The 125611-nt window shown below is 46.6% G+C and overlaps 13 protein-coding genes across 31 annotated transcripts; 9 read left to right on the forward strand and 4 right to left on the reverse strand.

The window, feature by feature from the left end:
* Positions 1-18446: 18446 nt before the first annotated feature.
* Positions 18447-22084, forward strand: LOC117590807 (uncharacterized protein CG3556). The gene is made up of 7 exons (XM_034283774.1): positions 18447-18872; positions 19434-20848; positions 20946-21141; positions 21213-21290; positions 21349-21431; positions 21516-21715; positions 21851-22084. The coding sequence occupies exons 2-6, from the start codon at positions 19450-19452 to the stop codon at positions 21575-21577; spliced, it is 1818 nt and encodes a 605-aa protein (XP_034139665.1). The 5' UTR covers positions 18447-18872; positions 19434-19449; the 3' UTR covers positions 21578-21715; positions 21851-22084.
* Positions 22085-24044: 1960 nt separating this feature from the next.
* LOC117590808 (nucleolin-like) lies at positions 24045-25848 on the forward strand. Its single transcript, XM_034283775.1, has 4 exons — positions 24045-24169; positions 24439-25195; positions 25270-25371; positions 25411-25848. Exons 2-4 carry the CDS (start codon positions 24446-24448, stop codon positions 25720-25722), a joined length of 1164 nt encoding a protein of 387 aa, XP_034139666.1. The 5' UTR covers positions 24045-24169; positions 24439-24445; the 3' UTR covers positions 25723-25848.
* Positions 25849-26793: 945 nt separating this feature from the next.
* LOC117590806 (AP-3 complex subunit beta-2) lies at positions 26794-31470 on the reverse strand. Its single transcript, XM_034283773.1, has 4 exons — positions 30494-31470; positions 29609-30428; positions 28255-29535; positions 26794-28184 (listed from the first exon to the last, which is right to left on the reverse strand). The coding sequence occupies exons 1-4, from the start codon at positions 31133-31135 to the stop codon at positions 27397-27399; spliced, it is 3531 nt and encodes a 1176-aa protein (XP_034139664.1). The 5' UTR covers positions 31136-31470; the 3' UTR covers positions 26794-27396.
* A 494-nt stretch (positions 31471-31964) lies between these two features.
* LOC117590843 (protein SREK1IP1) lies at positions 31965-33587 on the forward strand. Of its 2 annotated transcripts, XM_034283840.1 has the most exons (3): positions 31965-32204; positions 32291-32926; positions 33035-33587. In XM_034283840.1, the coding sequence occupies exons 1-3, from the start codon at positions 32100-32102 to the stop codon at positions 33041-33043; spliced, it is 750 nt and encodes a 249-aa protein (XP_034139731.1). In that variant the 5' UTR covers positions 31965-32099; the 3' UTR covers positions 33044-33587. The 2 variants fall into 2 exon arrangements, with proteins under 2 accessions (XP_034139731.1, XP_034139730.1); XM_034283839.1 differs by having other exon boundaries at positions 31966-32204; positions 32291-33587.
* A 20-nt stretch (positions 33588-33607) lies between these two features.
* On the reverse strand, positions 33608-35412 carry LOC117590842. Of its 3 annotated transcripts, none has more exons than XM_034283836.1 (3): positions 35384-35412; positions 35054-35180; positions 33608-34985 (listed from the first exon to the last, which is right to left on the reverse strand). In XM_034283836.1, the coding sequence occupies exons 2-3, from the start codon at positions 35110-35112 to the stop codon at positions 33731-33733; spliced, it is 1314 nt and encodes a 437-aa protein (XP_034139727.1). In that variant the 5' UTR covers positions 35113-35180; positions 35384-35412; the 3' UTR covers positions 33608-33730. The 3 variants fall into 3 exon arrangements, with proteins under 3 accessions (XP_034139727.1, XP_034139728.1, XP_034139726.1); XM_034283837.1 differs by having other exon boundaries at positions 35054-35135; positions 35320-35399; XM_034283835.1 differs by lacking the exon at positions 35384-35412 and having other exon boundaries at positions 35054-35212.
* A 1199-nt stretch (positions 35413-36611) lies between these two features.
* Positions 36612-38407, forward strand: LOC117590837 (serine--pyruvate aminotransferase, mitochondrial). The gene is made up of 3 exons (XM_034283830.1): positions 36612-36917; positions 37237-38099; positions 38177-38407. The coding sequence occupies exons 1-3, from the start codon at positions 36768-36770 to the stop codon at positions 38349-38351; spliced, it is 1188 nt and encodes a 395-aa protein (XP_034139721.1). The 5' UTR covers positions 36612-36767; the 3' UTR covers positions 38352-38407.
* A 731-nt stretch (positions 38408-39138) lies between these two features.
* LOC117590838 (60S ribosomal protein L7a) lies at positions 39139-40697 on the reverse strand. Its single transcript, XM_034283831.1, has 4 exons — positions 40551-40697; positions 40269-40392; positions 39838-40208; positions 39139-39577 (listed from the first exon to the last, which is right to left on the reverse strand). Exons 1-4 carry the CDS (start codon positions 40563-40565, stop codon positions 39272-39274), a joined length of 816 nt encoding a protein of 271 aa, XP_034139722.1. The 5' UTR covers positions 40566-40697; the 3' UTR covers positions 39139-39271.
* Positions 40698-42423: 1726 nt separating this feature from the next.
* On the forward strand, positions 42424-46655 carry LOC117590836 (protein deltex). Of its 3 annotated transcripts, none has more exons than XM_034283828.1 (5): positions 42424-43290; positions 43357-44427; positions 44458-44724; positions 44818-44960; positions 45042-46655. In XM_034283828.1, exons 1-5 carry the CDS (start codon positions 42859-42861, stop codon positions 45340-45342), a joined length of 2214 nt encoding a protein of 737 aa, XP_034139719.1. In that variant the 5' UTR covers positions 42424-42858; the 3' UTR covers positions 45343-46655. The 3 variants fall into 3 exon arrangements, with proteins under 3 accessions (XP_034139719.1, XP_034139718.1, XP_034139717.1); XM_034283826.1 differs by having other exon boundaries at positions 42443-42523; positions 42676-43290; positions 43357-44724; positions 45042-45342; XM_034283827.1 differs by having other exon boundaries at positions 43357-44724.
* Positions 46656-52267: 5612 nt separating this feature from the next.
* LOC117590834 (microtubule-associated protein futsch) lies at positions 52268-96082 on the forward strand. Of its 14 annotated transcripts, none has more exons than XM_034283818.1 (14): positions 64224-64614; positions 64796-67027; positions 67199-67594; positions 68349-73832; positions 73882-74415; positions 74479-74618; positions 82206-82376; positions 82452-82527; positions 83578-83910; positions 91953-92045; positions 92196-92298; positions 93573-93723; positions 95140-95291; positions 95361-96082. In XM_034283818.1, exons 1-14 carry the CDS (start codon positions 64329-64331, stop codon positions 95482-95484), a joined length of 10275 nt encoding a protein of 3424 aa, XP_034139709.1. In that variant the 5' UTR covers positions 64224-64328; the 3' UTR covers positions 95485-96082. The 14 variants fall into 14 exon arrangements, with proteins under 14 accessions (XP_034139704.1, XP_034139706.1, XP_034139709.1 ...); XM_034283819.1 differs by having other exon boundaries at positions 91956-92045; XM_034283820.1 differs by lacking the exon at positions 83578-83910.
* Positions 54799-55421, reverse strand: LOC117590839. Its single transcript, XM_034283832.1, has 2 exons — positions 55308-55421; positions 54799-55253 (listed from the first exon to the last, which is right to left on the reverse strand). The coding sequence occupies exons 1-2, from the start codon at positions 55393-55395 to the stop codon at positions 55072-55074; spliced, it is 270 nt and encodes an 89-aa protein (XP_034139723.1). The 5' UTR covers positions 55396-55421; the 3' UTR covers positions 54799-55071.
* Positions 96083-96360: 278 nt separating the features above from the next.
* Positions 96361-97535, forward strand: LOC117590819. The gene is made up of 3 exons (XM_034283787.1): positions 96361-96863; positions 96934-97149; positions 97258-97535. The coding sequence occupies exons 1-3, from the start codon at positions 96630-96632 to the stop codon at positions 97492-97494; spliced, it is 687 nt and encodes a 228-aa protein (XP_034139678.1). The 5' UTR covers positions 96361-96629; the 3' UTR covers positions 97495-97535.
* A 601-nt stretch (positions 97536-98136) lies between these two features.
* On the forward strand, positions 98137-100024 carry LOC117590851 (40S ribosomal protein S12, mitochondrial). Its single transcript, XM_034283848.1, has 2 exons — positions 98137-98328; positions 99553-100024. Exons 1-2 carry the CDS (start codon positions 98277-98279, stop codon positions 99918-99920), a joined length of 420 nt encoding a protein of 139 aa, XP_034139739.1. The 5' UTR covers positions 98137-98276; the 3' UTR covers positions 99921-100024.
* Positions 100025-117482: 17458 nt separating this feature from the next.
* LOC117590833 (protein giant) lies at positions 117483-119634 on the forward strand. Its single transcript, XM_034283810.1, has 2 exons — positions 117483-117660; positions 117752-119634. The coding sequence occupies exons 1-2, from the start codon at positions 117606-117608 to the stop codon at positions 119158-119160; spliced, it is 1464 nt and encodes a 487-aa protein (XP_034139701.1). The 5' UTR covers positions 117483-117605; the 3' UTR covers positions 119161-119634.
* The last annotated feature ends 5977 nt before the right edge of the window (positions 119635-125611 follow it).

The following is a 125611-nucleotide window of genomic DNA, read 5'->3' on the forward strand; positions in this document are numbered from 1 at the left end:
TCTTCTGACTGACTGACTGCGTGGGCCTATGGCATCGGAGGATGAGTTGATGGCAGTTTGTGGAGTGGTGAGTGTGTGGTGGGTGGCGGGTGGGGGATGGTGGATGTGGAGAGTAAAGAGAGGGGGGGGGGGATTGGCGGCACACAACAACAGCCAGGTTCCCACTCATAAATATGTTTGATAAATTGTGGGGGAGAGGACTCATATGAAACATTTTTAGTCGAACCCAAAGACACATTCGCAATAATTTCCCATATGGCATGGGAAATGCCACAAACTACAAGACGCAAGCAAGTACAGTAAGGCAAGGAAATATTCCAAAGATTCCAAATCTACCCGCAAAAGATTGTGAAGTCTGCATAACATTTTAAGTTGAAGCCGGTTTAAAATACGCGTATTCCCACATCCTTTTCTCAGCTTTAAAATTCCGAATTTAGATTCTAGTCATAATTCTTTCTGTTTAATTTATGGCATCTGAATGTCTCAAACATATATTTTTGGATCTAAACTGATCGAAATCTGTCCGAAACGGGCAGCTACATATTAGCTCTTCTCTATCTCTCTCTCTAGAATCTCTCTCTCTTTCTGTCTCGCTGTCTCCATGCTGGAAACTCCAAGTTGGAAATGCTGCTAACTCAGTTACTTTCACTGAGAATATTTGACAGATGCTTATTCCTTGTTATTCCACTGTATATCGTGGAACTCCATTGTTCATTGAATTGAAAGCTTTGCCGGAAAATACTGAAATTGATTCCCCCGATGGGAAATTATCTCACAATCCTCAACATTTCCTGCTCGAAAACGGGCACCGGGCACGGCCACGGGCAAGGCCACGGGCAACCTTTTGGGATTGTTGCTTGGACCACTTGGATGAGTGCTCTAACACCCCCTCAAACATATTGCCATGCCACTCAGCCACTGGTGTAGTGTCTATCTTTGTATGTCAGTATATATTTCATTTTGAGAGGCGTCTAATTAGAGAACAAAAATTCAATTCAGATTGACGTAAGCACCACTTTACCCACACAGACACTGTACGTACATACATTTCTGTACATACATTTGTTTATTTATATATAGAATATATGTATGCATATAGTAGGGGTGCAGACACCGTCAGCTTACAATGGGAATGCGGGGCGCAAATTCTTCAATTTAATAACTCACATCCGGAGGCGGTGATGATGATGAAGCTGATGAAGCTGCGGCTCGTGCTTTGTCCTTCATGCACACTACATGTACATAGCACAAATACATACATGTATGAATGTGTGTATGTATGTATGTATGTACATCTGAACAATAAGATGTAGAAGCAACAACAAAAAGCAACCACTAAAGTACCGACTCCTCCTCGCCTGACGAATGGTTGACACGGACACGGACACGGCCAAGGGCTGCTGGCGGCATTTTTTGCTTGCCTTCTTTTTGTTTTTTCGTTTTTCCGTTTTTGTATTATTTTTTGGTGGTGGTTGTTTGCACAACAGCCCTGAGATAGGCAGGGGGTGGCCAAAAGAGAATGGGTGGCCGAACAGGCGGACTGGGTGGACTGAGGCGGGTGTGCTGGGCCATAACGGAAATGAGACGTTTAATTTACATTTACACAACGCGCCTCGTTCTCGCCCGTGTCCTCTCCCTTGTCCATCCCCCTGTGCTTCCCGTGTCCTTTCCCTCCTCGTGAAGCTCTCATCCCAGTCCGTCCTTTGGGACAGCGACTGGATTTGGAATTAAAATTTTGAGATTTTCTTTTTGCTTTTTTCGGATTGAAATTGAGATACGGATACGACTGTGATGGGGACTGGAGCTGGGGGGCTGTGAAGTCACATGCAAGTGAAAGTCGCGAAAGTAAAACTGGAGCGGGGGAAGGACAAGACCTGGCCCTGGGTAGACCTTACCTCGACACGGAGCACTGGTATCGAGTGGTGACTGTACCTGCGGTACAGGCGCTTCACGGACATCGCCCCGGTCGTCTCATGCATATTGAATGCGCCGGGGTCGGACAGAAACCGGACCCACATGATGGGCTGTCGAGCTGGGGGAGGAGTCGAGCTGAGTATTTGTATTTCCGGTGCTTAAGACAAATTTTAAAAGAGCCCCATCAATATTTGATGGCGCTTCCTGGCACTGGCGCTGGCGCTGGCACTGGCACTGGCCACTCTCTGGCAGTGGCGACAGTCGCCAGCCTCTGTAACAGGATGCGTTCGTTGCCTGTTCGGGTGCAGTTCGAATGGGCCCTGCTGACTTTATTAATAAAGGCCAAAGATGCCTTGCTGCGTGTCCGTGTGTCCGTGTATCCTCTGTCCGTCTGTCAGGGGTCTGTACCAAGTCTGCTTGTTGTCTGCTGTTAATTGAAGTGAAAGTTTGACTTCGATATCTCAGAAATTAAATTTTAGTTGCACTTCGTAACGCATTTTAATCAACTTTTTTTTTTTTTTCTCTCTCTCTCTTTTATATTTACACACTGTTTGTTTAAACAATAAGTAAATTGTATAATTAATATTAAATTAACAGAAATAGCAGTTTTCCAATGAGCCCTGCTATTATATATAACATCTTTTCAGTTTGTTGGATTTATCTATCGGGGAGATCAAGAATGTGGTATCTTTTCAGTCTTCTTACTGTTAAGCTATTGTCTAATAGACTTAAGGCTAAATTATTTTCGTGGTTGTGGAGTCTGTCGATGTATTTCTTACTAGTTTTCTTTATTTCTTCTTTAATGGTTGGAATATTAAGATCTTTGTGGATATTGGCATTAGATACGTAAAACGGAGAATTGACAATGTGTAGTGTGTGAGTAGTGATGAAGTATCGGTTTTCTGCTGCACGTAAAAGCATCTTTTAGCCAGATTTGATTTGATTAATAAATAGTACGGAGCAGGTAGCCATTTCTTTATCTTGTACAACAAACCTTTGTGCCAGACTCGATCGAACGCTTGTTGAATATCAAGAAATGCAGCAGTGCAGTATTTTTTGTTTTCATTGTGACATTGCTCAGGGGTCCCATGACCCCTCCTGAATCCGAATTGGTATTCAGGAATGATGGAAAGTTCGTCCAAAATTGGTAACATTCTCATTCATTTTTTCAAACACTATCGAGAATATTGTCAACAGACTAATGGTACGGTATGATGTCAATTCCGTTTCTATTTTGTTTGGCTTTAGGATCATAACGATCTCTGCACATTTCCATTGACTTGGAAAGTGTTCTAAATACAAGAGTGAGAAATCGAATGCATTTTGGTGGTAAACTTTTTAGGGTGATGCCGTCTATTTTATCAGGGCCTGGTGCTTTTTTATTGTTCAAGCATTTGATTTCTGTCACAACTTCTTCATATTTGATGCTTTTGGCAGGGTGACTCAAGGAATTTTTCTACTTCAGTCTCTGTTATATAATTATTTATATCGTTTGGCTGAAACACAGAGTGCAGATGTTGTGCAAATGCTTCCGCTTGTTCATTATTAGACCTACACCAAGTTCCGTTGCTTTTGCGAATATTTATGTTTCTTTTAGCTGGTTTCTTCAGGTATTTAGTCGCCCTCCATAGGTTGTATTCATTGCTGCTGGAATTAGGGTCTAAGTTTCTCAGATACGCAGCTATAGATTCATTGCGTAAGTTCGACAGCAGTTGTCTAAGCTCAGATGCAGCCTTGTTGTATAATCTTTTGTCAGCAGGGTAGTGAGTTTCTTGCCAGCGTTTTCGCAGATTCCTTTTATTTTGTATTTTTTGTCGAAGTTCGGTTGAAAGGTGCAATTGGTTTGGTTGTTGATTATTAGGAGCATGATTCGTGTTTCTGTAGCTCGCATTATGAATTGTATTCGTGAACAGCTCTACAACATAGTCTATCTCCTCTCCTGTTTTTAACGAAATGTCCAGGCTTATGGCTGAGTCTAAATAGCTTTTAAATGCGTTAATGTCTGTAGAGGCTGTTATTACTTTATAGGGCTTTTCCAACATATGGGCTATTGTGCTGTAAGTTGCTATTATTGGAGAATGATCTGAGTTAAGGTCAAAGCTCTCCATTACTCGCAAGTGTGATTGTGGGATTCCAGAGAATACTACGAAATCAATAAAATCTGGAATTTTTCGACTATCAGTTGGCCAGTATGTGGGCACACCAGTTGACAAAGTCGTTATGTTATTGTTTCGTATGCATTTGTATAACTCCGATCCCTTCGGGTTAGTTAATCTGGATCCCCACCATGGATGTTTGGCATTGAAGTCGCCTCCCACGATAAATTTTGTTTCCAGTCCTTGGAAAAAGTTTTTAAAATCGAGTTTTTTTTGTGAATCTTGGTGGGAGATAAATCGCTGTTACTGATACATCTGCGTGCATACATTTTATCTGAATTGTGGCAGCTTGCATAGCGTTTTCCCTAGTACTGTCCATGATTTGAAATTTAAGGCCCTGCTTGACAATAACTGCAGCACCTCCATGAGCTCCATCTGATGGATGGTCAGCTCTTACTGTGTCGTATCCAGTAACTTTAAAAAAAGATTTGCTAGTGAAGTGTGTTTCTGAAATAAGCATGACGTCAATGGCACTCGTTTTTAAAAATAAAGCTATTTCATTTACATGGTTGGAAAGCCCATTGGCATTCCATATTCCCAAGTTTAGATTTATTTGCATAGCTTATATACAAGTAACATTATCATGTTAAGTAAATTATTGGTTGTTGAGATGGTTTTTCTAGAATCTGTTCTATTCTTTCTAAAGACTTGTTCGAGGTACTATTTCCTGCAGCAACTTGAGCGTATGATTGGTAATCTTTGGGTTGTTGGGTCGAATTATTTAACGGAGCAAATGATTGATATGTACCATGGTCATTTTTATTATTGTCATCTTTGGTGTTTCTCTGGTGGTTGCGTCCGCTTACTATTTTTGTTGATATAAGGTCCTGATAGACTTTACTGCCTTTGTAACTAGCAGCATTTTAATCAACTGAATCCATCTATGAATGAAAATGGAAATACGTATTTAAACATTTTATCATAATTCATCATACATCATTATGTATGTACATACATACATACTTGTGTACATCATTAGGGGCAGTTGAGCTGCTCGATTGGAAATTTGCATATCTTTGAATAGCATTGCATTCGGATACGTTAAATTACAACCTACATTTTGTAAAAAATCCTTTCAAATCCTTCACTACAGTCACGCTAGTGTGATGGTGTTTTTGTTTTTAGACTAATTGATAAATAAACTTTTAACCGCCGCCCAAACTACCATCTTCCTGGTGTCTAAAAATATTACCATATGCCGAATCCCACAGAAACTTTAATCGACTTCCATATCTTCATGTAATTTCCATAGCAAGCGCTAAGGTTCATACATTTTTAATATTTATGCGGCTTGTTCCCGCTCCCTCTTTCATTTTTAAAGTACACAAAATTAAAGGCAACTGTCAGTTTCCTCGGCAAATGGTTTGAGTTTTTTGTAAAAAGGAAAAGTAATGCCAGTGAATAGAAATTTCCTTCGCCTGTAGGTGATCATTCTGGACAGATCTCTTCGCGCAGCTACCACTCAGGGGATTACTTTCAGGGGACCCGCCAATAAATGTTCAATTTATTCATGCACTTGAATAGTTTGAATATCTTATCGAATGCCTGGGAATAAGTCCCTCATACAAAAATGGGGATGGAGTGGCATTTCCTCTCCTTCTTCTCCTGCGAATTTTGTGTGATTGATTCGATATCTTCGCCATGATTGCCACTCGAAGTACGTAACATTTTGTGTGCCCCACCCCCGCCCACTTGACCATCATTCGTTTCTCAAGAGTCATTCTGCTCGAGGTTGAGGCCAGCCCGCACACAACTCGAATCTTGCATCTCGAATGTCGCCGCATGTGCAACTAATGAGCTGACCTCGCCTCGCCTCGCCTGGCCGCCCATTGTCCAGCCTTTGCTGGGTCGCCTCGGTGGTGGGAAGGAGGGGTGTGCGGCTGCCACAGATGGGGACAAACTATTTGCAACTTTAGCCAGCGCCCAATTAGTGGCACTTCAATAGCCAGGCACAGACCAGAGGGACAACCAAATCGGAGGACCATCCCCGGTGTGGGGGGGTGGAGTCAGCTATTGAGTTTCTATCCACCCCCCCTGCACTCCTTCCTCACCCACTCCCACGTGTAGTATTGAGAGATTTTTGCACCGCAGCACTTAGAAAATTGCGCCATAATCAGCCGCAGTCGAGACGAGACGAGAAAAGACGAGACGACACGAGAGTCGAGAGTTCTCGAGAACGAGCCTAGAGTCAACAATGGGCTGGGGGGTCCCTGTACCAGTCCCTATTCCTGTTCCTGTTCCTGTTCCTGTTCCTGTTCCTGTTCCTGTCCATGTACCTGGGTTCGAGTTCAGGGGACCCGGGGCAAGTGCCTGGTCTTGATCCTGGCCCGGACAACAAAGGCTAATGGCAGACCAACCAAACCAAAGTAGTGCCAGAGCCAGAACCAGAGCTAGACGCCCAGCGAAGACCTGCAAAAGTGCTGACTGTGACAGCTTACTTTATTGGCAAAATCAAATCAACATGGCATTTGCATGCAATGCCAAAGATACAACAGATCCAGCCACCCATCCCCGTGCCATGCCACACCAAGGTGGCGTACTGCCTGCCTGGCAGGAGGCGGCAGCCAATCTGCAAATAAGATGAAATGGTCCCTGCCCCTGGATGGAGTAAGTGGAGGTGGAGGAGGCTTCTGTTGCTTCCTCGTCATCGTCTGCGCTAAATGCAAGTCAAACACAAGTCAAGAAGAAAGAAAGAGAGCTTAAGAAAGAGAGAGAGAGAGAGCGTTAGGTGGGGGCATGGACAGAGTATAAACAAACCCAAAAGGGCCTCGCACAGTGGCTCAAAGGCCTCAAAATGGGCAGCAGAAATAATATTCACTGAAAAGTATTTTATGGAGAAGATTTCGATGCAGAGACCTCAAATATATATATATATATATACCTATATATGTAGATACATATGTACAATATACATAGAAATATACATACATATGCACAAGTATACCATATATAAGGAAAAAATACAGAAATACAATGTCCAGAAGTGGCACAGACAAACTTTTATTCCAAATGCTGCAGAACTTACGATTAATGTTAAGCCAGCCGCTGTGACAGTCTCTTAATCTCCCATAATACATACAGAAGAGACTATTATTATGACATATAGCTTATTATATAATTATTATTATTAAAAATAAAATTGTAAACGTAGCTGGCATGCACTTAATTGAATTTACAAGAGGATTTTTGGCGAACTTTAAACTTGCCTTCAGATTTCTAGTACAGATTACAATGGAACCAATAAAAAACTATTAAATAATTATAAGATTCGAAATTATTTGGTGACAAATTTGGCTGCAAATCTAAGTAAATCTTGTGTCACCAGCAGATGGAATAAATAAATCAATAAACAAATAAATTAGATTCGGTTCTGATCTGTTCTTTTTTTGTTGATTTTGCGCGTAAAAAGGATACTTAGAGTAATTAAAGAAATAAGTTGTCAAGCAGCACGAGGCACTGTGCCGCACTCATGGTGGCTGTGGCAGCTTGGGCGCCTGGTGTGGCTGGGGCAGCTACATTGGTGCGGCTGCTGTGTGGATTGGTGTGGGGTTGGCTTCTTCTAGGCATTGAAGCTTGCAAAAATTGCATGGCGCTGCATTGCCACTCGAGTGACGAGCTGCTGGCAGTGACGAGCTCTGAGTGCCACAGTCAGGCGGCAGCCATCTTAGCCAGAGCCCGTAGCCATGCCAAATGGGCACGGGCCCAGGCAGAGCTTCTGAGTAGTCAGTGGCAGGGGCTGGGGCACGTCTCTCAGTCATTCACATGCACTCAAGTGGTTCTCTCTCGCTCTCTCTCGGCTGCTGCTGCTCCTTCCCTGTTTGGTACTCTTCCTTCTGGCTCTGTCGTCAAATCGCATTCATGACATTTTCTTGCATTGACTGGGCCACCAGTTGCCATTGGAGTGGGGATGGATGGATGCGAGGGGTATGTATGGGATGGAATGGGGTTTGGGTGGGTGGATTGTTGTCCTCTCCTCGAATTCTCATCGTTCTCCCTGTGTTGATGGAACCGCCATTTGCCTTTTTAGCCGGCTACCCAAGGGTAGCTGCCTCTGATTTGTAATGAGGCAGCCTGTGGGGCCTGTGGGGCCTGTGGGGCAGGTGGGCTGGGGGCCCCCGGCTTTGGGGTTTGGCTTTGGCGCACTTGACGCGTTTTATAATTTCCGTAAATAACAAACGGCTTAATTTGCGCATATTTCCGTTTGGATTTGCACGACTCGAGTGCCGCATCCAGATGGTGCTGGGGCTGGTGCTGGGGCTGGGGCTGGGGGGGTGACTCCATAGGGGGTGACTGCTTAAGGCCGCTCTCTTGTGGTGGCATTTTTGAGCTTCGGCGCAATATGCGTAATTAAAAAAAAGAAGCAAACAAAAAAAATATTCCAGAGACGAAAAACAGTCTCAGAAGGAGAGATTTGAATAGGTTATGGGTAAGGGCGTGGCAGGCGGGGATTTGATTATGCCAGAAGCCATAGAGAGTCTGGGGTGCATACCCATCCCGTTCCCTTCTCCACAGGTTCTTATTGTAGCCCTCGAACCGCATCTAATTGAAGATGTGACAGAGAGAGAGAGAGAGAGAGAGAGAGAGAGAGGGCGGAAAGTAACTTCAATGTTTCGCCTGAGATTACAAAAGGCATTTTAATAATTATGTACCAAGATCGTACACCCCACTCCCCACTCCCCCCTCCCCTGTAGCACAAGGATTTATTTTATTACTTTTTTGTAATTCCCGAGAAATTTCCCTAGAGATTTTTTGGGTTTTCATTGAATTAACTTCGAAGACGAACAGCAAATTTGCACCCAGTTCTCAGCGTGACCAAAATATGAAGGGAATAACAGTCGGAATGTGAGCGAAATTTACAAAATAAAATTACAAAAATATAACTTTTCCTTGTGGAAATAGGCACAAATTTCGTTGTTCATTTGAATAATTTAACTGTCGCAGAATGCAATTGAGAATTGGCTTATTGTCTTCGTCTTCAGACGAATGACAGAGCCTCAGATGCCAGAGATTATTTGGATGTTTTTTCACAATTTTGAGTCTGCAATAGAGGATCAGGGCCAAGATCAGGGATCAGCCAAAAGAATGGCTTAAGCATTTGGCAACCAAATGTGGCCAAGCAATTCAACTTTCATTCAAAGCCTCGAGACGGGTTTGCAGTTACCAGATTGGGAGTCGCCGTGCAGTTTCATCTGGAGCGCCACTCGTATTTTTTTTTTCGACCATTTGCCCGCTGTCCGTCTGTTATTTTGCGCTTCTTTGGTGGCACTAGCCCGAGGCATTTCCAAAAGCAATTTCCAATTCCAACGTCTAACTGGAGCTGATGAGCTGCCGAGCTGCGGACACTACTTTGTGGTGCAGTTGCCACCCACTGCCAGCTGGGGATGTGTTTAGATACCGCGAGCAAAATGCCGCGTGCCCCAGTCAAAGAAGTCGAGCATGCCCCAGCCCTGCAATAACGCTGTGGCACACCACCAGGAGGCAACATGCTACGAGTATGCTGCGTCCTGCCACACTGCCACTGGGTTGCGGGTTGCGGGTTGGGGTCGGGGTTGCAGTTCGCATGACAAAAAGCTTTTCAACGTCGTTAGCTTAATAACTGTCAAGTTGGCTGCATCCTCGTGTGCATCGTGTGCATGAAGGAGCTAAAGGGGTGAGGGGTTGGTGGTTGCTGGTTGCTGGTTGGAGGTTGGCGGTTGGGGCGTTGTTGTAAGGCTGCGGGGCGTGGCCTGTGCCTTTCAGACACATTTTTTATGCCCAGCCTCTGGCATCTAATTGCAGTGGCAGCAACAGCAACAGCAACAACAACAACAACAACAACAACATAAAAAAGGATTGCAGTGCAGAGTCCACATGTCTATGGGTTGAAGATGGGTTTGGGTGGTGGCCTGTGTCGGAGCGTTATCCTTTCAAAGGACATGTGCCAATATGACGAATACTGCCAGCACACTCAGAGAAACAAATAGCAAGAGAGAAGGACACATAGAGTGAGAGTGAGAGATGAAGATGGACCTGTGTATCGACACTGCAGATACCCCCAAAGACAAGGCGTGAACTTTCAAGCGACATCTGCTCTAGCTACAGATAGAGATTGAGATAGAGAAGCCGCTACAGTTATACATATAGATAAAGATATATTTGTCTATATAAAACGTGTCAAAACTTTTCGAATTGTTATAAAAATCACTCACCAAATGGAATAGTTTGCATACTTTCCATGCACATTACTCCGATAAAACTGGTGGATATACCATGCCTATAAATATATATATATGAAATAAAATTATTATTTTTTATTTATGTAAATAACTAAAGTTTCAATTGTACTGTTTCGTATCTACTTTGGATCATCATTGAATAATCTAGTGCAAAAATATTTCAGTTATTAATTTCTTCCAGGGTATAGTGCCAGTCCAAAGGTCTCGCAGTTGCACGTGCTCCGTGCTCCCTGGCCTGTTTGTTGGATTTTTTTGAATGTGTGGCAAGATCTGACTGCTGCAGTCCCCTACCATTCCCCTGCACTCTGTACTGTTCTGGCTCTGTCCTGGCCCGCACCTTCACATTGCCTCTCGACCTCATCGTGCTCATTTCCTCGAGTGGCAGACGAAGCAAACGATTTCTACTTTCTGCACCTTGTTGCAACCTGTGGTGCAGTCCTACCATGCTAAGTCCCATTCCGAGTCCCATTCCCATTTGCACTTTATTAAAACCTTATCAGCGAAGCAGAAAAGTCAAATGCTGATGCAATGTTGATTAGCCTTTGGGGGGAGGGTTGGGCTGTAGGTTTCGGTTTCGGTTTCGGTTTCGGTTTGGCCTTGCGGTTGACAAGCTGTTGGAATTGGCGCTTGATGGTGCTCCTCGGAACGAACTTTGGATGGGCTTCCCAGGAAGACAACCAGGAGGACAAACACAAAGACAAAGAGCTGTAGAAAACACATAACGTACAAGTTTATATTTGTACTTTTTAGATACAGAATTACTCGTAATCCCACAGAATGACAAATTGTTAGGGCAAAAGTCGAAGCAGCATTTGACGCACTGGAAAGCCTCAACAAAGTCCAAGGGGAGACGACGAACCGCTCTCATTTCAAATTAAATAATTAATGGATAATTAGCAAACGTTTATTGGATTGAAGCCCGCTTCAACCAAATTTAAATATTGATTTTGGTAAGACGGTTCGGGAAGTGTCCATTTGGAATAGTTTTCTAAACAGTATTCGAAGTTTTTCCAGCGAAGAGCTGGAAGTCAAGTCCAACTCCAGCAATCATCAGCAGGCCACAGAGAGTTCGGCTGAGAGTCCTCCACAGTGCTAGCCCGAATCCCTTCAGAGTCAGAATCCCTCAGAGTCCCTTCAGAGTTCAATGCTGAATGCCAAAGAATATCCGAGGAGACCGCATCCGCCGCCACCCAAGCTCCAACGAGATGATGCAGCAAAGAAAGGTCCTGCTGAAGGAAAGTGGCTCCGCTCCGTTCTGGCATATAGGGAAAATCTCAATAAATGAAATCCGATGAAGCCTCCGCCATTGAGCGATAGACTTTACCCCAAACCTGCCACACGCACACACATTAACCCCCCGAAAATTCCCCCTTCACCCCCCTTCGAATCCTTCGAAGCCTTCGAAAAAGAGAATTTCCCTTCAGCTTTTCTGTCGCTTTTATTTTCGTTCTTGGCTTTTTTCTCCTTTCTTTCTTTTTGTTTTTGGGTCCGCAGCAAAGCGGCGGCAGCTGGCTGGCAAAGCACCAAGCACCAAGCACCACCGTGAGAGCAAATGGAGGAACGCAAACAGCAGGATGGGCAGGAGGCATGAGGCCTTTGGGTTGTCATAGCAACGCAGCTAACGCGTCACTTTACGTGTCGAATTCGGGTGTTGGCAGCCATATTTGCTCTTATAGCGCTTTACTTTGCTTTTTGCCGCACAGCCCTTGGAGGACGATGGCGGGAACGAGAACGAGGACAGGGACAGGGACCACTGCCACTGGCACTGGCAAAGAACCCTCCCTTATGTAGCAACCCACTGCATACATACATAACGGGGTGGTCCTTACATACATACAAATGCATATACCCACCATATATACATGGATTGTGTCTGTGTGTTTGTTTGTCTGGGGGTTGTCGAGGGTGGTCCTTAGCTGCCCTGCGCTGGGCTGCTTCATTCGGTTTCGCTTTGGTCCTGTTTCTGCCCCTGGCCCTGGACCAAGCATTTGGCACCACCAGTGCCGCGTCGCCTCTTCTCGCTGTTCTGTCCTCGCAGCGCGCTGTCATCTGGCATCCCACTTTCACTTCCACTCCCTGTCCCTGTCCCTGTCCCTATCCCTGTCCCCCTTGGAGCCTCTTTAGGTGTTGTTGCGCTCACCTTTCTTTCTCCGCTTCTTTCTACGGTGGCGCTGTCCCGCTCTGCTATGTCCTGTTCTGTCCCTTCCTGTGCTGTCCTGGTATCTGATTCTCGTCTTCTGCTCCTTTTTTTCACATGCGTCCCTGCAACCGCCTGCCCTTTACCGTCGTCTTCCTTTTATTTTGTGATCCTCTTTTTTTGGGTGCAGAGATTTCGTGGTATATATGTAGGAGGATGGATAGATAGATGCATGGATGGATGGATGGATGCCTTATGTACATATGTACATGGCATGGACTGTGTTTTCCTCTGGTCCTAGCCGTGTCCCTCTGCCGTTCCTCATTCTGTTCCTCATCTTGGCTTGAGGCCCCGCTCCAACACATGTCCTGTCGTTGTCGTTGTTGTCCTGCCCGCTGTGTAACTTGTCCTTCTGCAACGTGGTGAATTTTTTGTCGTTTTACCTATTTGTGTTTGTCCTTCCCCATCTCCCACTTTTTCTCCTACTCGTGCTCCTGCTGCTGCTGCTGCTCCATTTTCTTTTTACTTTCCTCAATTTATTTTTATTTCGCTCTGAGTTACGTTTTTCTCGTTTTCAATTTCCGTGGCCAGTCGATTCCGTGGCCACTTGCTGCGACTTTTGTGCGATGCGAATTTTTAATTTAGTTTACACCTCAGCTGCCAAGAGTCCTGGTCCTTTGCCAGGAAGTTTTGTCTCAAAACTCCATTTACTCGTTTGCTCAAAGCTTAACATTTATCTGTGTACATTTCTATGGACACTTTTCGATACTTTAAGGTTTAAATCTAAGCTCTCTCACAGGTCACACCGGTCAGGCATTAAGTTCTGGGACTATTGCACTTTTTACTATTATTTATTATTATTATTTGGATTGTAGGCCTGAATGAATAGATCCCTTCCTCATACCTTTAACCGCAAAATATTTCTTTTTATCGAAAAACCCCATCTTGTTGGCTGCGCTTTTATAATTTTTTAACAGAAAACAAAAAATGTTAAAACATTTCACCGAATTTGTTCATCGTTGTGGGATATGCTTGAAGGTGTGACTCAAATTACTAATTTTAATGTTTCGTCTACTTTGAACATTTTAAAATAAAAAATAAATTTTACTACATGAAAAAGTCAAAACTATCAAAACGAATACTAATTTATTTAAAAATATTATGATTTATTATTTGCACTTCAACAAAGTAAATTAAACTCACGAAAAATGATCAAATTCAAGGAATATTTTAGAATTTTAGCCACAATTTTAAAAGATTTTCTATTTAAAATTTAATTGTTATTTGTCTCTGTGTGTGTCTAATGCGTAAATGTAAATATTATGTATGTATGTGCATATGTATGTATATTTCTGATTTTAAAGGGAGTTAGGGATATATACAACATATTTATGTATACTTTATGTAAAACTCTTTCAAGTGAAGACCCTCCAAAGTACATTATGCGGAACTGCGAAATCCGTCATTTCTATTGCTATTTAGTTGTAGCTATGAGGTGCCCCTACGTGGAATTTTTATTTTCTGGCTTTCCTCTGGCTGCACTCACCCAGCCCCGCCCCTTCCCATCAATGTTTTCCCCTTCCGCCTTATGTACAGCGGACGATTTAACCGAAATGTTGTCGAACAAATGTTCCCGAATATGGAATATCAAGCGAAATCATCGAAATAATCGACAGGATCTACTCGCAGTTCAGTGCACTCCCAGGGATATGTTTTGCTGCGATTTGTTTCGCTCCAGCCCGCTCTTCCCTGCTCCTCCCTATTCTGTTTTTTTTTTGTTCTCTTTTGTATAACGCTCCGAGCTCTCCTCGCTTTCAGTTGTGTATATTTGTTTTTTTTTTATCAGCTTTCATCTGTCTCTCTGTCTGTCTGAATTTGGATTTAGATTTGGAATGGAATCAACGCACTGCACTCCGCTTCGCCCAATTACAATTGCTCCATCCGACAGCGGCTGCGGCAGCGCTGAAAAAACTAGAAAGAAGAAAAAAAAAAACAATTGTTTCGATTACGCAAAAAATGAAGTTATCCAGCGATCCGCCAGGATAATAGCTCAAGGCTGTATGGCTCTATTGTGTCTGTGTTCTGTGTTCTGTGAATGAGGATCTGTCTGCCGCTTCTGCTCTGGGCTTGAATAAATAGTTTGTCGGCTAAGCAAACAATGTAATTGGGTTGCCAAATATTACGCAGCACAGCAAAAGGGATCGCCAGCCGATCTCGCTCCCTCCCTCTCAAGATTTCAAGATGTTTTTGGCCGATAAAGTAGAGAGGTAAAGAATCGAGCAGGGGCCACCGGCACCCACCGGCAGTTCGTTCGCTCAAAGGTGCACATGCGCCGCATCCTTCTTTGAGATTTTGCGGCGGCGGCTACGGAAACAGAGAATTTCCCCCAGGACAATTGTCTGGCACCGACACAATCCTACAATCCCACAGTCCTACAATCCCACCATCAGATCTGAACTGAACTAAACTGAACTGAGCCCTGATGCGATATCTGATTCGCCCTCGTCTTTCTAATCGAAATGCTGCTGTAGCTAAGCCGAGAAGCTAAGTAGCTGCACTTACTCGTACTCGTAGATAGAATCACTACCCCGACTCTGACTCCGATCCCGAAAGAGTTGTCTTTTGCGGATGGGATTACGCGCAGGGTCATGCGCTCCTGTACGCAGCTGATTCCACACAATGCTCAATCGTCTCAAATTGTGCGTGGGGGACAAGAAAAAGGTGTTGCGGCAGCTGTCGCTCAGCTTAGAAAGTCGACACAGGGCAGAGGATTCATGCAAGAGCATCGGACGGACATTTACGGATGGCTAAGCGGATCGGAAAAAGCTCAGCCACCCCCTCCCCAATGCTTACTCCCCAGCGACGCTTTGAAGTGGCCGACGTCGGGGCTGAAATGATATTAGAGCAAACCCCAAAGGGGAAATGTTAGTTGAGTCAGCAAAATAAATTTGGACCCAAAGTTTGTTGCTCTCTCTTTCCCAAGTCATTCCAATTTTTATTGTATTTTAACAGTCACCTCTATTTGTATACGAATAATTATTTTGCGGCAATCAAAAAACTTCCTCTATACGAATATTTATCTGTTGGTGTGTGTATATCCCCAGTATTATGCTACGGCGAGGACAAATCGCGCTAAAAATGCCGGCAAAAAGGGGGACGCCTGTCATAACTGCACAATGGCCTCTCACAGGACTTGACGGTGGCCGCAGCAGGCGCAGGGGCTGGGGCAGAGGCGGCCGACTTCCTTGCTTTGTTCGCATTGGATTCCCTATATTGATTTCATTTCGGCAAAGGTAACCGATATGGATGCTTGTTCTTTTAATTGCTGTCTGATGGCAACAACAACAATAACAGGAGCAGCAGAAGCAGCAGGAACAGGACCAGCACAAGGATCAAACGATAGGCAATCAGCTGAACCTGAAGCTGAGGCAGCGACTGAGGTTGAGGCTGAGACTGAATCAGAAACGGAATCAGAATCGGAATCAGGACAGGGGCCACGGCAAAGTCGTCGGCCAACGAACGGCGTCCATTTGGCGTCGACAGTTGGCGGTTGGCGACAGCATTTTGATTGTCGGCTTTTGCGGCCAGCGTAGAACTATATCAAATTACAAAATAAAGAGCGATACAAAAAAACTCGCTCACTGAATGTTGCCCAGAAAACGGACGAAACAAAGCCCATACCAGGCTATCCATCCCCTGGGCTCAGCAAGAAAGAAAGAGAGAGAGACACTAAGCGGCCCCGGCTGAGTGGGAGTGAACTCCAGTTGAAGTTGTCAATGGTATTGGAATTGCCATTAATCTTAAATCATTTTCCTCGACTTTTATCTCTTCTGTTTGATATTATCAGCTGGTCAGGACTCTCAGCTTTAAAACTGTAATTTTATTCGAATCATCATTCAATTCTCCACAATATTGGCTGATTTGTATGACTCATCTTTATTGGATTGATTGCAAAATATATATTCTTTATCAGCATCAATAGCCGAGTCTATATCTGTATGTCTGTCTGTCTGTCCGTCTGTCCGTCTTGTTTGTCGGCTAGGTTTCAGAGACTATAAAAGAGCCATACAATTTTTCCTCCAGACTGCTGTATTCTTACGCTGATACCAGTGTATTTACAAATTTCGCACCGCCCCCAGAAAGGAAAATCTGCTGCAGCCACACTTTTGGAGATACAAGAAAACTAAAACCATATCTATCAGATCACCGAATTGAGACTAGATTGTTTTATTATTATAGCCAGAATTAAGAAATTAATTGGCAGAGCCTACCCCCACACCGTCCAGCAGCTTTTTTATTAATAAGTAAACAACGTGAGTGGGGATGGAATTAAACGTATGTAAGTGGTGATGGAATACGGACACACTGCTGCGATGAGAGTTCCCATTTCCTCGAGGGACACTGTAAAAACATGCGTAAGGGAGTTTTGATACCCTATATTATTGAATATACCTTAATGGACGGATGAAATTGATTAAATATACCAGTATTTACCGATTATGTATTTGCATGTAGTTATTTTACGATGTATTTGTATGTACATTTTTTGGATGTATTTACGGTATATATATACAATGAACTCAATTACGTAGTCAAAACATCAAAAATATATCGTAAATGGTCACCCTGACTAAAATTTTTAATGGAATAACATCCCCGTCTTTGTCGAAACTCACAAAAAGGCCGACTGTGGGCGAAAAAAGGAAGATCCTTCATGAGCCACTGCAAGCTGGTCTGCGCCACGTGTCGGCGTAGTCCATGTACTATGTAATTGTAGGTGGCGCCATCTGTGTTTTTTAAGGAAGGCCCCTTGACAAAATCTGCAATGTATGAAATTATATGTAGTCAATAACCGAACTTTAACGAGAAGGGACGTGTGAGACGCTTCTTACGCGTCAGAACTTGTATACCCGGCACTCAGTACCACATCTGTTCCTTAGCGGTTTTTTTTGTCAAATTTTACATATTTTCTTCATCTGTCATCTAAATCAACAACAGAGAGACACACACGAGACTACGAAACCGTCTTGAAGAGAGAAAACAAATAAATTCTTTTCTTCAATCCCCTTAACTGATTATGCAGACAGTTTAAGGTCAGTTTGACGGCTCTTTGAGTTGTTTGCTTAGTGCTAATACCTAGGAGTTTTGGCGACGGTGCCTGCAGTAGCCCTTTCGTGGTTTTAGCTCTGCGTAATGTAAAGAAGAACAAGGGAAACGAAGGGAACACTGCGAACTGTGAAAATTTGTAATCCCATTCGTATAAACTCAATTCATTTTTTTGTATCGTTCTCACACACTCAACTCAAATCAATTCGAATGCATTCTGTTTAGCTTTTGCTTTGAAAGGAGAGACGCAGATCTCTAAATGACTCTACTCATTTAAAATTAAAACTGGGCGCCAACTAAATTTAAGGAGGTTGACAGCACCACTCTCGGGACAAGGCTACCAGCTGGTCGGCACATGGACACAGGGTGACAATTAACGGTATATTGAAAACTTTTAGGGATATTTTAACTACGAACTCATTTCAAAGTATTTTAACTTCCGTTTTAAGGTATATTCAAGAATATGGGCTATCGAAATTGTCAAACACGCAACATCCATTCAGACTCAGGTAACGTTTAATGCTAATTTTTTGGTTGACCTTTTATGGTTTTAACGTTATTTTGTAAGCAATCCCATAAAAAAGGTCATACAAATTAGGCAATCTTGTGAAGAATTTATCGATTAATCGGATAAAGCCATATTTTAAGCGCGGAGACTAATAACTAGCTAGTAATATTAAATAGAACATCAAAATCGAGAAAATAATTTAAGATTCACGGTATATTTACAGTATATTTTGAAAATGCAAGGGTATATTTCGGTATATTTTCGAGGCTCTTGCGGTATATTTTATCGATTATTCCGCAGTCACTCGGAAAATTATTGAATTCCCAAATCCTCTTCGCCAAATAAAAATCGAGTGCTAAACACGACGCGAGTGAGAGAGCTGCTGGCCAGCCCGCGACCCCCCCATCCAAAACATCCCAACAAGAAAATATTTTAAAAACCAAAAGTGTACTTGGCACTCGAGAACAAAGAAAGACCATAAAAAAGGATACTATAGGCGAATAGCACACACGCACACAGACGCACAGGAAGGCAGGCAAGGAAAGGGACTCCTCCCCAGCAGCAGGGGCAACAAAAAACAGAGACTGGACTGCAGCAAGAAAGTGTGCCTACCCCCAGCATCCGAGCAGCTGGAACCCAAAGGATAATTCTCTCTCCCTTCAGGCAGGACTTGAGGCGATTGCGATTGCGATAGCGATTTCGTTGAGTTTCGTCCGGTCCGAAAGGAAAGCAGCAGACGGCTGTCGTCAGTCGCCAATCGGAGCAGCAAAGCCCTCGCCCCGCTCCGCCCTGCCCCTCCAGGACCCGAACCACGATTGTTGTTATTGTATTATTATGTAAGCCTGCTGTTTTGTTCAACTTTTATATTGTCAGAGGCAATTGAATGGCATTGCTTCGCACCCACACACTATCGCATAGCCACTACCCAGCCCAGTTCAACCACCCCCTCAACACCCAACCACCCAACGCACACAGCGACACGAACACCACAACAACAACAACAACATCAAAAAGAGGGAAATGAAGGACTTTGTCTAGTCTTGGCATTTATTTAATTTGATGACTAAGTGGATGGGTGGATGGTGGATGGATGGTGGTTGAAGGATGGGGCACTGGGAGCAGCAGTGGTTGAGTGGCTGAATGAGTGAGTGACTGGTGCTGCTGTTGTGATTGTGATGGCCCTTTGTGCCATGTCCTGCATATCGATCGCTGTTAGCGATTATCGATAAATTGCATGACGTTAGTCACAAAGCTCTGTAAATTGAGTTCAAGGCAACGCCTGCACCTGCGCCCTCCTCTGTCTGCTCGCTGCATCCTCATCTGGCAAGAGTGAGAGAGAGAGAGCACAGCAAAGGAATAACAAGTGGAACTACTCCCTCTATTCGTTTCGTTTGCAGACCCTCCACAACCAGGATGTCGTCGCCTCCGCTGCTGCTGCTCTGGCTCCTCTTGTTTTTTTTTGTCGGCTGCCTGCCGCTGTCAATGCTGACGGAGAATGTGACTTTGGCAGCGACTCCTGCCCCTGCCCCTGGCCCTGGCACGGCCGCTGTCTCTGACGGTGGCGTGGTCACTGCCTCCACCGCAACTGCGGCTGCTGCAGCTAACGCGGCCAGCTCTAGTACGGCGTCCGCCGTGATAGCCACGGACTTTGACAATCTGACGGTGAGCAGCAGCAACACCAACAGCAACAACGATGCCAGTGATGAGCAGAACAGCAACAACAACAACAAAAACGAGAACAACAGCAACCAGCACGCAAATACCAGCCAGAGCGTCCCTACAGCCACAACGGCTAGCGCCCATCAGGATCAACAGGACGCGACACCCCTGGGCCAAGGCATGGCCCCTCCCACGGCTGGGCCTGGCTCCAATGGCACAGGCGCTGATCCGCACCAGCACGAGATCATCGGCTCGGCGAGCCCCAACAAGGGCGAACAGGAGGCCATACTGCGAGCCCTCGACTGGCTGAAGGAGAAGCGAGCCTCGGACTACGGATGGGACAACGACACCCATGTGGTGATCCTGGCTAAGGAGCTGTCTGGCGGCCGGGACCCCAACGAGAGTGCCGATGGACACATGCAGGTGATCCAGGAGCTGGAGGACACGTTGTCTGTGAAGGAAATGGAAATCGAGATACTGGCGATGCTCGACCGCCACCACACGCTGCCCAAGCCCCTCAATCTGGACAAGCTGGCGCGCTATGTGCTGGCACTGGGCTCCCTCTGTAAGGACCCCAAGCATTTCCACGGCCATGATCTGGTGGCAACGCTGCAGCACCATGAGCCGGCCCAGGACATCGAGTTCGCCTTGACGACCCTGTCCGCCTGCAGCTCGGCGGCGCATGTGCGGAAGCGGCAGATACGTCGCCTCCTGGACATCGCTAGCGGTGTGACGGACCAGAGCGTTGATGCCATTGCCATGGTCATACTGGCGCTGCGGTGCATCGTCACCGATCACCGACATCGCCATCTGCAGCACTTTGTACGCCGGCCCGCCCGCGGCCTGGCCAGCCTGCAGGACCAGCGCGGCAGCTTCGGATCGCTGCGCAGCACGGCTTTGGCCATGCAGGCGCTGCAGGATCTGGAGTACGATCCGGCCGGGCACTGGAACCGCACGGCCGCCTCGCGCTACATCCTCAGCCGACAGCGGGCTGACGGTGGCTGGAGCGAGGAGCCGCTGCAGGATGGGCAGGAACCTGACATCGGTGTTGGACTAACCGCAGACATTATCCTGGCCCTGGGCTGGAAAGGACTCGGCGCTGTGCGCGCCCTCCAGTGCGATCATGTGATACGGGAGAGCAGCGATCCAACGGGTAAGCGATCCTCACCAATTTGTAGTCTCCTCCTCCTAAAGCTTCTCCCACTCCCATTCTCCGTTCCTCTCCCTCTTTCCCTACTTTCGCCGCACAGAGAACGGTGAGCCGAAGCTGGCGGTGCCATTTGGCCTGAGCTCTTCGGCCGAGGAGTCAGACGCGAAGAACATCTCGTACACCTACACGCTCTGGGTGGGCTCGAATGTGAGCGAGGCCTTCTCCCTGTCCCTGGTCTCCCCGAAGAACACAAGCTTCTTCAAGGCCATGACCCAGGCGGCCGAAATGGATCCCAGGTGAGTGTTGAACTGAAATATCAGTAATGAATGTGCTCTTAAGCTCGTATGCTCTGTCTCTCTCCCGACAGATTCATCTTCGAGGCGCGCGAATGGCCCAATGGCCACTATGTGCACACACTGTATGGCAAGAAGGAGGAACCGCGAGGGTGAGTATGGATAGAGAAGCTAGAGAGAGAACATCCAATCCAATCCAATCCCGACTAGGTACCACTACTGGCTGCTATACCGATTGCCCGAGCTACCGGATCCCAATAATACGCCTGGGAATCAGCTTATTGCGCCTGTTGGTAAGTGTGTGGATGGAGCCTTCAATAATGTTCCATTTCCCTTTCCCTTTTTCTTGTTCTATTGCTCTTTTGCTTTCTTTTCAGGTGTTGATGAGCTAATGGTCGAAGACGGTGAACACTATCTATATTGGTATAAGAAACTCTAAGCACGGGGAGAACATTGCCTGCCGCCGGCCTTAGACGAAGCTGCAGTTAAATCCACTAAGCAGAGTCGATAAAAACACACACATAAAATGCTTTAGCTGTCGGGCCATACAGACACACACAGACACAAACGAACACAGGTATATAATATACAGATATACATATATGCATATGTACATATGTATATGTATATACTGCATATCCATACATGTGTATATATGTATGTATAACTAAATATTAATGGCGTAATCAAAAAAAAATCGAAACACAAACAGAATCCGGCACAGGAGAGTAGTGAACATGCAGGAAGGAAGAAAGGCGTACGGAGTTAATGTCAGCGGAGTAGACTGTGACCCACTCAGGCGCACACACACACACACACATCGCATTCCATTCACCCAACCAAGCAAGCAACCCAAAACTGATCTCTCGATTATCCGATTCTGGGCGGGAATGCAGCCGCACCTCAGTCGAATACTTATGCATAGCGATAAATGAACGAAATAAAATGTACATACATAAATACATTTGTACATACATATGTACAAACAGAGGTACAAACCACATATGTACATATTAGTACATATGTACATACATGTATGTATGACTGCTGCTGGTGCATTACATATGTACATACATGTATGTACATATGTAATGCACCAGCAGCAGTCATCGAACGGTCAACCGAAATAACGGTACCAGTCCGTCCGCTTTAGGCCCCCGCCTCTACCCACCACCAGCCCCGTAAAGCTTCGCTTGCAAATCGCTGCAACAAATGTCGTTTCTCTACACGTTGAAAGACAAAAAAGAAACACCAGACACCCCCAGGTCCCCAGACCACCACTCCCCTAGTATACCCATGCAAGCTTCTGATATGTTATTTTAACAGTAAAACCGTAAAAGGAAAAAACAATAGAAAGACGAAGAGAAGAACAGAAGATGAATACGAAACCCGGTAGAAATGAGCGAGCAAACAAAGAAACGAACAAACGAGGGCCTGAACTGAAGTTGCGAGCCGGTCCAGGCCCTTTCGTTCGACTAGTCCAAGCAAGAAGCATGTTATACCAAACACCGTACGTAACAATAAGTGATTGAAAATCATCCTTAGACATACACACCTAAATTGATATATACATACACGGCATATGCATACATACTTATACATTTACATTTACATATAAAAGAGTAAACAAAAGAAACACAAAAATATGCAAAAATGAAAATGAAAAAGAAACTAGTTTTATATACGGCATATGATAAATATACATACATACATACATACATATGTACGAGTATGAATTCATACGAGGAGGTAACGATAATACCACACTATATAGTATACATATACAAAACGCTCCCCGGAATACAATGCAATACATGCGACATACCAACAAACATAACATATACATACACACATACATATACATGATAACATACATAACCATAAGTAAGCAACAAATATCTCCATACTATCCCTACTCTACTCATATACATAGCTCACCAAACTATCACGCATTGTCTTCACATATGTATGCATAAATGCACACTTTTTTCCACATCAAACTTGCGCTACACTGAGTGAAAGATAAATCCGATCAAAAAGAGCACTCATTGTTTCGAGCTTTCAACTTTGAGCCGTTCGCTCGTTAGGGTGGTTTTAGTCAATTGCATCGGATGCACGTAGAGCTTTCATTGAGATTGTATGCGTGAAATGAGATTTTCGCACTTGCACACGCTGCCGTGATACCGATGCATCGTCGAAAAGCACCTTTAAACTTTTAACTTGGATGCAATAAAGCAAAACAAAATAAGAAGAAGCCTAGCCTAACCGAATCTAAACTAGCCTAACCTCTACTCGTAACACTTCAAACTCAACTACAACTACTAATAACTACTCAAACTACTTGAATCAATGGGATTTTTTTGAGTGCAGTAGCAAATCCAAAACTAAAAAAAAACCAAAACTCAAACAAAACTAACCTAGCGATCAAAACCAAAATCGTTTATATAATAAGCATGAAATTGAGCTTTTGAATTGTGCAGTGTACCCCCCGCCCCACAACTTAAGACACTAAACGCAGGCACAGACAACGCAGAAATCCGGGTATTCGAACATCTGGACCCCCACACACACTGACACAGGCAGAGAAAGCAGCTTAGGATTTGAGAAATGTGTTATTTATGTACTACCAACCCACGATCCATGTATGGTCCATGATCTACTGTGTATGCACATACGGACTATTGAATTTCGTTCAAACGAACAGCAGCAACTACATGCAACGCAACGCCCTGCTGCCTTCTTATATTACATTATATTCGATTATGTTTGGTGATGAGTGGAGAAAGTAACAAACAAAGAACAAGCCGTGAATAAACATACAAATAATTGAAAACTAAAACCAATTTCGTATTCTTTGACCAACAAAATCCTTTACGAACTTTAAGTGGCAAGTATCAATGATCTAAGAATGTGTACATATTTATGTATTTGAGGTCCAAAACATAGTCATAAGTGGACTGTCAGTTTTAAGCTCCACTTGTGTGGAATCAGAGATCAAAGCTCGCTTCCAAGTTCAGGGAGGCAACAACGGGTAAGTAAGTATGTGAGTGAGTGCGAAAGCAAAATGTTACTTACTGTCCCACTAAAAGCAATGAGCTCTGCTCTCGCTTGGAATGTTCACATTTTGTGACTAGGTACCGTTTTTTCCCTGTTTGTCTCTCCCTTTCTGTCCGTATTCTTCTTTGGTCTTGCATTTTTACTGTAGATCACTGGCATAAATGCGCCATTAGTTTAATGATTGTTCAATGTTCGCCTTGTTTGGTTGTCTGTGAATTTATTGTAATTGTTAAACAAAATTAGAATCAAGATGAGTAGCGCTACAGAAGAAAGTGACAACGAAGTTCCCGAACAAAATAAGACCCAGTCCGAGGAGGGGTCAACAACTGATGAAGAAAACCCAGTGCAAACCGACGATGAAGAGGGCGCCGTAGGAGGGACAAAAGCTCCGGCAGAGAGCTATCACTCGGAGAAGGAGGAGGATTCTATATATGAAACCGATGATAATGGGGAGGCTCGATCTTCGCATATATATCCCACTCCACCATCAGATGGCGAAAATATGGTCCCAGCGTCAAAGCCAAAACGGGGCAAGCGCCGGCGCACTGTCATCGAGATGGCAATGGATGCAATCGAAGAACTGAAAAATAAACGCGGATCTTCGGTTATTGCCATTGTGAAGTACCTCAGGAGCAATGACCATAAGGTGGCAAACGAGCGGCGCTTCAATACGCTGGTCTACAGGATGCTAAAGCAGGGCGTGACCGACGGTCAGGTGACGCAGCATAAACGTTCATTCAAGCTTTCGCAAGCCACAATTAATGAACGAAAAGCTGAGGAAAAAATGAAGGGTAAAATGGCCAAGGAACAGGAGCAAAAATCAAAGGGCAAGAAAGAAGACAAGAGTAATAAAAGAGCCAAGGCCGCTGAAGAGGAAGTCTCTGAAGTCTCTTCCGAGGACGAGGACCCAAAACCGAGGGATGCTGCAAAGCGGCGCGCAAAGCCACCTGCAACAGGAAGGGGAAAGCCTGCGAAGGCTTCAGAGCGCAAAACAAATCAAGTAAGCAAAATCAATCCTCTCCCCTAAGTTCTTCTACATATGTATATACTATCTCCTTTACGCTCCAACTGCAGCCTAGAAAGAAGATGAAGAAGAGCGATGGATCTGCCTACGCCGTTGCAGTGACTAGCACATCGAACAAAGCAGCCGCTGGCGCTGCAGTTCTAGCCGCAATGGAAAAGGCCGAAAAACCCCCTGCATTTCTAGGCGCTTTAGAGATGGCCGGACCATCCAGAACGCGCAATAAGAGAATGATTACTGAGGTGATGTATGATGATGATGAAGATAATGACGAAGATGAAAAAGATGAAGATGATGATGATGAAGAAGATGAAGAGGAAGAAAATGAAGATGATGAAGATAATAAAGCTGAAGACCCCCTCGAAACGCCTCAGACTAAGAAGGGAAAGGGCGCTGCTCTAATAAAAATCAAACTGCCAGATAGCTTTTCGACTAGTAAGCTGGTGGCCCAGGCCACATCAACGCCCCAGGCTGCAGACAAGAAGGCCACCCACAAGCGCAAATAATCTTGGCCATCAGCCGTTCATCTTTGATGTTCATAGAAGCTCCAATATGAAACCTGGATTTTGTTAGGTTAATTTTGTAGCTGGTGAGAGATGCTCCACCGCTCAGTTCATTTTTACCCTAAAAGTATAATAAATTAAAGTTTAATACAACTTAAGATTTAAGAAAAAATACAAAAAACGAGAAGTAACATGTGAGACGTTTCTTACGCGTCAAAACTTTTATACCCGGCACTCAGTACTACATCTGCACCTTAGCGGTTATTTGTCAAATTTTACAATTTTTCTTCATCTGTCATCTACATCTACAACACTAATCACACCAACACGCTCCTTTAGCTCGCCACCCTCCCCTAGAGCCACACACTGCAGAGTCAGGGCAGAGACGCGGCAGAGGCAGAGACGTGTCTGCGCGAAGCAGAGTGTGAAGGAGAGAATGTGCAAAAAACAAATATAATCTGCGGGACGGGGTGAGTTTAGCCACTGCAAATTAATTTCTTCATTGTGGCCATAATAATGATTCAATCGGATCCAAATTTGGTGATCTGATAGATATGGTCATTCATTCCCTACGGAATGGCGTTTTTAGTTTTCTTTTATCTAATTTTTGAAATACAATGGTTTCAGTGTGAGCATACAGCAGTCTGGAGCCAAAATTTGGTGTCTCTAGCTCTTATAGTCTCTGAGAACTAGCCGACAAACAAGACGGACAGACAGACATGGCTCAATCGACTCGGCTATTGATGCTGATCAATAATATATATACTTTATGGGGTTGGAAACGTTTCCTTCTGTGCGTTACATACAACCGTTATTCCCACAAAAACAATATACCCTATTTACTCCTCGAGTACCGGGTATAAAAATTTAAATAAATGTCAGATTTCAAACATAAATACACATGTACATACATTTGTATGTTCGCCTGCATGTTTTAAAGTTATAAAATTGACACCCTCAAGACCATGGCATTTGGTTGCACTTATTTGTTTTGTTTTTCAGGCAGATGAATGCGTTAACATTTGGTATATTTATTATTACTCTTTCTTTATGTTTTTCATTTAATTTCATTAAATAATAGTATGAATAATATATGTATATATGTATATAGATTCGATATTCGTTTGTCTTTGCTACGTTTTGAAGAAGGCCGCATAGAGCACGAAGGCAACAGATTTACAACATCAAACACGAGTTACGAGTACGAGTACGAGTACCAGAGAGTACGATCCAAGTAAAAGTGTATCCCATGTACGGATGGACATACACGTGTATATAGTACAAATATATATATATATATAGTGAAGGACACAAGCGACATAAATACATACATTCAGGCTAAACAGGACACACACTCGCACATCGCATATATATCTAGGGGAAAAGTGGATTAGTAGGAGTAGGCATCTGGCATCTAGCATCTGGCATCAGCAAGGAGTCCACTGCAATTTGCTGTTGTCGCAAGTGCTTGTTGTTTGTTTGTTTGTTGTATATAGGAATAGTCAAAGCAATAGAATCTTCATCATCATCATGACATTTGTTTTTTATATGTGTAGCTAGTTGAATGCTTAGGTTTACGTTGTGGGAGGCTTTCATCATTTGTTCTCGATTGCCCAGATTGTCGCAGCGCTCGGCATGCATCGCCATCTCGCTCATTCTCGTGCTGGACGCTGCTGCTCACATGGCAAAGCTTAGCTGTAGAGCTTTTCGCAGCTCGTTGAGTACCATGGAGCCGATGACCATCTTCTCGCAGTTGACCAACAGCGTTAGGGCCTCGTCCGTCTGCCAGTGAAGGGTAAGGAGCACGAGGCTCTTCGAGCTGAGCGTCTGCCCCGCAAAGCAGTGCAATTGGGCGGTGGGCGAGCTGTGCGTGTGGGCCACATTGATGCATTCGAAGACCTTCTGCTTGAGCGCTGCGACATCTATCATCTCCCGCTGGATGCCGCGCAGCTCGCACTGATGCTCGTTCATGCCCCGCAGCTTGGCACGCTCCTCGCGATGGCAGCTTTCCCCAATCTGGACGGCCCTGACCAGCTCTCCAACCGGCGGCTTCAGCTGCACCCGCGAGCTGCCAGCGCTGGACAGTAGCTCCAAGTCAATGGCATGCGTGGAGTCATTGAAGTCCACGCCCAGTATGCCACTGGCCATTTGCTGAGGCTGCAGCATCGTCACGGGATTAAATTCGTTTAGCTGCATGCCCGCGGGCAGCGTCTGCTGGCCCAGCCGGATGCTGGCGATCTCCTTCTCGCCACGATTCTGGAACTGAAGCTCAACTGAGCACATGGTCGAGGAGTACAGGTGGGGGGCACGCGTGAAGCGGTAGGCCAACTGCAGGCCATGGCCGCTCACTTTGTTCAGGAGCTCCTTGTGCTTGAACTCAATGTGCGAGGGTCCGACCAACTCGATCCGATTGCGAGCATGCTGCGGCTGCAAAGGGGCAGCCTGGCCGCCCATCAGGGGCGTACCTATGCAGGCAAAGGAGATTCAATTAGGATCAAAGTTGAACATCATGTTTTATGCTTTGATTTGGATTACCTGGCGTCAAGAAGCCACCTAACGAGGGCGTCATCACGGGACCAATGGGCGGAATGTCATCCAAATCGAGTAGCAAGTCTAGATTGCTTTTTGTCTGCTTGGTAGATGTCTCTGGAATCTCTGGAGTTACCTTCGATGGCTGCTGCTTCTCCTTCTGCTGCTGTTTATCCTCCTTTTTGGGCTTGTCCTGTTCATTTTCGCTGGCCGTGTCACTGCCGCTGCTACCGCCGCTATACGAAGAGGACTCCCCGCTGTCTGAGGTTCCCGAATCGCCAGCTGCATTGGTATTGTTAATATTCATATTGTTGTTGATGTTGCTGTTGCTGGTCGTGGTGGTGGGATCCACTTCAATGCCGCCCGCATCGATCAGCGTTATTGACTCCTTGTCCACAGCTCTGGAGGTCGTCTTTTTCGGCTCACTGTTGACCACTTTTGGCTTCGCTTTCTGCTTTTCCTGCTGTTCGTCGTCGCTGCTTTCGCTGTCATCAGAGTTGGAGGCACTGTCACTGGTGGCACTGCCGCTGCCGCTACTGGACTCGGAATATGCCGAGGACTTGTCTTCAGACTCGGATAGGAAGCCCTTCTCGCGCTGCCCTTTGCTGCCACCCTGCGAACTGCCACCCGAGGCGGACTTTGAGTGCGAAAGTGAGGAACTTTCGTTGGGAAGCTTCTCCTGCACAAAGCCAGGAATGTTGCGAACACTCGAGTCGGGTGCCAGGGCAGGGAATGTAGGCAATTCCTTGTAGCCCGTGGCCGGCATATTCAGATAGTGCGAGAGCGATCCCAGCTGGAAGTTGTTGGTGTCACGGTACTTGCTATCCGGCACGGGGGCCGGCTTGCTGGCCAGAAATACCTGGCGGGCGCTCTGCGTGAGGACGCTGCTGACCCCGCTGGCCGGGAAGGTGAACTGGCGCAAGAAACGGGCTCGATCCCGCACATCGTAGTTGGTGTCGTAGCGGGCCAGCGTAAAGACGTACTGGCACAGCAGCGAGGTCTGCTGGGGATTGGTCAGATAAAGCTTTACGCCCAGATTCAACACCTGCAGCTTCACCACATCCTGCTCGTCCACAAAGGACTTGGCCATCTTGCGCAGCACATCAGGTGCAATCAGCGGCACCTTTTCGTTGTATTCGCCAATCAGCCAAATGATGGCGGCCCGTGCGGCCGCCACATTGATGTAATCAATCAGCCTGGCCATTTGTGTAATTATCTCAAAGTGCTCGGCGGCCTTTGTCTGCAGCAGACGCTTGATTACCACAACGCTCTCGGCCACCACATGCTCTGTAAACAGAATGGATGGGATAAGGGATTAGGGATCTAGCTCTGTGGTCTACTGTACGTGGCCGCTACTCACCATCGTGATTAGATAGCAGATGCACCAGGCCGCTGAGACAGGTCTCGGTTACCTCCTTAATGCTGGCCGCACAGCGGCCGATGGCCTGTATGGTGGCCGCTACAAAGGAGCGGTCGCTGCTGGATATGTAGGTCTGAAACTCGCGCAGGATCAGGGAGATGCTGGAGGCCGACGCCAGGTTGGTGAGTATGTCCAGCTTGAGGAGCTTGAGGTGCGTGGGATCGCTGGTGCGCACAAAGAACGACTTCAAGTGTGGCTCAAATATGGCCTTGCGTTTGGTGGACATTGAGGCGATGCAGTTAAGCACCACGCTCTGCACCTCCTTGTGGGAGCGCAGCAGACGAATGAGCGCCTTGGCAATCAATTGCACCTCGTTGCGGGGCGCCACATGATGGTAGAGCTGGGCCACAGCCATCACCACAGAGGCGTTGCGCGACTGCAGCAACGGCTTGGTCTGGCGCAGCAGCAGGCGGTGGTCCACATCGATGTGGTAGCTGCTGCTGGGGGAGCTGGGAGTTCCGCCGTTGTTGCTGCTGCTGTTTGCAGGCCGCGATTTCGTCTTCTCGTCATCGCTGGAGCCGTCGTCGCTGTTGGAGGAGTTGGAGTTGTTCGATGACTCGTCGTAGAATCTCTCATTGTGCGGCGCCTCGCTGGCGCCTTCGAGCAGCTCCTCATCGGCATTCGGATCGACGAACTGTGTGCGGGCATAGCGGGTCAGCATATTGATGATTATCACCTGACCCCACTCGTCCACGTCCACCAGCAGATTGCACAGCTTGCGATAGTTCTTATGGATGAGATCTACGCGTTCCGGGCAGACCTGAAATCACACGGCGATGGGAAAGTCATCAGACTGCCATGAACTGGAATTAGGAAGCGGCTTACCTCGTCGAAGGCCATCACCGCTGACCCCACCACCAGTGTGGTGCGGTCCGAGAGCAGCTTCTCGATCACCATGACCAGTTCGTCTTTTTGATCGGCGTCCAGGGAGTACAGTTTGGGTATGGCATGGGCCGCGGTTTTGCGGACATACGGACTCAGATCGGCGGCGCTGTCACGTATGGCCAACATCACAATCGGCACTATCATGCTCACCCGAATCGAGGACAGCACCCGCAGGGCCGAGGCTCGGATCAGCTGATTGGGGTCTTTGAGGGCACGCTGGAATGTGGAAATGGATAGCAGGGCCAGGTCCTGTTGCTCCTCGGCATAGCGCACCAGGTAGACATAGACGAGCTTCTTCACCTCGATGTTCTTCGAAACGACGTTCTTGACGACGGCCGGAAAGAGGTCGCTGGCGTCGCGGCCACGCGCAATCATGCCAATGATACGCTTCATGGCCTCCAGCTTGAGGCCGTCCTTATTGCTGTCCAGCATCTGCTTGAGGTCATCGTGCTTGCGGCCATCGGTCTGGAAGAAAGCTGCCCCGCTGGCTGGATCGGCGCCGAACTCCACGTCCAGCCCCATCTGCGGCCGGTCCACGTAGGTGGCCATCGAAAACGGATTGCTGGCCGCGTTCTGTTGCATCTTCCTAACTGCTGCGCTGCTCTGCTCTGATTTTTGCCACTCGACCTATGTACGTACGTACGTACTCTACTTAACGTGTGCTGTGCTGTGCTGTGCTTTGTGTGGGCGTGCGAAAATGGTGAAAGAACGCGTTGTGGAGGATGGTGTAGCGCGGTCGTGGGCCTGAAACCTGCAATCGGGGGGGACAGCTGTTACTTCGATTTGCCACGCACCGTGATACGTGATGAGGCAACTACAGTTATTCTGTGAGAAAAAAAATTCCGTAAGTTAAAGCATTTTAATTTTGCAAGAACTAAAGGCTGCGAAACTATCGATAAGCCCACTTTCACCGTCTTTGGCCGGCACAAGGGAAAGCGCTGACCGCCTCAAGGTGGCGCAAGCAAGTGAAGGAGTCAATCGTGATGACGTCACAACGCCACAGCCATGAAACAACCATAAAGGAGGACTCGACGTCGGCAGCGTTCCTCGGGTCATTTCCCTTCGACCGTGGTGGGACGCAAGTATGAGCAGCTTGTACTCTTATTATTGTAAAGTTGCTCTCCCTCTCTCTGCACATCCTTTCACTCGCACTTATTGACAGCATTGTTACGTTTCCCTCTAAAAAGCCGACGAGTTCTCCTTTATAGTTGCTTAATGGCCACAGCTAAATATATTAAGCTTCAATCAAGCTGCATTATGGGAATAAAGGCAGTATAAATAATAACAAATTGCATTAAAAAATCGAGTACTTGATTGTGTTCAGCTTAATATCGTAATAGTCATGTATCACCTATGCAAGGTGGATTGACTGGCAGATAGATGGCGATATACCGCGCCGGCACATCGATATCGTTTGATTGATATCGACATACGGTCTGTCATCTTCAATTTGAGTTTGAGGGCAAAATAAATGGTTCGCTAACTAAACAGGCGAAAAAATACGCAAAAAGGACTGTTGGTAGCGCGCAGTCGAACAGCAAACAAGATGAACTTTCCGCTGTCCAACGCCAACAAAGACACCTTGCGAGCGGCGTGCAAAAAATGCGGCTACGCAGGTCACCTGACTTACCAATGCCGCAATTTTCTGAAGGTAAGCAGAAGCCGCATGTTTGGCAACGTTGCCTTTGTCCCCCCGCCCGCAATAAACAAGCCTCCTGCCTCGCTCTCTCTCTTCAGGTGGACCCCAACAAGGAGATACTGCTCGATGTGGAGAGCACCAGCTCTGACTCCGAATTGGACTACTTGACGCCGCTCACTGAGCTGCGGGCCAAAGAGCTGAAAGGCGGCGTCGAGGCGACAGCTGCACTGCCGCCGCCGCTAACAACAATCACGACGACCACGATTGCTGCACGCAAAGAAGATAAGAAGCGCAGCAGCAGCAGCAGCTCGAAGAGGAACAAAAAGGCGGCGCTGGAGGCCACTGACACGAAACAAACAAAATCAGTGCGACACAAGAAGCGCAAGAAGAAGAAGAGCAAGAAGCACAAGAAGAGCTCTGAGGGCGGCGGCAAAACGAATAGCAGTAAGTCGAACAGCAGCAGCGGCGCCAACAGAGAGCTTGCCAAGAAGCACAGCAGCAGTCTCAGTAGCACAAGGAAAACGAAGCGCCGTCGCTCTTCCAGCACATCATCTTCCTCATCGTCGGACAGCTCCACATCGGAGTCATCCAGCAGCGACACTGAGTCGGACTCCAGCGACAACGAGGAGTCGAGCACCAGCGAATCGGACGAATACGGACGCAAGAAGAAGCGGCAGGGCAAGTACAAGCGCAAGGCGGAGGAAATAGCCATGCTGCGTCGCAAGAAGACCAAGGTGAAGCGCAAGCGTCACCGTGCCGGCGGGTCGAGTGCCCCAGCTGCAAGCAGCTACCTGAGCAGCCTCAGCGATAGCGACACCTACTAACTACATTAACTATTGCAGGATGAATGACTGCCGCCAGCAGCTGTGGTGCTGCAATTGCTGTGGGCTTTGGTTGTGTTGCCTGCCCAAAGCACTATCCGTATCTAGTTTGATTTCCGATTAGATGTAAGCAACGAAGATGCTGCGACGAGTTATATATTAGGCCATAAGTTAGTTTGTCAAACTGTCGAAGCCGACAACAGACAACAGAGTCAATCAGAGTCCGGCGAGTGGCGACGAGACCGATGGATGCGGATCGTTGTCGGGATCAGAGTCGGATGGACTAACGTGCACTTCCACAGTGACAAGAATCACTACCTTTATACATACGAGTACTACCTTGTTTATACGACGCTAAAGATACACTAACTGATGATCATAACGATAGCGATATTGAGTGAAACCTTCTGAGCGAAATCAGAGCCAACCAAAACGTTATCAATTTTGTAGACTGCCGGATGAAGCCAATTCCGAGCTCCAAAACAAACAAAAACTGAACCCTAGACTTGTCCTAGCCCCTAGGTTTAAGCAACCACAAGAAACTGCATAAATTGTGCTGCGAATACAAAAACAAAACAAAAACAAGAAACCATGCAAAATTAACCAGATTGTGTTTATAGTTTGCATTGGGGCATAATACATGAGGAAAACATATTTAATACAAAAATATAGCATTGTTTGCTTGTTTGCTCTGTATCTTCTCCTCTCTCTCTCTCTTTAATGTCCGTTTCTGTGCACAGCCGTATCTGGTGCCGCCGTCGTCTGCTCCATGGCACTTTGTATCGACGCCACCTGACGCTTCAGCGCATTTATAAGGCTTGCGGACTGTTTGCAATTGGGGCAGCTAGTGCTGGCGGAGGTGGAGTTGCTGTTGACCTGATCGTACGTTTTGCTGGCTATTGCCGCCAGCAGGGCTGCGTTCTGCTGTTTCAGCTCTTTGTTCAGCTTAACGAGGGCGCTGTTCGATGTGCGAAGCTCTTCCAGGACCTGTTCTTTGGCGCGCATGCTCTTCACCAGCGTGCGATTCTCACGCTTGAGGTTGAGCATCTTCTGCTCCAGCTCGATAATCTCGTCCTCGCTGTCATTTGTGTTCTGCTGCCCTTCATTCAGCTGGGTACTGCTACTGCTGCTACCGGCGCCGCTCACCAAGCGATGCATCGCCTGCAGTATGGTGTCCATTTTCTTGTCCATGTCGTTGCCCGAGTCCATCTTGGCAACCATTAGGCTGCCGTGAATCGTGCTGCTACTGGCGCTGCTGCTGTGACTGAGTCCAATGGCACGCGGCACCGGAGTCATTATAACATCGTCCTCCAATGAACATTCCTCGGATGGAAGCTGGTTTTTACTTACACTAGGACCAAGACGGGAGCGAGGCTGTGGCTGTGGAGGCTGCACTTGCACCTGCGCCAGCACCTGCAGCTGTGACGACTTCTCTGGCTTGCTGTCCTGATCCGAGATCGAGGAGGAGCTACAGCTAGACTCGATACCGTTCAATGGCAGATCGTATTTGCGCAAGGCCTGAATGATGTCCTGCTCATCGGCGTCATGGTCGAAGCGCAGGCTCCAGAAGCGACGGTCATCAGCGTAGAACTGTATATAGGACTCACGCTCAATCACAGATGCGTTCGGCTCCGTTAGCGCCACGCTGGCCAGCACCTTGGTCTTTGTCTTGTACAGAATCAGCTTGGCGATGCCATCGCCGTGCAGGGAAAGGGCCACCCCCACGCGACCCACATCATCGCTACCACTGAACGCGTGCGCCACCTTGGCTATCACAGTGGTCCAGACGCCGGTCTCCACATTCCACTTCTGGCCGAGCGCGGACCTGGGCTTCTCTTTGTTTTCTATTTTCTGTTGGTGTCTTTGCTGCTTCTGGGCCGACGACGGCTGATAGCGCATGTTGCGGGACTCGTTCTGCAGCGGCTTTACGTCATCCTCAAAGATCTGGCTAAGGTTACGCGAGCCATTGTTGCTGAAGAGGAACACAAACCCATATTAGACCGGTGGGGGAACAGGGACAGGATTCCTTTGCGCACTCACCTGCGCAGGCTGTCGAAGAACTCGTCATATAATTTGTCACCAGCCTGCTCCATGCTCATGCCGTTCTCGCTGGGCTCATCAACTGCGGCAAGGATTAGTGTCCAGTTTTTTAGAATTCAGTTTATATTTTTTTGGTTTTTTTTTTGAGGTTTTATGCTACCGCTCTACCCTTGGGTAGAGAGGTATTATTTGGCCGCCCGCCTTTACAAGGTAGAAATCGGCACGTCGAGATATGTAACTTGTTGCAGTTTTACTTCAATACTTACCTGGCGTAGAGGTTATGATAGCATTCGCGCGCCAATTCACACAAATAACTTATTTAGTTTATATTTAAAATGTTTATATTTCTTGTGATAGCGCTGGTAAATATGTATTGATATATGTACCAATATATCGATATATGTTTTTTGTATTGATGATATATTTGTGGGTGACATTGCGGTTGTACTGGCGATGATATTAATATTGGTTCTTAGCCATGGATATTAATTTAAATATTTCATTTATAATTTGTGTACCCTGTTCAAACACATACCCAGTTTGACCGCTGTGCCGCGACATCCGATATCGATGTATCGATGGATTTGAGTGTTGAGCCTGTTGAATAAACAATTCATCGTTTAAAGTCCGTACAAACGGGACAGTTGCAGCCTCGGAGTTTCCCTCTTAAACAGGTCTTTAATAAAAACCCTGGGAGGTTTAGCTCTCATAACCTCTACGCCAGGTAAGTATTGGAGCAAAGCTGTAACCAAGTTACATATTACGACGTGGCGATTTCCCCCTTGAAAGGCGGGTGGCCAAATAATTCCCCTCTACCTAAGGGTAGAGCGGTAACTTAAAACCACAAAAAAAAAAAATAATAAAAACCCTGGGCACATAGCCTAATGCATGCGATTGATTATGTTTGATAAAAGGTACAGTTGCAATTTTTTGAGCGCTCTTTGCCCGTCTTCTGGAATAACAAAACTATTTTTAGTAAAATAAATATTTATTTGTACAATATGTAGTTTTTTGCCTGTTTACTATTCGATTTCGAATTCCCATGATTGGGATAGTGATCCCCCTCTGAGCGTTTCACCATAAACGAAATGCGAAAACTGAGCGTGGACCGACACTGACCCCCTGGTCAATGCATTTCCGACTAATGCCAAAGATAATGCTCTAACCCCTGGATTTGGGTTGATGTATGGAATCTTATCAGTGGGGCGGTGGCAGTAGTGGCAGAAAGGAGATCGTTTGTGGTGGGTGCCGAAATGGGCTGGAACTCAGAACAGAACCCACCCGGTATGCAGAGGAATCCCAGCTCAAGGGTCGGCGAATTTCACAATGAGTTCATTCCGTCCAACCTTTCCAAGGCCAACACACGGAGAATTCGTGCGAACGACGCATTTGCTCCCATCCCATCTGATAAGGGAGAGAGATCGCATCATTTACCATTTGTTCAAGTGCGTTCATCGATAAGGCATAGCCCCCATACGCGGAGGAGGATGGAGCTACACCATAGAGCTATAAAGCTGCCCGTGTCCAGTCGAATCGTCTCATTTAGATTTCGGTCTTCCAGCGAGAGAGATCTAGTCCAATCTCATATAGCATCTGTTTTCTTTTTGTGCGTGTGTGTGTGTGTTCAAGTGATAAGAGCCGTTCGTGAGAGGGAGATCGAGTTACGTAAAGCCCTCCCCAATTTCCTGAGCAAAAAAACATACAAACATTTGAAATGGAAGTGCCGCCGCCTTTGGTGCTCAAGCGTCCGCTATACGTCCCCAGCAAGACACTGATGGGGCCAGGACCCTCGAATTGCTCCCATCGAGTGCTGGAGGCCATGAGCAATCCGGTCCTGGGCCACATGCATCCGGAATGCCTGCAGGTGGGTACCGTCTCTATGTCGCAAGATCTGAGTGAGACCAAAAGGATTCTCAGGTCGTGCAGGAATGTTCTGCACTGTTTTGATGGCTGCTCCAGTTACCTTATCAGTAGGCCTGGCCTGATACATTTAGATATAATGAATGAGTGTGGGGAGGGGGTCAGAGACGCCTACGCTTCGAAATAAACACAGGATGGGGGGCCGAGGCTGACAGGGATCTAACAGAAGATCAGGCTGTAGCTCGTCTAGATAACTGTGGCTGTGGCTGTTGGCTCCATTTGGAATCCAAAGTACATGCGGATTGTTCCCTTTCTTTTCACAGATTATGGACGAGGTTAAGGAGGGCATCAAGTACATCTTCCAGACACTAAACGATGCCACCATGTGCATCAGCGGGGCTGGCCACGCCGGCATGGAGGCGTCACTCTGCAATCTGATCGAGGACGGGGACGTTGTGCTCTTGGGCGTCACCGGCGTCTGGGGACATCGGGCCGCGGACATGGCCCGACGGTATGGCGCCGATGTGCGTTACGTGGAGGCCAGCTTTGGGCGTGCCCTAAGCCAGGAGGAGATCAAGTTCGCCTTCGAGACACACCGGCCGCGCGTCTTCTTTGTTGCCCAGGGTGACTCGTCGACGGGCATCATTCAGCAGAATATCCGCGAGCTCGGCGAGCTGTGCAGACAGTTCGACTGCTTCCTGGTGGTGGACACTGTGGCCTCGCTAGGCGGCACCGAGTTCCTCATGGACGAGTGGAAGGTCGATGTGGTGTACACGGGCTCGCAGAAGTCGCTCGGTGGCCCCGCCGGCCTGACACCCATCTCCTTCAGCAAGCGCGCCCTCACACACATCAAGCAGCGCAAGAGCAAGCCAAAGGTGTACTACTTCGACATCCTGCTCATCGGCCAGTACTGGGGCTGCTACGGCACGCCGCGCATCTACCATCACACCATCTCGTCCACGCTGCTGTACGGACTGCGGGAGGCTCTCGCGCACTTCTGTGCCGTGGGACTGAAGGCGGTGGTGCGACGCCACCAGGAGTGCTCGCGTCGCCTGCAGCTGGGCATCGAGGAGCTCGGCCTCGAGATGTTTGTGCAGCGCGAGGAAGAGCGCCTGCCCACCGTCAATACCATCAAAGTGCCGTTCGGCGTCGACTGGAAGAAAGTGGCAGAGTACGCCATGCGCAAGTGAGTAGAGAAATCAGTGCTCTTGGAGCAAAATCCAGTTCTTCCTCCAAACTAACCCAATCCATGGCTTACCACAGATATAGCGTGGAGATCAGCGGCGGCCTGGGGCCCACTGTGGAGCACGTCTTTCGCATTGGCCTCATGGGCGAAAATGCCACAGTGGAGCGCGTGGACATGGTCCTCAGCATTCTGCACGAGGCCATTCAGAGCATCAAGCTGCGGGCTGTTAAGGCGGAACGTTCCAAAATATGATTCCCATCCCCATTAGTTTTAATTGTTCCTATAAATAAAATATCCCTAAAAAATAACAACTTTGGATTTACCGCTATGGCTGGTGTTGCCAGACGAAGGCGCACAGCTTCAAAGAGTTGCAAAACTAAGGGGCAGAGCATTGCCAGACCAAGTCTCTAATCTCTAACCAAATAGTATAGTATTTGATTAGTGCACTTGTTTGCTTAGTGGTTAGTGTCTCCAAGCAGCAGAGCGTTGCCATGCCAAGCTGTTAGAGCGTTGCCACTCCAATCCATTAACCTGCACCGCGCTTCCAGCTGTGGAGCTGTGGCGGGAGGGCGCATTTTGTTTTTGCAAACAAAAAACATGTTTTATCCACAGAAATTACAACAAATTGCTAATTACACCACTTGTATATTATTTTTAATGGGACGCCACACATTTAACTGCTGCGTTCCTCAGAGTTCGTTGGACAAACCTAAAAGTTCGATCAAAAAAGATTCCATGGCCAAAATAGAAAGATGAAATTCATATTTTAGATCGAATTCGAGCGTAATCCAAGCCATCAGTAAACATTCACTGCAAGTTGCAAGCCATTCACACAGCTGCCGCATGAAATATTCACAGACTTGCAATGAGCTTCAAAGGCTTCGATTTGACTCGAAAACACCCTTGACCCTTCTCGATTTGCTACTAAGATTTGTGATCACATGTAGAATACAACTAATAAATGATTTATTGAACGCCAACCTTAAGTGGTTGGATCGTTCAAGCACTCGCACGCACATACAAAAAATATACAAAAAAAATTGTACACTTAAAAGTTTATTGTTTCTCAGTGAACAGGCGCAAATAGTCATTGCCCGTTCAAATCATTGATGTGTACTTAAAGTCTCCACCTTATAGCATAGATCTTGTACGCTGTTGTTGAGCTGTGATCTCTAACCCTGCTTCTGGGCCAACTCTCGGGCCTTGGCGCGCTCCAGCTTGGCAATGCGGGCCAGACTCTTTGAGCCGAGGATGCCACCGCCCCAGTGACGACGGATCTCCTCGTGGCGCTCATTGAAGTTGGTCTTGACGGCCTCCAGGACCTTGCTGAAGTTGGCCTTGTCGTTGTTGTCAACGCTGGTCAGGGCCAGAGTGGTGCAGGTCTTGCGGCGGACGAGACGTCCCAGACGAGCCTTGCCCTTCACAATGCAGTAGGGCACACCCATCTTGCGGCACAAGGCGGGCAGGAAGAGCACCAACTAAAATGCAATAGAAAACAGAAATTAGTTCGACCGCTTAAAGCACGTGTTCGAAGGGGAGGGGAAAGTTTGCTTGTAAGTCGTGGGTCTCTGCTTTGTCACACAATCAGCTGTCAATTTTCCACATGGCGGGTGCCTCTCACACTCTGAGAGTGCGGGCGCCTTTCAGTTGAAGAAATTCAAAGTTCTACATCATTTGGTCAGAGACGGGAGGCACGAGCTTAGGCACGGGAACGGGACGCGCATACGCAGACACTCACCTCGAGGGGATCGACATCGTGAGCGATCACAACCAACTGGGCTTTCTTCTGCTCAATTAGCTTGGTGACGGTGTTGGTACCGGTCGACAGATAGCTGGGCTTCTTTTTGGGCTCCACTTCCTTGCCCTTGGCCTTGGCTTCGGCGATTTTCTTGAGGCGCTGCTTCTTGGCCAGGGGAGACTCGGGGCGGTACTTCTCCAGCAGCTTGAATAGCTTGACCGCGGTGGTCTTGTCCAGGCTCTGGCTGAACTGATGAATTGGTGGGGGCACCTTCAGACGCTTCTGCAGCACAGCCTTCTGGCGCTGGACGCGAATGTATTTGGGCCAACGCACGAAACGAGACAAATCGCGCTTGGGCTGAACATTCTGGCCTGAAAGTAAGATGATAGCATCGTTAGTGGTTGTCCACTGTCGTTAGCAAGTCCACTTACCGATGCCGAAGTTCTTGGGACGCTTCTCGAATAGCTGGTTGACAACCTTCTTGACCACTGGTTTCTTGACGGCCAGAGGAGCTGGGGCAACCTTCTTGGTCACTGGCTTCTTCTTTGGCCTGGGCTGCAATGTTCACGGAGAATTGGGCACACATTAGTTTTGAACTCACAACACAATAATAACAAAACAAAAATATAACACAAACTCAAAACGTTTTGTATTGCAAGGCATTGGTTTAAGCATTGAAATAATGCGTTCATTGGATTGCTCGCGCTGTTTACCTTCTTAACAACCATTGTCACTCGGTTTTATTGAACGATGCTAACGAAAACAGCAGATTTTTTGCGGGCCGCAAAAAAAGACCAGCTTTACGTCTGCTAGTCAAAAAGGTAAAGGAATGGTGGCAGCGGCGGAAATGGGGTGGTTGACAGCGCCGTTGCAGGGTTGCTATTTTTTCGCTCAGGGTTGCTATTGTTGAAATGATATATTAGTGCGATTTTACACGAGAGAAAACCTTCCGATAGTCATTATAAATTTTGTTTTCGCTGTTGTCTGGTTTTTTTTGTGTGGTGTGGTATTTAATCGGTGTCATTTTTTAGCACTTTTTCCCTAAAAACGTAGCGTTTATTTATTAGTTTTATTTCTAACCCTTTCATTTAAACCGGTATTTTTGTAAACAATTCAATAAAAGATGTCATAAAGAGAAGCCAACCTTGTGGCGAATGTATTGAACGATTGTAGAAAATTGTAGTTCCACGGCTGAGAGTCTCAGTTGGATGGCAATATTAAGCAGAATATTAGAATCGATTTAATTTGTCATTGACCGTGACTGATTAAGCTTCTGTTGACCAATGGGCGTTTAAGTGCTAACTAAGAAATTAATGAAACTTAAAGATTATTAGCGCAGTTTGGCTGAATGAAACGCTGCTCATTCAAATTCATTTACAAGAAGTTTTATTTCCCCAATTTGGACAAATTTAAAAGGCGGGCGTTCAGTGTGTTAAGTTTGAACAGTCACTCGAAAGCGTTTCAGCCATGCCCCCAATTCAAAATAGATATCAATGGATTTTCGGATAACGGCTGCGCACCTGATCCAATTAAGAAATATAAAATAGTTCTTTAAAGAAATCGGTGTGGAGGAGACCATAAAGGATACCCTGAGACTGACGGTTCGCCCGCGCCAGCTGGTAGCTGATATCTTCGCCTTCCTCTTGCAGATTGGCATCGAATGGAGGCTGCAATCATTGTGAAACCAGTTGACATTGATTAGTGACCGATCATCTGAAAGCGGGAAAGATGAAATTCCTTTGCCACAGGCACAAGCTGGCAATGTGCATCACAATTAAGTAAATGACAACTCTTCGATGATGCCAAATAAACGTCCTGAGCTCCTTATAGGAGATTTCTGCTGCTGATGCGGCCGTCGACATCATCATCGGATGGATTCAGATACGGCCCGACACTTGTCGAGGCGCCGCGAAGCTGCTGGTATGAAGCTCGTTCGGGTCGCGGCCATTTAAGCTCATCCTCTTCGCTATCGTCGGCAGAGTCCAGATCCTCCTCATATATCCACGCTCTTTGTGGGTGGGCATAGCACACGACGCTCAGGCACTTTCCACCAACGCGGGATAGGTCACGTTTCGTATTCAAGTTAAAGTCAATTATAGAACTCAGACAGCACCAAAATAAGGTCAGACTGCTCACTTTTTTCCTCTACCTCAACAAAACCATGGTTCCTAAATAAAATCCTTCGCTAAAAGGATCAACAGACCGTGTTGCTGGTTCATTAATGATACAAAAAATTTGACATTTTTAACCGTCAACACGCTCTCACCCCTAATATTGTCAGCCTGCTACCGATATTTCGTAACTGTGTGTGGGTTGTATGGTCGATTGTCGCCCATCTCAATAAAAAATAAGAAAGATCAGTGGAAAAAGAATCGTCGGCACGAAAACACAAGTTAATAAATTGTTTTTCATTATCAACCCAGCATACAAGTTCTGTGTGGTGTTGTCGTTATTGGTTGCCACATGGAGTGGCAACAGACTGCTTTGATAGGATCACACTTGCACGCAGTCGCAAATAACATTTGTCATTTGTGATACTTGCGATACTATCGATAACGCATCGCATATAATATTTAATTGTACCAAGTACAACACATCGCTACCCATCGCTAAGGAAATATAATAATATCTATCAATTTAATTAATTAAGTGGCTCAGGCTCACTCAACAAATCCGTGCGCATTAAGTTAGTTTTCGACCCATATCGAGTGATTTTTTTCTTCCAATCGGAAACCATTATGCATACGCAATCCAGCGTCAGCTAACGATGCACTGCCCAGCCCAGCCAGCAAGCCACCATTTTTAATTTCTTTGTTTATTTTGTGCTCATCTTCGTAGTCGCACGCAGTCGCAGTGGCAGTGGCAGTGTCAGCCAAAAATTCGGAGCTACCACGCAATTGAAAATAAAGATAGAGAGCATAGAGAGATTGATCCGCGGAACCATTTGTAGCGATGGTGTGAGTGCATCGCCCCCATCCTTCCCCCAATCGGTGTGTGTGTGTGTGTGTGTGTGCGCGCGCGATGGCCAGCAGCGCTTCGGGCGGATCAGCAGGGCCTGGCGCTGGCCCTGCGCCGCCCCCCGTCAATCACACCCATGCCGTGTGCGTGTGGGAGTTTGAGTCGCGCGGCGGCAAGTGGCTGCCCTACTCGCCGGCCGTGTCGCAGCACCTGGAGCGTGCGCACGCCAAGAAGCTCACCCGCGTGATGCTGAGCGACGCGGACCCCAGCCTGGAGCAGTACTACGTGAATGTGCGTACCATGACCCAGGAGTCGGAGGCCGAATCGGAGACGGGCCTGCTAACGATTGGGGTGCGGCGCATGTTCTATGCCCCTAGCTCGCCGGCAGGCAAAGGCACCAAGTGGGAGTGGTCGGGCGGCAGTGCGGACAGCAACACCGACTGGCGGGCCTACAATATGCATGTGCAGTGCATCATCGAGGATGCCTGGGCGCGGGTGAGTCATCATCGAGCTAATGCCTGTCTGGCCCAACTGATCTGAGCTGATTTCTCTTATATTTAGGGCGAGCAAACGTTGGATTTATGCCGCAGCAATATCGGACTGCCCTACACCATCAACTTTTGTAATCTCACACAGCTGCGGCAGCCGAGCGGCCCCATGCGCAGCATTCGCCGCACCCAGCAAGCACCCTATCCGCTGGTCAAGCTCACGCCACAGCAGGCCATCCAGCTGAAGAGTAGCAGCAATGCCAGCAACTATACTACGCTGCCGAAGCTGGTGGAGAGCAAGTCTCTCCATCGAATGCCCATGAACCGGCAGCAGCATCCGCTTCCTGTGACACACCATCACCATCATCATACCCAGCAGCAGCAACAACAACAACAACAACAACAACAACAGCAGCAACAACAGCAGATGCAGCAGCATCATCAACAGCTGCAGCAGCAGCAGCATCAACATCATCATCAGACGGCACCAAGGAAGCCGCCGAAGAAGCACAGCGAAATATCCACCACCAATCTGCGGCAGATACTCAATAATCTGAACATCTTCGGCAGCAGCACCAAGCACTCGAGCATGCCGGCAGCCAGTGCCAGTTCCTCCTCCTCATCGGCCTCGGCCTCCACGCACACGCTACACCACAGCAGCCATATGCCACACACGCACGGACATTCCCACACCCTCAACCACACGCATGCCCTCGCCCACGGGCATGCGCACGCCCACACCATCTCCAGCTCTCACTTTACGCATGGCAAGAACATTGTGACCTCGTCGATGAACAGCCATCACAGCCGGTGTTCGGAGGGATCGCTGCAGTCGCAGCGGAGCAGTCGTCTCGGGTCGCACAGGTCCCGGTCACGAACGCGCGCCTCCGACACGGACACCAACAGCGTCAAGTCGCACCGGCGGCGCCCGAGCGTGGACACCGTATCCACATACCTCAGCCACGAGAGCAAAGAGAGCCTGAGAAGCCGCAACTTTGCCATATCTGTCAACGATCTGCTCGATTGCTCCCTGGGCAGTGACGAGGTGTTTGTGCCATCGCTGCCGCCTTCATCGCTGGGCGAACGGGCGCCAGTGCCGCCACCACTGCCGCTGCATCCACACCAGCAACAGCAACAACAACAACAACAGCAACAACAACAACAGCAACAACAGCAGCAGCTGCAGCTTCAACTGCAGCAGCAGCAACAATCAATCGCCGGTTCGATTGTGGGCGTGGATCCGGCCAGTGATATGATATCGCGATTCGTGAAAGTGGTAGAGCCGCCCTTGTGGCCCAATGCCCAGCCCTGTCCTATGTGCATGGAGGAGCTAGTGCACTCCGCCCAGAATCCGGCCATATCGCTTAGTCGTTGCCAGCATTTGATGCACCTGCAGTGCCTCAATGGCATGATAATTGACCAGCAGAACGACATGAACAAGGTACGTAATATGGAATAGAATAGACAAGGATAAGCTAACTCTCTCTCCGCCTCTCTCTTTCTCTCGCTCTCTCTGTCTTTGTCGCTTGTGCAGAACCTCTTCATTGAGTGTCCTGTGTGCGGAATTGTCTATGGCGAGAAGGTGGGCAATCAGCCCATCGGCAGCATGTCCTGGAGCATCATTAGCAAGAATCTGCCCGGCCACGAGGGACAGAACACCATACAGATTGTTTACGAGTGAGAATCGAATCAAATACTATATCCCCAAGTAATCGTAATCATCTATAGACATATCTCTCTACATTCTCTATTTGGCAGCATTGCCTCTGGCCTACAGACGTCCGAGCATCCGCATCCGGGCCGTGCCTTCTTTGCCGTGGGCTTTCCGCGTATCTGCTACCTGCCCGACTGCCCGCTGGGCCGCAAGGTGTTGCGCTTCCTGAAGATTGCCTTCGATCGACGCCTGCTGTTCTCGATTGGACGATCGGTGACAACCGGCCGGGAGGATGTGGTCATCTGGAATAGTGTTGATCACAAGACTCAGTTTAATATGTTCCCGGATCCCACGTATCTCCAGCGCACCATGCAGCAGTTGGTCCATCTGGGCGTGACAGATTGAAACCCGAAGCGATCCCAGGCGATCCACGATTCACCCTCCCATCGATGAGAGCCCCCATTCCATCATGCCCCAACCCACATCCCACACAACTCTTCCATTTCGTGTTTAAGTTACTTCCTACTACATAATCTCAGTGTGTGTGCAATCCTCGTTACTATAATATATTTTTTTCAATAGGATATATTGTAGAATATCGTAGTACCGCCAAGCGTTCGAGCTGCTCGAACCCTAAACAGCAATGCCGCCAACAGCAAACAGCAACAATTGTAACCTAAACATAAACCTAAACTTCCTTTCGCGCTCTTCCAATTCGCATTTCATAGTATTATGAACAAACGCTAATCGTTAATTGCGTACATATGTAAGCTATGTATTAACCAGCTATGTATTTAGTACAACAATCAGTTAAGTTTGTAAAAGAGAATCTTAAACCAAGACACCTATTAGTATTAGGCATAGATAACCCCAAAACCCAACCCATTAACCAGCCAGGCCATTCCCCAAAGCAATTAAGATGGAGAGCAGAGGTGTGCCCCGAGCTGTACCAAAATTATAGAAATCGCGGGGAAGGGGATGACTATGTATATTTGTTGATATAGCATAGCTCTTGCCTCCAGCGTATCATCTTTACCCTCTACCTCCCACACTCATTCTCTTTCTCTCTCTCTCTTTCTTTCTGTCTGCCCATTCATTCATATTATCCTTAAATTCCATTTTGTTCTAAGATAGTGTATGCTATAGATTTATACACACAAAGAGAGAGAGAGAGAGAGAGAGACGGTGAGTGAAAGAGAGCAAGATAGAGAGATACATGGAGAAAGAGAGAGATAGACTTTCGTCTTTGGCCATTTATTTCATTCTTCCATTCAGCGAATTTGATGTGATTTTATTTTGAATTATTCAGAGTCTGTCTAGGCCTACTATAGAGAACATAAGTTACATATGTATGTATATCAGATCAGCATATTCCACTATACATACATACATTTATCATTACATTTAATAATACATGATCATATTTTTTTTGTATTTGAATTTTTTGCACACATTGATGAATTTTGGTTGCTTTCATATTGATATCATCGAACATCGACCTACATTTACATACACGCATACATCGTATATACAGTGGATATACATGTATATGTATATATACAGAAAGTTTCTTGAGAGGAGATTATACTGACAGATAGAGCTCTGATAGGCAGCTCGTCCTAGCCAGCATATATGATATGATATACGAATACGTTTTGACTAAGTTGTATTTAGCACTGATTAGTTCTTAGAATTCACTTCGAATATTCCCACACAACTTAAAAAAAATACATTAAACTAATATGTAAACCATACATAAATAGATACATTTATAGTTCAAATAAAGTTCATTCATGTTCAACTACGCATTTTTTGGGCAAAGATACCCAAGAGCTGACCCATGGTGAATTTAGTAACAAGGTGACGTCGTCCGCTGAGTAAAGGAGCACCAGCTTATTCACCACGCTCTCTCAGCTCTCAGAGAGGCAAGCGATAGAGAGAGATAGCAAACGTTTTACGTTCTACACTCTTCGCTTTTATTATTTCTGCTGACAGCAAAGTAAAGATTTGGAGCGGCATAGCAAAAAATATTTTGCACGCATGTTTGTTTCTAAAAAAGATGTAATTGAATAAAGATTCAATTGCATACACATTTCATTACACATCCAAAATAGAATAGTAGTTGCTTGCATATTTCATTGTCTTCTGCTTACGTCTTCATTCTTAAACAATGAAGAAAAAGAAGAAGACAATGAAAAAATCGTGCGCTACACAACCTCTTTCGTCGACGTTTGGCAAACGACTGACAAGCAGGTGTTCCTCGCATGAGAAGGCACTGTGGTGAATCCGTCACCTTGTTACTAATTTCACCATGAGCTGACCAAGGCAATGATCCCTGACTGAAGGGAGTTGCTGCTTGACGCGTCCGAAATAAATATACCCAGAATAAGACCCTATACGGATCATCAAAGGTGATGTTTTATTTCTGTTTCAGTCAATTATTCTTTGTGTAGTTACAATCATATGTCATCGATTTAGTACCTAAAGACTTTACTGGGTGTGTAAGCCATTGTACGCGGATCATTATTTCAATTATAATTCTTCTGTTTCCAAAATTGTAGTTTCAACAGAGCTCAAACATTTGCTCTGCTCTGCTCCTGTCCATACAATCTCCGATTTAAATCAATCGATTGACCATTTTTCGGGGCTTCCAAGGTTCCATTTTCGGTTTTTCGATTTCGGCTTCAGTTTTGCGAATCACTTAAAATAAATTAATAAAAGACAAAAAGTAAATGCCACTTTTTGCTGTCTTGGAGCTTGAGCTGGAGCTTTCGTGCGTGAGATGTTGGCAGAAAAAACTCTGGTGGCAGTTGCAGAGTTGTCCTCACCTTTTAAGGCGGCAACATGCTGCAGTTGCAGTCACTTCTGCAGCTGCTGCTTCCTACGTGCTGACGTCAGCCCAGGCCGGGCCAGGCGGCAAGGACAGTGCTCAAACGTGGCCAATGGAGTTTGTGGTTTTTGGCATGGCTTTCACTGACATATTCCAGACCAGGCCAGAGTCAAGGGCGCGGCGCGGTGAAGCCCTTTAGCAGCAGATGTTGCTTGCTCTGACCGTTAGTTCGGTATTAGCAACATGTAGCTGCTGGCAAAATGCTGCTCTGGCTGCCCTAAACTAAAATTGCACATAATTAAAGATATGCTTGGGCTGGGGCGTGGTATCTGCTCCTGCTGCTGCTACTCTCCTTGTGCCAGTTGCATAAAAAAAAATGTTTTCCTAGAATTTGCAGCGAATTTCATGCGATTTTTATGCGATTGACACTGATCGCTAGAGTTGGTTGGTTGACATTCACCACACGAACAGGCACACGGCAGGCAGGCACACACCAACATTTACACGCATGAACAGACACGCACAATGGCGCCCGAGCAAGTGCAGCAACAGCATCAGCATCATGATGCCTCATTGTCAGGTGGTTTTGTCCAAAAACAGTAGCATGTCTGTCCCACTGACCCTGTGGAATTCGAAATGCATGCGCGTTGCGTTGTTTTCGGCACAGCATCATCGTCGTAGTCGTCCTCGTCCTCGTCCACACCATTTTGATAACCAATCGTGCGATAAGGCCATCCGACCGCGACGTTCATATATTTCGCAACTGCCCAACCACTGACGGAGAGAGTTTCCACATGGCGAAGGGATGTGTATTAAAAGTTTTTCTATAATCTAAAATCTCTCTTTCTTTGACTCTTTTTGTGTCGGTTTCTCAAACTATGCAGCAGTAGCGTCCATTAAAACACACACTTACTGCGAGCGGAATGTATGGGAGAACTGTTGTGGATGGAGACATAGAGTCAAAATTAATACTATGAAGGAAATCAAAGGGGCCCCAGCTTTGACCCTCACTTTGTTTCTGCAGCTTTTCTATGTAAAATAGTATATAATGAAATGTATTATTTAATGAGAAAATATAAATATTTATATACATATGCACATATGTATGAAAGTACATTTGTATATCATTTCGGACATTTGTTTGTAGCTCAACATTTTTATTGGAACTCATAGACCGCTAAAAGTGTCCGTTGCAATGTTAAGCCATTTAATAACAGAAGGCAAAACTGTCGATTTCAATACGATTATGTGATTGTATTCTCTGCAGCTTTGGAATGAGAGATTGAAGTGCATTTTTTTGTCATTAGCCAATCCTTCCGGCACCTCATAATCTCTGATTCTCTCTTACTAATCGCTCAGATCTGCAGCTGCTTTTGTCAGTTTTCTTATCTCTTAGGATCAAAATTCATACACGCAAATATTCAAGATAAGCTCTAATTTAAAAGCCGAATTTTTGATACCCTCGTGATTCAAGATCTAAAAACTAAATAATATATATGTATGGACCTCTAGTCCCATTTATTGCACTTCGCGGAAATGGTTCAAACAAAGACAAAAATATGCCATGTGCGAGTATCTGATTAAAACTATATTACCCTTTCGGGGGTATTAACAAAAAAAATATGCAGAGGCAGCAAATGTTGACAGCGTGAACGACGACCAGGCGAGACGAACCACATCCGGACTGGGAAGAGAGATGGAGAGAGATACAGAGAGAGAGAGAGAGAGAGACAGAGAGAGGGGGAGAGAGAGAGGAAGATCTAGAAGGGGCGCCCAGTTCCTGTCGACGCCGCTGCTGGCGTCCAGCCACGCTCTGCCGGGAGCGTGCCTAAATGCAGCCAGAACGGGGGCTTCCACAATCAGTCAAGAGCCTCCGCTCGTGCCAAACGGTTCAAAAACGCATCTCCATCTAGCCACCAGTCCCGCCCTAAACCTCAGTCCCTCCTGCCCACGAAACGTTGATCGCTTAACGATTTTCGATATAATTTTCGATACCATTTTGTGCCTTTTTTTTAGTTGTGCTTTATTTTTCGTGATTACTTGTTGATGTTGTTATTGTTTGAACTCTAATTAATCAACCGTACAAAAAAAAAACAACTAACGGATCAAACCGCAATCAATCAATCGTCAATCAAAGACACAGCCAGAGCCTAAGACGGAGAGAGAGATAGCGAAGGGAAAGCCAAGAACTTTGCATGCGATAAAAACCGCGCACAAGTCGGTGACAAAGCCGCACGGCCACCGGGGCTGTCCGAAGCAGAGGAGCCCAGAGACACAGACGACAGAGACGACACAGCAGGCACCCAGGCAGGCAGGCAGGCAACCTGATCTCTCCGTAAATTAAACTATTCACAGTTTAAATATTTGCCAAGCGAATCCACACAAGCAAATAAACAGATAGAGAGAAAAATATATACATTTAATTGTTGTTTTCCACTCGTCGTCTGTCGCCATCTCGCTCAGCGTTCCATCTCGAGTTACGAAAGCCGATACCTCGAACGTCTTCGTCTCTGATAAGGAGCAGCGGCAGCAGCAGATACAGCAACAATCACCAGCAGCAGCAACAACTAAGCAGCAGGTGAGTTCCACAATAAGAGAGACAATGTTGGGAAGAGAATTTTCTAACAGTTTTGCGGTGATTTTTGTGGTTTTCCCTGTTTTTTGGCGCCAAAATGTCCAATCCATTTTCGGAATACCTATACCAAGGTATAGACATTAATTTGAATTCGATAGGTTACATGGGCTAAAGGTAAATTGAAAACTCTGATAAACCAAAGATATGATTGAAATCATCATATGCATATAATCAAATAGTCAGGCTTAATGTTTTATGTTTAAATTTCCATAACTACATCTATGCCTAAGCCTATGATCATCATCTATATTGTTAGTATCATGGATACTCTAGATAAGTTTGATATACATATGTGTACATATACATATTAAATATGCCAATAGTGCCACAATTTATATGATTACCAAATTAGTGATTATACTATTTATATATATTCGCACGATCTTGTATGTAATGTATACTTTCTATGCGTAATCTTCAAATTCCTGACAAATCCCTTTTCCTTCTGTCCTTTGCGATTACAATTTGAATGGCGATCGGGGGAACGAAGTCAAAGCCTATTGAGACGTCAGATCCAACATCTATTTAACGCATTTATGGGTCATCTATCAAATCGAGAAACCAAAAGAAAATAAACATATTTTCTAAAGCCAGAATAAAGCCATACTTTACACAAAATACGACCAAGCCAGCCAGTCATGCAGCGTGGGTGGCAGGGCGTGTGGCCAATGCCCTAAGATTCACAACAGAAATTGTTTCTTCTGGTCACCGATCCGATCCGAACGCAGAATCCCATAAATTTATAAATGGCCAAATATCGAAGCACAAATCTGGCATTCAGCTTTGCGGCAATTAAAAACCGTTTTCCTAGCGAACACTCGCACGGATTTGGTAAGACAAGATTTATGGCAATAATCGTAAAAAGCATAAATGCAAATTCAAAGCCCATTTCAATCGCGTCTATCGATAAGTGTCGATAAGTTAAATGACCCTTTGTAGGCTTTTTATGGGACGTTTGCAACGGTACTTTTGACCGCATGTAGCAATATTGTACCTGTATGGAGCAGACCCGATGTCTAACATTCATTTTGGAAATATTCATACTTGGTGGAACTTTTTATGTACTGAGTTCATGAAATTGAAGCGACCTCCCCAATCCCCACATCACATAGAGATCACCCAAATGTGCTCTGATTGTTCCCTGAAATATAAGTACTTAGATTACAGCTCCTAATTGATTGAGACACCCCCGTCTCTATATTAATTCGATTATGTTTCAAGCTCAATCGTGTTTTGGCACCGAGGGACACGGCAACCTCATCAGGCTGATGGAGTGGCTTGCCCAATTATGGTTTTTTGAACTTGCTTGGTTTTTGGCCCACCCTCCACCGCACCCCGAGGCAGTTCCTCTCTTACCAAAATTGCAACGAAGCTGGTGCTAATCAAGCTGGCAATTCAATGAGCAGCAACAACAGCACTGCTCATACGGCTCTGTAATTTGTTTTACGGGTACTCGTATGAGTATTCATATGCATTTGTTGCTGCTGCTGATGCTGATGCTGCTGCCTGTGCTGTTGGCCTTGTTCGATCTTGGCCATTTACGGGGGAAATGTCACAACCTGTTGGGGTGTGGGGACACTCTGCTTCTGGCTTGCCTCGTTCATCATGATATATCGCAAATAATATTACTCAGCAAACCAACTAAAATAGAAAAAAAATACAACAAAAATAATTAAGTCAAAATAAATCAAAGTGAGAAATGTGCATCGAAATAATTGCATCATCAGCGGGGAAAATCTATCTAGAATAATCTTTAAGAATCTACCATTTGAGTTTCACTAAGTCCTGCTCTTAATTTTGTATATCCCATACAATTACTTTTAGGAGATACAAATTAAGATGAATACTTTTTTTCCTTCCTCTTGCAGCTATCTTTGAGATGGAGTTGGAATGCGATTTGGGTGCCATACAAAATGAGGAATTGCTGAGGAAAATGGTAAGTTCTGGCTCTATTTCCTTATTTGTAAAGAGATTTTAGGGAAATGATTTCACTCGTTGCCTTCGGCTTTCAAATTCTCAATTTACCCACGAAGCCTCTGCCAACTTTAGGATAATTTTGGGAGAATTTTGTCTGTTCCTTCTGGACACTTCTCCACCTTTATCTCTACTCTTTCGCTCTCTCCGTCTCTTATTCTGTTCCCGCCATCGCGCCCACCTCTTTGGTCAAGTGCATTGCCTCTTTTCTGGAGCTGGAGCTGGGCCTGGACCCGTCCCGGATGCTGTTGTCATTGCCTTTAAAGACCAGACCCCGACGATTCTTTCCAGAACGGACCATAGCCAGAGATGGGACACATAGCCACATCGACTCAATCCGGCCACTCACTTAGTCAATCGTTCAGTCCATCAATCCAACCCAGTTCAACCTGACCAAATTGGGTCATTTATGGGGTTGGTTGTCTCTTGCTGTTCTCCTTGGATCTCTGGCTGTGGTCTTGCCTCGTGTCTTGCCGCGTGGGTTGCTTGGCCCGGCTCGTCTCCTGACTTAGCTCAGACGCTGGCAATAATCGTTAAAAAGTGTTTAGAAAAATCAATGGAAAAGCGATGACGACGTATGGGAGAGTCCTGTCCAAATAAAAGGATCCATGTATGTATCATCAAAATACTGGCATCTACATCAAAAAAGAACGAGACGAAAATATGTACATATCTATCCATGCAGGGTCGAAGCTTCGAATACCCTCTGGTATGGTCAACAAACTTATTACACCTGTGGCATCAGATTTGCACGAAAGAAGAAAGTGTTTACTAAGAATTGTTTTTGACGAATTGTTCCAATAGTGTTTTAGCGATAAGATAAGATGCGATTAGATACTTTGGAAACTGCATCTTTCCACTTTCAATTTATATTAAAACAAAAAAAACACTTATGGCAAAAATAACGGATTGTACCCAAAGGTAAATTATACGAACGATTTTCTGCATACTCAGGAATCTGTGCACTTTTATCTTTGTTGCGACAAACAGCTGGTCAAAAGTTTTATACTCTAAGCGAGGGTATGGCAGACTCAGCAGACGATTCACAGCCCACGCAGTCAAGCCGGCCGGCCAAATGGGGAGCTGCGGAGTGGCATTGCGGCTGCGCTGCCTGATGCCTGCTGATGGGTGATAAAGCCTCGGATGAGTCATTGGCCATGAATCAATTTCAGCGTTTTGGCCTCTGGCCTGCCTGAATTAAGTTGCCCTCGCTCTCTTCTGCGCTCTTCTGAGCTCGTCGCTCCAGACTGCTTGCTACTCCTCCTCCTCTCTCAATCTGGTCAGCCTGCGCATCTGCCCAAAGTGTACATTTGCAAGGTGTAGCAGTGCTGAGGGGCGCGCTCTCCACTGCATTGTTTTTGGACATGTCTCGCTACAACAGCGAAAGTGTTCCTCACCTTGTTCACTTATGTACACCTTAGAGCAGGTTGAAAATTGAGAACGGTCATGATCTCCCTCTTGTCTGTGCTCCCTGCGCTTGCTATGATCTCTCGTTTGATCCTCTCTAAGATGCTTTGCAGGTCTCCCTTCGCCACGCTGTACTTGCAGTCTGTACTTTGCTCTCTTCCTTCTCCTCTCTTGCTGGGAGAGGTATTGTGTGTTGTGCTCTGCTGCTACTGTCGCTGCAGGCCGAGTCAGAGCATTCCCCCTTCGCCACTTATGGTTTAAATTGTAAAGACTATGCATCCCTGGCAGCCGGCAGAACAGAAAAGAGCAGAGAGCGTTGGATGTTTTACGATTCAAGTCTGGCCATGAGGCCCCAAACTCGATACGTTTCGATTCGGCTCGATTAAGCCCCGGCGTGGGTTGTTCGTAGCTGCTGCTGATGCTGCTGCCGCCGTCGATATATAAATCAATAAGCCAGAATCGAATTGGCACAGAGACACCCGCGTATGGCAAATGTCCAAATGCAGCACTGGTGGCCACTGTAGAGTGAACACCCCTCTTTCCCTCTATCTCTGTCTGATTTGTCTAGTCACGACGTCTGCGTCTACATCTACGTCTACGTCTGCGCAACGTCTGCGCCACCAGCATCAACCGTGCTCTCCTGCTGTCTTGCGTTTCATCGATGAGTAATTTTGTCGCTTTTTTGAAAATAAACTTACTTCGATTGTGGGCGGTATTGGAACCCGTTCGAGGGCTCTGGAATTAATCTCCAACTCTTTGAATATACAAATGTACAATGTACATATGTAAATACATGTGTACGTATCTGTATATTTATGTATTATATTTGTTTGCATACAAATAAACACTATTTTATTGCAACAACGATACCCACCCCTCGGCGGGCACTGATTGAGTGATTTGTTTGTGGATTCACACATGGTATAAGGTGACGTAAAGCGCGACATGGTGACAATGACACCGCAAAGGAATCCCATTCCCATTCTTTCTCGAAAGTTGCAAAAAATCAAGGCCGTACACGTTCTGCGTTGGTGACCAAACAACATTTATTTTCAATATTGGCACGATCAATTGTTGAAAACAAATACATACATACATATGTATGTATGTAGCCGAAAGAAGAGGGGATTAAGTGTTGGGGGCACTGGAGCAGAAAAAGTGTAAAAGCGACACTCCCTTATCATTGACAATTTAAAGCATAGTAAGCTGAATATTTGGCACTGAAAAATAAAGCTATCTGTTTAGGTAAAAAAGCTAAAACTGCTTGCGAAGAGTAGTGCCCACAAGGTTAACCTTTCCTGCCCGTTCCAGGAGGCCTGAGACAAAAGTCTTCACAGCCCTTTTTTCCATCAAAGAAGCCGCACGGCTCTTTGCCCTTGCGCACTTCATAACATTTTTTAGTCCTTTCATTGAAGCCCCAAGAGTTATGCACATAGCATTTAAGCCGGCCCCCAGTCAACGCGCAAACAGCTAAATCAATTCAAATATGAATTTAAATCACAAAATCGACTAAATCTTACGTACATTCATAAATGGGACTCCTGTGGAAAGGAACACAAGAGGCAGCAGCAAGAAGTAATATAATAAATATGATCCGGCACTTGCACTTCATTGTGTCAGCAAACGATATTTGCAATCGAAGCATTATGGATCTCTATATTGCTAGACTGCGATTAGATGTGGTGCAGGCGAGTGATGATTGTAATTTCTATGGATCGTTTTGCATTTTCAATTCATATTTCTATATGAATGCCAGCTGTGTTACAAAGAACATACAATACCCTATAAGGATCTGGAAATCAAATCTCTTTCTCGGAGTAAAACTACTCTTTTAGAACGTAAAAATCTTTTGAACACATTTAAAAACGAGAAGGGACGTGTGAGACGCTTCTTACACGTCACAACTTTTATACCCGGCACTCAGTGTTACATCTGCACCTTAGCGGTGCTTTGTCAAATATTACATTTTTTCTTCATCTGTCATCTACACTGCAGACTCGCGGCAGAGAAAGAGGCAGCGCCCGCACACAAAAAACAAATATAAGCTGCGGGACGGGGTGGGTTAAATAAAAGAACAACAAAAGCTGCGGGACAGGGTGGGTTTGGCCACTGGAAATTAATTGCTTCATTCTGGCTATAATAATAATGATCCAATCGGATCCCAATTTGGCGATCTGATAGATATGGTCATTCCCTAAGGAATGGCGTTTTTAGTTTTCAATTATTTTCAAAATTGTAGATTTGGGAGGGTTTTGCCCTTTTGCGGGGCGGGGTATTTTGAAATACACTGGTTTCAGTGTGAGCATACAGCAGTCTGGAGTCAAAATTTGGTGGGTCTAGCTCTTATAGTCTCTGAGAACTAGCCGACAAACAAGACGGACAGACGGACAGACAGACATGGCTCTATCGACTCGGCTATTGATGCTGATCAAGAATATATATACTTTATGGGGTCGGAAACGTTTTCTTCAGTGCGTTACATACAACCGTTATTCGCACAAATACAATATACCCTATTTACTCTTCGAGTACCGGGTTTGATTATATGAATGTTAAAGGTTTGCTCCAAGCAATAATTGGAATCTGCTTGAATCATTTGTTTCCTGGACGCAGATCAGACCCTCCGCTTGTCTGCCATAGTGTCCTCGCCTGCTCCGCCAACGGGCAAAACGGAGAGAGCGCTGCCAAAGCTAGGCCATGAGCGGCTTCAAAGATAAATAAAACGCTCCAAGACATTGTACGGCGGACAGAGCCGCTGGTACGACAGTGCTGCGTAGAAAAAAAAAAGGATCGAATCTAATTTATTGATTTTGGCCTAACCAAGGCTGATTTTCATTTAGTTTTAATGTTATTTTAGAGTTTGTGATTAAATTTGTTTCATAAAATAAGAATTTTCCTAAATCTGTTAAGCCAGCAAATGCAGATACAAATTTGACATAAACAATGGGCAGCACTTTGCACTTAGCACCGTCTGGGAAAAATTAAGCTTTGAAATGCTAAATTAATCAGTTTGAAAAAAAGCCAGATCTGACGCGAACAAAGCGAACTCGACAGCTCTGCTGGTCGAGTCGGTCTCGTCATCTTCGTATTCGTAAGTAAGTATTTCGTATTCGGTCATATCTCTGTTGCTGTTGCCGTTGCCGCCGCTGCTGCTGCTGCCGGCGTCAGCGACAGCGTCTAAGCTTTGGGCCCGTCGCCGTCCACTTTACGCGGCTTTCATTCTGATTGGAAACTTCAGTCTGAATTATTTTGGTGCCTCGATTGCAACGTGCGAACGCTCCGTGAAGCAGCAGTAGCCAAACACAAAACCCAAACACACAAAAGCCACGATCATTGTTTTTTTGTTTTGTTACTTTTTTTTTACCTGGCCAATCGACAACATAAAAAAATATAGAAAAAGCTGAAAATTAGTAGCTTTTGCACGAGAGAAAAAGGAACAAACGACAGAACGAACCAGAGATCAAGCCGGGACAAGGATTAGTCACGTCTACCCAACAAACGTATTTATTTCCCAGTGATTTGCCAGTTTGCAACCACAACTACAACAACAACAGCAACAACAACAACAATAACGCAAAGAGAGGATCAGAGGAAAAAGTGATCTGAAGAGGGGAAGAAAAATAGCAACAGAGAAATTCACACATTTATCTCTTTCCCAAGCGCCCTCTTACTGATCCGTTGACTGAGGTAATTTATGTTAATACCCTACATTCGGAGGGCATAAGGGTATTTGGTGTGTGCTTAAGTCCTTTTAAAACTTTTAAACGAGAAAAAGCTATGGAGATCTTAAGTGTCTTCCCTTTGAGATAATGGTTACAGATTTTTTGTCCAACCGAAAACTACAACGATCATCTGAACCTAAATAGGTTCACATTTCGAGAAACTGAAAGTAATTTCTTATGATCAGAAGCTATAAATCGAAGTAGAAGTGCCCAAATGCATATTTATATGTTTGTATATATTTTTATACATCAAGTTTTTACTTTCGGGAAGAGTCGAGACGTGTTTGCCGTGCAATATTGGGCGTCCTACGCTCTCTCGACTTTTTTTTGCTCTACCTTGAGCAACTTTCACACTTTCGCAGACTCACACATTGGCCCCTTCACCCCTCTCTCTCTCACTCTCTTGTTCTCTGTATCTTTTGACTTTGCACAACAGTTAGTCAGCAAATGGTTTTGGTATCTGTATGTACAAATGTATTTCGGTTTCTGTATCTGTATCTGGCCTTAGTAGCTGGTAGGCAAACAAAACAAACGGATCTTATCTGGGAATTAGTGCCCCACTTGGGTCTTTCATCAGTTGATTGAAGATCCCAAGCGTAAGAACAGCTGGTCCCAGGCGGGGGTGGGGTCTGGATAGACACAGGCACAGTCACAGGCACATTCAGAGGCCCCGACAAACCTTGCCCGCGGCCATATGATAATCTGGAGTGCATCTAATTATAATGGAACACGTTTCCACTGCCGTAGGCTGCTGGCCTTGGTAGCGGTTTTACGCATTGTAACAAAACCAGATCATAGCCATCAGGGATCCCGGTCCGTTCCAGTCTTATAATTGGTCTCATTATTATGTTAGATCTTCAGATTAAGTTAAGTTTTGTGTTGAAGTAATCAGTGATCTCATTTGTACATAGTGAAATCCATACTATGATTTTTACTCTATAAAAGACATGTTAAGTTCAGCAACCAGTGTAAATATTCCAATCTATTCCCAACGAGAAGGGACGTGTGAGACGCTTCTTACGCTTCACAACTTTATACCCGGCACTCAGTACTACATCTGCACCTTAGCGGTGTTTTGTCAAATTTAAAATTTTTCTTCATCTGTCATCTACATCTAGAACACTTCTCACACCAACACGCTCCTTTAGCTCGCCCGCCTTCCCTAGAAACGCACACTGCAGACTCGCGGCAGAGGCAGAGGCCGCTGACTACACGAAGCTGAGTGTGAATGAGAGAATGTGAAAAAACAGCCACTGCAAATTGATTTCTTCATTATGGCTATAATAATGATCCAATCGGATCCCAATTTGGTGATCTGATAGATATGGTCATTCCCTACGGAATGGCGTTTTTAGGTTTGGGAGGTTTTCGCCCTTTTGCGGGGGCGGAAATACACTTGTAACAGTGTGAGCATACAGAAGTATGGATGAAACATTTTGTGGCTCTAGCTATTATAATCTCTGAGTACTAGGCGCTCATCAGGTCGGACTGACGGACGGACAGACACACATGGTCTGTCAATCGACTCGGCTATTGATGCAGATCAACAATATATATCCTTTATGGGCTCGGAAACGTTTCCTTCTGTGCGTTACATACTCTTTTACTCATTTACTCTTCGAGTACCGGATATAAAAATTGGACAAATCTGTAAATTTGATTTTAGACTTAACTTTAAGTAATTGAATGATCAGTGGCGACTTGTTCACCAGATCAGCTGTGGCCACTCCACTCCCCTCTTAGCACTCAATTGATGTCTCGCCAAGATCAAATGGGGGATACATTTTTCGAATGGGGTTCCCAAATTATAGACACCAAAAGACATTTTAATTCAGTAATGGTTCATCTGTGCTGTGTGTAGTTTTGAAACTCTTTAAATCTGATGCAAACCGATTTAACGTAAAGTGAATTTATTGAGAGTATCTACATATCAATGAACTATTAAGAAAGTTACTTGAATTCATGTCGACTCGATCTTCTATCAATAACTGATAAATACATATGCTTTATATATTCAGTCTCAATTTGATCCATCACCGATGAAGTTTCGAGGCCTTTTATACGCTGATCTGCGAAACGGAACTCCAAATGCAGTCATAAATAAAACAAAGTTATTGTTTAGACTACGTTATGCATAAAGATATTCCCCCCATTCGCTTCGTATGAGATCATTTCGACAACTTCTCAGACTGAGGGAGATTCTCTGCTTTTTCGCTACATTTTCACACAAATATGGAAACGACGATTTTTGGTTATTTGTATGTACATATGTTTTTACGTATATATGTACGGCAGATCCATTGACCATATATCAAGTTTGCATTCTAATTTTCAATTCGTGTGCGATGTCTACCTACCCTCTAATACCCACTCGCCACACACACGGCATCATTTGACAGCTGTCCATCGATCAAAACGACATACTGGAAACAAATACAGAAACGGAGTTACACGATTTTTCCCATGGCGCAACGGAGAGCCCCTGCAACGATTTGGTGCTTAGTATGCAGGACGGGGCCCACGAAAGTGCTCCACTTTCGGAGAACATAACATACATATGGTAGAGGAGATGGCTGGCTAGCGTGAATGTTTTATTCACCTGGGGCGATGTCATATCCAAAATAAGACGAAAAACAATTAACAGCACAACCGAAAAATCGAAAACACAAATAATACCGTGTCTACAACAGCGTGAGCATAAACATGCTTCGCTCGCTCTCTCGACCGCGCTGCTGCTGCGGCTGTTTCTCTGCTGACAGCACAGGGTATATTAACTGGCAGGTATGGCAGTTCTGTGCAATCAAATAACATAGACCCATAATTCATATGTATGTATATTTGTGTATGCTGTATGCTGTCAAAACTTATCAAAATCTAAAACTGACAAACAGCTGCCGGGATGCTTCTAGACTTTGGCACCTCTCCTAATTATTGTGCATTGCCGACGTCGACGTTGGCGTTGGCGTTGGCGTACACGTCAGCCATGCGTTACCGTCGCTGCTGCTGCTGTCGCTGCTGCCGCTCTGATTCGCAATTGGCAGTGCTCTGGGCCGCCGGCGTCGTACGGCGGACGTACAGGGGCAATTAGGTCGCTTGCATATTAAAAGGCATCAAAATTGAAACGAAATTGGTATAAAAATAGCCACTGACGCCCCAAGTCAGAGACTGGTGGGTGGGCAGTGTGGTGTGATGTTGTGACGGGGTGTGGGGGTCTGTGCAAAGTGCAAAACAATTTCATAAATTGAACTGATTGCCGATGGCAGACGCCGCTCTCCACCGCCCTCTCTCTCTATCTCTCTCTCACTCTCTCTCTCTCTCTCTCTCTCTTTAAATCACTTTATATTGTAGGCCGCCGCTCTTGTGTTAACTTTGGCTACACTGCACAAAAAATAAGGTCAGAATTTGCATTAAACAAATGTCACATATGCAACAAATCGGGACAGTTATGGCTACTAACAAACATTAAAGTACCTTTAAGATTTTTTTAATATGACAGAAAGTGAGGTGCTAATACCACCTGTGAATGCATTTTTTTCAGTGCACTTCTCTGTTCTCGCCAGTGCCCATAATCTTGATAACTTTTCAATGTCAAAGCGGTGGGGTGCGGTGCGTTTCCCCCGCACCAAGAGACATCAACAGGTAGCAGCTCTCTTACTATCGCTTGGTGACCTCTCTCTATCACTCTCTTTCTCTCTATCACATTCCTCCCTGCCATTGTCTTGATAAACAGCTATCTTAAGCCAAGAAATTCTTGACTCTTATCGCCTTTGATATGCACTTGAGAGGTACAGGAAAACAGTCATTCGCAGTGTTTCGCAAATATGGAATGACCCAATTGGAATACTCCCGCTCTGCACCCCTCCCCCCAAACTATTTTGTGTGACTTAAATATATAAATAAATCTGACAAAGGAATGAAGTGCCTCTGATGCCAGCTTGTTTTCTTTCCTTGTTTCAATTAAGTTTTATTAAATCTTAATTTCAGTAGCAAAACAATTTTTTGCAAAAAATGATGAGGGGGGAAAAGAAACGACATGGCAGCGTTGACCTCCAAAGCTGACACGACAGCAGAAAATTTAAAATAAAAAACCTTTAAATTCACGGCACAAATGAAATGAAACAACAAAAAAGAAACACAAAAACTATAATTTATCAGCATTCGCATATCAACAAAAATCTCGTACGTCACGTCATCATCATCATCATCTGTCGCAGCAGCAACGGAGTGAGAGAGAGAAGCAGCGATCCATCCAGCCATGAAGTATATACTTTGTTCCTCCCATTAAGAAGTTTCTTAGTTTTTTCATGGTTCCTCCATCCTCCTATATAGGAGGTCTCGTCGGCAAAAATTATGGAAAAGTGCGAGTGAAAAGTGCGAGTGAAAGGGCTCTAGCTGTAAGGGTGAGTGCAACGACAATGGAGTGTGCTGATTGTGACTTTGCTCCCACAATTTTCTCTTCTCTAAACATACCGGTACATGAACCATAAACTGCACCAAATCCGCGTCAAGCAAACGAGAACTGAAAATTAGGAAAAGCAACGAGTAACTCTGCCACCGACGAGACCTCCTTATAGTTACTTCATGCATCCAGCCATTCATTCCTCATCATTAGTGGAGGAGGGCGGCCTGCAGTCAGCGCAGCGCCAGCGCCAGCGTCGACGCAAACAGGTTGGCGTTGCCGGCTGCTGCCTCTGCTGCTGCAGAGGTGCGAAGACTGACTCTGCTGCTGCTATTGCTGTTGGCGTCGTCGTCGTCGGATTTAACTGGTTATCATGGGCGCTTTTAGAAATTACGTCATTCGTGGAAGCCTACAATGTGTGCTTCGATGGAGGTGAGAAACTCACCGACAGCGCTCTCACGACTAGGCGACTAGGCGGAGAGACAGAGCTGTGGCTCACCCTCACATAAATAAACCTGTAGCGGCTCTCTGACGACGATGGCGAACGACCAGTTCTTGCAAAGTGCAGCAATGTTTTCGCAGACACGCGCAAACGAACACGCACACGCACATACCCACACATAGACACAGAATTGCATTTGTTTTTCGTCTCTTTGTCAATGCCATGCCAATACTTGCATTGGCTGTGAGCGAGATGAGTGAAAGCGGAGAGCCAGCCAGCGCCATCTGCAGTGCCATTTGGGCTTTGTGCTTTTTTTACGATTTTCTGTGTCGAAATGGTAATGATTGAACCAAAAAGAAACCACTTGGCCATCAATCATTGAAACGGTACGAATATGATGTAAAGGCTATTGGATAGATTTCACTAATAGCCATAGATAGATGCGATTGTATGGTGGGAAAATGAATATTTAAAGCACAGAAATGTAAAAAATAAATATGTATATAATGTAATAAATATATAAGTATGTATATACATATGTAGTTGGGAGTATCTACTAGTATCATTTGATGGTTGAAAATTCATCGAGACACCACAGACAGTCTAACATACGCTACCATCTGAATATAGATTATGCATAATGCCATAAAATATTGTTAATTTGACTTGAACTTGACAACTTTGACAACTTGAATAATGATAGTTTTAAACGAGTTCAGGAAGTTCTGGCTGGAAGTTGGGCACTCCCTCTGCCACGCTACCAGTCTACCACACTGATGATCGAGAACGGGGTGTCATTATTGATAATACAAATGTTAATGTCATTGAACATGTTTTTCCGCCAAACGAATCCGTGTGTGAGGTGGTGATATCACCGCCGCTCACTTGAACTTTTAGTAAATTTGTTAGCCAACAAAATTTGGAGTTGCTGATCGCTGCCTGCTGGCTGTTTCTTTTTCTGTCGCGCATTCTAAATTTTTGTTTAAAAAATAGTAATGATGTGTTTATGATTAAATCGTATCTACAAATGTACTCTGTACTCGAATGTATTGTGTGGCTCTTTGCTGCTGATCCATTGCTTATCGGTCAGTGTTTGTTCGAGGTGTTCCGTTGCTCGGCATTTTGTTTATTTATTTTTAAGCTAAAGTTACAGTCCACTGATCCACTACAGATATTTAGCAAACCAAGATTCGATTTGTATTTGTTGGCATTCCAGTTCAGAGTTTTCTCGGCTCTTAGCTGAAGAATTACAAGAAGAAAATAACCCAACGAAAGCACACGGATAAGGGTTGTTTGTGCGCTTTTGTGTTTAAATTCCACAGAAAGAGTATTCCACCATTTTTGGACAGTGCATGTCTTCCGGTGGAAGAATTGAAATGGAATCCGTACACGAATTCCTCTTTACAAATTCCCAAGAATCGAAAACGAAACAAAACAACGTTGAGTCAGATATCAATATGACTATATGGCTATATGACACTATTTGGCTGACTCAGTGCTGGCTGGACTGTGTGTTGGCTGGCCGACTGGCTAATTGGCGGGGGATGGTGGCGATGGGGGAGCACTGTGACTGTGTCTCTGGGGAGGGCGCCTTAAAAGGCGAAGTAATTGCTGGAAATGGTGAGGGACTTTGAGCACGCGTGGGCTGTGCACTCCACTCAAATAGACTCGGCTCGACTCGATGCGATTCCACTTCACTTCGCCTCGCTTCGGCTCATCTCTACACTCCACACTCCACGCGATTCCCACTGGAGGGCTGAAGCTCTAATTGGCTCAAGGACAGGGGTACTGACTGTCTATGTGTCAGTCTATCGACTGTGAGATCTGTTTGGTTTTTTTACTCATTTGTGGCTCTTCTTTTCCCCCATTTTTTGTAGTGGCAGCAGTCCGAGGACAGCGAACGCAAGAAGCAGATCCGATCGCATCTCTACAAGCTGCGAGAGTCGCGTCTCTGCAATCTGTACAGGCACGAAGCGGACCCAATGGCGGAGCCACAGGGAAATGGCAATGGCAATGGCACATCCTCGCTGACTGGTTTCGGGGCCAAGGATCCACTGGCCACGAGCCACGGGGATGCGTTGCTCGATCAGAATTTCCAGAGCCTCAAGTCCAAGGAGGTGCGCGACTCGATGAGTCCCACCCATGAGCTGAAGTTCCATTCGATGACACTCACGCAGCCGAGCAGCACCGGTTGGGATGTGCAGACCTCATCGGAGGTTAGCCCCGATGGCAGGGCATTCCGCACGGAGACTCTGGCCAAGACAGATGGTAGGTCCCAATCGGTTCTCTCTCTCCCTCTGTCTGAACACCTAAAAACCTAACACCAGTCCCTTGTCGGTATTTATGTGTGTGTCTAACCTTGTTCCAATTCTCTCTCTCCATCTCTTTCTGTTTGTATGTGAAATGTCCCGTCTCTGTGCATCTGCAATGCTCTGCTGTGGTGCTCCAGGCATTGAGAAGCTCAATGGGGGCGGCTTGGCCGAGTTCAAGGGAAGGAACGAGCAGCGATCGAGCGCCTCCCATCAGGGCGATGACCAGAACTACGTGAAGAAGGCCTCGGAGAGCACCAATACCCAGCTGCAGGAGAAGGTGGTGTTTGGTGACGAGAACAGTGGACGCACCGAGATGAAGGTGAGCTCCACCTCCACCTCGTCCTCGTCCACCAAGAAGGTGGTGTCATCCTCCTCCTCCTCCTCAAAGGTGGAGTACGGCGATGAGCCCTCCGCACAGCCAGCGCGCTATCTCATGGATGACCAGGAAAAGGTGTACCAGCAGCAGCTGCAGCGAGAGCAGCGTGAATGGGAGGACAAGTGTCGTGTCCAGGAGCAGCGCATCCTGCAGGAGCAGCTGCAGCAGCAGCGACAACAGCAGGAGGAACGCTACTCGGAGAGTCGCGAACAGAGCAACAGCACAAGGAACGTCCAGACCCAGCAGCACTACGAGGAGAACAAGCTCTACGTGGACATGGACAAGGCATCGCCGGAGTACCAGCGCCATGTCCAGCACTTGATGTCGCAGCCCGGTGAGATCATCTCCAACACGGTGGAGTATCCCAAGCCCAATGTGAAGATGATCACCACGGTGAAGCGACTGCCCGATGGCACCATTGTCAAGAACAAGCGCTACGAGACGGAGCAAGTGAATCAACCGCAAGCCCAGTTGCAGACTCAGACCCAGACGCATACTCAGTCGCAGACTCAGAGTCAGCGACGTGCCCAGGATGTGCATGATAGCCATGTCCGTAATCAGACCCACAGCCAGAGCCAGCCTCGTGATGTGGTGGACAATGCAGAGCCACTGGGACGTCATTCTGGACAGCAACAGCGACCGGTGGAGCGGGAGCAGGAGCAAGAACAGGTGACTCAGTCCCAGAGTTTCTCATCGGTGAAGAAATCAAGTCGTCGCTTCTCCACGGAAACCACTTCGGAGACGGTTGAGGAGTTTGATGATCACGGCCAACCCATCACTGCCGCCGTCCCAGCCGCCGGTCGTCCCTCGGTGCCTCAGTCGTCGCGCCAGCAGGTGGCACCGCCACCACAAACCAGTGACTTCTCCACGCACGGCTTCCCCTCGGTGCGGCCCAACAAGCCCACGCAGGAGTTCTCCAGCCAGCGGCCCAGCAACGAGACGGAGCAGGAGGTGGTGGTGGTCAAGTCGGAGAAGAGTCGCAATGTCAAGCAGAGCAGCAGCTCCCAGCGCACCATCGAAACGGAGTTTGTGGATCGGCCTCAGTCCCAGTCGCAGTCCCAGCCGCAGATTGCAGCCCGAGCTCAGGCGCCTATTCCCAGCTGGGAGCAGCCAGCAAGTCCCAGGCGCCAGCCTGTCGATGACTACAGCACCCATGGATTCCCATCGGTGCGATCTCGACCGGATCAGCCGGATGGCGAGGTGATTGTCACGTCCAAGTCGGTGAGCCGCAACCAGAAGGCGAGCCATAAGTCACAGACGGAGCGCATTATCGAGACGCAGGTGGATCAGGACTATGCCAAGGCCCATCCCAACAGTCACACGACCCACTCGCACGGGCAGCCCCCGCAGTCTGCCAGTCCCTCGCCAGACTCGGGTGCGCGACGCCAGGCGGCCCAGACACCCGCTGCGGGCGCTCGTCCAGGAACTCGAGGCGGCAACAGTCCGAACAGCTCGGACAACACGACCACAACCACGAGCGTGTCGCGTCGGCAGCTGGAGAAGGTGGACGCTGCCCATCGGGCATTTGCGGCCTCGCTGCGCAGCAGTTCGCCGGCGGATAGCACCACTTCGGTGGGTTCGCCCCACCATCAGACGCCGCGTTCGAGCATCTCCTCAAGCCGCACCTACCGCCGGGAGGGACGCGAGGGCTCGCACGACAGTCAGGCGCCCTCGGAGTCAAGTCGCATCAGTACCACAACGGTGACCAGACAGACATCAGGCGGTGGCTCAGCCCCAACCACACCCAAGAGTGTGGGTAAGACGCCGGTGGTTAAGCAGCAGCAGGTGACGACCACCAAGACGATTAGCAACGAACCCAAGTCGCCCACCCAAAAGGCGGCAACGACTACTGTAACGACCACGACAACCAGCACCATCAAGACTGGGGGTGGTGCAGGTCCCTCGTCTCCGACAGCAGCAGCAGCAGCACCAACACCAGCACCACAATCTCCAACAACAGCAGCCGCTCCGGCCAGTTCCGCTCCAGTTCCAGGTACGAAATAAAAAAGAAAGAGAAACAAAAACAAAAGTAAAATCTCAAGAAAAAACACATATGAAAAAAATACATACAAAAGTAAACAAGATGAATCTATAACTATATCATAATAATAATACTATATATATATATCGGAAAAACTATGTATATGAATGTACTATCCTTCAGATAACAAGCTATCACAGTATACGTATACTACCACTAAGCCTGGCGACATATTCTCTCTGCCATCAACTCCAACTCCAACTCCAACTACTCCTCCTACTATTAACAACGAACCAACAACAACAACAACAACAACACCACTAACCATCAACAACAACAAAGACAAGAACACAGCCACTGGCAGCACTACAGCAACAAGCACCACCACCAGCCACGACCAAGAACCCATCCGAAAGGTAAAGGTGAGCGCCAATGAGGCGCATGAGGCTGTGCCAGTGCCAGTGGCAGAGCCACCCTGTGTGAAGCGTCAATATTATCAGCTGGGACCTGAAACCGTTAACGAAACCCTCAACGCGGGGGAAACCATAGTACCAGTGCCCCGTCCCTTCGAGAGCGTTGGTAAGGCAACTCCCGAATAAAAAAAAAGAAAAGAAATAAATTAAAAAGTATTTGAATAATCAATAAACCTTAAAGATATTGAACAGCCCATCAATCAATCAATTTGTGTATGCCTATGCTCTCTCTCTCTTGCTCTCTAGCTCTCTCGCTCTCTATCTCTTTAATTCCTTTTTGTTTTCTTTCGAAAATGTTTTTCTTTTTTGGAAATAAATATACTTAAAACCGAAAAACAAAAAGCAAATGCCAAATGTTTGAAATGTTCAATGTCTTGACCACTCACTGCCCCTGAACACCGTGCACCACACACACACGAACACAAAGACACACACAAATGAAGGACGATTAACACAAACAACAACTATCCACACGCAGCCTGTAGTGCACAACAAAAAACAAAACTCTCTTCTCTAACTCTCTTCTTCCACTAATGGGGCCGCCAAAATGGGTCTTTGCCTGTCTACAAACCTGTGCCTGTTCTGTTCAGTTTGCCTGCCGCCTAACATCCCTCCACCCCTGCCCGTAGTGCCTCGTAGAGTGCGTCCTAACACGTAGTAAGTAGCAGCCACCAAAGCGCAACCCGTAGTCGTAACTAATCCATTAACTGGGAAAGAGCCAACAACAAACAAACAAAAAAACAAACAAATGTAAAACACAAGCACCACAGTGGCGGATCTACGATCTATGGCCCCCAAATCTAGATCCACCATCGATAACCGCTGATGATCTGCTCCCTGTTGATGTCTACTCCCCGCAGCCACCAAGCAGACGGACACCAAGACGCGTTACCAGCAGAGGAACGAGGAGCAACCCGAACCCCAACCCGAATCCACATCCAAACCCAAGTCAAACCTTGCCAGTTCCAAGGGCAATTCAAAGTCTCCAAGCGTCGAACGTCGTCCCGTCTTCAGGGAAACGACATTCGAGGGCAGGCGCGGCTCCAAGCCAGAGGAGGATGTTCTGCTCATTGAGGAGCAGATCCTCATAGATGAGACGACGTTTCAATCACGGCCCCGGGCCCATCCCAAGCCCAAGCAAGGCAGCCCCGAACCAGGACTGCCCCAATCCAGGGCTCAGAGCCCAGAGAAGCCGCGGGTGTGGCCACGACAGAGCCCTGAAAAACAGACACAACCTCTGCCGTCCAAGGAGAGCCCCCAGGGACAGGTTAGCCCCGAGAAGCAGCTGCCCAGCAAGTCGCAGGTTCCCCTGTCGCCCGTTGGGCGTGCTGACAGCCCTGAGAAATCGGAGCCAGTAAGGGCTCAGCGTTCAGAGAAGGAGGCACCAAGGGCTCTGAATCCAGACAAAGAGCCTGAATTGCCCAGACGATCATACCAGCTGCCAAAAGAAAGCAGCAGCCCCCAGAAAGTGGTGCCTAAGGCTCAGACACCACTAGGGCCAGCCCTGCCCAAAACTTCTCAGAGGGCCCAGAGTCCCGAGAAGAAATCTGGCTACTCCAGAGGATCACCGCGGCAGACTCCCGACAAGGAGATCCCCCGGCAACCTCAGTTGGGTGCCCCACGACTGAGCCCCGAAAAGGAGAGTCCCCAGTCGGCACCACTTCAGCCATCAGTCCAGCAGAAAAGAGAGGATGAACTCTTCCGCAGCACCATCACAACCCATCAGACACGAACGACTAAAAATAATCTGAACGATGAATTTCTAACGAACGAACGCCAGGGGCAGCGCCAAAAAGAAAGGGATTCCATACCGCAGCAGCAACCCGAACCCGAACCAAAAACCAAAACCCAACCGCAACACGAAGAAGCCATAGAAAGTCCCGATGGTGGTTTATTCTCCAAAGGAGCCGACTCCGAGCCCGAGCCCGAGCCCGAGCCCGAGCCAGAGGCACCCACTTATCGCAAAAAGGGTCTGAGTCGTCGCGAGACTTTCGAGGATCGATGCCGCAAGATCCTGGGCATGGAGGAGGATGGCGATACCCAGGGTAGCTACATAACGCGACCCAATGATGATAATGATGATGATCACAATCAAACAGAGGAGGAGGATGAGAAGGAGATTAAGCAAACAACCACAACACAGAGGCAGAAGGAGACGGAGACCATTGAGGTAAAGATCGAAGATTGCCTCGATGACGACTATGATGATTATAATGATCAGCCATCGCGTCGTGTCACCGAAACCTTTGTGGTGCGCACCCAGCCGAAAATCAAGGTGGATCAGGTTCCACAGCCCGAGCTCAGTGAGCTCTTTATGGATGGGGAGGAGACTTCAAAGGTGGATAATACCCATCACATACCCAACCCCAAAGAGGATGCCGAGACGATCAATGTGTATGAGGAGACGACGATATTCAATACCAAGCGACCCTCAAAATCTTCTTCGCCTGTCCCACAGACACCACGGAAATCTACCAGAAAGTCTCCTTCGCCTTCGCCGTCGCCTGCTCCTTCGCCATCGTCTTCTCCTGCTCCTTCAACAGCTTTCGCTCCCCATTCCAAGCCGGAGCCAGAGACTGTGTCGACGAGCTTCATAACCATCGATTGCCAGACCACAAAGACCAACAGAAAGTTACAGCCAGAGAGCCAGGCAGGTCCCAGCACCAAGAACATTTCATCACCCACGAAAGAGGAGCCCCAAGAGGAGCTGCTGTCCCAGAAGCGCCCAAGTGTAACGACGAGCACAAAATCCGAAACCGAACGTCGTAATTCCCGCACCAGCCCCACTAAGCAAACAACTCCGTTGCCAAAGTCTGTCGCCCCAAAAGGTCCACGAAAGGAGTCGCTGACGGGTCGCAAGCCGGAAGCAAATGGACCCAAGCGTGACAGTGTGGTGGAGGAGACCCGCACCATCACGACCACATCCACCACAACGAAAACGGGGCGAAAGCCCAGTGATGGTAGTGCCTCATCGTCCCTCAAGGATCGCTTGCGATCTTTGCCGCGTAAGCAGAAGCCTTCAGTCCAGAACCATACACCAATCAAAGCGGATAATGTGGATGGGGATACAAGCACCTCCCCAGATGTGAGTCCTTCGCGTGCGCCCCACAACACAGAGCGTCGTCGGTCGAGTAACATTTCGGTGCACACGGAGATCATTATCGATCATACGTCCCCAAAGTCGCCGCGCACCGAGCGTCGACCCCAGCTGATAGCCGCCTTGAGCCCTGCCGCTGCACGAAAGTTGCCGGTGACTGAGCGCAAGGAGTCGGCACCCGTACCGAGGGTGACACGACGCGATAAGGCCGACAAGGTACTGCGATCCACCAGCGAGAACATTATCAAAGTGGTCAACGGAAAAAAGAATCCACACAAGCAGCAGCCCCAGCAGCACCAACCCAAGAAGCAGCCCAGGCCCAGCCAGCCCTCCAAGCCCGAAATGAGCACCCTGAGGCCCGTAGAACGGGGAAGCCGACCCAGCAAATGCTTCACCACCAAGACTATCAATCTGAGCGAACAGCTGCTGACCAACAGCGAGGACATGATCATCGACATACAACAGGCAAAGAGCTCCCGAGAGCCCTCACCGGATCGCATCGTACCCACGCCAGTGAACGCCATGGCCGTAGAAACGGGTAAGCCGCGCTATCCGGATGTGGTTCAGGAGCCGGACGATGAGCCGCGCAAGAAGCCGCAGGTGACCAACATAACCATCTTCGAGGAGGCGGCCAACGCCTATGTGGGCTGTCAGATATCGGAGCTGCGCAGCTCCAATGGCCTGGACGACGACATACTCGACAATCCCATGGTGGAGGCGCCCCAGAGCCTGGACTATCCGTCAAGCAGCACCAGTACCAGCGCAGATCCATCCCATCCAGTGCAACCGGTGCAGCCGCAGGACACTGATGACTGTCTGCTCAGCGTGCACGAGAAAGTCTCTCGCTTCACCCACTCCGCCGAGCAGGTGAAACAGCCGCGCAGCTCCGTGCCCTTTAGCCGGGAGTTCGATACCAATGCCAGGATACCCGACAACGACGAGTGCCTGCTGAGCATCAACCAGAAAGTGGACAAGTTCCTACGCACCGCCGAGAACATAACGAGGCAGCCGCTGACGCCGACACCCAGCCGGGAGTTGGAGCGCCCTAGTTTCGAGGAGATGGATGAGGAGCTGCGGCAGGATGACTGCACCCTGAGCGTCTCCCAGAAGGTGCACAAGTTCATTGACACCGCCGAGAAGCTGGCCCCGACGGCGCCACAAAAGTCGCCACGTCTCGTGGCCAGCATCGAGAGGCACATTTCGCGACAGGAGACGGACTTGGAGCAGGAATCGGAGCCGGAACTGCAATCGGATCGCGAGGAGGATGAATACCCCAAGCAGCAGACCCAGCAGGAGTCGGAAGAGGAGGAGCCGCTGCCCATGACAAAGAGCCACACGACAGCCATTGAGTTGAAGAGGCAAGAGGATATCCTCAGCCGTCCATCGGTGTTCGGGCAGCCATCCCCCAAAAGTCCACCCACACCGACGATGACACCCAAGCAGAATGGCACAAAACCGAAAAGTACTCCAAGCAGCAGCCTGATCACCGAGGAGCGTCGATCCTACAGGAATCAAACCACAACTGGAAGCACCACAAAGCCCATGAAGTCACCCCAGCAGCAACCGAGCAGCAGCTCGGTACCCAGGGGTAGCAATGCCAATGGCCCATCGAAACCCACAATGAAACCCACGCCAGCTGGCAGCGTCATCAAGCGAAACATGGAACATGTCAGCCAGCAGCAGTGGGTGATTAGCGATGTTGATGTGGATGTGGAGATGGTGGGACCAGCACCACCCACACACCAGAAACCCGCAAACATCCGCAAGCCTCCAAGGCGTTCGGCCTCGCCCTCACCCATACGCTTGTCACCGTCACCGTCGCCGTCCCAGTCTCCTTTAACTTCGCCCTCTCGGTCACCCAGTAGACTCAATATCACTGGCACCACCCGAACCAACTTGTACTTGAACTCAGAGCACTTCCAGCACAGCCACAGTCAGAGGCAGCAGCACAGCGGCACCACCACTAAGCAAAAAAGTCCAAAATCCATTCCAAGCCCAAGTCCAAGCCCGATTAACCAACACCCAAGAAAAGTCACAGACACTGCTGATCCCGAACCTCCTGTACACGTTGAATCCCTTCCAGCAATCCCAAATGGGCGGACTGTAGCCACTCGCAGGAATGTGTTCGAGAAGACACCACCACCAACACCACCACAGGTAGCAGCAGCGCCAACAGAACCGCAGGCTGTGGGCGGCGGTCGTCGTCCCTCGTACATGGATCACACCAAGAGCTCGCTGGAGCACATACGCCGAGACTCGCTTGAGATCAATAAGAACAACTATTCGCGCAAGTCATCGGTGGAGAATGACTCCGGGGTGGAGCCACGGAATCCGAATACATCGGTCAAGTTTGATGTGCCCAAGAAGGAGGAGAAGGTCAAACCGAAGATCAGCGATCAGGAGATTGAGGAGATCTTTGATCTGCCGTTGCTCGAAGAGCTGCTGGAGACGGTGAGCAGCTACGAGATGCGTCGTCGGATACGCGCCCAAATGCGGCTCATCCGAAAGAACATGATCAATGCGGAAACTAGCAGCAACACTACCACCACAACGGTAGTGAAGACCTCGCCCAGTGTTGCACCACAGCCGAGGAAGCAGCTGCCACAGCAGCAGAATGCAGTGTCTCCACGCGATCGTAGCCACAGTCCGGTGTCCAAGACCAGCAGCATCAGCCTCAAGGAAGTGCGAACCACCAGCAACACTACCAGGAGACAGCGCGCAGAGCAGGTGGATAGCACCACAGGCCCAGGTGGAGCCACGCCACAGGGCAAGCCGCCGGTGAAGCCACGAGAGAGGAGCGCCAGTCCGGCCCATCGACGTCGCAGCAGTCCGCCCGGCAAGCAGTCGCCAGGGAGCACCACTCGGACTCCAAACAGTGGCACTGGGCCACGTGCTGGGGCACCCAGCAAGCCATCACAACAGGAGCCCATCTGGGCAGATCGCGCCAAGGTGCTCAAGGGTCCCGGTCCTGTCTCGAATTGTGGATCCAGTCCGCGGAAGGGATCTGCCACGAGCACCACCAGTACCAGCTCTAGCAGCACCACCGGGAAGGTGACACGAACCCTGCAGAGCACCAGCACCAGCTCCACTGCCAGCTCCAGCAGCAGGCAGGCAAGCAAGCAGCGCGAGGAGGACTCCATTACATCCAGCTACGGAGTGGGACCCACTGACGAGAATGGACTGCCCCTCTTTGGGATAAGAGCCCTCAAAAAGAAAAGTCAACCGGCACCGTGTGAGACCAAGCAAGGTAAGCAAGGATCAGCTCTAGTCCCTAATTCCTTTACCGATTCCTTAAGCCATTCCTGTTCCGTCCTTAGAAGTCACAGGCTATGTGATCGAGGAGCAGTTCTACTCGGACAACAAGTCCCCGCCCCGACACGAGCGCAGGGAGCTTATCTACTCGAGCAATGCCGATGAATTGGCTTCCATACAGAAGCAGATGCTGGTCAGAGAGTTCAAGAAAGTCGAGTCTGAGGAACAGCCGCAGTCAGAGATGGATGCCAGATATGTCCGTCGGGGTTCGGTGAAGAAGCTAAGCGAGAAATTCATACGTAAGGAGTCCTCCTCGTCGACTCACTCCAGCACCTCGCAGTCGCTGGTGAGTAGCCGCACAGGGCATGCAGCAGATGCCGAGGAGGAGGAGACGACTGAGGACAGTGAATCGAATGAGGTTTGCAGCGTCATCGAGGCACCGCAGATGCGCCAGGGTTCAAGCAGCACGACCACAACCCGATCCAGCAATACGCGCTCCTTCCTCAACAGTAGCGCCGATCAACGACAGGTGACCAGCGTGTATGATGTTCTCGAGCGTATGCGAAATGCCGATCATGGTGAGACCCCCAAAAGACATCTGCAATTTCCCAGTTAATCAACATTAACCATTTCCCTTGCAGTGGAGGAGCCTGGCGACACAAACGAGGATCGTGAGGCACGCGCTCTGCTCAACAAATTCCTTGGGGCAAGTGTGATAATGCAGGGCGTTGAGAGCATGCTACCACCAACGACCACGGGTCAGCGCCTGAATAGCCAAGGGGTGAGTACCTCCCAAAAATATTGGGAATCTAAAAAGGGAATATGCATTAGTTGTCCCTATTCAATAGGAAAGCGAAAATGTGCTTTACTTTCTTTTTAAAAAATCCCCAAATAAACCAAACATGTTTCTCAGTCGTTCCTAGGCAAGCGGCCAATTAAACGCTTGAATGAGTTAGAGAGTGCAACAAGTGTTGATTTTCTCACTTTTTGGCCTGAGTATCTCTCCATTTCTCCATCAAACTTGCGAGTTCCAACCTAACCTCAAATGCGGCTCAGGCACGTGTCCGATTAACGGTTCACTGAGCTACTTTCCTCTCTTTGTATGCGCCGCCTGAATGTGACATTAACATTTGAATATGTGAATATTTTACAATGAGATTAGATCATTATATTATCAAAAGGGCTTTCATTCTGGTAGCCCTACCTCTTATATAAATCGAAAGATCATAACATAAATATGGCTAAATATATGCATACATTTGTCGGTATCTTTCAAATACAAGTAATATCAGATGTTATTCATATGAAACAATGCATCTGCAAGGGTATTTTAAGCTTCGACCATTTGATAATTTCGTTGGCTCCATCCTCTTATCCTGTGCCCCGTATGGGATGTGTTAGTGAAAACTATAAAACTAACCTCAAAAGAGTTCCAGAGCCAAGCATGTGCCCGACTAACGGTTCACCGAGTGAGTGATCGCACTCGCACTAGCACTAGAACTATCCCTGGCACTACCACTGGCACTCTCTCTCTCTCTCTCTCTCTGGCTTTCTGTGCACCTCTCTCCCCACTGCCCTCTCGTGCACTCTCTTTCTCTCTTGCTGTCGCTGTCGTTGTTGCTATTGCTGCTTTTGCGGTTGCGTGTGCCGTGTGCGCCGCCGTATGCGTGATGTGAGGGGCACCACCTGGCTGGTCAGAGCAGCAAGCATCGCCATCGTCAGTGGCAGTGGCATCGGCAGTGGCATCGGCAGCGGCATCTCTCCGTATCCGAATCGACAGCGACAGAGACGGCGTCAGTACACACTCAGAGGCGGCATCGATCACTTGTGCAAAGAACTACTTGATCCGGCGACAAGCAGAGAAAGCAGTCAGCAATATCAGCAGCAGAGGCAGTCACGCAGGCGAAAAAAAAGAAAGAAAGCAAAAAGTGCCAAGAAAGAAAGAAAGAATTTCTCGCAAACAACAAGGCTTATAATCATCACAACAACAAATAAAACATCAACAAATACGACAAAATCAAAGTAGAAAAGAAAAAGAAGCAGTAAAATAACAAAAGAATACAAGTTTCTGGCTTCTTCGCTCTTTAATTTTTTTTCTTGTGCAGTTTTGTTGTAAATATTGTTATTTTCCTGTGCTGTGGCGAGCGAGAGAGAGAGAGAGCGAACGGGAGAGCGAGCAACGCGAGTGTCGGGCGAATCCATATTTGGTCTAACAGCAGCAGCAGCAACAGCAGCGGGGCCGTAGAACCGCTAGGAGAAGCAGCCAGAAACAGCAGCAGTTAGAACGGGAGCGGTAGCAAAAGAACCGCACGCAAGAAGCAAAAAACAAGCAAAGCGTAAGTTCTGATTGAGAGAGAGAGAGATCGGGGCAAGGAGAGGCAAGGTTTATTTCCAAGAAGGTAAGCCAATGGCACGCCTTCACTCCCCCTGATCTTAGATTAGCCTACACTGTTGAAACGGAACTTACCGTGTGGATGCAGTAAAAAGGGGGAGAAGAGGGTGTGTCTGCTCTCAGAGTGTTGCCTATGTTGCCCCCTCCGCCCAGCCACCCAATACACGCTGAACACAGACATAGACAGATGAGATCTTGGTAGAACAAGAGCAAGAAAGAAAGAGCGGGAGAGAGAGTCTGGCAGGAGAGGTGTGGAGCAGCTGTTCGAGTCAATTATTTGTAGTGCGCATAATTTGCTGCCCTGTCCGTCCGTCTGTACAACGCAGCAACAAACAGGGGAATTTCTGTCACGACACCTCAAAATGCACCTGAAAGAAAGGAGGAGGCACAGCAGTAGACGACACCATCCGAGGAGCTATATATAAACCGATATATGTACATACATGTATTTTCTATCTCTATATATAAACACATTTATTTATGTGTGTGTGTGTGTGTGTGTGTGTGTGTGTGTGTGTGTGTTTGAGTATACATATGTGCATACAGACAGAAAGAGTAACAAAAAAATAAATAAATACTTTTTTAAAACAGAGCTAAGAAAAAGAAAGAGTGAGGCGAATAGGAGGAGGAGCAGGAGGAGGAGGGATGCATGAATGAGAGCGTCAAATGTACGGAAAATTTCGACAAAAATAGCTCCAACGACGGGCAGGCAGGCAGTATTTTTACAGTCTGTGATAGTTCGAGGAGCATTTTCCGATTATTTTCCTTCTTCTTATACCCGGTACTCGAAGAGAAAATAGGGTATATTGCATTTGTGCGAATAACGGTACAGAAGGAAGCGATTACGAACCCCCCCCCCCCCCCAACCATTCTTGATCTGCATCAATAGACGAGTCGATAGAGCCATGTCTGTCTGTCCGTCTGTCCGTCTTGTTTGTCGGCTAGTTCTCAGAGACTATAAGAGCTAGAGCCACCATCCACACTGCTATATGCGCACACTGAAACCAGTGTATTTAAAAAATTAGCCCCGCCCCTTTCCGTCCCTTAAAAGGGCGAAAACCTCCCAGATTTTGAAGATAAAAAAACTATAAAACGCCATTCCGTAGGGAATGACCAAATCTATCAGATCACCAAATTTTGATACGATTGGATCATTATTATAGCCAGAATTAAGAAATACATTTGCAGTGGCTAAACCCACCCCGTCCCGCAGCTCTTGTTGTTTTTTTCACATTCTCTCATTCACACACTGCTTCGCGCAGTGTGCGGCTTCTGCGTCTGCCGCGTCTCTGCCCTGACTCTGCAGAGTGTGGCTCTAGGGGAGGGAGGCGAGCTAAAGGAGCGTGTTGGCGTGAGTAGTGTTGTTGGTGTAGATGACAGATGAGGAAAAAAGTTAAAATTTGACAAATAACCGCTAAGGTGCAGATGTAGTACTGAGTGCCGGGTATAAAAGTTTTGACGCGTAAGAAACGTCCCTTCTCGTTTTTGTTTTGTTGGGAAACTTGCAGACAGAGACGCACATGGTGGACCAGGGCAGGAGCAGGGAGCTTAGAGCACAGAGCTAGCTGGTGGTGCATGGTGCAGCAACAAACGCACATTGCAACGCAGCAGCGCGCTGCTGCCCGACTCTGTGGCATGTGATGTTCCCGTTTTTCTTCCACTTGTGTGTGAACCAAATACCAATTTCCCACTGATCGCACAGCTTTTTCCCCTCGTCGATGCCGTTGCAATGCTCTGGGACTTTGTTAGATACATAAATACATGGATAAGTTGTATGTATAGATACAGATAAAGATATACTTAGCATATAGTCGTAGTCGTAGCTTGGAATAGTGTGGGACGGATAATTATTTGTTTGCATAAGCTAAATACAGGGCTAGTAATGGATGCATCAACCGTAGAGCGGATCAGCTGGGAGTGCACAGTAGTCATATGTATATGTCATATGTCATAGATATTTGAATTCCCGTTTCTATTCAAAAGATTGTCTTTATTTTTGTTGAGTTGTCAACTGAAATTGGCTTCATATAATCCAAATCCAATTGCCATGAAATCGTATTGTTTTAAAGAACAATTCGTTTCCCTTTTGTATGAATCTTTCTCTTATTTGTATATTCTATTAAAGTTTGAATAATTCAGACTGTGTAAATAAAGTTCTCTTTTCTCTTATAAGCTTATGGAAAGTTCATGGAAAACCTTAAAAGTCCGGAATGATATAATTACCACATGCCAAGCATCATTAGAGTCAGGTCACAAAATGTATTTTATACGAGTTTTCTCACATTCAAAAATTTCACATTTAAACTGGTTCAAGCCCATTTACTCACTGACCGACTACCGAGTAGAACTATGTAAATATGAACATATGTCTGTATATATGTATGTACTTTTCTGTCCATTAAAGTTTCCGAAATAATCAGCATGCGTAGTTTTTCGGTTGCCCCACTCAGTGCTGTCGTTACCTGCCCTCCTCCCTCATACAAATGATTACAAATGCAGAGAGTATTACACACGTACTGTGTGTAAACCCTTTTATAATTAATGCGTGTGCTGTTTACTCCATGGTAGCATGGGTAGCATAGGTAGCCCTTTAAAAAGGGCTTTCCATTGTATGTAGTTGGCATTCAGTCTATCAGATCACCATCCATCCACCACAATGGATCCAAGTGGGAACCAGGCGTGAATTTAATTTCTGTTGACCGTTTCCCCCAGGTGTGTTATTGTGCTGGTGGTTGCCCCCTGTACCTCGTTGAGCGTAACATTCTGAGCAAGCGGCAAATCCTCCTCAAATCCTCTCTCTATTTCTCTCTGGATTTCTAGCTGGCTGACTGGCCAAGTGCTCCTCAAAGCTGGAAAGCCGGTTTGCTTACTCCACTGTTTTAGCCATTCTACCCTTAAAATGGCAAGAGGTATGCTCATTTTTGCACTGCAATATGCAGTCAGAGTACAAATCTATATTCCTGATTCTTCCTTTGCTTAGCTGTACATTAGCTGCGATCTGTTTCAATTTGCAAAGCTATCGCTTACTCGATCTCAATGCACATTTTAGCCAAACAAAAGGGAGGAGCAGTGTACTTAATTCTTCGTTTTACAAAATTCAGCTTTCTTTCTGCTTCTGCCTGTTCTCTCTCTCTCTCTCCCTCTCCTTGTCCGTCTCCTTGTCCCTCTCCTTCTCTTCTGACGTTTCATAATCGTTGTTGTTGTTGTTGTTGTTGTTCTTGTTGTTTCTGCTGTTCTTGCTGTTGGAGTGTGTGCGTTTGCGTCTGTTCGTGTTGTGTGCCCCCTTTGTCTTTGCTTCGCATTTTGCATCTCAAATAATTCTCATTTTGCCAGAGGCTAAAAATACAAAAGAATGAGAAAGAAAACCAACCAAAAAAAAGTATAAAACGAAAAATGAAAAAGAAAGAAAGTCTGTCTGAGAAACGAGAGACAAATTATTCTCTCCCATTGAAAATTGGGTGGGTTTCGTTAGCCGTTTTAGAAGGTCTTCAGGGAAGTCACTGCTGCTGGTCGGGGTGGTGGAGGGGGTGCTCTTTACTAATTTGATTCCATCAATCATTCGTTTTGTTCTCTTACCATCTCACGTGTCACCATCTCTTTTTAAACATTTTTTATATTTTCAATTGCTTTCTTCCTCGTGGATGTGGTGTCAAAATGTTAAGCAATTGAGTTGAGTTGAGTTGAGTTGAGTCAATGGCCAAACAAGTGCAGCCACTGTTAACGCCAAATGCAATGTTCGATTTGGTCAGCTGCACTCTCCTACCCCTTCCCACACCTTTCCTTTCTCCACTTCCTCCTCGTTGTACCAACACATTCCCCTTTTGGATCCAAACAGTTTGTTGTTTTTAATTGCTTTCCTTTCTTGAGTTGTTGTTTTTTCATGCAATTACCATTTTTGATTTGCACGCATGATTGCATTTTCCTCTTGATCGGGGCATTACCCGCCACCGCCCCCAGGCACATCACCAGCCTCATCTCTCCAAACGTACCCTGTCACGCTTTGGCGGAATTGCGCCAAATAACTTGGCAAGTGCCTTAAAGGCTCTTTGCCTTTGTACATATGTACATCGAACCATCATCTCGAAAGAGCATTCTATCCCATCCCATCCACATGAAATTAAATCAAATCAAATGACATTTTTACTGCTGTATTTTATTTTGTGGCCCACATTCTGACAGAAGCAACAACCAAAGTGAATAAGTGAATATTTCAGTGGACTCAAAATAAAAGAGAAAAAAGAAGAAAAAACAAAATAAATATAAATATTTGTAGACAAATATTGTAAAATTGTTTGGCAATTAATTTTTTTTCTTAGGCTCGTTGAGAATTATTAGATTTTTGTTGTTGCTTTATTTTTGTTTGTTCTTATTTGTTTAGATCGGTTGCCTGGGGGGGTCACAAATATTATATAATGTTTTATTTGGTCAAAGATCCAAACGAACAAGAAAATACGAGAAAGACAGAAAAATAGAGAGAGGGAGAGAGAAAATAGCGAAAGAAATATGAAGAACGTTTTTTTTTATTATTTTCGACCAAAAATATTCATATGTATATCTCTCTCCCTTCCTCCCTCTGTCTCTAAATGTTTCCATGTGTGTATGTATGTGTGTGTGTGAGTTCTTAAATAATTTATAATTATAAATAGCAACGCGTGTGGAATGAAAAACAGACCAGAAGAGCAGAGAGGCAGGAAGCATCGGCCGAACTTTCAAACATGTTCGAAGTGGAAGCTTTTTTGAAAAATTGCCCCCAATTTTCCCCAATTGGCTGACCAAATTTGGTCAAATTTTCACATAAACAATCTACCAAAAGAGATCGAAAAACATATAAAGAGAGGGTGAGAGTGAGTGAGAGATTTTGAGGCAAAAGCAGTGGTAGAACACAAATATTTTCGGCATTCCCCCATCAAACAGGCAACATCTCATACTTAATTGCAATCTACTTGTACATATGTATGTATGTATGCATGTAAGTATGTACATACATCTATGTAAATACAAACATATTTGTACATATATATATTAAAGGTCTTTAAACGTTTTAACCGCATGCTCCTTGGGGCATGCAAATATTTGCACGAATGCTTTTTGTGTTTGATTTGAAGCAATCAAAATTTATATTTGCCATTTTGATGTCTGGCAATGAACTTTCTTTGAAATTCAGAGGGGGTGGGTAATGCCCAGTGGTTGGTAAATGCCAAATATAATGCACGCCAGTGAGCTTCATAAGGTTACACATCTTGGGAGAATCTGAGGCTCTTCTGTAAAACATTCTATATAATTCGAATATAATATAAATATTTCAATGATTCAGTAAAATACAAATAAGAGACCCATTCCTTTCGGTTATCAAGGGCTTTATATTCCTTAACTGGTGCCCAAGCGATTGAATTTGAACTCTTGGAACTGCTATAAATATTCCATTCCATTCGCTGATTCTGCATTTGATAGATGAATTCATTTACCAACCAAAAAAAAAAAAACAGTAAACAATAGAGTGACATTTGCCTTGGAGCCTGCGGTGTAACGTGTTGCATACATAATATACGCACACATTACGCATACGAGAGGTATGCCCCGCTGCTTGGTTCAATTAGTCAACTGCAGTCGGAAGCAAATTTGAGAGAGAGAGAGAGAAAGCCGCCAAAGAATCATGGCTAAGGACAGTTTTCCTTATCATAGCCATCGATCGTCGAATGTCGAAGCGATTGTCGGTCGTGAGATGGCTCCCTTGCCAGTTTCTTGGCAACAGAATAATTTTTGGCTTTCGAATGTGCTCATCATGCTTTATTTAGCCAGACTGAACAGCTGGCATGACATGGCATGGCATCACCCACCCATAGACAGAGAGAACGAGAGTGAGAGAAGCAAGGGGGGGAAACATTGAAAAACATTTTCCGGTTAATAAACAAACACCAGAAAGAATGAAAAGACATGCTAATCCACATCAACGACACATATCCATATTCTTTTTAGGTAAAAAGTACACGCATTACCAATACCTACAGCAAATCGGGAACTGGCACTGGCACCGGCACTAGCAGCAGCATCAGCAAGGTCACCAGCAGCAGCAGCTCCTCAGCACCAGTTACACGCACAACTTGTCACATCGAGGAGATACAGGACGAGCAGATCCTAAAGCAATTGGTAGGCAGTCCTTGGCTCTGGGTGAATCTGATCCACAATCAAAACACCTTTCGCATTCCTGTTTACTTTCTGTAGCTGGAACAGGCCTCCACCTACGAGGAGCGTCGCAAGATCCGTGCACGTCTACGCGAACTTATGGCGGAACGCGAAGGTGAGTCTCCATTTCTATATTTATCTGTTGAGCACAAAGCCCCCCCCACACCTAGCAAAAAGCAACAGAACCAGAGGAGGTTCTGTCTTCACAAGCCACATATTGCTCTGCACCCTCCAGTGACATCCAGCGAGAGCCGATGAAGGAGATGCAACCATCGATAATTATAGTCGGATATAAATTGTGTTCTGTATCTTGTATATTGTAGGATAAAGCGCACCCAGCAACTCTAGGCCCTAGGCTCTAACTCTAAAATCTAAACTGTAAATCGAACAAACTAAAAGTAGAAGAAGAGGCTTAATCGATTTATCGATTACCCGGTGTAGGGCCCCAAACCCAAGAAAAAAAAAAAAGGTATTACACACAACCATCAAAACTTGTTGCTCTGTTCCAATTCATGCTCCACGGTTTTTCCCCACCAAAAAGAACACTTATCTCAATCTCAATCAAATATGTGCAAAGCAAGTCCAAGTCGTGGTCCACTCGTCGTCTCGTCTCGTCACGTCACGTCACGCCATCACGTTACCGTTATTTGCCATCGTTATCGTTACCGTTGTTTTGTTTTTTACCACGTTATCGTTTCACTCAGTGAGAACGTCTGTCAAGGTGCCCCCAGCCTCGAAGACCCACAATGAACTGGAACCGATCCATCGATTCACATATTATTTATCTCTGAATATCTCCACATTTATAACTATAACTATATATTATATCTATAACTATATATATGTTTTACATATGTATCTGTTCCTCCTATGTTCATTTTGCTCGAGGCATTACACAAAAGTTTAGGTGCCCCGCTGAAACGGACAAAAAGCGATTTTGGGATTGGAGAACGACTAGAGAGCTCTCATTTTTCTTCCGGGTTTCCGTGTCCACGAGACCGCCGAGCTTTTGTTAGCTTTCTTGATGTCGTCGTTCCGTTCCTTTTGAGTTTTCGCTACTAGCGTTTTAAATCTTGTCTCTTTCTGTCTCTCTCCTTTTATCTCCTAACTTTTTTACTTTCTCTCAATCTCCACTGTGAATCGTCGTACGGTGATTGCGCCTTAGAGCAAAAGAACACAGCCGCAGCCTCTAGGCAGGAGGAGGAGGCGGAGGAGAAGAGCAGTGCCAGCGAGTATGAGGAGATCATCGAGGAGGTGACGGACTACAGCGACGACGAAGACGACAACGACAAGGAGACTACCAAAAAGGAGCCACCCAAGGAGGAGGAGAAGAAGGTAGCCTCCTTAGCCTCTGTGGCATCTGTGGCCTCCAAGGAGACCAAAGTTAGCGAAAGTGTAACCAAAAAGTTGGCCAAAGTCGAGCTCTCCGAGCAGGCCACAGCATCCACGACCACATCCTCGACAGCGACAACAGACGGTGTCCAGAAGGTGCAGCAGGGTGAGTCCCTGCCAGCAGCCAAATCAGGAGCAAAAGCAGGAGCAGGAGCAGGATCAGCCAGCAGCAGCAGTAGCATTAGCGGTAGGAAACAGAATAGTAGTCAGGTTAGCACAGGGGTTAGGGCCAGGGATAAAGCTAAGCCAGAGACAATGCCAAAAGCTGGAGCTGGAGCTGAAGTAGCGGGATCAGAGACGGGTTCGGGTGTGAGTAGATTGAGTGTACCCTCCAAGGAGGACTCGGGTACGGAAAGTGGCGAGGATCTGCGCCTGCTGGCCGCAGGACTGAGGGACACCCTACGGCAGCGGAGCGTCAGCGATGCCAGCGAGGCACATCGCAGTCTCCTCGAGGAGGTAACGGACGCCCTCAGTCGCCTGGAGAGCTCCCTGAAGCAGGGAAAGGAGCTGGCCGTCGATGGGGGTCAGCGTCAGGCACTGCTCGGACTCGTTGCCCGCCTTCAGAGTGGACTCAATGCCCCGGAGAAGCTGGCGGCGGATAACAACAGCAGCGGCATCTCTGAAAAGGCCTCACCCACCCAGGAGGACATGGAACTGGAACTGGGAGGCATGGAGGATCCCCGCTCCGACTGCCGGCAGTCGCGTTTCGCCAAGCGACGACAGCGTAACAGCCGCCACACTGTGGGGGTCAGCCGAGAGGAGCTGGCGGATGCCAGGCGCTACATGGAGGACATGCTGCTGATGGAGAGCAACAAGAGCTTTGCTCTGCAGAAGAATGTTAGCTCGGGCGCCATTATACCGCCTGTACAGCTTTACAGACCCAATCAGTTTGTGCCACAGCAGTCGCAGCAGCAGCCAGTGCAACAGCAACAGCAGATTCCAGCCCCCCAATGTCAGGGATTGGCCCAGTTGAGGCCAAACAACAACAGCAGCAACAACAGACGCCCCCTGTCCGGGGACTATGCGGTGAGCTTTGCCAGCTATGAGTCTGCCCAAAGGGGCGGACAGCAAGAGGGATCTTACTCAAACTCTGCCACATCCTCCACCCGCTTCAATGGTGCCAAAAAGCATATGATGAAGCGGGCCAATACCATCGACATACCCAAGGCGAAGGCCAAGTACATGGCCGACTGTGACACGGACTCGGACATGGAGGATGAGCACGACCATGGGCCTCATTTGGGCCTTAAGCGTGCCGTTCAGGTGAGCGTTAAGCGGCGCGTACAGAATGCCGTGCCACCGTTCGAGCCCAAGACGGAGAACGATCACAAGTTCCTGGCCTTTATCAACAAACAGAGCCATCAGACGGGCTTGGGCTGGGGTGGTGGCGGCGGCGGAGGACGCAGCGTATCTAACTGGACGCACAAGTTCGGGAACATTAAGCACACCTTTGAGACGGGTGCGGCGGCCACCGTGACTAAGGGTAAGCCGCCGCCAGTGCCCTGCCATGTGCCGGGATGGGCCAAGCAGGAGCATCAGCATCATCAGCAGCTGCAGCGAGAGCAGTTGCAGCGAGAGCAGATACAGCGAGAGCAATATCAGCGCGAGCAGCGCCATCGAGAACATCGCCAGCGAGAACAAATGCAGCATGAGCAGAGTCATCGAATCCAACAAGAACAGCAACAGCAACTGCACCGAGAACACCTGCAACGCGAGCAAATCCAACGTGACATGCAGCAACGAGAAAAGCTACAGCGAGAACATCTTCAGCGAGAACAGCAACAGCAGCAAGCGGCTGCCACGGCTGCCGCCCAAGCCCATTCCCAAGCCCTAGCCGAGCGCCAGCGTCGGCAGGAAATCGAACGCCAGCTACTACTCGAGCAGGAGGCCAGGTACGAGCGTGAACAGCGCGTCCGCCTGGAGCGGGAGTGCTACGAGCAGCAGCTGCAGCGCCAGCAGTCGGACCGTCAGCAACAATTAGACCGCCAGCGACAGCAGCAAGAGCAGCTGGAGCGGCAGCGTCGCCAGGAGATGGAGGTGCGACTGCAGCACCAAAGGGAGCAACAGCAACAGCTGCAACAAAAACAACAGCAGCCACTGAACCACTTTATACACGCTCCCCAGTCCGTGTTCCGTCCCATTGATCAGGATGCGCCCACGGGCCCGAGCATCTACAAGCCCATAGCCAAGAAGTCAGAGCCACAGCTGGGCGCAGTCTGGCAGCCCACGGGGCAGGGCAAGCCTCCCGTGCAACAGCAGCATCTGCACGCACGGCTCCCGTATAGCAACACGCCATCGCCAGCCTCCACGGCCACCTCGCCCATCGGCCTGCCGTGGGTGGCCAAGCCGAAGGTGGACAATAGCGATTTCCGCCGCAAGGCGCATCACTTTGAGGAGCGTTCGCTGCGGGACAACCTGGAGCAGCAGCCGCAGTATTCTGGGTCCTGCTCCAACGGCGGACATGGATACCTGCAGAGACATAATTCACTGCGCTCCAAGGGTCCGCCAGCGTCGCTCAGCGAGTTCAAGAAGCGGCCCTCGCTGCCCAATGCCATGGAGCCCGGCATCGTGCCGGGTGTGGGAGTGGGAGCGGGAGGATCTCGCCAACAGTTGTACCAGCCACCGCCTCCGTCGCCCACTAACATATCCTTTACGTACTCCAACTTTTCGCCGGTGCGCAATCGCAATCCGCACAATCGACAGACCTACCGCAGCCAACCGTGCCTGACCAGTGCCGTGGATCAGGCAGAGGCACTGACTAATCCACTGGCAGCACCTCTGGTGCTGACCAGCTCCAATCCCACCTACCTGCCAGGGGCAGGGGCACGGGCACCGACGGGCGGATCGAGTCGCAGATTTGACTACGTGACGAGTCCTGTGGATGTGGACAACAGTCCGACCAACAGTCCCACCAGCTTACACACCGTACCCAATGACCATGCCCTGACAACAGACAACACAGACGACGATCTCGACCTGGACTCGGACACGAATATGCTGGAGTATCGGGCCGAGACGAAGGTGATGCGCAAGCCACGCAGCCAGACAGCCGTGACTGTGGCCGGTCCTAGAACGGCTCACCTCAGCGATGATGATGTCTTCGGTCGCAACTCGCGGGCAGCCAAGTCGCTGCTGTACACCATGAAGCAGCTGGGTGGGACCAATGGAGGTGGCCCAGCAGTAGTCCCAGCGCCAGTTTCACTCCCTAGAAGCAGCCAGCAGCAGGGCAGGGGACAGCAACAATCCCATACGGCGCCAAGTTCCCCGAAGCCAGGTGTGTGCCTATCGCCGGATGGACGTCAGTACCAGGCGCCCATGGTGGAGCCGCTCTTCCCGCAGCTTAGCAGCTTTGAGTCGCAGCGGAAGCCCCAATATGCGCCAGTCACGCCCACCAGTGTGGCTCCTCCCCCGGTGGTCAATTACCAAGCGAATCCCACGTACACACTGCCGCAGACACGAAACGATGTGGGTGGTGGCTACCTGGGGGAAACGCACACATCCTACGTGGTCACCTATCCGCTGGACGAGTCCGGGGACGAGCACGAGCCGGAATCAACCATGTCCATGTCGCTGAGCCAGCGGCTCCGTCGCACCTCGGAGCACTCGAATGCCAGCTCCTCGCTGTCATTGGGCAGCACCAGCTGGACACCAAATCCAATGCACAGCACGGTTCCAGTGCCAGTGCCAGTGCCATTACCAGCCACAGTCGTATCCGTGCCCACATCCGCACCACCGCCAGTGGATCGTAGCACGAAGCCGCAGCTATTTCCAGTCCAAAAGCAGACTAACAGCAGACCCCGCTTGAGCACCCGCAGCCATACCATCCAGGGTGAGGACGTGGCCGGACACGATGGCCACCATCAGCAGCAGCCACAGCCACTTCCGCAGCCCCTAAGGAACCGTGTGATGTCCCAGCAGTCGCTTAGCTCCTCAATCTCCAGCAGGACACAACATCAGGAGAAGGAGCTGCAGCAGCAGAAGGAGCTACAACATCTGAGCGAACTGCGTCGAAAGAGTCTGGGAAATGTGTTGGAGCAGCGGGAGACTGCCCAGCGGATGGCCTACCACGAGCAGCACGAGGAATACAAGTCCTCGGCACCGGCGGATACGCCGGACATAGTCAAGTCATCGCTGCCGAGGGAGAACGCACCTTTGCTGAAGAAATTTGGACCGCCGCAGAGGCACCATTACGTGCCCAATGCATACCAGAGTCCGCAGCTGAACAAGATGAGTGACTCTGGCAGCACAACAACAACGACAACCTCTGTGATCAGCTCCAGCACAGTGGTGCATCAGCATCAGCAGCAACATCAACAGCAGAAGCCCAGCATTGTGGAGACGCCGGCAACACCACAGCCAATGTCCCAGGTGCCGCCCGAGGACGAGATACCCCACAACATAGTGTTCAACAATGTGAGTGCATTCAGCTCCATGAACCGTCGCAGCCAAGACGAGGATTTCCAGCAGCAGCAGCAGGGCTCAGCCGGATCCCGCATCAATCGCCTGAGCAAGTGCGACTCCTGGAACCAGATCTGCCAGAAGCAACAGCAGGGAGGTCTGGGACTGGGCCAGGCCAAGTACAGCCAGCCAGGCGCCACGTCACCCGGAGAGCTGCGACGTTGCAAGTCCGGCCACTCCCTGGCCGTGCCGAAGCTATACGAGGCGGGCATCGATAAGGCACAGATCAGCGAAAAGCAGCGCACGGTGGCTGCCTACTTCTCCAGCCAGAAATCGCCAACGGGCGGACAGGTGGAGGAGTTGCGCACCACAATGACAACCACCTCGACGAGCAGCTCGTCGGCAGCCGCCAGTCGGAGGTCCGCCATCAATCGTACCAAGACCAGCGAGAAGCTGTCGGCGGCGGCCCGCAAGTCGCTCAGCTCCCTGACCAGCACCTCCAATGGTAACGTGTCCACCGCCGGACTGGGCCTGGGTCGCGGAAATGCTGGTGGTGTGGCTGCTTATGGCGTCGGCGTCGGCGGTGGTGGTGGGCTCAGTCGCAGTGCCACCATGCCGCACATAGCGAATCTCAATCTGCTGGACGAGAGCAATGTGGAGGATGCCTTTGAGCAGCTAATGATGGGGGCCTAGGCGTTCGGTCACGCACCTACTCAAACGAACCACTCAACCACTCTCCATTCAATCAGCCCCAAACAAACAAAAAACCCAACCACCCATTCGGACAGACAGACAGAAACTTACAAAACACAAACACACACACGGAGCGATCCCTACCCCCAAGCCCTAAGCCCCAAGCCCCAAGCCACAAACATGCGCGACAGGCATTCCGCAAGGATTAAAAACAAGCACCGAAAATGATATCGACATCGAAACAGAATTATAACTGTTTAACTGAAAAGGCAACTGATTACTGGAGAGAGCAAGCTCAAGCTCTCTCTCTCTTTGCCCTTCTGAGCTTTGAGCATAAGATTAGACTGTATTTTTCTTGTTTAGTTCAGAAATAGAACCAGAACTCCCCACTCTCCACACGCATATCGTGCTCTCTCTCTCTCTCTCTCTCTGTCTGTCTGTCTCTCTTGCTGTTCCGTTGTTGCCACCAGTCTCTCTCGCTCGGCCTCTCAGTTAGGGGTAGAGTTAAGATTCTGATACAGGAGCAAGAGTAGAATATGCGCAGCAGGGAGATTGTCAGGTTGGGCCGGGTCGGTTCGGGTCCGGTCGGGTCTCACACCTCACATGAAATCAAATGATCTGCTGCACTGCGCCACCTTGCAACTCACCCAACACCAACACCACCCAACAGTCGTAGGACAACGAGGCCGCAACAACAACAAGCCACAGCAACACCAACTACAGAGATTCGTGAGTTTTGAAACCACCGAATAAAAGCACGCCACGCCCAATCGATAAAATTGTACAAAAATGCCACCACTAGCAGCAGCAGCACCAGCAGCAGTAGCCCAGAAGCCTGCATTCTCCTGCAAGCCCCGTTTTCATACTCCCCAGAAAGCGTTCTACTACCAAGAAACTTATTATTGCCCAAACCCCCTCCCCCATGCGCACCGCAGCAACCCAACACATATGGTACAGTACACTCTGTGCAGTCTTTGACAACGAATTGGAATAACATGGGAGGGTTAGCTACGAGCGAACAAAGTAATGCTAGAGCAGCATTATGATTGATATTATTTAGGTTCCCTTCGACAACAGAAGAATCTTCTGTTCTGGAAAGTGGGATTTTGTGGAAGATCACTGTGCGTTGAGTCCGTTTTTTTGGGTTTACTTTTCAAAACCAGGGAGAGGTCAATGATCTATACAGCGTAGTGCACATTCATTGGATCACAATTGGATCAGTTCCTTCTCCAGACTCTCTAAGAATCGCCCTTTGCGTAAAACCTTTTGAGCACGCAAACTTTATTCAAACAGGAATTCAAAGGCATAATTTTCGGACATTCAATCTTGACACACTCAGAAAGTTCAAAGACTTAACGATAAATCGTGTTTCCATCATAGGGCTGGGCTGGGCCGATCTGAATTGAATGAAATTAAATTATAGTAACGAGCGTACTGTACCATACATATGTACATACATATGTATGTGCTATATTCTTATATATATTTATATGTATGTATGTACTTGCATATGTATGCATGTACGTGTATATATGTGTGCATTGCTTGTATATTTCTTCTCCCACGCACAAACTCAAACTCACACTCACACACCGACATACAGACAGACAAACCGTTATAAATGTGTCGCTTATTTCCCAATGCGTTTCGTTTCGTTTCGTTTCTTTTGGTTTCCTTACGTCTTGTACCACCCATCACGTTACGTTGTTTCGTTAGTTTTTTTTATTCCGTTCCTTTACGTTTTGCTCTCCTTTGCTCGTTGATTGTTTGGTTGGTTGATTGATTGATTGATTGTTTAATTGATTTACTGACTGGTTGATTGGTTTGGTTGTTTGGTTGGTTGGTTCAGCGAAAAAAAAAAACACATACATTGGAAACCCCCCATGTGGCTCTTTCTCTCTTTGTACATATAGCGACCCCCACCCACAACCACCCCCGCCCGAAACCCACCCCACATTAGTTGAGATGAGGAAAATTGTATATGATTTTTTGATTTGAATTTTGTCGTCGACAGCAGCTGCCGCTCAGTCTGCTGACCTGCTCTTGTTATAACACCACCCACCCCTACCTCCGGATCCCGCATGCGTTCGTTCGTTCTTTCGTTTTATTTCTAATTTTGTAGGCATAATCGTGCATGTCATACATACGTACAAACATACATACATATGATTATGTAAATTACGAGTATCTGTAGCCATAAGGCTAAGCCATAAGGCCACACCAAAACCAACTTGCAACTCCAGCAGCCGCAGCAACACCACACCACCACCTCAGCCACACCATCAGCGACGGTCTTCGCTGCCACTTTGTGTTGTTGTTTTTTTCCATAACCCACCATACCCAACTGGGCTTGTCATTGTTCCATGTTCGTAGTGCGTTTCTTTAGCGTGGGAAAATGCTTCAGACAGCTGTGCGTCGTAGCGTTGTAGCCTTAAATTATGCAATTAATATACTCCAGCAGAAGGGATTACCACTCCTGAGATCATTCTATGTCTGTCTGTCTGTAATACCTAAACATATATATATGTACATACATAGTAAATATGTACATATGTACATATATTTACATATGGAGATCATTGGCTATTGAATAAGAAAAGCTTTCTTTTTAAAGACATTCCAACAATTCAATTTACATTTATAAAAAATCTGAATCATAAATCCATTTGCGGTGGTATCAAAATCTTCGGACTGCCTCGAAGTTAGCCTTCCTTGTTTTTTTAATTATTTCGTAGCTTTACTTTTTGTGTATGTAGCGCTTAGCATAACCTAAAAAAAAACATAAAAAAAAAGAAACCGACGAATGTGTGCTTTTTTTCCACGTTTCGTAGTGTGTAAATTTGTTGCCTGTCAGAAAACACAAACAAAAACATTTGTAATATGAATAACCACCAATGTTGATAATTACGTGATTATGTAATTGATTTATTTGTCTTGCATGCCCAGACCCGACTAATCTTTGTAATGTTTGCTTCTCTCTCTCTCTTCCTCGCTCTGCCTGCCTGCCGCCTGTCCACACACACGATCAAAACGCACTAAAACTCTCTTCACACACAGCAGCGCAGCAGCACAGGCAGCAGAGCTCCACCACCAGCGAACAGCGCAGCGAGACCAAGTCGAAGGATGGCGTCACCACAACAACCACAAAAGGTACAAAACGAGAAAAGTATAAAACAAAGTGCTACCAAAACCAACTTGCAATTTGCAGTGAGAGTGATCTCTGGGAATGCCGCCTCACCTTGCCTGCAAATGAACTGCTTTTTGCTATTACTCGCTATCTCTCTTCTCCTCTAATTACAGTTACAACACGCACGGTGAGCGGCAGCGCTGCCTCGAAGAACATTTCGCCTTTGGCCAAATTCAAGCAACTCGATAAGCAGGCGGCCGCCCAACAAGCCCAAAAGTAAGTCAACATTTTTATATTGCATATTTTATACGTTAGAACATGCATACATGTACATACATACATACATATGAACATGTAAACATATTCGTACATTCAAGCATACATACATATGTATGTACATAGGTACCTACATACATATGCACATACATACATACAATCGATTCGAATTTCGGGCCGGGAGAAGCAATCATATCAAAGTAATTGCCACTGCTGTTGCCTACTTATTAGGGCTCCCGCTGTAGTTGTGATTATGATTGCCTATCCCTACGCTTCACCCGCCACCCCACAACAACATTTTGGTCAATGGTGCACCATGCACCCATGCACACGCCTAAAATCCAACACATACAAACATACATAAAAAATATGTACATAAGTATGTACAAGCTATCTGTATTTTACTCAATCCAACTCCCTTAATGATCGCGGTTACCCACTGGGCACGTCTGATCTGATCTGTTCCGTTCCTCCTTGGTGACTGGTTCTGTGCTTTCTCTCTCTCTCCATGTCTTTGGCTCTGTCCATGGAGGCTTTTTGTAGTGTCGTTATCCCCAACAGCAAAGTTCAGATGATGAAGTTGATGTTGATATGAGAGTGAATAACCCACCATTATCAATCTTTCCATTCTCTCCTCTCACTCTCGCTCTGTGTGTCTCTACATGACTCTTTCTCTCTCTCTCTATGTCTCTCTTTTCCTTTTTATTTATTTTTCGCTCTTTGTCTTTCTGGATTTTGTATATGTCCAGACATAAACGAACATGAGAACGGCCTTAGCTGTTCCATTTTTAAGTTATTTTATAATTTTTGTTTTATTTCTCTTTTGAACACAACAATACACACACACATATACATATACATATACATATACATATACATATACATATACATATACATATACATATACATATACATATACATATACATATACATATACATATACATATACATATACATATACATATACATATACATATACATATACATATACATATACATATACATATACATATACATATACATATACATATACATATACATATACATATACAAACAAATCCAAAGCCACACTTATGTATGTACGCCCCCCACACCCTAACCCATACGAACTAAAAGTAATACAAAAACATAAATCGAAAACCCCAGTATAAGTACAAAAAATTACAATTTGAAAAACAAAAACAGAACTTAAGAGAAGACTGAAGAAATTATTTTGTTTGTGTGAGTTTCGCTAAAACGACTGCCACCCTCCCACCTTGAATCATTTTGTTCAGATCATCTCCAACAACAAGCACACCTACGACCCCCGGCGGCGGTTCGTCACAGCCGCTGTTCAAATTTACCGATCCGGCATTAAATGCGCGCGCTGCCACTGTCAAGGATCAGCTTCTGCAGTGGTGTCAGCACAAAACGCAGGAATACGAGGTATCCGACAACCTAAACCAACCAACAAAAATTACAACAAAAAAGAAAAACAAAACCAAAAAACAATGAGCCAAGCCGAAACGCAAACGCAGTTGCCGAAAGCCACAGCCATAGACCCCAAGCACCGTCAATTGTTGTTATTTGCCCATCTTAGATATTGATTTCCATGTTTATTACTTGTACAGATTCGTTCGTTCCGTTCCGATTTTAGTTTGCCATAACGCAATAAGAAAATAAATACACCTAACGACAAATTCAACAATCAGCTAATCAATAAAAAGTAAAACAGCGCTTGAAAGCTTCCTTCGCACACACACACAAACACACACACACAAACACGCAAACACAAAGAAACACTCACAGCCGCACACATGCGGACAAGATCACACACATTTCGTGCGAAGCAATGCACTATGGGGCATTTGACCACTTCTTGTGGCATTAATTAATAACTTCGAAACGAAACAATATTTTTGTATTTAGTTTTTTGATATGAGTCTACAATAGTGAAAGGAAGGTTTGTTGAAAAAATGGCCGTGCCACCGCCTTTTCTTAAGGGTAAAATCGAATTTTTATTTTATTTTTAAACTTAATCAAACAAAATATGGGAATATGTAAAGCAATGCCATATTTTACATAAAAAGTTGTGCCCGGATTTAAAAAAAAATGGAAAAGTAGAAGATAATCGGGTTTTTACATTGACTTCCTTGTATACTGCAAGCATTTCAATGCTTTGGGGCACTACCGCGCGCGTTGGGCGCCCACTCCCAAATACGTCCCGCATTAAATTAAATTATACCCACTACCGTAAGGATGTAGTATTGAAGCAAGAAAATAGAAAAGAAGGAATAAATGAATGAATACAAAAAAAAAAGATCTCACACACGCCTCTGCCTACAGACAAACACATGCACACACACACACACACACACACACACAAACGACAAAAATGTACAGCGCAGCAAGCAGTGCACTGCAGTGGAAGCAGTTCGCAAATAAGGTCAAAGGAATGGAAGCAGTTGAATAAGCATGTGACGACTGCTTTATAACCAACTGTAGCTATTGTAGCCGTTTGCCGCTTACCGATTACTGCTTTGCCGTTTACCGTTTACCGTTTACCACTTACCATGCCAAATACTGCCACAGCGCTGTGGCTTGCTATCGTTTCGACTGTTGCTTAATTTTTTTGTTTCGTTTAGCTTGATTGTTTCACTTCTTGGGCTGGGGCTGGTGAACCTAATGCTTTTGCGCAGGCGCCATCAAAATAAATACCAATCAACCAAACGCTCGATCGCTCGCTCGCTACTTACATAAAAAACTACCCATACCCCACCCCCCCCCCCCCCCCCCCCCCCCCCCCCCCACCCAAAACTTGCGAACCGACTGATGCGAATTTGTTTTGCCTATTATCCACAGAACGTTCAAATAAGCAACTTTAGCTCGAGCTGGTCAGACGGCTTGGCTTTCTGCGCGCTGATCCACCATTTCTTGCCAGACGCTTTTGACTACAGTACACTAACCAAACAGACGCGCAGACACAACTTTGAGGTGGCCTTCAGTGTTGCTGAGTGAGTACTGTACTTTTATACCACATACATAAATTATACTGACTGTAACGTTTTTCGTTTGGTTCGTAGCGAGAAGGCGGGCATAGCGCCGCTGCTAGATGTCGAGGATATGGTGGAGATGAGCCGCCCCGATTGGAAGTGCGTTTTTGTCTATGTCCAGAGCATATATCGTCGTTTCCGCAATTGCCAGTAGCGAGAGCAGTAGAGAAGAGCAGCAGAGCAGCGCAGCGCAGCGTTGCGCCGTCGAAAGAGCAGCAAAGCAAGAGGGAACCAGAGGCCAAAAGCAGCAGTCAAACTCAATAACTCTCAATAGAAACAGAAAACCACTCATTACATTTTAAGCAGTTTTCTACAGCCCGCCCAAACACACCACACACCACACAGACGGCATAGTAACAGTGCATTTCGCCCACTTCTAATCCTCCTCCTACTCCTATTCCCATGGGCGGACCACAACACACCCAATCTAACTGTAAAACGGAACCGCAAATGGCAGCGCAGGCTCGTCTAACGTGAACCAGCAAACTTGTACGTTTTTTTTTGTGTTTGTTTCATTTTTTACTATTATTATTATTATTATTACTATTACACATTATTATTTGTTATCGAACGCGCAGCAGAAACTATGCAATAATTGTTGATTTATTTCTTTCATAATTGTAATTGTAAAATCGGAGAAGGAGAAGCATAAGCAGACGCAGAAGAAAACGAAGATTTCTCTGCACGAGATCTTCGGCTACTAACCCTGATGAATTACTACCGTAATAATAAACATATTCTATGTAACTTAATTCGTTTTGATATTTACTTTCGGATGGATCTTGGCGATTGGGGTGTTTTAAGGATACACATTCGAAGCGATAAAAGAGGCTTGCGACTGCTTAACCGATTGCAGCCACTGTAGCCGCGGACAGCTGATTGAAAACTGCTTTACCGTTTACCTCTGCACTTCCTACTTAACATTGCTACGAGTTTATCATTTCAAATGAAAAATTGGAACTGTTGGAAATGTGTAATAAAAAACAGTGTGAACAGTAATTCAGAAAACCAAGAATGCCTTTACTTTCCGGGTATCGCATCTGACGTCTGGACCTATTGTAAAATGTCTGTGAAATAATTTATGTAAAAATTCGACACTCAAATTTACTATTTACACCTCGGGCTAACAGACGAGGCACACGCCCATTAGAACACACACATTGGGAGTCAATTGGCATGGCCCATCGGCAGCAGCTTCCCGTCATCTAGGAGTCCACGGCTTTTCGGCTTTGTGTGTTTTGGGCGTGTGTTTTCGGCAACAGTGTTTTGGGCGACAGGAGGCCGACGACATCGAGCGAGATGGCTGCCATTGATGCCACCGGCTCCAGCAGCCACATGGCTAACGATTATGCTGCAGATGGTGTCGTGGCCAGTGGTGCACCACCCCGTCCGATGATCCTGCCCGCACCAGGGCCACCCTCGCAGGCGAGCGTGGACTCGGCCAACGAGAACGGAAACTCGTGCCGCATCTGCCGCTGGAACCGCAGCGACATGGAGATCATCAGATGTCCGTGCAAGTGCAAGGGCAGTGTGGTAAGTGTGACCGTGACTCTGGAGCGGATGCGGATAACATTATTACAGCAAAATGACGTCCATATTGCAGGGCTACATACACCTAAAGTGCCTGCGGCGGTGGATCGTCCACCGCCATGACAATCGCTGCGAGATCTGCAACGCTGTCTTCGATCTATCCGAGGAGCGGGTGAGCGTCAAGAGGATGATGCGCACCTTCTGGTGTGGCCGCTGTTGCGGCCTCATCGTGAAACAAGTGTTGTTCAGTGTCTCGCTCATGCCGCTGGGACACATCATCTTGCAGCAGGTGAGGGCCATCTGTGCTGCATGCCGTGCCGCTCCGAGTCATCTGCTTGCGGCACTCCTCTATCGTGGCCCGATTACCGCTTATCAGCGCCTATTTTCTTGCGTACAGGTGCTGCAGTGCATGGAGACATTGAACCAGGGCAGCGCCGACCAGCTCACCGTGCAGGAGGTATTCATAGCCTCCTGTGCTCTGCTCACCTCCAGCGCCCTCTTTTTCCACTTTTTTGAGTTCGTGACGACGCGCTGCCTGCTCATCCGCAGCATAATGCGCCACTGGTGGATGTTTGGTAGCACCAGCGACTATTCCCTGGTCGAAATCGACGATGATGCCGTGGAGCTGTTCTAAGCATAGGATAATAGGCTTTGACTACGCAAATCCGAAATTTAATGAATGCCAACTGATATCCCATCACAGATTATGTTTATCCGATTCTCAGTATACCCTCAAATTATTGCACACACTTAATCCAATTGTTAGGATATTAATTACTTGGAAGAATAGAACAATAACTTACAAAAACAATGAGCAAAGAGCGGTTGAGCGTCATTTTACAGGGAGAAATTTGAGGGAGACTCTAGATTTATTTTATTAATATTTTCAAATAAACGCGCATTTTACCAGCTTCTCGATACCGATATACCAAAATTTTAGTTCTAGGCAGAACTAACAATTGCCAATTGTCGAAGAAATCATCCTTATGTAGTTTTCATATAGAAACATTTAATTGGTGGAAAACGTTTTTGGTCTCTTTTGTTTTATCCATATTATATACGAAATCAACTAAGACAAAGTACTTTAAGTTATCAGATACAATATTATTAACTGTGCTTAGAGTCTTTACTCGCTGATTATATTAAATGGAATATCAAAGTCGAAGAATATGATTTAGGATTTATGGAATTTACAGTATATTTGGAAAATGAAAGGGTATATTTCGGTATATTTCCGAGGGTCTGTTGGTATAATTGATCGATAAATCTGCGGTCACACTGAAGAAATTGCTGCCTTTATAAATTATAAATTAAAAAAGAAGCTTAAATATCAAATTTTGTACACTATTGACTGGTTGGCACACCACCCAATTATCCTTGTAAAACGGCAAGCGATCCCGACGTCACAGCTACGACATGAACTTCCTGCGGCAAACATTTAGCATTACGAAACATTTGACAGCGCAGGGTAAGTTTCGCTGCAAGTTGGCCAAAAACTTGACCAGTCCATTTATATTGCAGAGGGTCCGTCCAGGCAGCCAAACAGCCGGACAGCAGTATCGGGCCGGTCTGGCCTCCTGCTTTCCCAATCAATGACCACGCGCATTTCTCCCTAGCCGTCTGTGCGAGTATTTATACAGCAATCATCGTCGCATCGTGCCCAAAATGATTTGTATAAAGTGTTTGTTTTTCAATATGCAGTGCCCACTGCAGCAGCCGCAGAGCAACAGCACTCAATCGAAACTCTTTCGGTCGCGTGCTCGTGGCCGACTTGCTTACAGCTCGCTTCCACTTCCAATTCCACTCTGGGAACTCTCCCCACCCCATACTACGCGGGCTTGTGGTGCTTGCGAATATTTTCATTGCCGCTTTCCCATGCGTCCCCCGGATGGGTTTTAATTAAACAAATAATTTAAAACCTGCCAGCGAGGTTGTGCTGTCAAATGGCAAAAGAGTCCCAGACAGCAGCGACAATGGGAATTTGCGTGGCCAGCACAATAAGCACAGCGGAAAACACGAAAAGGACCGATTCGGACCGACACCCACACCAACACCTGCAGCTGCGGCTGTTATGGATCAGCTATGCCCATTGTCCGGCATTGTTTGCCCGCCCTTCGTCCTTTTTATCCAAATGTCCAGCATGGCCATTGCAGCTTCAAATTCGCAATATGGAAATTATTACCTGCGATCGGTCGGTGTGTGGCATTTATAATTGAAACTGCTGTCTATTGTAGCTCCGAGGACTCTGGACGATGGACCGTCCCCCCATTGTCACACTCTCTCAATCATGGCATGAAAGGCTTGAGAGCCATGAGGAGAATCAGCCTTTTGTTCGCCTCCGCTGCATTGCTGGACATTTGCGAATACGCGTCATTTGGCTGCAATTATTGGCGATCCTAGGGAGAACAGAGCCAGGGAACATTGTCAAAGATTTTGCGTTGCTGATGTAGAGGCGACTGCTGAACAATTATTTTCGATTTTCACAGAGATTAACCACAACAAAGAGCCCATCAGGCATTGTCAATCTTGCTGGCTGGCTGGCCGGCCGGCCAACTGTCTAGTCTGACCCTTTTGTTTGTTCCACCGAGAGAAACCCCGAGCTGGGAAATGTGTTTTGCACAGTACAGTTGTGCTGAAATCGATTTGAAGCAATCAATAATGACGAATGTTTAATGTCTACTCTGTTTTGCAGCCATGCAGAGCGGATATGTGAGCGCCTTGCGCGGCATGGCCTCGCTGAATCAAATGCATCGCTCTGGACCTCATATCAAGACAAGGCCGCCACGCCAGCCGCTGGATGGTAAGCCTTTTGCCAAGGGCGTCGTCCTAAAGACGCTGATCAAGAAGCCTAAGAAACCGAATTCTGCCAACCGAAAGTGCGTGCTGGTGCGCCTCTCCACCGGCAAAGAAATGGTGGCCTATATACCCGGCATTGGACACAATCTGCAGGAGCACAACATCGTTCTCTGTCGCGTCGGTAGGCTGCAGGATGTTCCCGGCGTGAAGCTGAAGGCGGTGCGCGGTGTCTACGACCTGGCGCATGTAATCAAGAAGAATTAGTAGTTCCTACAGCCCAGAACATTGTATAGATACACATAAAGATATAGATACAGATGTATGTACATTTGTGCGTAACATCCCAAAAAAAAATGCCAGTCAGCCCATCCAGCATTGTGTTATTATTGTTTTTTTTATGGAAAATTATGCAGCTCAGCCGGCTTAGTGTAAGTAGCAACAAGTGTACAAAGCAAGGAGAGTATGATATCTTCAATCCTGTACCTCGTACCCTGCACCCCGTACCCTGCAATGAGTGGAGATTTACTCCTTGTTCTGTTTCTTGTTCCTTGTTCCTTGTTGCTTGTCGTCGTAATCTTAAGTCAACAGGGTGTCACGTCACTTCTACCTGGGGACTGGTATGCTGCTGTACCCCAGGGAAAAGGATTTAACTGCATTTTTACGCTTTAGCAGCTAAATCCATTTTACCGGAATCGAATCTTGTTGTCCGTGTCCTTAGCTTTTTTGAGAGAATTGTCTGCCAAATTTTCTGCCAAATAATCGTAAGCCGAAATGGGCGTCTCACTGCACCGCCCACTCTTCACAGGTTGGCAAACAATATACAAAATAACTGGGCATTTTGTCAGAATGTACAAGTACAGAATGAGTATTTACAGGACACTTCTACTGCTGTGGAATTTTGTGGATTTCTAAATAAGTATAATTGCAGTTTGTAAGCAACGTCCAGGAACACGTAAGTTCCCTTAAACTAAGGACTTAAATCAAAGTCGAGCAATTAAAACCTATACCTGGTGGCGGAAGTACACACATTTACAGGATAAAGAATGTAAATTGCTCATTTTAACTGACGCAAATTGGAAAGTCGATTATTAAACTTATGCACATACATACATATATCATGCAATATGTGTGCTAAAATCTGATTAAAACATGGTAACGTCGGAGCACATTCCAAAATAATTTGATTTTGTTGGTTTTTGGTTTGGTTCCGTTCCGATATCTGCTTTATAAAATAATCCCATTCCATATTGGCTAAGACAATATTTTAAAATTAATTTGTTTAAAAATTTTCTTTTGTACACCTTTACGAAATTCTTGGCATTTCCCCTCAGACAATGTTATGTTAATGTCGGTGTCCATCAAAGGAAACTGCTGGAAAATACTGACCAGCAAAAGCAAAGGATTCATCGTTAACAGTTAACCGTTAACCCACCTATGGGTTGTATGTAGCCATATAGAGGTCACATCGCGCATGGCCGAAGAGGGTAGAGCCGTTAAACAAACATGGGACATGGGAAGAGATCTGTTTTAAGTGAGCCGACGCCGTCCCTGTCGCCAGTGTCCCAGTGGATGGATGACAGTTCGGTGACCACAGAAATCCTTTTCCTGTGTGCACAAAGGTCCTGGGATAGCTAGAGGGAGAGGGAGAGTCTATTACTGTTAGCTGCATGTTCTCTGCCTGATTGAGCCATTATGACAGCAGCAGCCACAGTATGAAGAAGGAGAGCCAGGAGCATCAGAGTCCGAGTCCTAGTCGGAGTCCGAGTCTTGCTCCTGGACCATTTCATTGTCTTAAGATCGTCCCATTTTGATTTTATGCTGAGTCAAGTTGTCCAACATTAAGACGACACAGCGACAGGACTTGCCATTGTCCTCAAGCGTGCATAATTTTTATCAATAAAAATGTCATTGTCCAAACACATGCGAGGAGGACACGACAGCCAGCAGCCAGATAATCATCCTCCTCAACTTCCGTTGAATCGGACTCGGGCCGAGTCTTGAAGGATATTTGCTGCTGCTTTCTGTCGCTTTTGATGCCACCTTTGTCTCTCATAATAACTGTAAAATTTGGGAAATGAAAAATGGTCCGCCGCATTACTGGACAATCATCTAAGTGTTCACACGTTTTGCGGCCGGCCAATTTAGCCAAAATATCTGAGAAAATGCGAAAGTTTTTCATGGTTTTGTTTTTTTGGCTGAAATGAATAGCCAAAGATTTCCGAAGGAGGTTCCATTTATGCTGTCTGAGAAGATCTGTTTGGGAATCATTTCAGCAGTTTTTATGTGACAGGCATTTGGAATTGCATTTCAAATTATTTAATTAATTAATTATAATAATTTAATTAATTTTTGACTGTGCTCTGTCTTTGCAACGTCTAATATTTATGTAAATAATTTCCGAATCCTTTATTTCCTCTGATTCAAATAGGAACCTTTAGAATGTACTTTGCACGATGAAATAATTAGGTTGTGGAACTGATTAAGGGATTCACATCTTCATGCTTAGATATGGCAATATACTTACCAACTTGATGAAACTCCTGGCACTTTTATAATTTTCGAACAGAACTTGCAGAGGAGATATTAAAAATAAATAAAAACGAGAAGGGACATGTATAAAAGTTGTGAAGCGTAAGAAGCGTCTTAAACGTGCCTTCTCTTTTTTTTTTAAATGTAACGCTTTACATTATTTTTACATATGTTATCTACATCTATATCGACATCACTTCTCACACCAGCACGCTGCACGAAGCAGATTGTGGAATGAGAGGATGTCCAAAAACTAAGCAAAACTGCTGGAATGGGGGACGTAGCCAAAACTGTGGCTGTGGGAGATTTTTGGCCTCTGCATACAGCCATCTGGATGCACAATTTTTGTGGCTTTACCTTTTATAGTCTCTGAGATTCAGGCGCTCAACAAGACGGACGGACAGACGGACAGACAGACATGGCTCTATCGACTCGTCTATTGATGCGGATCAAGAATATATATACTTTATGGGGTCGGAAACGTTTCCTTCTGTGCGTAACATACAACCGTTATTCGCACAAATAAAATATACTCTATTTACTCTTCGAGTACCGGGTATAAAAATGAGAAGGAACGCGTCACAACTTTTATATCCGGTACTCGGTATTACTTCCGTACATTAGTACTTTTTTTCAAATTTAACATTTTACATATTTTATACATATGTTATCTACATCTACATCACTTCTCACGTCGCACACTGTTACATTTTTTCCGCACAAATACAACTTATCGAGTACCGGGTATAAAAATATCCCTTGATTGGCAAGTCATTTTTACCACCTTTCACAGAATTTGTAATTCATTTTGTAATTGTATATATATAATTCTTTCTTCACTGTTTGGAAATGGCTTCACTGACAATTAGATTTCGTCTTGATGCCATATGGAAATTTGATACTTACCAGTTAAGCGACTATTTTTATTGGAATATTATGAAATAGTAATAAATATTTTATCGAATGGCAACTGAATGAAATGCCTGCGAATCAAACCCCACTGAAGACTCCTGCCCAGCTTGGTATTAATATTTAATTTTTGGTTAAACTGCAGTAAGATATCAGTGGATTTTCGTTGTGGCTGTTCGCTAAGCAAAGATCTGCATACTCGTTAATGTCTAAATACACGTTTCTATATTAACATACATAGATACATAGATCTCTGGTTATGGCTCTGTCACTGGCTCTGGCAAAATGAAAGCTTTATCCGGCCAAACTGCACTTGTTCTTAGCCTTCACTCTCACTGCTGGAACTCGATTTAAAGCTGGATCTCAGACATCTCCCATACTGGTGGCTTTGTGGTCTGTCAATCGCTATGAGTCATTGTCCTATCCATCCCTGAGCACAAATATTGGAATCGAATCGAAGCTGTCATTCTCCCTTTTTGTCTTTGCTGTTTTAAGGTATAAGAAATTGCAGTGGGAATGGAAGTGAAAGTTAGATTCTGTGAATGGAGGATGGAAGCGAAAAGAGTTTGACTAGACGAATTGCCAAACATTTTATTTAATCAGCGACACGTGTTCTCTGGTCTGGTTCTGGGGTGGCAGAAACGAGGGGTTGGCGATGGCGATGACAGCCCTTAGATGGGGATGGATGCTGAACCCCGTTCAACCCTTGTGCAACGCGCAACCCTTGCGAGACGTGAATCTCATACCCTCTGGGAAAAATGGCGCTGGCCCAAATGGCAAGCAATAAATTACACAAAGCCCGCAGCACAGCATCCAGCAGCCAGCATCCAAGAGCCGGCACACAATTCCAAATAAAACTGGTGCTTGCCAGGATCGGTGCCTAAGCTCCACTCCGCTGGGACCTGCTGGCTTAATCCTTGAGAAAGGAACTATGTGTGCCAGCTCCTAATTGGCATCTTGTTTCTGCATTTGGGCATTGTTCGCTGCTTTCTTTGCGAACAATAGAGAGGTCAAGTGAGAGTCAAATAATGATGCATAACCCTCATCGTGGATGGTGCTCAGATTGTGCCCGGATTATCCTTCGGGAACATAATAATTTTCTTGTAATCGATTGCAGCAGCAAAAAATAAAAGAGGCATCAAGTGAGGATATCCCTCAAAAGGAGATCAGAGATGAACAGATCTACAAAAAACCGATCTTCAACGAGCCTCAAGAAAAATAAACGAACGACAAGACAACAAACGACGGGCGGGCGGGCCCGTGCCCTAAACCACACAAAGGATCTCTCTCTTACTCCCTCTCTCTCACTCTCTCTCCCTCAGTCTTTGGCTGCCCATATTTGTCCTTGGGCACGTGTAGAGCACACTCCAATCGCAAGCAAGAAGGGCACACGATCAACGCCAGGTGAGAAGGCGAAACTGTCAATCAGGACGCCATCGGGCCACAGGGCACATGTGTGATGATCCCCGGTTCCTTCGCCGTTCTAATCATGATTTTTTTTTGCTGATTCCAACCCTAGTGGCGATGCGATCGGCAAATCTGTCAAGTCAAGGCCAGGCCCGATCGCGTCTGATTCGCCAGGCGGACTGATCGCGTGTGTGTGTGAGTGTGTGTTTACATTTACCCCATACCCCAAATCCTTGCCACACCACGGTGCATCTGTGTTGACACTTTTGTGAAAAGATCTGCGAAATGTGTTTGCTCATGCCACTAATCCAGAGCCTTATGGGGCGGCACGATCGTTTCAACGTCTCCACGACTCATCGATCGATGCCCGGATGGCATGTGGCAAGAACGCGGCTGACTTGAGTCACACTTAAGACTCCTTTCCTTTGGTAGGGTATAGATGGAGCTTCAATGTATGGTAGGGAGTAGAATGACGGAACACACACGAGAGATACATATGTGAATGGCAAAGATCTGCACTGACGAATGATGCCAAACCCAAGCGAATTAATTCAAAAGTCAGCAATCAAATCTTCTCCTATATATCAATAAATGCTTAAGCAATCGGTTTGAAAGTCAAGACTCGATCGATAAGTCTCCTTCGTTGACAGATCGTTAGAGATCATCACAGTGCCAGTGGATCATCGGAGGCACTACATAGCTTTAGTGGGCTTGACCAGTGGCTTCGCAAAAGTCTCAGCCTCAGGCTGGGTCTATTGGTACCTACAGGATCCCGGTGATCCCAATGATCTCATTTCTATTCCCAATTTCTACTCACGCGACCCAGATCATCGTCACAGCCAGCTCCCTACTCAAGTAATTTTTCAATTGACCTAACAATTGGGCGAAGCTCGTGAGACAGTTGAGCTCTCAGAGGATCCGAGGAGGATCTGTGCATCTAATCTTACGGATTTACGTGAAACTTTTGCAATAAGTAAGTGCATAACAACAAAATGGATCTTTGAACGTTCCCGTTTCCCGTCTCGGTCTTGGGATCTGTAGCAACAGCAGAAGCAACGCCAGCAGAGCCGCAACAATTATTTGGCAATACACGAGCAGGCGAGTGGCCTAATCTGTTGAACTGGACGGACAACTTAACTGATCCATTCGCTTGCCGCCTGCCGCTTGCCGCTTGCCGCTCCCAGGTCCTCACCGAATTCGCCGATGTCTTAGTCCGTGCGTAATCTCAGATTAAATTAAAATGTCGCAGGCGCGCATTCATAATCAGGGCAGGAGCACGGGCAGGGGCAGGGGCAGAAGCAACTCTTATTTTTCTCTAAATCCACCTAGACCTGGACCTGGACCTAATCCTTTCGGCTCTGCATGCGCCTACCTGATCCTCGCCCTGATCCAGTCCAGTGTCCATGCAACAGTCGCGCTACACACGAATTAACCTGATTAAAATTGTATTTTTCCAAAATTTATGGGATTAAGTTCCGTTCAAGTTCCTTTAACTCGTTTAAGCTACCGGATTTAGTTCAAGTGTTCGCCTCGCCTCGCCTCGTCTCAAACCCCTAAAGGGGCCTGAGCCGCTGAACCGCCGTGAGCCGATTTTTATTGGGCTGGCTTAATTAGCACAATTGTTTACAAAATTTACCTTTCGTCATGCTGCGAGCTGCCCGATGAGCTGACCTGCACTATCCCACCATCAGTCCTGGCCATCCTTTACTGGCCAGATCTTACTCTCCTGTGTGAAATCCATGGTACGCACACGCCCACGGCTCGGCATGGGCTCAGGTTAAGGCTACGACTGCTCGATCTCAGCTTCAGGTTCGGGATGAGAATCAAATCAGTTCGCTATAGGTCTACTGTGCTACTCCTTTGGTGTGAACCAAACAGCCCGAAATTCCATTTAAAAATTAGTCTAATCCAGAGCAAAGAATGCACGGAACACGATAAAATCCTCCCGTCCAAGCCTCGAGCAATTTGCTAGCTTTCCCACACAATTAGCTTATGCAACACAAAGGTGGTGCATTTCAATTCGTTGACAGATTTCAGATAACAGATGGCATATGTGGTAAAATATCTTTCTGCGGCAAAAGCTTTGCCCTATATCAGTATTACTGAGGTTCAATGGGCTTTCAGTCCACGTGTGTGTCGTGTCGTCGTGTCCAATCACTTCCGTTGGGCGGGCAGCTGGAAAGGCTAAAGAGGCCCAGAGAGGCGCCTACGCATAGTTCCTGTTGCAGAGTTCCCGAGAAGAAGACGACACATATTTTACGCTTAAACAAATAAAAACACAAATACATAATTTATTTGTGAAAACAAACCGAAGCAAACGATCATTTCTCCAGCCCAAAAAGGCCATACGAAAACAAATCGTTTTGTATGGCTCGCTCCAGCCCCGTCTCCAGAGGGACAGACCAAGCCAGAAACACGTGCCCACTTATAATGTTTTCCTTAGAGTCGAGAAACCAAAAGTACAGTAATTTCCTTTCCTTTCCTTACTCCTTTTCTATGTACATTCATGCTGGAAAAACAAAACCAAAACGCAAGGCAAGTCAACGCTGCATTGCTTTTCGCTTAGCATTTCCCCGACATAAAGTTGCAATATGTTGTGTATTAGGATTCAAAGGATGGTTGGATGGATGCGAAGGCAAAACAATTTCCATTGCAAATGCCCATCCGATGCGATTCCCAGATCCCAGATCCCACTTCCCATTCACGGTAAACGCAGACGCGAGCGTTGACGCCCCCTCGAGATTAATGAGGATTGTGCGGCATTTGTTTATTCTGCTTTAGCGGGAATGAGCATAGGATCGATCCTCTCCCTCCTAGAATCCTTTCACTGTCCCCCGCCACATGTGTTCACTTTCAGCTGCTGACCACACTGGACATTGGACACTGAAACACTGGAACAGTGCGCACTGGACAAGGCTGCAATGGGCACTCGGCTGCCAGGGCACTCGTCTGCTCATTAAGCAGCCTTCCACTTAAACATGAGTTGACTCTTTTTTGTGGCAAGACATATTTAATTAGTTTAGCATCATTGAGCAACAATGGAAGCCAGAGGCGACTCTGTAAACGGATGTGACTCTTTCTGTTCATCGAAGGGTTTCTATGTCCCACACGCCTCTAGTTTGGCAAGAGACACGAACCAATCACGAACCAGTGGGGAATGATGGTAAAAAAACGATCTAAAAATGGATTTATGTATGTACATACATAAATACTCGCAGACTCTTCAATAATTAAGGATCAGAGCTACCTAAAGTATCAAAGCTCATCATTTTGATGATGGAGGACCCACAATTTAACATATTTCCATTGCTCCCCGACGGAAAGCAAATACAACTCAAGTAACTTTGCAGATTGGGTTATTTTTCATCATGGACGCCAAACCATAAACAAATTTAATTCCAATTCAAGCTGCAGATTCTCAGCAGTGACTTTTAGTGTCTGAGATGGCAGCAGAAAGATCGAGGATCGAGGATCGAGCACTAAGAGAGAGTGAGAGTTATCCTGCCGCAGTTCCATTGAAACGATCCTCTGGCAAAACAATTAGCGTGGCTCGTGCACCGAAACAATCCCACAGCCAGTGGTCTCTGTTCCCGACTTTCCTTCTTGACTTGGTCCTTGTTCTCGTTCTCTGCTAATTATGCGTCGAAAAATTGAGCGCCTCAGATTACATGCCGCACAACAAAAACGCCACATGAGGCGATACATCAGAGATCAGAAGGGGACAGAGCACAGAGGCCAGCGGAGTACAGAGAACAGAGACTCCAGAGTGTCCTTGTTAATGGTCATGAAAATGGAAATGCAAATGCAAATGCCATCGACGTTAATTAATCATGGACAAGCAAAACTTATGGCAAATTGTATGCAAGAGGAGCCACAGCGAGTGCCACAACGAGATCAACCGGAACCAAAGACCATTAGGATGGCAGCAAATCCTCGAGCGATCCTCGATTTTCTTCCTAATTTGTAGTATATTGTTACGGGGTGGGCTGGGCTGGTCTGGGCTGGCCTGGCGTGGCATGTGTGAGTGTGTCCCCTTTGTGTCCAGCGATTTGTTCGAGAACCCTCTCTAATGGTTCTCGCTGACATGCCAAAGAATTCACCAAAAACCAAAAACGATGCGAGTATATAATATACTGATACATGCGAGTATGTGGAATGTCATTTCACAAGGATAAACTGTGGGATCGTGTGGGTCAGTTTTCTCATGGCAAAAGAAAAGCAAACCTCATTTTACTTCCTTTTTGCAGATATCTATCAGAAATCAAAACTGCGAAAGGGAAAACTCTTTTCCACGCTTCAATGATCCCATCTCAGTGCCGCTCTTTGTATATGCTCCAGATAATTGACAAAAAGATAATCGTCGAAGGGTAATGCACAGGAAGTCCCGATTCTTCTGTCCCGATTCCGCATAATTTCCACTTGTTTGGAAACAAATTTGAGGTTGGCTGGACACCGATAATCTTATAATATTGCTCGGGTGAAATTTGGTTTCTTCTTTTCTCGGCTTATTGACAATCTATATATTTTTTGAGTATCAATGACAATGGACAGAAATATAAATAGGTACAGCTACTGGGCCACTGGGCACTGGGCCAGGTGCTTCTGTCTTTGTCCACCCTAAAAGTGTGTCACCAAATTGATGAATGGTGAATGGTATAGTCGAGTCATCTAGTCCGGAAACAGCCCCAACTATCGATGTGCCCAACCCTCCGTCACTGGCAATACAGACACAACTTCCTGCTCCCTGCTCCCTGCTGAGGAGCTGCAAAAAGCTAAAGAGTCGGGGTGGAGATGCTGTGGAGTTGTGGGAAATTGCCAAAAGTGACCAAAGCTGTGGTCAGAATTGCGCTCATCCCTACAGCCCACAGCCCACAGGTCATTGAGCGACGACCACTTGTAATCAACCATTGCCCATACGGTCTTTGTTTTCATTAAGCAACAGCATGGACAGAGACAGGGGCAGTGTCAGGGCAGTGGCAGTGGCAGAGCAGGGAGCGACTCTGCGATGAACCAGAGAACCCTTTCACTTATGTGGCTCGTTGTCTAATAATGAAAATGTGCTGCCTGCCCCCCGGTGCTGTCTGTCTGTCGCTTGCTATTTATTTATTAAATGCAAGAATCTCTCTTTCTCTCCCCCCCACCCACACAACCACACGACTGGACAATGGACTGGGTCAGCTGGGCCAGCTGTCACATTTCCCTAAGCCCATCGGGCCCATCGAGCCCAAATCCAACTCTACCAACTCTTCCATCTCCTGCCCCAGGGCTCTGTCTCTGCTTCTGTCCCAGTGCTCTATCACCCCCTCCCTGTGCCCTGTTCTCTGTTCTCTCTGGCTTTAATGAAGTTGGACACTCTGATTTCATTGCACGAAACACAAAACAGAACTCGTTTTCAACCCGAAAACAAAATGAAGTTTTCTGCCGTCTCAAATTGGTGGTGTTTAAGGGACAAGGTTTCAGCTCTGATTGGTTGGTTGGGTTTTTTGGGTTCTGTTCGTCTCTCGCTCTGCATTCCCAGTGCCAGTTTGCTTTTATTGTGAGAGGAGTTCACGATGGATATTGTATTATGCGCTCACGATAACCACGGCAAAATGGCGCAATCTCTAGCCATTCCAATGGAAATTGAGTCTATGTCATACTTATCTTGGCATCCACCAGCTTCAGTCACTGACACTCATTGGGTGCTAAAGCTGAACCCCTTCCATTTCTGATCATTTCCACCAATGGGGAACATTCAAAAGTTATTCTAATGATTGTGAAGGGAGGCAGGAGGGACGCCCAAAGTCTCTCTGAAGATACCTAAAGCAAATGGGAATCTAGTCTTAGGCGATCCATAATATAACATTTGAATGCATCTTGTCTGCTTGTATCTCTCTGCCTCTCTACATTTAGTTAACCTTAACCTTTAACCTTAGCCTTTAACCTTAGCCTTTAACCTAAGCCTTTAACCTTAGCTTAAACTTGGCTCAAATCGTGTGCTGTTTGTCGTTTTGCCGATTTGCCATTTTGGCGTTAGGAAAGTCATTCCAGTCGGCTTAGCTAGCTCCTTGCCATGGCTTAGACAGTGTGCTCTAAGGCAGATTTTCGATCTCCGATCTCTGGCTGAACTAAGCTCGGTTCGGTTTGTTCTGGCACTTGTGCTGTGTGTTGTGGGTTTTGGGTTGTGGGGCCGGGCTACGCAATATTATGTGAGATTAACTTGAGGCAGCCAGATCAGTTAGTCAGGCTTAGTCTCGAGTGCTACGAACTGTCTGAACTGAACTGAACTGAACTGAACTGAGTGTTACCTGTCTCTCTGTATGTCTGTCTGTGTGTCCTGTGTTTGCGTTGCACTTCCACGAAACTGAGAAAAAAGTGCCTTGCATATGAAAATACAAATTATGAAATGATATTCTTTGGCATAATTTTTAGCAGAATTCAAAACAAAAGGCAAAGGCAAAGGCAAAGGCAGAGGCAGTTCCCAGTTTTCCAGTTGCTCCCCGAGTTACTATTTCGAGCTGTTGTTGTGGCAGAGGAACAGTTTTTGCCACCTACAAAACTCCGGTGACAAAAGGCTTAAGTCGCTTAAGGACCGTTTAATCTCATGGATTTTGAGTTTCCCGTTGCCCCGTTCTTAGTTTCATGTGAACACAAAAAAATTTAAGAAAAATCTTGTTGAAAATTGTCAATGGAAAAGGCAAAACCAAAGCCAAATCCAAAGCCAAAGGCAACGAAACGAGGAAGGAAATAAGAAAGAATATTTGTAAGGATCTGCCATACAATGGGCGTGTCTGAGCCAAAGACTTTAGAGGGTTAAATGCTCATGTTACGAATGGAGTGGAGTGGAGTGGAGTGGCCACAGGAGTCACAGGGTCACACAGCCCAAAAAGAGTTATGCGGAATGAGATTCAGGGTCCAGCTTAATCCAGTTCCTGTTTCTGTTCCTGTTTCCTTCTTTTTTCCGTTGGATTTCGATTGGCATCCGTTCTGGCGAAGATCGTGCGAGCTGGATATGCTGATGGTGCGAACAGACAATTTACACAATTACCAGCAAGGGAGCAGCAGCAGCAGCAGCGACAAACCATAAACCGTAGAAGGATTGTCAACCGTCAACCATCGACCGCTGCAGTGTCATTTTTGACAGCAATTGTCTATGGCCCAACAATGTCCTGGATGAGTGGGAGTTGCAGTAAAAGTAGCAAACTCCTAACGGTGGTTTTGTGGGCGAAAGCAGAACAAAAAGGACAACACACCACACAAACGAAGACAACAACAACGAAAAATAGGTGTTACAATTTCAAGGGCCGCTTTGATGGATTTGTGTCCAAGGGCAAAGAGCGTGGGCAGCAATGCAACTCTTTTTATGTGGGTTTCTCCTACCCTCCCCAACCCCACCCTCCATCACATTGATTAACTCCGAATGGTTTCCCGTTAGGTGTTCCCCTAACGGATCTGCCCGGCACCCTGACAATGGCTGATGGCAGCTAATCAACAGTAAAATGCATAAAATTAAGTGAGCAAAAAGGGGAAAACTGACACAGCCACACTCTCCCATGCACCCCTGGCCCATCCATACCCAGCAGCGTTGAGTTATTAGAAATGTGTCAGATTCAGTGCATAACTGTACCTCAAAGAGGTTCTCCCATGTTTTACTATGCGAACAAAGGGCCTAAACGTTGACAGTTCATCAAAACGAATGATGCATACAAAATGAAACATCCGTTTACGGTCTTCGGTCTGCGATCTCCCAGTTGCAGTTCCCGTTCCATTTCCAGTTCCCCCTTCCATTCTATAATGTGCCATGAAATGTTGCCTCTCTGTTGGCTCTTGTCTTGTCTTCTTTTTGTGTATTTCCCAATCATTTCGTTGGGTTTGCAGTGGCGTGGGGATGTGGCCACACCTTCTGCTGTCTGTTCCACAGCATCTTTAGGGTATCGCTGGAACAACAGCCACAATGCCGAATGGCGTAAGGAAGTAGCCAGTTAGTTTTGCCCATTTAAATATCACTCATTTGAGGTCTTTTGTTGGGCTTTGTTTTTGCCGTTGCTGTTGACCCCACACCCATCCCCATCGATCACTGGCCCCAGCCTCTCGCTCTCTAATCTTGTGTCTCAGCAATCGATGTTATCGCCCTCTCTCTCTTCCCCTGTATGCCAACTCCTTCTTTCTTTTCTATCAATGGACATATGTACATACAAACAATATTTAAATTATGATTTGAAGTGAGCAAAGAACTCAAATGACTGAGAGCTCCGATGGGGTTTGGGTTCGGGTTCGAGGGAACTTTACAAGACGCAAAACGCCGACACTGCCAGTCCTTGCTGTCTGCCATTTGGGTAATCAAAACCGCACTAATTGGCATAAAGGTAATGCAATACTCAAAGTCTCCGCTTTTCAATGAATCGCTGTAGATGACAGAAAGAGATCGGATCCCAGTGCACGCTTCGATGGGTAACCATGAATGAACCACAAGAATCCTTAGTCTCAGCCACAGTCACAGCCACGCCGTCTCTCAATTAAAGAGATGCCATAATTGAGCAGCCTCTGCCGGGGATTACGGCTAGAGCTGAGACGGAGACGGGAACGCAGAAGGAGACTGCGACAACGACTGGAGTGCATAGGATAACAATTAGCAAAAGGATTTGATGGCAGGACGGAAGCTAGCTCCGTCATTGTCCATCCATTGTGCACACTCTATCCACTCTACTCTTCTCCCTCTCTGTGTATGTACTTAACTTGTGTCTTTTTTTAGTCTTCCTGTCCCTGCCCCTGCCCCTGCCCCTGCCGCTGCTGCTGCTGCACTTCCGTTTTGCGGAAGTGGCTAAAACCGGCTAAAAACCTAATGGACTCTCATACAATACCTGTCCCTGTGGCCGGTTCTTATCCCATTTTGTGCACTTTGCATATGGCATGAAAAAACAAACAAGTGGACGACTGCACATCCTTTTGCTTCGATCTGATCCTGGCTGGTTGGTCTTTTGGCTCTACACAAACAAACTCCGCGACGGCCAACGGGAGTGGCAGAGAGAGAGAGGCTTATGTCTTGGGACCGGAGCACGTGTAATCCCCCATCCGTTCACTTCCTCTGCCAGTTAGCCAAGTGTACAGCAGCTCCTAACTACAATACTTATTTCCTCATTAGCATGAGAGAGAAAGGTTCTGCACGGCTCTGTTCTTCAATAATCTTCCCTTTAACTGAATCTTTGGATGGGCTTAGGCCAAAAATCAACTAAGCAACTCAATGAAAACAGTCGCTGCGATATCATTTGATCAATTCTGATGGACATCTGCTTCCAGGAACAGAGCTCTCGTCCAGCCAGAGGACCCCTGCAAAGTTCCTTCACTCTTTAACTGTCCCAAAACCTTTACCAAATCAGCATTCATAATATTCTCTCCTTCTTGGTGATTATTCCATAAAAATGCTGGAAGTCGCGGCAATATTTGACCATGTCAGGCGGTAAAAAATAAGTTAAGTTAACATCAGTTTTTCAGCGAAACCAGCCGCCGTGTCACCCTTTTGGTTCTATGGGCAATATAATGGAGTAAAAACCCCTTTCAGTCAATTAGTCGCTGATTTCTTTGTGCGAGTTTTGCTGCGAACCAATATAAAAATCGATGTCACAATGGCAGGAACAGGCCGTACCATAAAGTAGCCTCAAACCCCTTTTTTCTTTTTTAAGAGAGAGAGACAGACAAGAGACAGCGGAGAGCAGACCATTGCTGGGTTATGGCCGCTTAAAAAACAAGCATAGCACCCGCGTGTAGGCCTTAAGGACATTTTCACGCGAACCGTCCATTATGCAATAAAAAATAGAAAACATGTACAATATTTGTTTGCTAATGTAGGTCTAAAAAAAAAAGATAAGGATACGGGCAACCCGTTCGAGCCGCTGGTACCCATACTACCTGATATTCTCTCTTTGTGTAAAAAACGCGCTCAAGGCCAGGAAAGGATTGCACAAATATTGCATCTTTGGTCCAACCCCGCGCTCATTATCATCGTGCAGGGTAGGCAGCGGTAGGGCAGGCAGCGACAGGAGTGACGATATTTCTTTTATGGCATCATTTTTTTAAGATTCATTCTCTTTATATCCATGCCATATATGTATGTTTGTACATATGTAAATGTGTATGTATAGTGCCATCTTGCTTTTCGCTTTTCTTTCTTTTTTTTGTTGTTTGATTTTTCGCTGAATCTGGTTTTTACAACGAATTGAGCAACTCTTTGGCTTCGACTCTTTGGCTGCCCGTTTGGTTTTATGGCTAGTTTTCGGACAAGAGTTTGGACCGCCGGCAGGTAGGATGTCGCCTCAATGAGGCTGCGATCTGTCTCTGTGTGTGTCTTGTGAGTATGGGTAAAATGTATGTTTAATCCACCATTTTTACGGTTGGATTATCACAGGGATTAGTGGATAAGTTCGCGGTTTTTTACTGATTATTAAGGAGCAAGCAGCCTCCCTTTTCCTCTCCTTTTTTGTGTGTGTGCTCTCTCCGGCTGAATGGAGGCGATGATCGAGTGAATGAATTCGATGGCTATCAAAATATATTGTTGATTGATAAATATTGATTTGTGCTGGTATATATCCTGATAATATTCATAAGGAAAACTAATATCCACCTTACACAGAAGTGCTACAATTTAAATGATCCAAAAAGCAAGGAAGGAGCATTAAAGGCCACAATTCAGTTGATTTAAGGAGCAAAGAAGGTGGAGCTATGGAGGCTACAATTGGAAAGATTCAAGGAGCAAAGGGCGAACACCAATGGAGGCCACAATTCAGCTGATTTAGGAGCAACTTTTATATATTTCCAGAGAAGCAAGGAAGGAGCATTGGAGGCCACAATTCAGTTGATTTAAGGAGCAATGGAGGCTACAATTTAAAAGAATCAAGGAGCAAAGAGGGAACTCCAATGGAGGCCACAATTCATACCACACGATTCAGGATCAATTTTTATACATATATTTCCAGAGCTGATACTGTGCCTCTCCTCATATCCGTTACTTGTGAGGCAGTGGCAGTCGGGCACTTCCGTTTGCTAGCAGTCGTCGAAGACCGTTAGCATAACAGTAAAGTAAAGTTAAAGAAACTGCTTGGCTATCCCACGCCCCCTGTCCCTGATCGTTGAAGGGATACAGCCAGCCAGAGGGCAAACAACATTTTCCTTGCCACTTGTCGCATTGATCCCTGTTCTTCGGCGGCGTCATGAATCAAAGTATGCGGCCAAGGGTAATTTTTGGTCTGCAGATTTGACAGACAGCTTTGTATGCATGTAGTTCCTGTCAGTGGTGGGATGGGATGGCCTTGCCAGCATTTCTGGGAAGATTCCATTCGAATGCAAATTGCGAGCACGCCAAAAAGGGCTAAAGTGGCAAATTGCAGAACTGCAAGGGCTAATTTCGGGCATCATTTGTCACGCACAATCATATGTATGTTCACCAAAAATTCGAACATCAACAGACACACACACACATACAGAAAAACACGTATAGGGATGCGTGCGAAAGGATATGTGAGAGGACGATTGAACGGCGGGGCTGGTCAGCAGAAGGATTTCGGGACAAAAACAAACGGATTTAGCATTTCGAATTTGCAACCCTTGAGCATTGAGCATTGAGAAACACTCATCATCAGCGAAGCAAAAGCAACACTCTTCGCTCTCCTGTCCCGTTCCCTCTCTCTATCCCATCTTTATACCCTTTGCTCCCTGCTGTTTGAGCCAGAAGCACAATTCGAGCCCTAATTGATCCGAGCAATTTGATGTCCAGTCTCGCTGGACCAGACTATGCTGGATGCTTATATTATGGGTTTTCAAAGGCCTACTAAACGCCATGACAACATGTTATAGGAGTGATACAAAACAATCGATTTAAAATTATTTTTTCCAAAGATTTGAAAATATAAAAATGGCAGACTTGCTACTTGAAACAGCTAAAGTTTAACTCATTTTTTAAATACACTCGTAACCGTGTAAGCATGCAGAATGTCTGGATGCAAAATTTGGTGGCTCTAGCTTTTATGGTCTCTGAGATCCAGGCGCTCAACAAGACGGACGGACGGACAGACGGATGGACAGACAGACATGGCTAAGTCGAATCGGCTATTGATGCTGATCAAGAATATATATAATTTATGGGGTCGGAAACGTTTCCTTCTGTGCGTTACATACATTCACTTTGTGCACAAATACAATATACCCTATTTACTCTTCGAGTACCGGGTATAATAATATGTTCAGTCCCTTTGGATATTTGTTATACGAATTCACCCATCCAGAGATTTTGGAACATTGGAACATTATTGTTTGGACATCTTTGGACATTTTGCCATGCTCTCTGAAAACTTTGTATGCAAAACATCTCTTTGAATTCTCTTCCTTTTATGAGTTTTGCTCTCAGTATTTTAATATCAATTTCATTGCATATTTTCGATCCATCATTCTAATTTTCATTGCCACCTCAACCCATACATGTATAAGACCCATTTGATTCCAGTTTTCTTGAATTTCTTTTCATATTTTGTGGCTTCTTCGTAGTTACAACAAAAACACATGTGTAGAAAAGCTTACTCTTAAATGACAGTAAATTACATAAACAGACTTCACTGCTGCGCACGGATTTTTCGCGAAAAATTACAGCAAAAAGTCACTGTCTCTGCCGACAGAATCAGAGGACAGAAGAAGAAGCAACAACAGCACCCACACCCGCAGCAGCCGCACCCGCACCCGCACCCTCGTAAAACCCTTTGATGCTGGGACAGAGCGAGATGCAGGAAAGAAGGATAGCAATAGTCACCACCACCACTTTGCTGTGCGTCTACCTGCGTGACATTGACTGACATCGGATTCGGCTGAGGCTGAATCTGCGGCTTCGGATGCGGCTCTGGCCTCGGCATCGGCCTCAGGCCTCGGCCGCCATTGTGAATGAAGCGTCGGCGCAGCCGGGTCCGGGACTATAAAACGCGGTCGGGCTGCCGAAAGGAAATCAGTTTGCATTCGCCAACGTTAGCGTCACGACAACCACGACAACCACACACACGCACACGCGCAGACAGAGAGCTAGAAAGCTAGCAGAACATCAGTTTACAGTTATTACGCTTTGGATTATTCAACCGTTTGACAGACACAATGCTGATGCACGAGAAACTCATGTCCGGACAGTTCTTCAATGATCTGAAGACTGGTAAGTTAACCACGCCCCCACATCCAATGTGACAGCGTACTAATACATGCCTGCTCCTCCTTCTTCTCTCTCTCTTTCTCTCTTTGAATAGATCGCAAGCCTTTGCTGCATCACCACCACCATCACCAGTACCACAATCATCATCACCACCACCAGCAACCGTCGCCACAGCAGCAGCAGCATCAGCAGTCGCATCATCATATGCAGCAACAGCATCTGCATTTGCAGCACAGCCAATTGCAGCAACAGCAGCAGCAGAGCCTGACCCTGCCCAAAATGGATCTATATACCGCCTACGCCTATCAACAGCAGCTCCTTGGCGCTGCACTCAGCCAACAACAGCAGCAGCAGCAACAACAGCAGCAGCAGGCAACCGTTGGTCCTGCCGCCACCGAGGTCCTGGATCTGTCTCGTCGCTGCGACAGCGTGGAGACGCCCCGGAAGACGCCCTCGCCTTACCAAACCAACTACAGCTACGGCAGCGGCTCGCCCTCGGCCTCACCCACGGCCACGAGCTCCATACCGAACAGCCTTCTGTACTCCGTCCAGCAGCAGCAACAGCAGCTGGCTAGCCTATATCCGGCCTTTTACTACGGCGCCAACATCAAGCAGGAGCCATCCGCTGCACCCAAGGTGACGCCCAGTGCCAATCCCAGTGTCACGGCCACCGCCACCGCCAGCCTGCTGCAGACATTCGCTGCTGCATCCGCGGCCGCAGCCGCTGCAGCTGTTGGGGTGTCCCCACGCCCGACCAGCAATGCCAGCACCATGCAGATCGATGTCTTGGAGACGCCACAATCACCGCCCGCGGCACAGACCCAAGCCCAGACCACCAGCAGCAGCACCACCGCCTCCACAACGCCCACCAGCAGCACCATGACAACGAGCAGCGCCTCCGACGCGGGCAAGAGCACACGTCCCTTTAAGGCATTCCCCCGCGATCCGCTGGTGATTGCCGCCAACTTTGCGGCCACCGATGTGCTGCTGGACAATCCGCGCGTTGAGCGCTACACAGAGTACCGGAAGCGAGTGCTCGAACAGATCCGCAGCTCGAACGGCGGCTCCCGCACCGTGACGAATCCCAAAATGCGACGCACCAACTCGCGCAGCGGCAGCGTTAACGAGGGCAGCTCCTCGACAAACAACAGTGAGAGCGAAGATCGTGCAGCTGCCGAGGAGTCCAGCGATTGTGATTCACATGCCGGAAACTACGAGTCCAAGTCCACAGGCGGCTCTCACTCGAATGGCAGCAACGCGGGGGCGGCCAATGCCAGCTTCCAGCCGTCCAGCGGCGGTCAGGTGAAGGATGCCGCCTACTACGAGCGGCGTCGCAAGAACAACGCGGCGGCCAAGAAGTCGCGTGATCGTCGCCGCATCAAGGAGGATGAGATTGCCATCCGGGCCGCCTACCTCGAGCGCCAGAATATCGAGCTGCTGTGCCAGATTGATGCGCTCAAGGCGCAGCTGTCTGCCTTCACGGCCAAGGTAGCCACTGCCTAAGACCATTAACGATCATCGATCCCAATCGCCAGAGCCAAATACGGCTGCTTGTTGCGTTGAACGCGTGCGAGTCTCAGTTCAGATTGGTTTCGATTCGCCAGCCAGTTCCTATCTTTATCAATATCTATATACACATATTTTTTTTTTGGGTCAGCTTATCTGTGAATATCCTGGGGGGCTCTTATTTTCGCTATCTGAGCTGTACCACACACCTCGCACCACCATCTCGCATTTAAGTACTTTAAGTTCTTGGATATGCGGATACACCGCCGCGGATACGTTATATTTGTAAAATGTAGTCCCTTCCCTGCAGTCCCCTCCCTTATCCAGCTCCTGCTCCTGCTCATACACAGCCCTGCCCTACCCTACCATCATTGTAGAAATCCTCCCCAACTAGAGTTAGTAAAACGATTTAAGCCAATTTTTTTCATAGTTCTTAAGTGCAAAATCAAATATACATAGGAAAAAAAAGGATATACTGTTCTTTCTCTCAGTCCCTCCAGGAAGAATCCCATTAATAGACCCAGAAATGGCTACCAATGTTCGTTTAGTCTTTTTCATGTACCAGATACGTAGATCTAAATGAGTTTCTTTCGAAGTATCCTTGCATTGTCAGCTTTATGGATACAGGTTTAAATATTACTGTAGATGGTATTTAATTATGTATTTATTCAGAGTTGTAAGCTCGCGAGTGACGTGGATGGAACAGCCAATCCCAGGGACGAGGCCCAATCTTATTGGTGACCGCTTGCCAAATCTGCTGCTCCTTCGCCTCTTTCTGTTCTTTCTTCTGTGCTTGCCGGACAGAGTGCCTGCCACTGTGATTCCTCCTTCTCCTTCTCTTGTGCCTGCCCCTTCGCCTTCCTCTGTGCCTGCACCTGTGCGTTTTTATGTGCTTGCTCCTGCGCTTGCCTCACTGCCTGCTCTTTTGCCATCTTCTGTGCCAGATCCTTCCTGGACAGGATCGCCATGTGGAGTGTCTTTATTACGCTGGCGCATGTTCGGTGGGTCAATCGATGGCGCGTCCCACGTGTAGAGCTCTTCGTCGAAGAGCTTTTTTTAATTTCCATAAGATCGTAAACGGCCTTTTCTTTATCAAGATTACAGCCTGGCCTGGGCTTAAAAACGCTGGAGGTTTGGTTGTGGGGTTGTGGATTATGGACTTGTATAAGAGCCCCGTCTTACGCATTTAAAGTTTTGTGCTGCTTTGGATGTCTCAGAAGATGCATCCTTCTCAACTGGGAACTTGTAACATGTTTCAAATATACATATATATATACAATAAATTAACGTTTTTGCCAAGCACCAAGCCATTTCGAGATCCATGGTCTTCTTTTTTATTTGTATCCCAAAGCTTCGCCTATCGCATCAAATTAGATCAACTTTTTTTTACCACGAACAATGTTCTACTCCTTGGTCTGAATATTTTTGCTTTGCCAACGCTCGTCGTTTTTGGCTCGTCTCGTCGTTTTTGGCTCCGTTGAACTATTTTCACTTATTTCGCACTAATTTACCATCAATAAAATATTGGCCATCAAAGGCTTGTATAACAACTCTGACTGACGTAGGCGTAGAACGGCCCAACACTACATTGCCATATAAAGCTACAAAATAAGTGCTTTAACCCTCAAAACCCTTCGCTCTCTCCTTGTTTTTGTGTTGGGTAACTAATATCATCCCAAGTTTGATCTTTCATGGATGCACCTGCGGATGTTCTTAACGAAGTGAGTGTCCCGCTTTTACGAGTGTTACGAGCATCACCGATATTGATATTGCCTTTCGAAGACAATATGACAACACTTGCCTGAAGTGCAGCCTACACAACTTCGATCGCAATCCTTCTTACTGCATTTCCTTCCGACAAATACTATCAAACACTTTAATAATTTGCCCCTATACATATTTTGCATGCCATTTTTAAGTGTTCAGTGTAGAGTGGAGTGGAGTATAGTTTATTTATTCGAGGGCTCTGGCTATTGTGTGCTATAGGCTCCAGCCTCCAGTCTCCCGTCTCCCGCCAATCCTGTTTCTCAGATGTCCTCTGTTCCGATTACTGTGGTGGGCGTGCGGGACAAGTGTTTGAAGGTACTTACCATTCGTGCATCATCGCGTGAATGCGATTGCGCACGTCAAGATCGAGCTCCGCAAGCTCTTGCAGGTTCAGGTCCATTACCAGATTCAAACTGGCGTTCTTTCTCTGTGGAAATCGATTAAAAATTATTATTAATTATTTCGATGTTCTATCCGATGGCTGCTTACTCACACTGTATATATGTATATATACTTTAAGTAAAAATACTTTACAGTATGTGTATTTACTTTACCGACATCATTCGGAACTACGGCCATGTTAGTAGTTCCAATTGACCCCGCTGGAGTGCAACATAGTTGTTACAGAAAATGGCACTAGAGTGCCGCACCCAATTTGTATAGGTGGCGCTTATAACCGCAATGTTCAAATTTGTACCTAATTTAGCTTTGTTTTCTATTTGGAACTCACACCAACACGCCGTTTTAGCAGCCAGATTCCTCAGAGACACGCAAAGAATACCATTATGGGAGGCTACGCCACTAATGTCGGTACAGTGTGTCCATTCATCTTGCTCACATTGATTGGTTTTAAGGCAGAAAATAAAAGAGGAATTACAAGCCATACATANGAGTGCAACATAGTTGTTACAGAAAATGGCACTAGAGTGCCGCACCCAATTTGTATAGGTGGCGCTTATAACCGCAATGTTCAAATTTGTACCTAATTTAGCTTTGTTTTCTATTTGGAACTCACACCAACACGCCGTTTTAGCAGCCAGATTCCTCAGAGACACGCAAAGAATACCATTATGGGAGGCTACGCCACTAATGTCGGTACAGTGTGTCCATTCATCTTGCTCACATTGATTGGTTTTAAGGCAGAAAATAAAAGAGGAATTACAAGCCATACACACATATATACATATTTAAATACCTCAAAACCGCGCAGTCCTTTAATTCCGTCTTTGGGCAAACTTACCGAATTAATATTGTAAAAGGCTCCAGCCTCCAGTCTCCCGTCTCCCGCCAATCCTGTTTCTCAGATGTCCTCTGTTCCGACTACTGTGGTGGGCGTGCGGGACAAGTGTTTGAAGGTATTACCATTCGTGCATCATCGCGTGAATGCGATTGCGCACGTCAAGATCGAGCTCCGCAAGCTCTTGCAGGTTCAGGTCCATTACCAGATTCAAACTGGCGTTCTTTCTCTGTGGAAATCGATTAAAAATTATTATTAATTATTTCGATGTTCTATCCGATGGCTGCTTACTCACACTGTATATATGTATATATACTTTATGTATATTTACTTTACAGTATGTGTATTTACTTTACCGGCATCATTCGGAACTACGGCCATGGTAGTAGTTCCAATTGACCCCGCTGGAGTGCAACATAGTTGTTACAGAAAATGGCACTAGAGTGCGCGTGGGTTAAACATATCCACCGCGAATATTGGCGTTACAAGTTTAAACATGGATTAAATCGAAACAAAAGATAAACCTTGAGTGTGGTTGTGCGGCAAAATCGTCGGTCTAAGGAGTCTCTGTGCGTTTCTTATCCATTATGGGAGGCTACGCCACTAATGTCGGTACAGTGTGTCCATTCATCTTGCTCACATTGATCGGTTTTAAGGCAGAAAATAAAAGAGGAATTACAAGCCATACATACATATATACATATTTAAATACCTCAAAACCGCGCAGTCCTTTAATTCCGTCTTTGGGCAAACTTACCGAATTAATATTGTAAAAGGTTTACCTCTTTAATTCTTACTTACTTTTTACTTCTCTGAAACTTTTAACATACATCTATTTGGTTTAAACATCTCATAATAACCTTTCGCAATATTATATCTTCTGAGGAGATCCCTCTCGAGTCTAAATTTTACATGCAAAAAAAAATGTAATTGCAGTTTGGCATCGGCGGCATTTTTCGCGTGTCTATGCTCGTCACAGGATGATGAGTGTGGAGATGGAGATGACAAGGAATTATCCTGTCCTACGGATACGGTCGGGAAAAAAGTGAGGTCCCCCAAATTGATAGTTGCCCCGTTGGGAGCCCCGTTGAAGGTTGATGAATATCAACCTCTTCTTGATACTGTCTCGTATCCTTTCGCGTCGGAGTTCGGCGTCACAACTTTTATACCCGGTACTCAGTCAGTACTTCTGTACTTCATTGTGGTTTTTATACCCGGTACTCAAAGAGTAAATAGGGTATATTGTATTTGTGGGGGAACAACTGTTGTATGTAAAGCACAGAAGGAAGCGTTTCCGACCCCATAAAGCATATATATTCTTGATCAGCATCAATAGCCGAGTCGATAGAGCCATGTCTGTCTGTCCGTCTGTCCGTCTTGTTTGTCGTCTAGTTCTCAGAGACTATAAGAGCTAGAGCCACCAAATTTTGGCTCCGGACTACTGTATGCTCACACTGAAACCAGTGTATTTCAAAAATGAGCCACGCGCCCTTCCGCCCCCGCGGATCACCAAATTGGGATCCGATCGGATCATTATTATAGCCACAATGGAGAAATTAATTTCCATTGGCTAAACCCACCCTGTCCCGCAGCTTTTGTTGCTCTTTTTACATTCTCTCATTCACACTCTGCTTCTGCTTCACTCGGCCCCTGCCTCTGCCCACCACCTGGCACTGTGTCATCCGACTTTTAACCCACCCCGTCCCGCAGCTTATATTTGTTTTTTTTTTTTGTGTGAGGGCGCTGCCTCTGCCTCTACCGCAAGTCAGCAGTATGTGGGTCTAGGGAAGGGCGTATATGTAGATGACTTTGTAGCATTAAGCTACTGACAGAAGCTTGTTGCTCTAGAACATACATGTGATATGTGAATACGATAGAGAATGAGGAAGAACATGCATTTAATAGGTGAATATCGAAATTTAAAAGAAGAAGACATTAAATTGATTTGAATTCCGACTCGGTCGAACAGCAGCACTTGGCTTTTTATTTCGAGATTTTGATTCTGAACTGGTTGCGAGGAGTTGCAGAAACAGTGGCCATAAGCTATTTTTTTAAAGTTAAAACCAAGACTAGGTTTTTAACGCTCTGTATTAGAAAAAGAGTGTCCGATGATCCTATTGGTCTTTGAGGTGGCTCAGAGGGGGCCTAGCTGAGGCCACCGGACGGGTCGCAGGTTGCGGATAGCGAACGGCCTACCCCAGTGGGTAGGTGAGCTGCGAATAAGCGGGCATCTTAAAGAGCATCAACTAAGTTGGCTCTGAGGGAGAGTACCGAAATAAGCAGTCCCGGGCAGCCAGCGGGTGTTCGCGACGCAGCAACACTGACGATGCGCTTGTGGTGCCGCCTCTCATTAAGTAGCTCACACAATCCCATCCCTACACAACACCTACCCACATCCCAGCCCCAACACTCACCTCACACCGGGCCGGACTAAGGTGTCACTCGACCCGTGCCAAGAGTCAGCCTGGCTGGGGGTCCGGTATAAAAACTAGCCCAGTCGCGAACGGAGAGCTCAGGGACTTGGCAGCCCCCTGTTCAAATTATGCCTTACCCGGGTAACGCAGAGATCTGCCGGGGTGGACCGTTCCCCTTCTCTGCAGCTCATGGGAATTTGGTGGATAAACTACTAAATATTGACAACAACAAAAACAAAAACGAGAGAGGCACTCCCCAAATGCCTGCAGGGAGAAATCCCAAGCGGGAGAAGGCAACGGCCCAAAGGCCTGGCCCCATCCGCTCAGACGCAGGAAAGACCTGCACGGTGAAGGACGCGGGTATGAATCCGGGTGGGTTACATCATAAACCTGGGATGGGTGGAAAGCCAACACCCAAAACTGATACCATGGTAGGGCAGCTAAGCAATATTGCGGCTGCTCAACCTTCCGGTGAAGCGGCGGGTGATGGCTTACCATCAACCAGCGCCCAAACCAAAAAATATAGCTATGCCGAAAAGAGGAGTGCTGGTCACATACTCCGTCGGCAGAACGCCAGCCAGGAAGTCAGTCCAACAGCAGACTGGCTGAAGAAATTGGAATGGGCCTCGGTGGTGTTGCCCAACTTCAGTGTGGAGCCACAGAAGGTGGCCGCACAACCGAAGAGGCAGCGCTCTCAAGAGACGCCCGGACCAGCCGCGAAGCGATCCAGGGTTCTACCAAATGTATCCTTCGCGCAGATTGCCAAGGAGGGGACGTTGATAGGCGTTCTCGACAAAGGCAGCGCGGAGGGGAAAATACCCAGAAGCCAATGGAAGTGGGTGGAAGCGGCACTGGCCGACCGCTGCTTCGAGCTTCTCGACAAGGATCCCGGGCCACCCCCGGTCTGCAAAGACATGGGATGGTTCCAGGGGAGCATCAAAGTGGTAGCCTGCGAGGATGAGCGCTCCGTAAAGCTATACAAAGCTGCGGTGGCGCAAATCGGTGAGGTCTACGCCGGGGCGAAGCTCGT

The sequence above is a fragment of the Drosophila guanche genome, unplaced genomic scaffold (genome assembly GCF_900245975.1).
Source record: "Drosophila guanche unplaced genomic scaffold, DGUA_6, whole genome shotgun sequence".
NCBI lineage: Eukaryota > Metazoa > Arthropoda > Insecta > Diptera > Drosophilidae > Drosophila > Drosophila guanche.

Coding starts and splice junctions, on each gene's coding strand:
- LOC117590833 (XM_034283810.1), top strand. CDS start 117,606: ATGCTGATGCACGAGAAACTCATGTCCGGACAGTTCTTCAATGATCTG. Junction 117,661..117,751: donor CTTCAATGATCTGAAGACTG/GTAAGTTAACCA, acceptor CTCTTTGAATAG/ATCGCAAGCCTTTGCTGCAT.
- LOC117590807 (XM_034283774.1), top strand. CDS start 19,450: ATGTCGTCGCCTCCGCTGCTGCTGCTCTGGCTCCTCTTGTTTTTTTTT. Junction 20,849..20,945: donor GGAGAGCAGCGATCCAACGG/GTAAGCGATCCT, acceptor TTCGCCGCACAG/AGAACGGTGAGCCGAAGCTG. Junction 21,142..21,212: donor GCGGCCGAAATGGATCCCAG/GTGAGTGTTGAA, acceptor CTCTCCCGACAG/ATTCATCTTCGAGGCGCGCG.
- LOC117590839 (XM_034283832.1), bottom strand. CDS start 55,395: ATGAAGTGCAAGTGCCGGATCATATTTATTATATTACTTCTTGCTGCT. Junction 55,254..55,307: donor CAGGAGTCCCATTTATGAAT/GTACGTAAGATT, acceptor GAATTGATTTAG/CTGTTTGCGCGTTGACTGGG.
- LOC117590843 (XM_034283839.1), top strand. CDS start 32,100: ATGAACTTTCCGCTGTCCAACGCCAACAAAGACACCTTGCGAGCGGCG. Junction 32,205..32,290: donor AATGCCGCAATTTTCTGAAG/GTAAGCAGAAGC, acceptor CTCTCTCTTCAG/GTGGACCCCAACAAGGAGAT.
- LOC117590834 (XM_034283813.1), top strand. CDS start 52,282: ATGGAGTTGGAATGCGATTTGGGTGCCATACAAAATGAGGAATTGCTG. Junction 74,416..74,478: donor TATGCGAAATGCCGATCATG/GTGAGACCCCCA, acceptor TTTCCCTTGCAG/TGGAGGAGCCTGGCGACACA. Junction 82,528..83,577: donor ACTTATGGCGGAACGCGAAG/GTGAGTCTCCAT, acceptor ATTGCGCCTTAG/AGCAAAAGAACACAGCCGCA.
- LOC117590819 (XM_034283787.1), top strand. CDS start 96,630: ATGGCTGCCATTGATGCCACCGGCTCCAGCAGCCACATGGCTAACGAT. Junction 96,864..96,933: donor GCAAGTGCAAGGGCAGTGTG/GTAAGTGTGACC, acceptor TCCATATTGCAG/GGCTACATACACCTAAAGTG. Junction 97,150..97,257: donor GACACATCATCTTGCAGCAG/GTGAGGGCCATC, acceptor TCTTGCGTACAG/GTGCTGCAGTGCATGGAGAC.
- LOC117590838 (XM_034283831.1), bottom strand. Junction 40,209..40,268: donor TCCCAAGAACTTCGGCATCG/GTAAGTGGACTT, acceptor TCTTACTTTCAG/GCCAGAATGTTCAGCCCAAG. Junction 39,578..39,837: donor ACGATGTCGATCCCCTCGAG/GTGAGTGTCTGC, acceptor ATTGCATTTTAG/TTGGTGCTCTTCCTGCCCGC.
- LOC117590851 (XM_034283848.1), top strand. CDS start 98,277: ATGAACTTCCTGCGGCAAACATTTAGCATTACGAAACATTTGACAGCG. Junction 98,329..99,552: donor GAAACATTTGACAGCGCAGG/GTAAGTTTCGCT, acceptor TCTGTTTTGCAG/CCATGCAGAGCGGATATGTG.
- LOC117590842 (XM_034283836.1), bottom strand. CDS start 35,112: ATGAGCATGGAGCAGGCTGGTGACAAATTATATGACGAGTTCTTCGAC. Junction 34,986..35,053: donor TTCTTCGACAGCCTGCGCAG/GTGAGTGCGCAA, acceptor GTTCCTCTTCAG/CAACAATGGCTCGCGTAACC.
- LOC117590837 (XM_034283830.1), top strand. CDS start 36,768: ATGGAAGTGCCGCCGCCTTTGGTGCTCAAGCGTCCGCTATACGTCCCC. Junction 36,918..37,236: donor TGCATCCGGAATGCCTGCAG/GTGGGTACCGTC, acceptor TTCTTTTCACAG/ATTATGGACGAGGTTAAGGA. Junction 38,100..38,176: donor GCAGAGTACGCCATGCGCAA/GTGAGTAGAGAA, acceptor GGCTTACCACAG/ATATAGCGTGGAGATCAGCG.
- LOC117590836 (XM_034283827.1), top strand. CDS start 42,859: ATGGCCAGCAGCGCTTCGGGCGGATCAGCAGGGCCTGGCGCTGGCCCT. Junction 43,291..43,356: donor TCGAGGATGCCTGGGCGCGG/GTGAGTCATCAT, acceptor TCTTATATTTAG/GGCGAGCAAACGTTGGATTT. Junction 44,961..45,041: donor ACCATACAGATTGTTTACGA/GTGAGAATCGAA, acceptor TCTATTTGGCAG/CATTGCCTCTGGCCTACAGA.
- LOC117590806 (XM_034283773.1), bottom strand. CDS start 31,135: ATGCAACAGAACGCGGCCAGCAATCCGTTTTCGATGGCCACCTACGTG. Junction 29,536..29,608: donor TCTGCTATCTAATCACGATG/GTGAGTAGCGGC, acceptor TTCTGTTTACAG/AGCATGTGGTGGCCGAGAGC. Junction 28,185..28,254: donor AGGTGGCTTCTTGACGCCAG/GTAATCCAAATC, acceptor TTGCCTGCATAG/GTACGCCCCTGATGGGCGGC.
- LOC117590808 (XM_034283775.1), top strand. CDS start 24,446: ATGAGTAGCGCTACAGAAGAAAGTGACAACGAAGTTCCCGAACAAAAT. Junction 25,196..25,269: donor CAGAGCGCAAAACAAATCAA/GTAAGCAAAATC, acceptor CTCCAACTGCAG/CCTAGAAAGAAGATGAAGAA. Junction 25,372..25,410: donor CTGCAGTTCTAGCCGCAATG/GAAAAGGCCGAA, acceptor CTAGGCGCTTTA/GAGATGGCCGGACCATCCAG.